General features: G+C 42.9%; 1 protein-coding gene and 1 pseudogene across 1 annotated transcript; one reads left to right on the top strand and one right to left on the bottom strand.

Moving 5' to 3' along the window:
* Positions 1-8,577: 8,577 nt before the first annotated feature.
* On the bottom strand, positions 8,578-78,658 carry LOC149467240 (uncharacterized; annotated as a pseudogene).
* Positions 77,151-83,967, top strand: ODC1 (ornithine decarboxylase 1). Its single transcript, XM_089672042.1, has 11 exons — positions 77,151-77,307; positions 78,527-78,673; positions 78,912-79,055; positions 79,145-79,318; positions 79,458-79,630; positions 79,767-79,901; positions 80,843-81,008; positions 81,746-81,908; positions 81,989-82,104; positions 83,207-83,421; positions 83,509-83,967. Exons 3-11 carry the CDS (start codon positions 78,954-78,956, stop codon positions 83,645-83,647), a joined length of 1,383 nt encoding a protein of 460 aa, XP_089528168.1. The 5' UTR covers positions 77,151-77,307; positions 78,527-78,673; positions 78,912-78,953; the 3' UTR covers positions 83,648-83,967.
* The last annotated feature ends 35,393 nt before the right edge of the window (positions 83,968-119,360 follow it).

The raw sequence follows: 119,360 nt of genomic DNA, 5'->3' as shown, positions 1-119,360 counted from the left end.
TCTTCTTATGTTAGTAGGCATATCATTAACAGTGCAGATAAAGGTGCCACAAGAAGACAAGGTGCAGTTCTTTGCAGCATTCTCATGTGAGCCCAGGGAGTTTTGATGATACCAACAAGTTGGAACCTTGTTGACATGGGCTCATAGTAAGTAAGATTGACAATGGAGGACCAGCACAGGACAATAGAGGTGGACACAGGGAGGACTGCTGGAGCATGGAGCTTACTCAACAGGCTTTTTAATTTTTAACAAAGAGGAGGGGGCACTTAGAAGAACAATTAAACTTGAAATATATTTTATTTGTGCCTTAGAAGTAGTGAAGCCAGACACAACCAGGTAGCAAGTACTCTCAGAAGAAAAAACAACAGTAGTACCTAAGTTTATCTCAAGACTGAGGGGATTTTTATGGGTCTTTTGTTGGCCCTGTTCTAATTCTCAATGGGAATCTTCCACTGGCAGTTGTGTAAGATGTTCATACTACTTCAGATGGAGTCTTCAAGTTTGAAAGTAGATCTAGATGTTCCAAGATGGCTATTCCACAAAATGCTGCATAAAAACCTTTGGGAGACATTGGCTCCTCAATATTGTATTAATAAAATAAAAATATGCAAACTTATTTCTGATGAATGTTCCTTTTTTATCTCATGAGCCATTGTTTTAAAACCACCAAAGGTGGCTACGTTTTCTGCTACACTCTAAAGGCAGCTCTGTTTTTTAGGGAGCGATAACAAATAGAATAAGCTTAGAGACCTGCCATTTAAATGCAAAGTACAACTAAACATATATAATATAACATGCCTACAATATACTCCATGTAATATGACCTTTATTAATTGAATCAATATCTTTTCATCATAAAAATTAGAAATTACTGCATTTTTATGCTTTAGTGAATTCATATATGGGTCTTTTTTGGGTCCTAAATGTTAGGATTTTTTCTTCCTTTGTCCTTCAGAATGTCAACTCTTCATTTACTACTATCCAGCCCATGTAGATTTTTTTTTGTTAGTGGCGTTCAATGGTCTTTGGAAGAAAATGCAACAAAATCAGTTTAGGGCAGCATGTGTCCTGCCCTACACCGCCAAATAATATTGCCCAGAAGAGCGCAGGCATGATGGTGGCGCGCCTGCATTTCAACATAAAAGTCATAAATATCTTAAAAGAGTTTTGCATACAGCCTATTTTTGTCTCTTTCAAAGAAATTCACACGTGAAATTAAATTATCTTTAATTCCTTTCTTTAACTTTGAAGTTTATTTTCAGCTGCACTGTTCTTATGATGTTTTTAATTTCACAGTCCCTACCAGGAAACACACTTTTTTTATTATGTAATAGAAATGAAGCACATTAAGTGTGGTATAAACAAACTATTTTTAAGATCTAGGCTTAAACTATTGCTTTAGAACTACCACAGAGAAATATATTTTAATGCTTAAATAATTTTTTAAAGAAAAAAAAATTTGTACCATACTTACCGTAATTTTCCTGGTGCCTATCCCTGGCAGAATACCTGTGATAAGCTCTGCCTTAGACCCCTCTCTCAGGACCAGTGAATATATAAAAGAAAGGATTAAGGTACCCCAGAATTTTCTGTAATATAGAATACCGAGGGCGGGATTGTATGCTGCCATGAATAGGCACCGGGAAAGGAAAATTAGGTAAGTATGGTACAATTTTCTGTTTTCTTAGTGCCTCCATGGCAGTATACCTGTGATAAATAACTAGCTGAATTGGGTGTGATCTTGTTTAGAAAAAGTTTTATTAAAAAAAAGGAGGATTTTCATTTTGAACAGGCAACAGCCGCCCTGATTACTTGTCTGCCGAACTCCACAGATGAGAGAGCCCCTGGGTCCACTCTGTAGTGCCTCATAAATGTGTGTTGGGATGATCATGTAGCTGCTCTGCAGATCGTCTGGATTTCCACATTTGCCCTAGCTGCCCATGAAGTGGAGACAGACCCGGTCAAATGCACTCTGATTAAAGAAGGGGGTTCCATGGGTTAGATGAATCCCTAAAAGATGCTGTAGTTTGAAGATAGCACCTTAGCACACTGGCGATGTTGAGCTCATGGAGGGTACCCGATTCCTGGTCTGAAAAGATTGGTAGAGCCCATGGTTCTGAAAGATTGGAAAAGGAAAAAACCTTCGGAACGAATCCGCACAGTGTTCTAAGTTCCACCCTATCTGGGTAGAAAGTAATGTGGTCCTCTTCCACCCCTAGGACTTGAAGTTCTGACACTCTTTTAGTGTCATGATACTGCTATTAGGCCAGGGGGAAATGCATAGGCCAGGTTGCATGCCCATGGACTCAAGAGGTCATCTATTGCTTCTGCCTGGGGGTGAGGTAGGCATGTAATGAACTTCGACACCTTGGAGTTGTCTGCTGTAGCAAAGAAATCCAAATCGGGAAGACCCCACAGATTCAGAATCCAATCGAATATCTTGAGATGCAGAGACCATTTGTTGGCGTACAACAAATTTTCAGGACAAAAGGTCCGCCTTCATATTCAAGTGGCCTGGCAGATAGACTGCTGTTAGATCTGTTAAATTCCTATCTGCCCAAAGGATGATGGGTTCCACTTCTCTCAACAAGGACCTGCTGTGGGTCCCCCCTAACGCAGAATGTATAAAATTGGCGTCCTGATGTCCATTTGGAGAAGGGCAGGCTTGTGTCTGATTTGAAACTCTAGGGCTATCAGAGCGAGAAAATCTGCTCGAATTTCCTGAATATTTGAGATGATTCTGCGCCCCCCAGCCGATCGCACTGGTGTCTGTGGTAACTATGGTCCAGGAGAGATACCCCAAAGGAAGCAATATTATAAGCATTTCTTTCTTCATCCACCACCATAGTCCGCTGTGCATCAGTCTTGTCAAACATATGGGCTGGGATAGGTAAAGCGTGTTTTATTGTCTTAGAAATTTTAATTGAATGTGCCTCAGGTGCCAATGGGCCCATGGAACCATTGGGATACATGCTGACATCACCCCTATCAGACTTAGGCTGTTCAAGGCCGTCAGGTGGGATTGTGTCTTCACTTTCTTCATCTTCCTGATGATGGCTGTCATTTTCTGAGGCAGAAGGGACACTAACACCTTGGAAGTGTCGAACAGGGTGCCTAGATAAATAATTTTCTGTGTTGGGATAAGTTGACTTTTTGTTTGATTTATCACCCATCCGAACTCTGACAGTGTGGAAATCAGAATGTCCCTGTGCTCTATTAGTTGGGATGGATTCTTCACTAGTAGTAGGATATCATACAGGTAGTGATATACCCTGAATCCAACTTCCTATAATGGGGCTAGGACTGCGATCAGTACTTTTGTGAAGACTCTGGGAAAAGTACATAGACCGAAGGTCAAACTCTGGAATTGAAGATGAATCTGGCTGACTGCAAACAGTGGGAGTATGGGAATGTGTAATTACGCATCTTGAAGGTCCACTGACAGCATCCAGTCACTGGGTTGAACGGCATGGATTGTAGTCTGCAACAATTCCATCTTGAAGCTTTCCAAGAGTATGTAATGGTTTAATTTCTTGAGGTCTGTTATGGGTCTCCAACCGCCATTCCTTTTGGGTACCAGAAAAAACCTGAAAACCTCTTGGATGGAGGAACCAGTATTACTGCCTGCTGTGCCTGTAGGGAATCCAGAAATTGAAGAAGTACCTCTTTCTTCTGAGGAGACTCTGTTATTTTCGTAGGGGTGAAGAAGTCGTGAGGTGGCAGGTCTGAGAAAGTCCAGAAGTGTCCAAACCGAATTGTCGAGACCACCAAGGGATCCTGGCATTTGTGCATCCAAAACAAGAAGCGCACCAGCCTTGCGCATTACCTCAGCGACCAAAATTTATTACTTGTAAAAAACATACTCACAAACAGCGAATAAAATCAGGCATGTAAGTCCTCTCAGGGACTTGAAGATAACATGAGTCCCATCAGGGGAATAGGTGTTCAGTACAGCTGACGCGTTTCGAAGGGAGTCCCTTCTTCCTCAGAGCTAACTGAACCATAAGTGCACCCTCCTATATATACCCATATCTCTGGACTAAAAATAAGCCCTCCCTACCCGGGTTGGGCAGTCTCAGGATAGTAGGAGGGGCCAAAATCTCATAAACTAACCATCAATATTTACAATGCCATTAGAGAGAGATATAACATATAAATTATAAAATGAATAAAATACATAGAGAACATAAAAAACCTATATAAAATATATATCTTAAAAATATATATATATAAAAAAAAAAAAAAAAAAAAAAAAAACATATATTGCATACGCCACTTGGTGTGCATCTAATCCCTCAATTTGACTATGACACCAGAGGAGATAATGGTCTTCCACAGTTATGAAACATTGTCATGTTCCGTGTTGCATTAGTGAACAATGTGTCCCATGGATACTTCATCCAGAGGACTTGTCATAACGCTGGATGGAAATATAGCGATCGATGTGACAATAATCATAGGTTCTTAATACAGATTGTTAATCACCGGATATTTTGATGGTTAAGTGTCCATAGTGTCACAACCCCATGTATATATATATGTCCAACCATATAGTCAAATCCACCCACACTCAGACCTTCAACCCAGAGCTGTGTGTTTTTTGTATTTTCTACTACCAGGCAGCTGCATGCGTTTCATGATCAGATAATGAAGAGGATTAGATCAGAGCTCTTAGATCCACATGTATATACATTTACACACTCACAGACGTATACATCCACACTCCCACCTTCAATCCTGATGCTGTGTATATTTTATATATATAAAACTAAATATCACCAGGCAGCTGCATGCGTTTCCCGATCCATTGATGAAGGGGATTTGTAGTCAGCTGCATAGGGAGGACATGAACTTCCCTCATTGCTTGCTGGTTTACCCTGTGGAACGCACGCTACTGCTCCATGCTCCTAACTGCGCATGCGTGAACCTAACATGCGCATGTGCAGAAGAAAAAAAAAAAAAAAAAAAAAAAAAAAAAAAAACAGGGGGGCAGATGTATCCTTATAGTATGAAGCAGTGAGAGGAACAATTATTACTATCAGGGCTAATACTAAATAACCATATTCCTTACACTCAGAACATTCCTGTTGATAACAGTATATGTAATGCTGAATACAGAGAATATATATAAATTATGTATATATATATATATATACATACTTCAAATATATTCAATACACTAGATACATCAAATGTATTTGAATCGCAACCTAAAATTGGGGTGGAACAGTAGAGGTCACTAATTGTATTCGTACTTTCTGGTGACTAAATAAGAGTATGAATCTCCAGGTCATCATTTAAACCTCTAGGGGACAAGGTACCCAATGTGAAGATCCAAAAACTTTCTCTTCTACAGAGTTCTTGGTATCTCCTCCCACTATCTAAGTCCTTTGTGATTGCTTCTATTCCAAAGACTTTCAGTCCATCGTAGTTGCTCTGATGTGTTTCTTTGAAATGACGAGGGACTGAATATTTATCTTTTGCCAATTTTATATTACTTTTGTGCTCGCTAATACGTGTCCTAAGACACCGTGAGGTGCGGCCTACATACAGTAGGCCACAGGGGCAAATTAAGCCATAAATGACAAAAGAAGTCCCACAGTTAATAAACTGTTTAATGGAAAATCTCCTGCCGTCTGTGCTCAAAAAATCTTTTTTCCGATGCCATATGACTCCACATGTGCCACAATTGGGAACGCTACATCTGTAGCTGCCCTTTTGGTCGAATAGCACTGACCATGGACCTGGGTTAGATGTCTGCTGGTAGTTCCTTTTACGTACTCTGCTAGGCGCTATTATGCTCCTGAGATCCCTAGGTTTCCTGAAAATTAATGTGGGTTTATCAGGAAGTACCTTCCCTAGAGTAGGGTCGTTTTTTAAAATGTTCCAGTTTTTCGACAGAGTGTAAGCTGTGCATCATATCTACACGCCAAGAGCAATCATCATCCGCAATGGATTCGTAATGTTCCCTTCGGACAGTTCTGCAGGCTACAACGTACGTGCACTATGAAAAAAGACTACTTGGAACAAAGTCTGATCCTTCAAAAGAAATTTGAGGAGAAAGGGTATGATGCACAGCTTATTCAAACAGCATGTAATAAATATTTAGCCCTTTATGATAGTAATTCCATAGATTGTACTGTCGTGGAAGCTGGTGTCCATTCTGAGACCACGACTGACATTTGCAATACAAACGTAGTACGTTTCTGTACTAGATATAGTAACAAAGCCTGGGATATCAAACACACTCTGTCGAAAAACTGGAACATTTTAAAAAACGACCCTACTCTAGGGAAGGTACTTCCTGATAAACCCACATTAATTTTCAGGAAACCTAGGGATCTCAGGAGCATAATAGCGCCTAGCAGAGTACGTAAAAGGAACTACCAGCAGACATCTAACCCAGGTCCATGGTCAGTGCTATTCGACCAAAAGGGCAGCTACAGATGTAGCGTTCCCAATTGTGGCACATGTGGAGTCATATGGCATCGGAAAAAAGATTTTTTGAGCACAGACGGCAGGAGATTTTCCATTAAACAGTTTATTAACTGTGGGACTTCTTTTGTCATTTATGGCTTAATTTGCCCCTGTGGCCTACTGTATGTAGGCCGCACCTCACGGTGTCTTAGGACACGTATTAGCGAGCACAAAAGTAATATAAAATTGGCAAAAGATAAATATTCAGTCCCTCGTCATTTCAAAGAAACACATCAGAGCAACTACGATGGACTGAAAGTCTTTGGAATAGAAGCAATCACAAAGGACTTAGATAGTGGGAGGAGATACCAAGAACTCTGTAGAAGAGAAAGTTTTTGGATCTTCACATTGGGTACCTTGTCCCCTAGAGGTTTAAATGATGACCTGGAGATTCATACTCTTATTTAGTCACCAGAAAGTACGAATACAATTAGTGACCTCTACTGTTCCACCCCAATTTCAGGTTGCGATTCAAATACATTTGATGTATCTAGTGTATTGAATATATTTGAAGTATGTATATATATATATATATATATACATAATTTATATATATTCTCTGTATTCAGAATTACATATACTGTTATCAACAGGAATGTTCTGAGTGTAAGGAATATGGTTATTTAGTATTAGCCCTGATAGTAATAATTGTTCCTCTCACTGCTTCATACTATAAGGATACATCTGCCCCCCTGTTTTTTTTTTTTTTTTTTTTTTTTTTTCTTCTGCACATGCGCATGTTAGGTTCACGCATGCGCAGTTAGGAGCATGGAGCAGTAGCGTGCGTTCCACAGGGTAAACCAGCAAGCAATGAGGGAAGTTCATGTCCTCCCTATGCAGCTGACTACAAATCCCCTTCATCAATGGATCGGGAAACGCATGCAGCTGCCTGGTGATATTTAGTTTTATATATATAAAATATACACAGCATCAGGATTGAAGGTGGGAGTGTGGATGTATACGTCTGTGAGTGTGTAAATGTATATACATGTGGATCTAAGAGCTCTGATCTAATCCTCTTCATTATCTGATCATGAAACGCATGCAGCTGCCTGGTAGTAGAAAATACAAAAAACACACAGCTCTGGGTTGAAGGTCTGAGTGTGGGTGGATTTGACTATATGGTTGGACATATATATATACATGGGGTTGTGACACTATGGACACTTAACCATCAAAATATCCGGTGATTAACAATCTGTATTAAGAACCTATGATTATTGTCACATCGATCGCTATATTTCCATCCAGCGTTATGACAAGTCCTCTGGATGAAGTATCCATGGGACACATTGTTCACTAATGCAACACGGAACATGACAATGTTTCATAACTGTGGAAGACCATTATCTCCTCTGGTGTCATAGTCAAATTGAGGGATTAGATGCACACCAAGTGGCGTATGCAATATATGTTTTTTTTTTTTTTTTTTTTTTTTATATATATATATTTTTAAGATATATATTTTATATAGGTTTTTTATGTTCTCTATGTATTTTATTCATTTTATAATTTATATGTTATATCTCTCTCTAATGGCATTGTAAATATTGATGGTTAGTTTATGAGATTTTGGCCCCTCCTACTATCCTGAGACTGCCCAACCCGGGTAGGGAGGGCTTATTTTTAGTCCAGAGATATGGGTATATATAGGAGGGTGCACTTATGGTTCAGTTAGCTCTGAGGAAGAAGGGACTCCCTTCGAAACGCGTCAGCTGTACTGAACACCTATTCCCCTGATGGGACTCATGTTATCTTCAAGTCCCTGAGAGGACTTACATGCCTGATTTTATTCGCTGTTTGTGAGTATGTTTTTTACAAGTAATAAATTTTGGTCGCTGAGGTAATGCGCAAGGCTGGTGCGCTTCTTGTTTTTTATTTCATTTTACAGTGCTGATTGGGCTTCCCCAGCCTTGGTTTGGAGCTGCACAGCCCTTTATGCAGTGGTGTTCGTTCTCCCCAGGCCTGGTTCCATCTTGTGCCACCTGTCTGAGTCTTGGAGCGCAGGAGAATTCTTTTTCGATTTTCCATTTGTGCATCCAAACCTTGGTAAAATACCTCAGTCTGGCTCCTACTGGGATCGCCTGAGATGGCCTGGCATCAAAAGGATTTGGTGGTGTCCTGCGGGTTAGGCAAAGCCCTTTGTTTGTGGGTCCTCAAAAAAGTGGATTGTGTGCTTCTCCAGGTCTTTCTTGAGTCTCTGCCCTGTCTGAACTGCCTGTAATCTTTGCCCCTGAACTGCTGAAATCTTGAAGTAATTCCCCTGGTACGTCTAGGTCTTCTGTCTTGGGGTAACAGGCCTGATTTTCCTCCTGTAAGATGTGAAATGGCCTTTTCCAGCCTCTCTCCAAACAGTGCTTTGCCATCGAAAGGGATTTTACACCAATTTTGTTTTGATGCTGGGTTGGCTGCCCATGGCTTCAACCATAAGGCCCACCTTGCCATTACGGCATGCAGCATTGATCTTGCAGATGATCTTATTGTATCGATAGCTGCTTCACCAATGAAGTCAGCCGAGAGCTTGAGCTCATCCAAAGCCTTGACTATATCTTCCTTGAGAACTCCCTGTTGGATAGCCACCTCTATGTTGTTCATCCATACTCCCAAAGCATTGGAGACGGATGTTAGTGCAATCGCAGGCAGGCAGGCATTTCCGGCCATCTGATAGGTCCTCTTTAGGTCAAGATCTATTCCTCTGTCTAGGGGGTCTTTAAATGAGGTTGAGTCATCCATAGGTAATGTTATGTTTTTTTCTAAGCGGACCACCACTGCATCCACTAACAGTGGATCATTCTGGAGTCTGCTTCTGACAGCGGATATAGCTTTCCCAGGCGATTTAGAGAAAATCTTTTCTCAGTCTTTTTCCATTCTCCTTCTATAACATTCCTGGTTTCATCCACCAGAGGAAACAAGGAGATTCACTTTTTAAGAAATGGGAAGTAGCCCCTTGATTTCTTTGCTGGGGAATCAGTTTTTTCCCAACCAATGGCAAGCTTGACTGACTGGACATAAGGCTGAACCAGGGAAAGCTAAAGCCTGAGGGATCTGATTAATCAGAGTAATCTTCTTCTCCAGATTGTCTAGACAGCCGGTTCGCTATTGGGTGAGAGGATTCACCCGAGAATGGGCCTGGTAGTAGCGCGTCTGATGCCTCTTCCTATGATAATAGTTGTGACAGATTAGCTGCTACTAGTTCTACGAGTGAATCTTTGACCACTTTTTTTTAGTAGGTCCGCAACCTGCTGGCTCTCTGCACCTCTTTCCGCTGCATAGTCTCCGAAACAGTCTCTGCAGACTAGCTTGTGCGGTAGAGAGGTGGCTTCACATGCCCAGCATTTTTGGGGTCTAGGACATGGGGAGCATGAGGATCATTGTCTTTTGGCAGAAGAACATGCCCCAGTCAGATGGTATCTGGAAGATCGAGTTTGGCTCAGACTTCCCTCGTTGGATTCTTCACGGCGCCTGGATCTCCTCTTGGACTTCTTCTGGTGTACAGGGCTGAAATACATAAATGTACCAGCATAAGCGCATTCTTTTTTTTTTTACTTACCCAGCCGAAAGCCCTTACCTTTGAAGTAGAGGGTCTTGTTCGGGCGGCGAACGGCTCATCTTAAGCAGAGAGCAAAAAAGAGCAGCTATAAGACAGGAAGAGGATTAGATTACTGCGTTTCCCCCTCTTTTTTTTTGAAAAAAAAAAAAAAACAATAAAAGAGGGTGCATGGTAGAAAGGAAGAAGGGGGAAAAAAAAGAGAAAGAGAAAAAAAAAGAAGACTTACCACAGATGAATACTGATGATACTTCCAGGAGCTCTCAGCAAGGCTGACCTCCACCGAAGCCACACAAGGCCACATTAAAGCTCCTGGGATTATCTAGTGGAAGGGGAGGGGCAAAGGGAAACAAGCTCCTCCCCCATCCTGGAAGGAAAAAATAGGAATTCAAGTAGGGGCAAAATAGCTTATTTGCCCATAACCAAGATGGCCATCGTAGCGTCAAGCCACACCGTGCATGTGCGAATCGACGGCTCTAGGACCCTGCTGGCCAGCCCAGTCACTTGAGTCCTCGTATGCGCAGGTATGCTGCCATGGAGGCACCAGGAAATATGATTGCCCTCCAGATAGACAAAATGGTTTCTCTTAAAAATATAATGGCTTCCACGGGAAGAAGGACATTTCAGCTGAACTGATCAAGGTTATACTTTATATTACTTCAGTGACAACAGAGTGTTCTGCATAAAATTGCAGAGATCATACACCAATAGGAGGAGAGCACTGCCTTAAACAGGTCATGTGACAGGTTTGTGCCTCTTTTCCCTGATTCACTAACCACTTGACCTCCTGAGGATTTACCCCCCTTCTTGACCAGGCCATTTTTTGTGTTACAGCGCTGCGTTACTTTAACTGACAATTGTGCAATCATGCAACGCTGCACCCAAATGAAATTTATGTCCTTTTTTTCCCCACGAATTGAGCTTTCTTTTGGTCATATTTGATCGCCTGTGTGTTTTTTATTTTTTGTGCTATAGAAAAAAAAAGTCCGTCAATTTTAAGAAAACAAAAACTTTATTTTTTACTTTTTGCTATTAAACATGTCCAGTAAAAAATTTTGTCATAAATTTAGGACAAAATGTATTCTGCTGCATGTCTTAGCTAAACAAAAAAAACCTAATATGTGTAAATTCATTTGTTTACGTGAGTTATAGCATTTACAAATGGAGGTATATATACTGAAATTTCTGACACTGAGGGTAACTGACTAGGTGTCACTGACATACAAAGTGACACCAATACAGTGATCAGTGCTAAAAACAAAATCACTGACACTGTACTAATGGCACTGAGCAGGAAGGGGTTAACATGAGGGGCGATCAAAGGGTTAACTGTGTGCAGGGAGTGTTTTACTAGGGGGCTATGTCAGTGTGCTTCACTGTAAGCACACTGCATTAGATGCAGTGCTTCCAAAGCAGTGTGCCCGAGCTGACAGGGAGAACTGTAGTAAACAAAACAGTCCTCCTCCCCATTGGAGATCCTCAGTAATCAGCGGGCGCCAGCAAGTAATCACTAGCTGGGACCCGGTGATTGACAGCCGCGACTGCAAATGGCCGAAAGTGCAAGATTCCTACACGGAAATGCAAAATCACACACATATAATATATATATATACACTCTGTATATATGATTTTGCACACCCGTGCCACCCTGCATTTCTGCTATAGGGCGGTCGGGAAGCGGTTAAAGATTTTCTCTGGGCTTCAACAAATGGCAGCATGAAGAAACAGGAACAATGATGGAGGCTATTTACAGCACGCTAATTTTAGTAGCATAAATGTTAATGTGGAATGTATGTTTCTTGCTAAAGAACATTATTTTTATGTAAAGTTCCGCTTTAAGTGTTAGCATTAGACATAGGAGGAGGTTTAAGTGTTAGGTGGTGGATTCAGATGTTTATGCTACATATAGGGGTTGATTTAGTAAAGCTGGAGAGTGCAAAATCTGGTGCAGCTCTGCATAGAAACTAAATATGTGCAATTCAGTTTGTTGAGTTTCCTTTTTCGGATGAAAATTTCATTTTCGGAGATTCAGATGTATCCAAATTTCTGAAAGGACAAATTAACTAATTTGAGCGAATCCAAAAATGTTATAACAACATTTTTGGATCAGTTCAGATTCATTTGGATCATTCATATCATTAAGAAGAGCCAGTTGTTAAGGAGCAGGCGGCCACCACCACTTCCTTAACAACCATGATATCAGCAGGATTCCCCCCTGTCAGCATAATGTAAACATAAGAAGTGTCGGTTAAAATAAAAAATAAAACAACAGTGTGGGGTCCCCTCCAATCCTTACTAGGCCCTTCGGGATGAGTATGGATTTTGAGGGGAACCCCATATCAAAATGGTGAGGGAACACGGGCCTCTTCTTCACAACCCTGGGTGGTGGTTGTGAGAGCCTGCAGGTGAGGGGGGCTCATTGGATTTTGGGAGCCCTCTTTCACAAGGGGGCCTCCAGATCCCACTCCCCCCCCCGTGAATGAGTATGGGGTACATATTAACCCTACTCATTCACCAAAAAAGTGTCAAAATTAAACATAAAACACAGTTTTTGGTAAGTCCTATATTAACAACCCCCCCCCCCAAAAAAAAAAAAGTTCCCTGAAGTAGATCCAATGTCAATCTAGATGAACGCTGTTCTGCGCAAAACAAAACCTCTGCTGCCCTCCAGACACGATGTGTCCCATTCAGGGACACATGCCGAATGACAGGTAAACATGGGGGTAGGGTCACCCGTTGACATCACCAGATGACCCTCCCCCATATTTACCTGTCTGGGACAAGTGTCTCTCTACGGGACACATCATTTGCCTAAATTTGCCTAATGACAGGTAAACATGAGGGTCGCTGTGATGGGACACTTCGTGTTCTAACCATTGTATGGTTAGATTTCAAGTTTATGCAGTAAGGGTTCACTAAAGGGTAAATGTTGGGGGGAATAGATTACAAGAGCACATTTAGGGAAAGGTTGTGTTAAGTGTTAATTTTTAGATGAAGCTAAGGAGTAATTATATATTTCATCTTCTTCAAATTTTGTAGTTTCTCTTTGTAGTCAAACTGCCTTGCACTGTAGAAGTACCATAGATTGCCTGAACACTCATTCTGGCTCTCGCAAGACTAGGCCACCTAGTATGGCTTATTCTGATGTCATAACTACAACATTATAGATAGTCTGATAAGAGTTCTTCTCATCTTAGAAGCTTATGATGACATATCGACAGAAGTTCTATTATAAAAATGAAAATGAATCATAACTATCATGCAAATGTGTTCTTGTTTTTTATTGTTATATCTTTACACATCAATAAAACACTGAAATACAATTCCATTACACAAGACTGTAATCGGACATTTCTTTGAGTTTCTGTCATAAACCAGATACTTATCTCACACTGACAGGAAGGTAAGAAGTGTAAGAGCTTGAAGCTGCTGATGACAGCAAAGCTGGCCAAAAACATTCTGCAGGAAAACATGAGGCATTGGCCTGCATATGAACATGTGAACTGTGGCATCACCAAGCCTGAACTTCCTTGCTGACAGTGTCAGGGTCTGGCCACTGTCCTTTCGTATATATAGATCAGGGGTCTCCAAACTTTCTAAACAAAGGGCCAGTATACTGTCTTTCAGACCATGGAGGGGGCCCCGACTGAGGTCAGAGGAGAGGAATAGTGCCCCATTCTTGGTGCCAGAGGGGAGGAATAGTGCCCCATCCTTGTTGGTAGTTGGAGGACATATTCCCAATTGTATATGTCAGTAAGTTGAATGGTGCCCCAAGGGCCGGATAAAGGCAAAGGGCCGCATCTGGCCCCCGGTCCACAGTTTGGAGACCACTGATGTACTGTTGATGGTCAGACAGTCTGTTTCAGTACAACTTTGACATTTGCTATAGGCCAAGCCAGGAAAGTTTAATCAAGTAGCAGGTTATTTGTCTTGTGTTGTCTTCAATCGAGAAGAGTAACAGGAACACCAAAAGAAGAGCTGTGTATTTCACCAGTCTTCACGGTCACACCACAGGACCTGGTGACTGCATTTCAAAATGATCTAGAGTTTCAAGAAATACTGACCTACTTACATGGATACAGATACATGGATACACAATGTATACAGTCCTCCACTTACTCTAATGGGAATACATTAGACCTTGTTTTCTCCCATCTTTGCACTCCCTACAACCTCACAAACACCCCCTTTCCTCTCTCTGATCACAATCTCATCACCTTTACAGTGTCCTCGTCTTCAAACACTTATCCCTCCATGCAGCAAACAATTACCCGCAGAAACCTTCACAACTTGAACCCTTCTCTTTTCCACTCTGCAACTGACTGTCTCTATGAATCTCTCCTCTGTCCTGCCCTGACCTGGCCACTTCTGTCTCCAACAGTTCACTTTCATCCACATTAGACTCACTTGCTCTTCTAACTACATGAAGTATCAGGCCCCGACCATTACAACCGTGGCAGACTGACGATACCAGAAATCTTAAGCAACATACAGTAGACCTGTACTGGAGCGATTGTGGCGTAAAACAAAATCTCAGCAAGCATTCACCCTATATAAATCTGCTTTCTTAACATACAATTTCTCCTTCCATGCTGCCAAACAAGCCTACTTTGTCACTCTTATTATTACCTTGTCATCCAGTACTCGTCGTCTCTTCTCTACGTTTAACTCTCTACTTTCTCTGCCTCCATCCAGTAACTTACTTACTGCTTATGAGATTGCAAATCGTTTAAAAAACAAGATTGATGCAATTTGTAGGGGCATCTCTGCTACACAGACATCTATCCCACTTAGCATACCTTATACTAAACCTTCCTCAACAGTTTCCTCTTTTCACTTTGCTACTACTAAAAAGGTCACTAAAGTTTTTTCAAAAGACCATCTCACCACATGTCCCCTGGATCCTGTCCACTCTCAAGTACTACGGTCACCCTCTTCTTCTGTCCTATGCTCCATCACTCACATCTCCAATTATTCCCTCTCTAATGGTGCTGTCAGGCTCCGCCCAACGGGATCTCTAGTGGTCCACAGCACGGGGTTTCCCAGGATGCGGAGTCTAAGTCCCAGTCTGCCTTTTCACCAGGGCCCCTGATGGTGGGGATGGACTTGGTGCAAGACTGGAACCAGGTCGCGCCCCTGGGCACCCCCGGCGGTGGCAGAGGGGTCCCGCTGAGGGTATGTGCCCGGGATGAGCCTGCTGTGAAGGGGATGACAGGTCCGATCCGAGCGGATGGATGGGATGACAGATCCCGATCCGAGCGGGATGGACGGATGACAGATCCCGATCCGAGCGGGATGGATGGGTGACAGCTAGAAGTGAGCGAGGTCAGACTAGCCGGGTCGGTATCATGCGGGCAGCGTGGTACAGGGGGAGTAAGCGGAGAATGGTCAGGGTCACAAGCCAGGTTCAGCAGGTAGCGGGCAGCGTGGTACCGAGGGTCAGGCAGAAGGATGGTCAGGGACGAGCCGGGGTCAGAGCAGGAGAGGGTCAGCATAAGTCAGAACAGGCAGAGTTTGGCAACTAGGAAGCGTACTTACAGGATCAGGAACAAGACCTTGCGGCAACCTGGAGATGCACAGGGCAGCTTTAAATAGAGCGCCCTGTTCTCCCATTGGTGCGGCCGCGATCGCTACTGCGCATGCGCGGTCGCTGCCGCGATCGCCGAGGACTCTGCACTCGCCGGCTGGGACGGATCGGCCCTCTGCGCATGCACGCACCGCCGAGGACCCGGGATCCCTGACATTGCCCCCCCCCTACGGGCAACCTCCGGATGCCCAACTGACCCCTACTGAACGGCTGGTTCTGAAAAACGGGGCGTGCACATTTTGAGCCGGCTCCCATGAATTTTCCTCCGCCCCATATCCTTTCCATTTAACCAGAAACTGAGTTTGGCCACCCCTCTTCCTACAATCTAAGATAGCTTCAACTTCAAATTCCTCCTCCCCATCCACGTCTACTGCCTCCGGTGGTTTAGACCTTCGATCCGGGAAGGGGTCTGGAGCTGCTGGCTTCAACAGGGACACGTGGAAGACCGGATGAACCTTCATAGACTCGGGCAGTGCAAGCTCGTATGCCACCTCGTTGATCTTACGTTTTACCCGAAAAGGCCCCAAGAATTTGGGAGTCAATTTCTTCGAAGGGCAGGGCATTTTTAAATTTGCGGTGGACAACCAAACCTGGTCTTCTGGCTGCAAACTCAATTCCCCCCTTCTTTTCTTATCAAATGCCCTCTTATTGTCACCCTGGGCCTTTGCCATTGCTTCCTGCAATACCTTGCTATTGGTTGACAAAAAGTTCAACATATCCTGCGTGGCCGGGAACGCGACCTCCGGGATCAGATCTGGCAGGAATACAGGGTGGAACCCGTAGTTTGCGAAAAATGGGGACTGTCTAGTAGCCGAGTGACTCGCATTGTTATACGCGAATTCCGCAAGTGGCAGGAGAGTAAACCAGTCATCTTGGAGGAAAGTGGTATAGCACCTGAGGTACTGCTCTAGGGTCTGGTTTGTACGCTCCGTCTGGCCATTGGTCTGTGGGTGGTAAGCGGAGGAGAATGATAGCTTAATTCCCAGGGTATCACATAGAGCTTTCCAGAACCTGGATGTAAACTGAACCCCTCTGTCAGATACAATATCCCTGGGAATTCCGTGGAGTCTTACCACTTCCTTAATAAACACATGTGCTGTCTCAAGGGCCGTAGATGTGTCCTTTAGAGATACAAAATGGGCCATCTTGGACAGGCGGTCTACAAGCACGAAGATTGCTGTGTGGTCCTGAGAGGGTGGAAGTTCCACAATAAAGTCAATGGAAATCATTGTCCATGGTCTGTCGGGTATTGGTAATGGACGCAAGAGACCCCAAGCCTTATTCCTAGTAGGCTTGTTCCTCTGACAAACGGGACAGGTTTTTACGTAAGTTTCGCACTCTCTGGCCATATTAGGCCACCAGAAAGTACGCTGCAACAGCTCCAAGGTCTTACGTACCCCAAAGTGCCCGGCCAGCGGGTGATCATGGCAGTATCCTAATACCAATGTACGGGCTTCCTCAGGGACCACAATCTGATCCTCCTTCCAGAGGAGTCCCTCCCTATTTAGTAAGGGGACACCGGGTGGACCTTGCATACCTACGGACGCGGTCTGCAATTGAGAATGGAGCTCCGATTGGAGGGCTAGGAAATTCCCTGGGGACAGGATAGTGTCTGGCTTGGGACTCTCTTCGGGATCCCCAAACATGCGGGAGAGCGCGTCAGGTTTCGTGTTCTTAGACCCTGGCCTATAGGTTATATGGAAAAAGCGTGAAAAGAACAGTGCCCACCTGGCCTGATGTGGCCTCAGACGTTTAGCTGTTCTCAAATACTCTAGGTTCTTGTGATCCGTGAAAATCAATATCGGGTGTACCGCCCCCTCTAACAAGTATCTCCATTTCTCTAGTGCCACCTTGATCGCCAAGAGTTCCCGATCCCCGATATCATAATTCCTTTCAGCAGGAGTTAGTTTCCTGGAGAAGAAAGCCACCGGGTGCACAAGCTCCTTGATGCCCTTCCTCTGGGACAGGATCGCCCCAACCGCATTCTCGGATGCGTTTACCTCCAAGATATATGGCAAGGACGAATCGGGGTGGCTCAAAATAGGAGCTGCCGTAAACAACTCTTTTAAAGCTTCGAATGCCCTTTGTGCCTCAGGTGTTCACTGGAAGCGGACCCCCTGCCTGGTCAGCTGGGTGATAGGGGATACTAGGCCCGAAAAGTTCTTAATGAACTTCCTATAAAAGTTTGCAAAGCCGATAAAGCGTTGGACCGCTTTCTTATCGGTGGGTGCTGGCCAATCTAAGATGGCCGAAACCTTTTGGGGATCCATGGCTATTCCCGTGGGAGAGATGGTTAGACCCAGAAATGAAATACTACTCTGTTCAAAGCAGCACTTGTCTGCCTTGGCATACAAGCTGTGTTGGCGGAGCCGTTCTAACACGCGCCTCACGTGACCCCTATGGTCCTCCAAGGTTGGGGAAAAGATAAGGATATTGTCTAGGTATACAATGACGAAGATATCCAGATAGTCCCTGAACACATCGTTTATGAAATGCTGGAAGCTGGCTGGAGCGTTGCATAGGCCGAAGGGCATAACCAAATATTCAAACTGTCCGAATCTGGTACGGAATGCTGTCTTCCATTCGTCCCCCTCTCTGATACGGACTAAATTATAGGCACCTCTCAAGTCTAGTTTAGTGAAGACAGATGCTGATTTTAGCCTCTGAAAAAGTTCGGGGACTAGTGGTAACGGGTAACGGTTCTTCACCGTGACTTTATTCAAGTCCCGGTAATCTACGCAGGGCCGGAGGGACTTGTCCTTTTTTTCCACAAAGAAAATGCCCGCCCCAGCTGGTGACATGGAGGGTATAATAAACCCCTTATGGAGGTTTTCATCGATGTATTCTCTCAGCACCCCTAACTCCCGCTCGGATAAGGGGAATATCCGCCCAAATGGAATCTCCAACCCTGGGAGGAGATCAATTGGGCAGTCATAACCTCGGTGCGGGGGGAGAGTGTCTGCCCCCCGCTTGCTAAACACATCCAAAAAACTATGGTAGGCCGAAGGAATGACTTGCGCCAGTTCCACATCTGTCTCTAGACACGACAAGGTCTCCGGAATCGGGGAGGTCTTAGGGAGGCAATGCTGCTGGCAGTATGTGGAGAGGAACTGGATAGAACCGTCTTCCAGTCCACCTGGGGATTATGGGTTCGTAACCACGGGAGCCCCAAAATAATTGGAAATAATGGGGATGCTATGGCGTCTAACCGAAGGAGTTCTTCATGATGGGTCGATATAATAGTACGGATAGGTGGGGTCTCGTGGTCCACCACCCCTGACTTAATACGGGATCCATCTGCCAGGAAAATATTCAATCCCACCTCCTTAGCCTGTAGGGGGATTTGTTGCTGAACTGCAAAGTCCAAATCTATGAAGCAACTACACGCCCCAGAATCCACAATTGCTGTGGTCACCACCGTTCTCCCCGGCAGCTGAAGTGACACAGGTACCGCTAGATAACTAGTGCTGCCCACACTGGTAGAATTGACCGTAGAAAAAACAGCGGAACACTTACCCCCCTTGGCTGGACAGGTACGTACCACATGGCCTGCTCCCCCACAGTATAGGCAGAGATGGTTGGTAAGACGCCTCTGGCGTTCCTCAGGTGTAAGTGTCGGCCGTGTCCTTCCCGGTGGTCCGGTCTTGGGTGTATCCATAGCATCCTGATTCTGGCTTGCCGGCTGGAACTGGGTTGAAGCCTGGAGGGGTGTTTCAGTTGGTCCCTGTCCTTGGTTGCACCTTTCCTACCTGCGCTCCCGCAACCGGCGGTCAATTCGAATAGTCAATGCTATTAGGGCCTCCAAAGTACTAGGTATGTCTATTCGGGCCAATTCGTCCTTCAGTGATTCAGCTAACCCTATGCGGAACTGGTGGTGCAGAGCCGCCTCGTTCCATTGGCTGTCACTACGCCAACGCCTGAATTCGGCGGCATAATCCTCCACTGTCCGGTGACCCTGCCTGAGTGTATATAGGGCCCTCTCGGCCGTTGCGGCGCGCAGCGGGTCATCATACAAGAGGGCCATAGCCTCAAAAAATACTGTCACTGACCTCAACAGTGGGTCTCGATTCTCTAGGAGCCGGTGGGCCCAGTCTTGGGGTCCACCCTGTAGTAGGGCAATGATGAACCCTACTCTCACTGATTCAGAGAAAAAGGTCAGAGGCTGGAGGTCAAAGTATAGCTGACAGGAGCTACGAAAGGCCCTGAATCTACTTCGGTCTCCAGAAAAACGTTCTGGTGTGGGGACACGGGGTTCAGGTGCGGGTAACAACCCTGGTGTCTCCCTAGTGGGTTCCCCAGACCCCCTGGTAGATGTAGCTATGGTCTGCATGCGACTGTCCAATTTTGTATAACCCTCCTGTAGACCCCTAATTCCTAGTGTAAGGGTCTCCATCTGTCGGCAGATGTCATCCAGAGGGGATGTTCCCCTTCCAGGCTCAGTCATGGCCGCAAGGTACTGTCAGGCTCCGCCCAACGGGATCTCTAGTGGTCCACAGCACGGAGTTTCCCAGGACGCGGAGTCTAAGTCCCAGTCTGCCTTTTCACCAGGGCCCCTGATGGTGGGGATGGACTTGGTGCAAGACTGGAACCAGGTCGCGCCCCTGGGCACCCCCGGCGGTGGCAGAGGGGTCCCGCTGAGGGTATGTGCCCGGGATGAGCCTGCTGTGAAGGGGATGACAGGTCCGATCCGAGCGGATGGATGGGATGACAGATCCCGATCCGAGCGGGATGGACGGATGACAGATCCCGATCCGAGTGGGATGGATGGGTGACAGCTAGGAGTGAGCGAGGTCAGACTAGCCGGGTCGGTATCGTGCGGGCAGCGTGGTACAGGGGGAGTAAGCGGAGAATGGTCAGGGTCACAAGCCAGGTTCAGCAGGTAGCGGGCAGCGCGGTACCGAGGGTCAGGCAGAAGGATGGTCAGGGACGAGCTGGGGTCAGAGCAGGAGAGGGTCAGCATAAGTCAGAACAGGCAGAGTTTGGCAACTAGGAAGCGTACTTACAGGATCAGGAACAAGACCTTGCGGCAACCTGGAGATGCACAGGGCAGCTTTAAATAGAGCTCCCTGTTCTCCCATTGTTGCGGCTGCGATCGCTACTGCGCATGCGCGGCCGCCGCCGCGATCGCCGAGGACTCTGCACTCGCCGGCTGGGACGGATCGGCCGTCTGCGCATGCGCGCACCGCCGAGGACCCAGGATCCCTGACAGGTGCCTTCCCAACACCTCTAAAGCATGCACAAATCACTCCCATACTTAAAAATCCCTTGCTGGACCCCACCAACCTGAACAACTTAAGACCCATCTCCCTGCTCCCGTTTACCTCTAAACTCTTAGAACACTTAGTCTACAATCGCCTGAGCTCCTACCTCACTGACACCATCCTTCTTGACCCTTTACAGTCTGGCTTTCGCTCACTACACTTCACTGAAACTGCCCTACTAAAACTCACTAATGATTTACTACCTGCTAAAACCAATGGCCACTACCCCATACTCTTACTATTTGACTTCTCTGCAGCTTTTGATACTGTTGACCATCTCCTCCTCCTCAAAAAACTCCACTCTCTTAGCCTCTGAGACTCTGCTCTCTCCTGGTTCTCCTCCTACTTTTCACAACGCTCCTTCAGCGTTACCTATAACTCTGTCCTTGGATCCCTTCTCTTCTCCATCTACACCTCCTCCCTTAGTCACTTGATAAACTCCCATGGATTTAAGTACCATCTCTATGCTGATGACACACAAATCTATATTTCTACTCCTCACCTCACTCCTTCAGTCTCCTCTCTCATTACTAACCTACTAAGTGACATATCAACATGGATATCACTCCAGTTCCTTAAATTAAATCTTTCCAAATTCGAGCTCATACTATTCCCTCCAGCCTGTGCCCCCTCCCCTGACTTCTCCATCAAGATCAATAATACAACCATCAGTCCCTCCCCTCATGCCAGGGTACTAGGTGTAATCCTGGACTCCCATCTGTCTTTTCAGCCCCAAATCCAATCACTGTCCAAATCTTGTAGATTTCACCTCCGCAACATCTCCAAGATAAGGCCGTTCCTAACCTCTGAAACCACTAAGCAACTTATTCACGCCCTTGTTATCTCTGGCCTTGACTATTGTAACTCCCTCCTCATTGGCCTACCTAATCGCAGGCTATCCCCTCTTCAGTCTATCATGAATGCTGCTGCCAGACTCATCCACCTTAACAACCGTTCCATAACTGCCACCTCTCTTTGCCAATCCCTCCACTGGCTTCCCATTACCTAAACGAATAAAATACAAAACATTAACAATCACATATAAAGCCATTTATAACTCTGTCCCAAATTATATCACCAACCTTGTCTCCAAATATCACCCAAACCGTCCTCTCCGCTCCTCCCACGACCTCCTGCTCTCTAGCTCCCTTGTCTCCTCCTCCCATGCTCGTCTCCTGGACTTCTCCAGAGCCTCCCCCATCCTCTTGAACTCTCTACCCTGATCTATCCGACTATCGCCTACTCTGCCCGCTTTTAGGCGATCTCTGAAAACCTCTTCAGGGAAGCCTATCCCACCTTCAGCTAAAAACGGAATCTTCTATTCCTCTTATCAGTTCATCCCCCACAGTTATTACCTTTTGTATCACCAGCCCCTTCCTCTTAGATTGTAAGCTCCAAGGAGCAGGGCCCTCCTAACCCTCTTGTATTGAACTGTATCATTGCTGTATTGTCTCCCTTTATATTGTAAAGTGCTGAGCAAACTGTTGGCGCTATATAAATCCTGTATAATAATAATAATATGGTGAGTGGCCAACTGCCAGGATATCTTCAGACATGCTACTAAGTAAGAATCGAGGTGTCACCTTGGAATTGTGTAATGTAGTGTGTAATTCCAGCTGCACTGTAACAATCATTTCTAAATATTACTTATGAAGGTCATCTAAGTGTGGTACAGACAAAACAACTTTGCAGAGAAGCATTGTGATGGCCTGTGGTGTGTATAGACAGCTAAATAGAAACCTTAGGTCACAATTGTGAACCGTGCATGGTCAGTGGCAAAAAGCAAGAGAAAACAGTTGCTCCATTACAAGTCAGACATTTCCCAAAGGGCCCATGGAATGCAATCCAATTGGAAGTATGTGGAGAAATTCTAGTAGCACGTAAACATCAGATATTGTTTGTTAATTGAAGTCATGTCCACTAAAGTTGTCATCAACGCTTTGAAGGGATGGTCCTCAAGATTGGGACTACCAATGGAAATGAAGATGGGCAAAGGAGTTAGGCTGGTACACTAATCAGAATCCGCTAGTTTAACAACAACGAAATTCGACCAGTGTGTACAGCAGCCTGTCAGACCTAATGTCCAGCTTCTGTCAAAGAGGCATGTTGGAAAACCAGCAGCCAAATGGCAATGGCGGTTTGCACTGATTAGTATGTCTTGGCGGGGGGGGGGGGCGATCCCCCTGTCAGAACATAATAGCTCAGCGGGGGAGATCGCTGTACTAACATTGATTGTCACCACACTGGGCTCAACAAAAAAATCTATAATGTGTACCCTGCAATAGAAAAGACTGCAATGCACTCACCATGCTTATTCAACTGTATGCTAAACAAATAATGAGAGAAGCAGTGATAGAGAAGGATGCTCAAGGTTTCAAGATTTCTGGAAGAAGCATCAACTGTCTTTGATATGCTTATGACATTATACTCATACAGTAGTGGAAATTTAGAGGACCTCAAGAGCCTCATAAAGTAAAAAGATGGGACTTCAGCTAAATATCATACTAGAGTTATGACAACAGGAAAGATAACTAACCACAAAGTCAAGACTTGCATGCAAACTTAGCCGCCTACATCTCTGGTTTTAATGATCGTTCAGACATATGGTAGTCGCAGCAGGTGAACTATGATTTTTTTTACATCACATTCTCATGTTTGAATTGCTCAGCCTTTCTTTATGTCTGCAGAGACTTTTTGTAGTATACATTGTGCCTTACTTAAAGCGGAACTCCACCAAAAAGGGGATGTTTCGCTTTAAGGCCTCCTCCCCCTTCTCCTCTTTTCAGAATTGGCAGTGTTTTTGGGAGGAGGAGAGCGGGTATCTGATTTTGACATGTCCCAGAAGACTGCAGGACCAATCACAGTGCGCAGCGTGGCTCACACATGCGCAGTGGGCACCCAGCTGTGAATCTGTAGGCTGTCCCAGCCGGGTGTCCACAGCTAAGATGCTGGTGCCGGGGACTAATGACAGTACCCAGTGCCCCCTCAGGTGAGCACACTGCTGGATCTGGGGACAGGTAAGTGTCTATTTATTAAAAATCAGCAGCTAAAGTTTTTGTAGCTGCTGACTATTAATTTTTACAAAAACACCTGGAGCTCTGCTTTAATATGTTTGAATATGCTCCATTGAATAGGGGTATAATTCTAAATGTCTATATAATGTCACTGAAGAAAGTAAGCTGACAACAGATGTTCAAATGTAACTAAAGGCAAACCTTTTTCTTTAGTTTTGGACAGAGCAGAGAGGGACTCGAACATCTGTAAGTTTTTATTGCTGTCTGTGCCCAGTTAAGGAGATTCACCCTCTCTATTTGTTCTGTTTACAAAAGTGAAAGGAAATCCCATATTTTGGGTTGACATGAGAACACTGTGACAGACCGCCTGGCACCTGGCCTGGGTGCTTCTGTCAGAAAACTGCTTCCTCCCCACTGGAACACAGGAACAAGGTATTATAGCTGGGCATTGCACCCAAGAACAAGACGACACTAGCTTAGGTGCAAACAGGAACTACTTTATTGAAAATTCACAAAGAATTTATACCTAACAAAATCAGATAAGAGCTTGATCAAATGATCCTAAACAATGAAAGCTTTAACCAGTAAAATTATCAGTATATCTAACAGTACATCTAATGAACAGCTAGCAGCTAAAGCCCTGTACACACGACGAGAATATTGGATGAATGATGATCACCTGTTTTTTTTTTTTGCATGCTAGACTCCATATTGAAGAGGTTACTGAAGTTACAAAAATTCTTGTACAGTAGAATAAAAATTCAAAATGATATATTGTATTTTATTGTATTTGTATTGTATTTTCAGATGAAAACTGTACTGATTAAATGCAAATCGTACGATCTGGTTTCATACGAGAAAAATTGTCATGCTTGTCCCTTCAAATTATTTCAGATGAAAGCTGCTTACTAACAATCAGATTATCGTACAATCGCTAGACAATACTAGCTTAGGTGCAAGCAGGAACTCCTTTATTGAAAATTCACAAAGAATTTATACCACACAAAATCAGATAAGAGCTTGATCACATGATCCTGAACAATGCAAACTTTAACCAGTAAAATAATCAGCATATCTAAAAGTATCTAATGAATAGCTAGCAGTTAACAGTAACTTAATTAAACAGTGATCTAGTTAACAGTAATCTAATCAACAGCCAGGCACCCGGACCAGTCAGGGAGCCAACACCAGGCTGTCTTTCAGGTGTCTGGCTTTCTATTGTGTAATCTGCCCACAGGAAAAGTCATAAAACAAAAGACATAAGATAAAACTCATAGAATGTCCGAAAAAGTGGAATTCATTTATCTTCATAGATTTTCTGAGGGAGATTGTTGATAAATATTTATGTTCCATATGGAGGAGCTTCTTCAACCCAGTCTGCAGGAGGGCCACCATATTTCCCCGACCATTAACCTGTACAAGATTAATATTACACATTTCCATCCACTCCAGAAGGGAAGAGAATGAATCCAAGCCTTGTTCTCAGTGTTCATGACATTGTTGTCCATCCTTAGAAAATGATCTGCTCTCTCCATGGGATTGGAGGCTGAACTGAGCTCTTTACCATTCTCTGACTGGGAGAAGCAGACAAAATCCCCGGTCACTTCCATGGGCCATAATCAGTGGGTAGAAGGCTAACCCCTAGTCACCTCTAAAAGCAGCTGTCCAGGTTGGGTCTGTCACAAACACTAGGCTACTTTCACACAGAGGAGTTTTTAAAGCACTTTTGCATTAAAAAAAGAGCCTGAAAAGCTCAAGAAAAATGCTTCCTTATGTATGTCTATGTATGTTTTCACACTGGGGCATTGCGCTTCCATTGCGGTGTAAAAACTCTTGTTTGCAGCATCTTTGAAGTATGTTTGATCAGTTAAAAAAAAAGCCCCAAAAATGCCTCTTCCCATTAAAAATCAATGGAAGATGCCTAAAAAACGCCGGAAAAACACCTCTGAGAAGCGTTTTTGGTGCAGTTTTTAAGTCACGTGTCCTTTAAAAATACCCAGAAAGCGTGGTAAAAACTCCTTGTGCGTTTTTGCTGTGTTTTTGTGGTGGATCAATGTGAAAGTAGCCTAATAGAGGGGAAAACTTCCAAGGAGGGCACTAGATCTGGTGACCCTGATGACACACTGGGATTTCATCACTTCGGAGGGATTTCCTCTCATTTCCTGGTTTGGCTATGGAACAGGAAGTGAAAATAATCTCCCCACTGGGACACAGAAAAAAAACTGGTGGAGATTATTACCCTCTCTTACTCTATCCAAAAAAATGAAATGCCTTTGTTTACACTTTAATTGTAGGCACCTATAGAATTTGTTATTTTGTGGAGTGCCTTATGAGCCCTGAAACGTTAAACTCTCCAATATGGAATAGGTGACATGCCCACCTGCCTTCTCTCACTACAGGTCCCTTAAAATTGAACTGAACTGAAAAAAGTGAACTCTTGCCTAGGCAATCCAGCTGTATATCTGTAGTGTGAGATTATCTATAGCATATGTGTTAATACCAGAAATTGCTGATCCAATTGCCTTCAGTAGATCGGTAGATCAGGAAGAAACTCTCCCCCCCTCCAGAGCAAATTGGACCATGCTTTATAGGCTTTGTGTGCCTTTCTCTGGATTAACTATGAGTATAGGGTACTGTATATGGCAGTTTTATTTTCTATTTATTTATTATTCCTATTGGTTGAACTAGATGGACTTGTGTCTTTTTCACCCTATCAAGCTATGGAACCGTGCCTCTGACTGATAGTATCACAAGACTTGGGGTAAGATTTGGTACTGCTAACTGTTCATCTTGCTGCAGAGGAACTTATATCTGAGGACCTGCAGTGCAAAGATCTCCCTGCTTTTGTTTAAAGTCGTTCTACACTCTAAAGGTATTTACCTTAAAGTATAACTAAAGGCAATTTTTTTTAGTTTTGGATAGAATGGAGATGGATTAGAACACCTCTCAGGTTTTATTGCTGTCTGTGCCCCTGTTAGGGAAATTCACCCTCTCTATTTGTCCTGTTTACCATTATCATCAAAAGTGAATGTAAAAGAAAATCCCAAATTTTGGGTTGTCCCCAGAAAAGTAATAAAGGGGAAATTTTCTAGTGGGGACACTAGTTCTACTGACCTGGAGGTCCCCACGTAATTCCCTTAATTTTTAGGGCTTTCCTCTCACTTCCTGTATGGCTATGGGACAGGAAGCAAAGGTAAATCTCCTCAATGGGACACAGAATGGGCCTAAAATTCTACTTTCATGTATTCCCTGCATTAAGGTAAAAAAAAAAAACCTAACTTCCTCCCCAACCCTAAACACTTATATGACACTTCCCATTGGTCCCGGGCTGTCCTGCCTGCAGCCTCATTCTCCTCTCTTCTAGGTCTCACAGAAGATACAGGAAGCCATTTGTCAGTCAAACCCCTTTGAGGAAAAGCAGGAGGAAGTGGAGGCATGGCTTTTCGGCACTGTGTGCGTCTGTGGACCCACACAGCTCAGCTCGGGAGCACAACTTCAAAAGTGCCCCCTTAGCACATGGCTTACTGAGGGGTCCCTCAGAAGAAGGAATGTACAGAGCCGGTGGGGGGAACCACCAAAGAAGAGATAAGCAGCTGCTCTGTGCAATATCGTTGCACAGAGCAGATAAGTATAACATGTCTTTTATTGTCTGAAAAAAAAATTATTTAATATACTTTTATCCTATTTGCCTATACTGCTGCTCCTTGAATATTACCCCACCAATTATCAGATTACCATTCATCAAAGGGATGGCTCTGACATTAGGAAGAAAAGCTCTGCCTCTACCAAGATGGCCACCACCATACAAAGACAAGGGACTCAATTCACAAAAGCTTTAACACAAGAATGGGTACCTTTATTTAGGCCAAGTGACTTTAATTTTCAAATCTAACTGGACTCAACTGAAAATTACTGACAGTTTATTTGAAAGTAAGTATTCCTAACCTGGTGTGTTTAGCTTTGTGAGCCTAGTTCAGGACCTTTTTAATGTGATGCCACTGGCTTGTGCAGCACACCCCCTAAGGAGATGCTGGTGAACTTGATTCTTTTTTTCCCAGTTTTAGTACACACAGCCAAGCACACAGTGTTCTCTCCATTCTCCCACTGGCTCAAATAGAGCAGTCTAGGGGTGCCTTTTTTTCTGTTTTATTATAACGTTGAGCTTGGATGGACATAGGGGAGCATGGGACTCCCCAAAACTGGAGAACTGAACTCTCTGAAGACTCTTCTCTTTCTAAGCTGAACCAAAAAGTCCCACACAACTCGCTGATGTTAAAAGGTGTCTTCCTTTCAGGAGCAACATACAGTCACTAAGGTCCCACACTTAGGTCACTTACTCACAATGCCACAGGATCATAGGTTGCCTCCTTTCAATACCTACTGGGCACTCTTCAGTGAGGGAGACACAGACTCACACCACCATAAGACAGCTGGACACTCTTCCCGCAACTTCTCCAGACCTAAGCTGGCTCCTGGACCTGATTTTGTGAATAGGCCCACCAGCTAAAGTTCCAGCTGGGACCTCAATGTATTCTAAATGATCCTGCCCCGGGGCAGAGCCCCTGCATAGGGGTCTCCTCTGGCAGGACTAGACCCAGGAACTCTCTCCCCCTGCCTCAGGCCTCAGATGATTTATGGGCTCTCCAGTCACGTACTAGGCATGCCTCCCCAGGGATTGGTTCAATCTTCCATAAATATTAAGGCTGCCTACTCTGTTCATTAACACTAGAATTCTAGTATCCTTTAGAATGCAGGGGGAAGTAATCAGAGCACCAGGCTATGAGACAATGAGGTTGATTTACTAAAACTGGAGAGTGCAAAATCTGGTGCATCTCTGCATGGTAACCAATCAGCTTCTAACTTCAGCTTGTTCAATAATGAGCCTTTGACAATAAAACCTGGAAGCTGATTGGTTTCTATGCTGAGCTGCACCAGATTTTGCACTCTCCAGTTTTGGTAAATCAACCCCACTGAGTAGGCCAGCACAATCAACCCCTTCACCATTGATTACAGAGGAGCTAACTACATTTACCTAACAACCTGCATTAACAATGAGGGATAAAGACAGAAACAGGGGCGGACTGACCATTTGGAAACTTGGGCATTGCCTGAGGGCCCGGGGTCAGTAGGGGGCCCCATGAGTTGCCCCTGGTACCTTTTTCATAGGCTTTTTTGAGTTTGGGCAAGGACACAGGGGCCCCATGATCCCCTATTGCCCGGGGGCCCCATGATTTGTCAGTCCACCCCTGGACAGAAAGTATATAAAACAGAGAACTACGGGAACCAGCATTTTCAGAACAAGGTCCGCGATCACAACCCAGGTATTTCTCTCATGTCAAATTTCCTTTCAAGTTTTATCAAAGGCTGAGTAAATATGTCTGTGTTTTGACATTACGCAGACAAGCCTCTGAAATTCTGAGAATAATGATTTTAGCAAAGGCGTTTAAAAAAATGATAAAAGAGCCAATGCATTTTGCAGGATAAACTGGAGGCCTGTTGGCCTGTTGCTGTCTCAGGGTATGACTACAAGGAGTTTAATCGGGTATCTCACATTTGTTGTTATTATATTCCTCATTGTTTTGCTTTGGCACAAAGATACGTTGGCGCCTCATGTCTGGCTACTTCCATTCTGCTGAAAACAGGACTTTTTTTTTCTTACTTTAAGAATCTGCCCGGGCACTGGACGGCAGAAAAATAAAATGATAATTTGCTGTCTACTTTAGGTTAATGCTTGGGTAGCATTGTTGTTCTAACACCTCAGAAAGGGGCTTCCCTGTGATAACATGCTGTAGATACAAAAACAATCCAAGACTGGTTCTTTGAAAACTCCTTACACTGTAACCTACCACACTTGTTAGCAGGCCTTTGATCTCAGGCCTGGAAAAAATATATTCCTTGAAATGCTCAGAGTTGTTATAGAGGCATCAGAGCAGACATGTGAACTGTGCAGAGCTCCGGCCCTTGTAGCTTTGATCAACAGATAGCCAAATTCTCTTTACTTGGACAACAGAATGCATTTTTTCTTTTAAACAGAAAAGAGATGGGATATGTCCCTCTTTATTTTCCTGGACCAGTTTAACGTAGAAGGGAGGCTTGACCATATCAGTCGTGTAATAATATTATTTTATTATCAATAAAAATACAGTGCCTTGTGCATAAAAATCACAGGAAAGTTATCCAAATTCCACAATGTTAACCTGCACTTTAAAAGTTAGATAAATCTTGTCTGTTTGATTTGGATGATTTTTTTCCTCTGTATATGTTATTTAACTTCTTGATTACCAGACAGTAATACTTCATTGCCAGGCCATTTTTCAGTTTTCAGTGCTGTGATAGTTTGACTGACAAGTACTCCATCTGGCATCGCTGTACCCAGATGAGTTTTGTATCATTTATTTCTGACAGACAGAGCTTGCTTTTGATGGTATTTATTATCTTCTGTTTTTTTTTAATATAAAGGGGAAAAAAATAAAAAATTTTGGAAAAAAAACTGTTTCTTTAAGCCAGTGGACTCCAAGCTGCGGCCCGGGGGCCAGATGCAACCCTTTGCTTGCCTTTATCTGGCCCTTGGGGCACTATTTAATACACTGATACCAACGAATTCCTCCCAATGATATCAAAGATGGGGCACAATTCCCACCAATGACACCAACGATGGGGCACAGTTCATCCCAATGACACCAGGAATGGGGCCCAATGACAGCATTGATGGGGCACAATTTCTCTCAATGACAGCATTGATGGGGCACAATTCCTCTCACTAACACCAAAGATGGGGCATTGTTTACTCCCACTGATGCCGGGACATTTTCCACTCCGGCCCCCCTAAAGTCTGAAGGACAGTAATCCAGCCCTTTGCTTAGAAAGCTTGGAGACCCCTGCTCTAAGTCCTGGTTCACATATATGTGTTTTTAGATTTCAATATGCTTATTAATTTTTCCATAAATAACAATTGCAAAAACATAAGCTAACTCCAGACCTCCCCAAACTGGAAGTATAAACGGCAAATATTTTCAGGTAGTAATGCTCACATTTTCGAGCAACATATCCAAACTGGTAGTGACCAGATATATTACAGAAAAAGAACCATTCAAATATAAAGTTAATGACAAGATGACACCCATAGTGCAACTGAAGAGCAACCGAATGCTAGATATGGTCTAATGCTTGTCAGGCAGCACGGTGAACAAAACATTTATGTGATAAAGTACATAGAGTAATGGTCAACCACCCTCCATAACCTTGTAGAATGAACTATAAGAATGTAGAAAACCAAGAAGCAAGCAGCTGGTTTTATCAAACTTAGATTGATCATTATGGGGGTTCCAACACTGCTCAATAACTATTCTGGCTGCTAGTATCATATAGGAAATGAATCTTGCATATATGCATTTTTAGATGTGCTTTTCAGATGACAATGTATTGAAATTGAGTTCCTTAGGGGGGAAAGGCATTCAGATATATGCCGTTGATCAGATCACTGGGCAGTGCGATCAGATTTTGCGGTTCAATACAATGTCATCCAAACTCAGAATTTGATTGCACCAAAACTGATCAATTTGGGACCACATATGTGTGAACCTAGGCTTACTGTCTGTTAAAAATAAAAATGACAGAACAGTTCGAAAACCCCCAAAATGTCCCTTTTGTGAAAAGCAGACACCCCTAGGTGATCTCATTTTTTGTCACAATTTTTGGAAGTGAAAAAAACATGCAGTACTGAGGGGTTAACATAGAGCCTGGTAAAAGTGCACAGTGTCTAAGTGGTTAGCACTTCCACCCAGCAGCACTAGGGTCATTGGTTCAAATCCCAACCACGGCACTACGTTTGCATCTTCTGCCTGTGCTTGTGTGGATTTCCTCCTACACATAGGCTGCAGTTCTGATCAGTGTATTCTGACATAGGGGAGTCCACCAATTCCTACATCCACCTCAAATGTGCGGATGGAGAATTGGTTCTGTTTTATTCGTTTAGTCTGCTGACTGAATGTAAAAAACTGAGCCATATATGGGCAGCTTTAGATGATTTTATTCTTTGGTACAGACAATGATGCTCCTACACTAAGGCCCCCTGAACAACAACACTTTTTGTAGTAGTTCCAAAACTAACCCTTCCCATAATGCCAAATTAAAACGCTAAAGTTGTCCATACATTGATATGTTTTTTTTTTGATCAGCCATCCTAAGGCCTCATTCATGTGGAGTGATTACATTCATGCCCCATGAAGGGCCATGTTTTACCGGCATGGGGATGCATAGGTGTTGCGAGCATCCCCATGCGGGCAGTCCCATAGCTGTCTATTTGGACACAGCAGCTGCACAGACACAGTCGCTGCTCCCAATGTGACATCCATGTGTTGCAGGTGCACGCCCCAAAACACACACAGGGTGAGTTCGGGGATATGCACCGGCACCCACATAGATGTCATATTGGGGTACAGTAGCTATATTCGTGCGATGGACATGAATGGGACTACCTATACGGGGATACACGGAACACCTGTGCATCCCCATGTGGGTAAACACAGCCCTGCATGGAGCATGGATGTAATCACCCCATGTAAATGAGGGCCAACCACTCCTACACAAAAAGATGGCAGCTATTTGTGCTGGCATCTACTTCCTAAGCAAACAACAAAGACCTTTATCCAAGAACACTAGAATTTGCATCTCTGGAACATTCTAGTATTCAAATGTAGGCTGCCTGCTTCTCTTTCATTTCTGACTGGTGATTATTATTATTATACAGTATTTATAAAGCGCCAATAGTTTGCTCAGCGCTGTACATTACAATGGGGGACAGAACAATGCAAAACATGAGGGGATCGAGGGCCCTGCTCTTTCGAGCTTACAATCTAGGATATCTGAGTAAGGTAATATCCTACTGACTATAGCAGGTTCTTTTCAAACTGGTAAAGAATCCAAGAAAATGGTCTTTTCCTGAGACCAGTCTGCCAAAGATTTCTAGTAATGGTACTCCCATATGCTTCAATCCAAGTGTTTGTTAATATTTTTGTTTCATTATTCTGGTTGTTTGTGTTTTCTGTGTTGAATTAAAGAAGTGGTTCTATTAGACGGGTTTTGATTGTTTTCTATGCCGTAAATGCAAACAATTCAAATAAAAATGTAAAAGCTGCCAAAAAATGGTATGTTGATGGCCAGCATATTGCAGCACCTTCCAAGTGTAGTGTAGGCTGCTATGAAAATTTAGCTAGCTCCTCTGTAATCAGTGGAGCAGGGGTTGATTATCTAGGGCTGTTTAGTGTTTCACATGTTGCTGTTCTGTTACTTCCCTCAACTTCTAGAGGATTCTAGAAGTATAGTGGGAGGAAGGACAGAACAAGCAGACTAAATATTTATGGGACGCTAGGCAATCCCTGGGAGCTGTGCCCAGAAGGTGAAGAGAGAGCCCATAAACAGTCTGAAGCCTGGGCAGCAGTGTGCATTGTCCCTAGATCCAGTCCTGCTGGGGCTCTGTAACTGGGGCAGGGTTGTTAGAGAAGCCTGTGTTAAGGCATCAAGGTCCCAGCTGAGCTTACCTGAGGCCTTTTTTGCAACTTCAATTCCTGTTGTCAAGTTTAAGCCTGTTTGAAGACATCAAGGTCTCATCTAAGATTAACATAGGAAAGAGTCCAGCTGTCCTATGGTGATGTCAGCCTGCATCTCCCTTACTAGCAGGGCCGTCTTTAAGGAGAGGCAAAAGGCGCAGCTGCCCTGGGCGCCAGTCATTGCTGTGGGGCCCAAAGCAGCTGCCCCATACTTGCCAACTGTCCTGGTTTACATTTCCTTGTCCATTGAAATCTTTGTCCCACTCTATGTCCCAATATCTCAGTGTAAAATGCTGTCACTTATGCTGCCCAGCTCTGCCATATACAGATGACTGGTGTGCAGACCTTGTCAACATTCACAGGTAAATAACTGCCATTCATATGTAAATAAAAGCGGCAATGTTGCATACATATGTAAATAGCGGTGGCATTCCTATGTATATTATGCCCCCTGAGGTTCCAGCCACCATCACCTCTGCTGAAGGATTCCCACTGAAGAGGGGACATTCTTGAAAGTCCTGCCTGCAACTGTGGTTAGTGAGCCTACCATCAGCCTGTTCTGCAAATGTAAGTAAAGTGGGTGGTCAGTGTAAATCCCTCCTTACATTGGTGGCCACTGTGAATGCTCCTATTACATTAGTAGTAAGTGTAAATCCCCTTTACATTGGTGACCAGTGTAGAAACACCACTTTATAATGCAAGTGGGTAAAAAAATCCTAACTTGCATTTGCATTGTCATATTCTCCCTTACATTGGAAGAATGTCCATGTAGAAGTCCCCTTTAAATTGGTGGTCAGTGTAAATTTCCCCTTACATTGGTGTCCAGTGTAGAAACGTATTGGTTGTTGGTGAAAATCCCCCATTACATTGGTTGTTAGCGTAAATTCTTCATTATATTGATGGTCAGTGCAAATTCCCCATTACATTGGTGGCCAGTGTAAATTTCCCTTTACATTGGTGGTAAGGGTAGAATTGCCCTTACACTGGTGGTCAGTGTAAATTCCCCCTTACATTATTCATCAGTGTAAATCCCCCCTTTCATTGGTGGTTGGTGTAGATAGGTCACCTCCCATCTCCATCCAACACTGCCACTGATCCCATCCACCCCAAGCACTGTCACTGATCCCAACCCCCCCAAGTACTGCCACTGATCCAACCCCCCTCTGTCACTTTCACTCATTCCATCCCCCCACCACTTCCACTTATCCATCCCCCCACCACTGCCACTAATCTCTTCAACCACCCAGCACTACCACTGATCCCAGGAGTCCTAAGATCCCTAGCAGTTTTTGGTGGGAGTTTTTGGTGGGTCCCTTCACCTTCTCAGTCCATGGTGTGCAGGCAGTGAGGAGATTATGTACTGTAACCTTCAGCAACCAATCAGTGAGCTGTAATGATGTGCTGTAGTCTCTAGCAATCAATACGTAATTGGTAATGATGCACAGTAACCAATAGCAACCAATGAGCAGTAATAATGTACAGTAACCTGTAGTAACCAATCAGTTAGCAGTAATGATGTGCAGTAACCTCCAGCAACCAATCAGTGAGCAGTAATGATGTGCAGTAACCTCTAGCAGCCAATCAGTGAGCTGTAATGATGTGCAGTAACCTCTAGCAACCAATCAGTGAGCAGTAATAATGTGCAGTAACCTCTCGCAATCAATCAGTGATTGATAAGGATGTTCAACAACCTCTACCAGCCAATTAGTGCACAGTAATGATGTGCAGTAACCTCTGGCAAACAATCAGCAAGCAGAAATCATGTGTTGTGACCTCTAGCAACTAATCAGTGTGCTGTAACCTCTAGCAACCAGTCAGTGAGCAGTAAGAATATGCTGCAACCTCCGGCAACCAATCGCAATCGCTGCCTGATCTAATGCAATAAACTGATTTTCAGTCTAGCTGCTATTTATTGTATATCTCAGAGCAGGTGGAGAGCAAAACTGCATGGGGGGGGGGGGGGGGGGGCAAGAAAATGTTTGCTCAGAATCCAATCAATATTAAAGATGGTCCTGCTCACTAGGAAGAGCCCAGTGATCCTGTGGCTAAGTGAGTAGCTGATTCTCAATGCTGGAGGAAAAGTGACTTTGTGTAGCTTTGTTCAACTCTGAAAGGAGTACAGGTCGCCCACAGCATTAGAGATCTTGAGGGACATTTAGTTGTTTGGACAGTGCAGCCAGCTGTCAGTGTAGTGCAGCCAGCGGTTCTGTGAAGTGCAGCCAGAAATTGAGGAGTCCTTAAATTATCCAGTTCTACAGTTCCGGGGTATCCCATGCTTCCTATCCCTATCCAAGTTCATTGTTCCCAATAAAAACTTACAAAAATAAATTTGAGACTGTTTTCTGAGCCAGTGGCAGAAAGAATAAAATAGTGTGTGTCTAAGGGGGGAAATAAGACCAAATTCACTAGCTGCTCTTTAGGGGGTGTGCTACAATTAGGACTACAGTTATCTTTATATAATCAAATGATTGCTTAATCAAGGAGATCACTACATTTCTATGAGTTCCAGTGACTTGAACTTTTAATTGCTGGAGTCTGTTATGTTCCTGCCAAGAATTCTCCAACCAAGTAATTTCTCTGTATGCGTAGAAAGATATAAGACTTGGCAAGTGTACTGTAGCCGAAGGTTTCTCACTGATTCCAGGAAATACTGGTACAATACCGGTGTGATCCTGGCTTACAATCTAATATCACTTCCATAGATAACAGAGTTATTGTTTGGCACAGTATTTTCAGTGATTTATCTGGAAATGGGTTCATGTGAAGACAAATTATATTATCACACGTCTTTTTTTTTTATTAGACTTTAACAAACTCTATGTAAAAGTATTAAGATTTATTCTCATATTAATAAAACAAGAACATTTTATGTGGGCACTTTTGCAGTACATAGAACAAGTTACACAGGCTCTTCACGTGCCTACCAATGAGTCATATAATGAATCACATAATATAAGTTTGAGCTCCACGTATTGATGACCAAACATTTTCTTCCATGTGGTATTGACTCACGTAATCAGTGAAAAATAAAGCTGGTCATACATGGAGTGAATTTTGGCCAGTTCCTGATGATCCGACTGATATTTGACCTGTAGTTGGCCCTGACAGCCCCCTTCTGACTCCACATGCTTTGATCTAAAAATCCAAGGAGCTGGGTGGACAACTGTCCAATCAGATGCAGAGTATTCTGATAGCAGTGGAGGTCTGTCTGCCTGAATATATTAGCCAGCAGGAGATATTCCTCCATCAGCACGGGTCAGCCGTAGACTCACTTGTACTTTATAGTGTATGTAATAAACAAATATTTTGTACATTGAAGCTCATCGGTCTTTAGATGCAGTGGCTGCATTCGTTTGAATTTTTCATTTTTTTCCTTTATTTTCACTCAATTATCTTGCAAGTTAATCCTTTCCTGTCCTAGGACAATAACATATAGTGCATTAAATAGGAAAAAAAAACAATGCCCCATCACTGAATATTGGGTATATACCAAAATGTAATTTAATTTAAACTATGACTTTAGTAACAAGTGTCACATAAACGTATCAACCAAACATTCTTCTGTGTCCAAAATCAAAGACCTAATTGTATCCAGTGTGTTGTATCAAGTGTTGCAAGAAAATTCTTTTCTTATAGCTAGTGAATCGTCAATTCTAATATACACTATATTGCCAAAAGTTTTGGTCAGCCTGCCTTTACACGCGCATGAACTTTAATGGCATCCCAGTCTTAGCCCGTAGGGTTCAATATTGAGTTGGCCCACCCTTTGCAGCTATAACAGCTTCAACTCTTCTGGGAAGGCTGTCCACAAGGTTTAGGAGTGTGTCTATGGGAAGGTTTGACCATTCTTCCAGAAGTGCATTTGTGAGGTCAGGCACTGATATCTGACAAGAAGGTCTGGCTCGCAGTCTCCACTCTAATTCATCCCAAAGTGTTATATTGGGTTGAGGTCAGAACTCTGTGCAGGCCTGTCAAGTTCTTCCATCCCAAACTCGCTCATCCATGTCTTTATGGACCTTGCTTTGTGCACTGGTGTGCAGTCATGTTGGAGCAGGAAGGAGCCATCTTCAAACTGTTCCCACAAAGTTGGGAGCATAAAATTGTGCAAAATGTCTTGTTATGCTGACACCTTAAGAGTTCCCTTCACTGGAACTATGGGGTCAAACCCAGCCCCTGAAAAACAACCCCACACCATAATCCCCCCTCCACCAAACTTTACACTTTGCACAATGCAGTCGGGCAAGTACCGTTCTCCTGGCAACTGCCATACCCAGACATGTTCATCGGATTGCCAGACAGAGAAGTGTGATTAGTTACTCAAGAGAACACGTCTTAACTGCTCTAGAATCCAGTGGTGGCATGCTTTACGCCACTGCATCTGATGCTTTGCATTGCACTTGGTGATGTAAGGCTTGGATGCAGCTGCTCAGCCATGGAAACCCATTTCATCAAGCTCTGTATGCACTTTTGTTGTGCTAATCTGAAGGCCACACAAAGTTTGGAGGTCTTTAGCTATTGACTCTGCAGACAGTTGGTGACTTCTGTGCACTGTGTGCTTTAGCATGCGCTGACCCCATTCTGTCATTTTCCATGGCCTACTGCTTTATGACTGAGTTACTGTTGTTCCCAATTGCTTCCACTTTTTTATAATACCACTAACAGTTGACTGTGGAATATTTAGTAGCAAGGAAATGTCACGGATGGACTTATTGCACAGGTGGCAACCTATCACGGTACCACGCTTGGATTCACTGAGCTCTGAGCTCATGAGAGCGACCCATTCTTTCACAAATTTTTGTAGAAGCAGTCTGCATGCCTAGGTGCTTGATTTTATACACCTGAATCCAAAGATTTCAGCTACAGATTGTATGGCAAAAAAAATCTGATTCTTCCTTCCATGTTATACAGTGCAGACAGATGAATCTGCAGTTTTGTAGCCAGTGGCTATTAGAATAACTGAACAGTGGCCGCATCTGATTAGATACTGATGCTATTTAAATGACTATTTCCTACCTGGCTCCATTGAACTTTCAATCAAAGGATGTCAGGTGGGAGGGGGCAGACAGGCCCACCCATGAAGTGAAATTTGCACATTGTATGGCAAGCTTGGGGAAATGTAACATAATATATATACCATGTAAAGTAAAAGACCCAGACAACAGCACTCCAGCTTTGGAGTGCAGCCATCCAGATCTTATTTTTTCATAGGAGCAGTTTCGAGCCTGCCTGGCACCCTTTGTATGCTGGATGTAGAGTTGTATGGTGTGGGCTGACCTGGAGCTGGATCTAAAATGAGTGATCTCCACTTGCTTCCCGATACCGTGATGAGTGGCTGTCCTGATGCATTCTGAACACGGGAGGTCACTGCTCAGCACAGGCGCCTTTTAGAGATTGTAGAGAGGCAGAGTGGTGACGTGACATTTGCTATGGGCACATACAGTACATTTTTGGTAGAAAACCACTGCAGTGCTGAAATTTGTGCAATTCCTCATTAGGGATGTGCTCAGTATTTGGTTCAAACATAAGTTCAGACCGAACACTGGCTGTTCAGACAATCGTCCGAACAACAAATTCTTAGAGTGTTCTGTGTGGAAGAACATGACTGTTTCCCACTGTCGTCAATGGTTTCTAAGGAAGCAGGGGTTGCTTGCACCCTCTCTATCTTCACTAACCACTGAAGCCACACAGCCCATTCACTTACGTGGCCAGGAACCCCTGGCAATATAAGCAAATGCATGGGGAATAGAGCATCATATAATTGCCTAGATATGGCCATGGGCATATTTAGGCAGTGATATCGCACTATTCTTGCCCCATAACCACCTGAGGATTTACCCCCCTTCCTGACCAGGCCATTTTTTGTGTTACGGCACTGCGTTACTTTAACTGACAATTGCGCGGTCATGCAACGCTGCACCCAAATTAAAATTTACATCCTTTTTCCCCATGAATTGAGCTTTCTTTCGGTGGCATTTGATCGCCTGTGCGGTTTTTAATTTTTGCACTATGAAAAAAAAGACTGACAATTTTGAGAAAAAAAACAATATTTTTTACTTTTTGCTATTAAACATGTCCAGTAAAAAAATTTAAAAAATTCACATTTCTTTTATTTTTTACAAATAATGTTGGCAAACAACGACTTATGGCAGGACTGTGGTGGGCAGTCTGACACTGGGGGGAACTGACTTGGTGTCATTGACATCCCCAGTGACACCAAAACAGTGATCAGTGCTAAAAAAAAAAAAAGCACTGACACTGTACTAATGGCACTGGGCAGGAAGGGGTTAACATGAGGGGTGAGCAAAGGGTTAACTTTGTGTAGGGAGTGTTTTACTGGGGGGGGGGGGGCAGTGTGTTGGTACTTCACTGTAAGGACAATGCTCTGCACAGCCATCCAGAGCAGTGTGCCTGAGCCGACAGGGAGGAGGACTGTTAGTAAACAAAGCAGCCATCCTCCCTGTCAGAGATCCTCCGTAATCACCAGGTGCCGGCGGGTAATCACCGCCCGGGACCCAGTGATTGACAGCCATGGCCGTGAGTGGCGGCTCGCGCATTCCTCTCACCTGGAAATGCAAAATCACGTATATATACGTGATTTTGTGCACCCCTGTAGCAGTATATCTGCTACAGGGCGGTGGGGATGTGGTTAATTAATATAGCTGATGACAGCTCTAGGTTCTGTCATTAGGCTTTGTGTCTGGCAGGTCCTTTCTTCATTGACTCTCCTATGTTGAGGGCATGTGGCCCCCAACCCCTTTCCTGGCCAGCAAGGCTGCATGCTCAGATTAACCATTAGCCGCCCGGCCAATAGCCATTTGGTGGCCAGAAAAATGCCTTAGATTTCTGGGTGGACGCCATATGGCGTACTCCCGAGCATGTGCAGTTTGCACGCTTGCAGAGCCGCGTAGCGGAGCGATCTGTGACCGGCCGTGTACCTCGGACACGGCCAATGACTGATCTGAGTACCGGCCCCCGTTGCCGGTACCATGTGACCTGCTGTGACCAATCACAGCAGGTCACATGACAGTTGTATACAATGGATAGCTTCAATCATGCCATCCATTGTATACTAGTGTCTAGCTGTGAATGGTCACAGCGATCACATGCACATGTCATGTGATTAGCTGTGGCTAAATCACAGCTAAGCACGAAAAAAAAAACCCTGAATGAATCGGTCATTCAGGTAAATGCTTGCTTATAGCAAAGTAATTCTTTGCTATAAGCAAATTGTGTAAAAACAAAATACTGATCACTTCCCCAAAGTAGTACAATGTTACTATGGTAACATTGTACTACTTTGGTCATAGTGAAATATGAAAAAAAAATCTTAAAAAAAAGAAAAAAAATGTAATAAAAAATTAAAAATACTTAAAAAAAAATATATATATATATATATATTTATTTTTTTTTCATACTGTCACCAGTCAGTGTCCCCGATCACCGCCATGCCAGTTATATGATGATGCTGTGCTGCACTGGGGACAGTATGTAAAAAAAAAAATAGTGAAAATAATTTTTTTTATTTTCTTCATTTTCCGAAAAATTATGACAAAAAAAATACAACTTCAAAAAACTCGCCATTCCTCTTATGAAATACGTCGGACTGTCTACTCTGCAAAAAGGGGTCATTTGGGGGATATCTGTACTGTTCTGACATTCTTGGACCTCAAGAAATTAGATTGGCTGTCAGTACTCAGGATTGATCAATATTCAAATCTATACCATAGTTTGTGAACTCTATAACTTTCCTACAAACTACAAAATACATCCTAATATGGGTTATTTTCACCAAAGACATGTAGCAGAATACATCTTGGCCTAAATTTATGAAGAACAATTATTTATTTGCAAACTTTTATAACAGAAACAAAGAAAAACGTGGTTTTTTTTTCTTCAGAATTTTCAGTCTTTTTTTGTTAATTTAGCAAAAAATAAAAACCTCGGCGGTGATTAAATACCACCAAAAGAAAGCTCTAGTTATGTGAAGAAAATGATAAAATTTTAGCTTGGGTACAAAGTTGTATGACCGCGCAATTGTCATTCCAAGCGTGAGAGCGATGAAACCTGAAAAATGGCCTGGGCAGGAAGGGGGTAAAAGTGCCCGGTATTGAAGTGGTTAAGGGTCTGGTATGGATTTTTAGGGGGAGCTCATGCACTGTTTTTTTGTTTTTTTTTGTGTGTGAGAAACCCTCTTACAATCCATACAAGAATCAAATGTTCTGGTATGCTTTTTGAGGGGGACTCTACACTTTTTTTTTATCATTCATTTACAAACAACAAAAAAAATTACAGTACATTGTCAGAAAGTAAAACTTTATTGCCAATTTCGTTGAAAAAAAAACAAAAAGAAAAACCAGGACATAGACCCTTAGGGGTCTGCTATGTATTTTGGGGAACCTTTAGGGTCTATATGACATTTCTTTTCTTTTAAAAAGAAGAAGGGTGAGGTTGTTTCCTGCCATGAATGTCAGTGCTAAAAAAAAAAGAAAATCACTGCTCCTAGCCTTGTGGAGTTTTAAAAAAAATGTTTTTTGGATTGGTACATGTTTCCCACAGTAGTGCCCACTGTCTCAATCATGCACACAGAGATGGGCGCGGTCCTTCATTTTGCTCCCAAACCTCTGCATTTTGGTATTTTTCTCAAACTCCAAATCAGGCTCCCTCCTCCGATTTCCCCCCTCCCTCAGAAATGCGTTCAGTGTACCTTGCTAAGGGGCTGTCTATGCTATCCTTTTCCCAAACAGGGCAATAAGCTTGCTATTGTAAGAAGATACCAATTGATTTTTGGATAGAAAAGAAACTGTTAGTTCTTGTGTGAGTCAGAAAAGGGAAGTCTGTCGGCTCTGTACCATCTAGCTGACCAAGAGTCTTGTTGGACCATCGCAACTAATTACAAGACCAGAAATCCCTTCTTTAGCTCATCAGACTTGAAACTGCTTAACCCCAGACATTTATTTGGCAAGTACTTACTTACCTAAACTTCTTTCTGTTATCTGTTGCTGTGCTGTATTGCTCTGTATATATATATATATATATATATATATATATATATATCTATCTATCTTAGTTACATCTTCTCTGTAAATATTTTACTGCACCTGTTTGACCCTTTTAGTAATAAATCTTTCCTCTGAAAGTGTTGAACTGTTTCTATAGTTCTAAATTGCAATTTATGAATCCCTGCATTTAAAGAGACGCTACTGTTTGTTTTAACTCTCTGTATAACCTGCTTGTGTCAATGACCGAGTTATGCGGACGGTTATTTCAATTATTATAGTGTTATAGTGATATTGCACGTTTCCTCTTTCTCTGAACAAAAAGGAGGTGGTGGCAGTGTAAAGGGGTTAATTGCGTAATTAACCTGACCCAGTAACAATTGCTCAGGCTGACGACACATCGATCTGTTGTCCATTAGCTGGAAAATCATTGTGCAGGGTGCAACTGGGTGTGGCATTGTTACGCACGTCACATCGCGGTTTGGATCGGCCAGTCCTTCGGTCACGAGTTTGGTGAGAAGGTCTGGGGTCTGACGCCGCGATTGTGACATATTTGGTGGCAGCGGTCGTGGGATTGTCGCATGTTGGTGGCAGCAATCTTGCGATCGTGACACCCACCCCTATGCTATTTTTGACTCCACCTGTCCATCAGAAAATGGGTATTTTAATTTGACAAATTTGGCTCATATTGATTTAATTAGGATTTGGGTTCAGAATCCAAACTTCTCTGAAGTTTGCCAAACCCTACTCAAACAGAACCCAGGGAAAGCCCTCAGCTCATTGCTATTCCTCATATAGAAGAGGATGGAGGTACTTCCCACTATGTGGCATGGGCACAGGTACCCCCTGCCCCCTGAGCTGTTTCTCTAAGGATGAGTCTTTGTTATTTGAAATAACTGTGTTTACTATGCTTCAGTTTATGAATGCACATTAGCCTCTGTTCATTTATCTACAGTGCTGCTGAGGCTGCAGAGAAAGGGACTGGGAATGTGTTCTCAGTCCCTTTCTCTGCCTCAAAAGTGAGACTTAAGGGGTCTGTTTAGAACCCTGATATCTCAAAAAAGCCCCCCTTCCCCCAACAGCGTTGTGAAAAAAATGTAAAAAATGATCAGATGCAAATTAATTAAAAATTAAAATTAGGGGCCCCAGTGCATTATTTTGCCCACGGTCCCATGATAGTGTTATGGTGGCACTGCCCATGAGAGGCTCCTTGTACCTTTAATGGGTAACCAGCTTTAAGTCACCTGCTACTTTGCATGTCGCTGAGATCAGTGCCCCTCTGCACAGACAAGACATTATGTTGCATCACAAAGATGGTTGAGGCATGGTGGCCATCTTTAAGTCTACAGGCCCCATGATATCCTATTGCTTGGGGGCCCCATAAGATGTCAGTCTATCCCTGGTGGAAGCTTTGCGCTGTTTGCATTGCATATAACTGTTGTGTCTTAGTGATGGCAAGTATTTGGGTTGCGGTTGTGGAGCAGCCCCATTGACTTCAGTGGGCGAGTTTGACATTTGATGCCAGGGCCGCCATTGGGGGGGGACCAGAGCATCCTGAGGGTCCCAGGTCCCAACCAGGGCCATTTTGAAAGTGCTGGGATGATAACTGTCTGTGTACCGCTGTCAGAGTATCTAATGGTGCAGAGGAGGGCAGATTCCTGTTTGTGTAGGGAGAAGGCGGGACCCCACTATCAGGCAGGATGGGGGTGTGTGTCTAGCTGTGGGGAGAGTCGAGGAGCGTGGGTACTGGAGGAGGAGGAGGTTGAGATGAAGGAAGCTACCTGCTCTTTGCTGCAGCTGCCACCAGAATTCCTTAAGGATATCTTCTGCTGCCAGCCCTGGACACAGTCAACCTTCTTGGCCCAAATATGCTGCATATTCCCCACTGACATCATCTGGAGGAGGAGCAGCAGGACTTGTGAGATCTGAGGGACAGGTGTGCATGTGATAGGTGGATGTGATATGAGAGAGGTATGTTGGGAGCAGGGGCAAACTGACCATTCGAGAACACTGCCCGAGGGCCTGGGGTCAGTAGGAGGCCCCATGAGATGCCCCAGGTACCTTTCATAGGCTTTTTTGGGTGCGGTTTGAGTGTGAGCAAGGACACAGGGGCCTCATGATCCCCTATTGCCCGGGGGCCCCATGAGCTGTCAGTCTGCCCCTGGTTGGGGGGGGTGTGATCTGAGTAAAGGGATCTGGGGTGTGATGGGGTTGGGGTTATCTAGGGGGGTGTGATCATACTCCAGGTATCTGGGGGAAATCAGGGTGGGAGGGTATTTCTAAGGGATGTGATCAGGGTATCTGGGATGTGATCAGGAGGGGGGGTGTGATTGTGATCAATGTGGGGGGTATCTAGGGGGTGTGATCAGGGTGGGGGGGGTATCTAGTGTTGTCTTAATTTATGATGTCCACACAGAAACAGTTCATAAGACAAATCAGTTGTCTTATATCAATGAAGGGTGAATGATGAAGAGTGTATATATTTATAAATGTACTTTTCCCGCAGCAACTAGTCCAACAGTTCTTTTTCAGAGAGATGCATTTATTTGGCCCAGAAACAATTCATAAAGCAGAGGTACAGATAAGGCAGATGACAGGGTATTTAGAATATTCATGCAATCATTAGAAATCTTCAGGTAACCCCTTTCTCCTGTCACAACTTAACCAAAAAGAAGCTTCCTTAATATACACATTTTTCCCATTCAGTACAATGGCAAGCACTCTGGTTGGCCACTTTTAGTAGCCCCTTTGATCTTCTGGGTGACAGGTAATGCCTTTTGGGCTTGGACAGTCTAATAAAAGTTGTCTAGATATTTCCTAAACTGCATTCTTTTACTATTAATTAGATAAACAAGTTACCCTTTGAAGAATGCTATTTACCATACTTAATACCCCTTTTCATGTTATTACATAGTAGTTCTTTCAAGCCTGACTGCGCTATCTGCATATTATCACCCTTGCATAAAATTAACATAGCAAAGAGTCCTTGGCTATGCATTTGTTGTAAAATACATCTAGCTCAGTCCTATTCTGGCCTAGACAAAAACGTGAGATTACACCACATACAGTATATATATTACAATATTCCTACATCTAGGGGGTGTGATCAGGGTGGGGGGGTATCTGGGGAGATGTGATCAAAGTGGAGAATATTTGGGGGAGGAATATGATGGGTGTGGGATGGATGAGGAGGACATGGGATAGGGGAGATGGGACTGGGAGAGGAGGACATGGGATGGAGGAGATTGGACTGGAGGAGGAGGACATGGAATGGAGGAGGAGGACTTGGGATAGAGGAGATGGGACTGGAGGAGGAGGAGGACACTGGATGGAGAAGATGGAACTGGAAGAGATAAATGTGGGATGGAGGAGGAGTAGGACATTGGATGGAGGAGATGGGATTGGAGGAAGACATGGGAAGGAAGAGATATGACTGGAGGAGGAGGAGGACATGGGATGGAGGAGATGAGACGGGAAGAGGAGAATGTGGGATAGAGGAGGAGTAGGACATGGGATGGAGGAGATGGGATTGGAGGAGGACATGGGATGGAGGAGATGGGATTGGAGGAAGACATGGGATGGAAGAGATATGACTGGAGGAGGAGGAAATGGGATGGAGGAGGTGGGACCGGAAGAGGAGAATGTGGGATGGAGGAGGAGTAGGACATGGGATGGAGGAGATGGGATTGGAGGAAGACATGGGATGGAAGAGATATGACTCGAGGAGGAGGAGGACATGGGATGGAGAAGGAGGACTTGGGATGGAGGAGATGGGACTGGAGGAGGACATGGGATGGAAGAGATAAGATGGAAGGAGGTGGAGCACATGGGATGGAGGAGATGGTACTGGAGGAGGAGGACATGGGATGAAGGAGGAGGAGAACATGGGATGGAGGAGGACATGGAATAGGAGAGATGGGACTGGAAGAGGAGGACATGAAATGGAGGAGGAGGACATGGGATGGGGTAGATGGGACTGGAGGAGGAGGACATAGTGGGATGGCCAGTGAGCAGATTCGGTGCGGCGACCAGTGGGTAGGCCCTAGGGAATGTTGGTGGTCAGGACCACTGGTTGTCCCACAGAATCCGCTCACTTGCCCTAGGGAATGTTGGGGGGGCCCATGTCTAAAGCTGTATAAGGGGCTGCAAAATATCTGATGGCTGCCCTGGGTGGTGCTGGCTGTCAAACTCAGCATGCCAAATTGAAATTGACACAGCCACAAAGCAATGCCATGGCATGTGTACAATCCCCTCTGGTTTCCATGTTTGCTTGTTGATAGACAGTCGGGGGTGGTAATAATGCAGATCAACTGCCATTTTTTTGCCAAACCTTGTACTACTGTGTAAAAGAGCCCTAATAAGCACAGAAGGTTCCCTTCAGATTTAATGCAATAATTTTTCAGACATTTTATACTGTCAGTGGTAATAGCTGAGTATCCAATTCCCACGCCCGGGTACTGAAAAATATATCTGGCTGATAAAAAATTCAGCCTAGAAATATGTATCAGTACAAAGCTGCTTTGTTTGTGTACTTGAATCTGGTGTGAGAAGAGGACACTGAGCTATGTGAAGAATTTCTTATGATAAAAGAACTGAAATTCATTTTCATGGCTATTCCATCTACAAGGCAGCAGGTTACTTTGGTTAACTTGTTATATATATTATTATTAGTAGGAGCAGTATTATTATTATTAATAATAATAAAGATTATAACAATATTCAGGTCAAATTACCGTACTAAATGGACTTCTATTCTACTTATGATAATTTTCACCTTTTTTGTGCCTTTTTTCTCAAGCGTCTGTGGGAATGTGCAAACTGCCAGCAGTTTGGGGATCAGCCATTTTGTAATTTTTTGACCAGTTGTTATTTTTCTTAAGATAAGGCTGTCACTAGGTGCGTCTTCCTCTCGTAATGATTTAAGTATGTGTATGGAAGGAAGTTTCAGGGAAAAAAAATTTTAATAAACAAAAGTACAGATATTTACCATCAGTGTGATTCATGTTAGAAACCTACAAAACTGGTTACTCTAAAATTGTTCCAAAGAGAAACTCAATTTTTACATTTTTTAGTCTTAGTGGGGAACATCTGTGCACCGTTCTACTGCTGCTGTTAGCTCACATACTACCCTTCCATTTGCCTTTCCTTCATAGTCCACATCTTCTTTAGCTGAAATACTTGGATTAATCTGCAAATAGACTGTTTACATGCAAGAGAAGTTGCACTTTGTATGGGAATTTTCCACAGAGCTTAGTAAATGATGTGAAGCTCTGCTAACTTCCATCAATCATGTTCAAGCAAAAGTGCTGTTTTTTATTTTCTTTGCATATGACTGGTTATTCTTTGCAAAGTAAAATGTCACCACATTCATTAAGCTCTAGTGAAAATTCCCATGCAAAGTGAATAGCCTATTTGCCTTTACTAAATCAACTCCACAGTCACTGTATCGGCCTATCTCAGCTACAGCAATTTATAGTCTAGTTCTGGGCTGAACACTTCTTCCCTGCAACCCATTGCACCTTACCGATTCATGTGAAGTGGGAATTTTAATGATAGGTTCAATGTGAAAGGTCCTATCAATGAATTTTTATTCCAGGCTGAGCCAATGCTATCCTACAGTATATCTCAGGACCTCAGCAGCAAGATGTCACAATTCCCAGCTCTGTTCCTGAACACCTTGGAGTCTCCATGGCAGGTATGCAGACCAGGGAAATCAAAGACACATGATTCCCTGAGAAACGTACAAATCTGTCAACTGTGTTAACTCTCCAACAACTCCATCTATTAGTACTGGGCTGACTGATTCTAAGTTAAAGTATATCTAAACCTTAACGTATGACATTTTATTTGCTAAAACATTCTTTCTTGAATATCAGTACTACTATTCTCCCCCAGCCTCTTGTAGCCTCTTCCTGTCTAATTACATGGGCTCCAGTGTTGCCTGTAAACACTGTTGCTCTGGACTGGCTTCTTGAAAGTGACTAAAATGGACCATACCACTTCATTGTGTGGGTAGGTACAGCTGCTTGCAGTCTCTTCCCAAGGCCCATGTGACAAGGTGACAATACAGGACCACAGCTGGGAAATAGTTATCATAGGAAGTGTCTGAACAAGGACCTTCATGGCAGGATCAACATTTATCACTTTCTTGTAAGCTAAATGTTTAAAAGTTAAAAAAAAAATTAAAATCAACTTTTAAAATATTTACATATTAATGCCTATATAAGATTTTAATGATTGTTTAAATCTGCTTTAATCCTTTCAACTGATCGAAGTCAATGCTCTGCAACAAGTCCGTGATCCTGGGAACTACAGTTGCCATCAGAGGCTTTTGAGACAGATAAATTAAATAAAACAAATTTTAAAATATTCTGAATGGGAAGGTGGGAAGAAGTTGGCTGAGAAGTTGGAGTGTCCAGGCAGCTAACATGTTAGCCAGCACGGAGAAGGGACTGAAGGAGACAGTGTGGCAGAGGATTGTTTGAGAGGCTGTCCGGTTCATTTTTTTCTGTGAGGGGGATATTACCACTGTTGTTGACGGTTCCTGGATTAGTGAGTAAGGTCCCCATGGGAGATGCTGATCTGTTTGGCATTGAGCGCCTTTGAAGTGTGTTGGCCCTTAGTTGGTCCAAATATGTAATGTTTTGGGGTAATTTTAACATGTGGGCAAAAAATTTAAAAATTAATTGTTGGCAAGTGGTAAAATACTACAGATTGTGTAATGATGATGATAATGATGATATTTTTTAAAATTTGCACTTAAAGCAATACTAAAGGCTTAAATTTAAATAAAAAAACAAACAAACATGCTATATTGATCTGCTCTGTGCAGGGGTATTGCACAGAGCAGCTTGGATCCTCTTCCCGGGTCCTCCCCTGGCATTCCTGGCCCCTCCCTCCTGTTGGGTGCCCCCACAGCAAGCAGCTTGCTATGGGGGCACCTGAGCAGGCATGGTTCACACATGGAGCCTCGGCTCGGCCCCACCCTCCTCTCTTCTCATTGGCTCACTGGCCATGACTGACAGCAGCAGAAGCCATGGTGTCAGCCAATGAGGAGAGGGACTCCAGAGTATTAGGGGGGTAAGGTAAAAAACCTTGAGCCTTTGCTACCACTTTAAATCCATACAAAGCTTAGAAATTGTATTTTACAATGTTACTGGTACATCATTTTTAATCTACATTTTCTGCCTTTGATAAAGTCATAAGTATTGCTTGGACCTTGAAGAAGGGTGAAACCCTGAAAGCGTATCCTGAAAAAAATAGGAAAAAAATATATATATCGTGGACAGTAAACAATTGGTTCTTATACCTGAATATAAAGCCAAAAACTTCTTTTTATTAGGAATAATCAATCACTGATGGTATTCAGTGTTATTTTATAGGAAAAGGTGTGTCCAACAGTAAGAAAACATTAGCTAAAGGTGATAAGACTGCTATGCGCTGAGGTGAACCTGGATGGCAGCCACATTGACTATCCTTGCAAAGTTATCAGAATAGTCAGAAAAGCTTCTATGTAGGAGGAGTGGATGGGAATACAAGAGAGAAGCTTTTCACAATCAGCGTTCTGCAAAACCCTAGGGATTCTCCTGATGTTGCAAGGGTTTCCTTGAACAATGAGCAATGGCGAATAGATCTCCTGCCCACAATGACCACCGATGCAAGAGGGCATTCTTATAATGAACAAATGTTGAGACATCAGTTTTTACTGTCTGCACTTCTTTTCAGTTATTAAAGTATATGTGAACCCTCACCTTGTAAAGCAACCTACTGAGTTTAAAATATAAATGAAAAGCAAAACATTTGTGTTTACATATAAAAAAACCCATTATAAACACCTTGTGATCACATACCCTTTGTTCTCAGCTGCATAAGAACTGGGGAAAGAGAAACAGCAGCACACTGATCTTCCCAGTGAATGGCTGTGCAAGTGGGGGGGGGGGGGTGTCAGTACAAGTCTGATCATTGGAGGAAAGCAGGCTTAGTTCCCATGCCTAGTGTGAACAGGTTTTAACAAGAATGCAGAGGGACAGTTAGAAACTCCAAGTATTTCACACAAAGGAAGCAATACAAAGAGAACTGGATACTTTTTCATACACGTACATGGTACAGCAGGCACATATCAGGAATATGAAATGTTGGGTTTACATACTCTTTCTTATTATTCATTTAGTTTTAAGATTAGAGATGAGCTTGGGCATTCTCAAACTAATTTCCAGCTGAACACCAAATTCATGCTTTTTTTTACGTCAATGAGCTGTGGGCCGCGCCATTCTAAGGAGCACTCTTCCGGACAGGAATGACCAGCCTTCAGCTTAGTGAACTAATAAGAGTGCAAGTTCAGAGTTTAGCTAAACATGAGTTTGATGGATGCCCAAGCTAATCTATATTCTAGATTCATGCTAAAAATCTGTTGGTACAGTGCAGGAAGGTGTAAAATCTACCCAGGGTGGCAAAAATACTATGTATGCCTAGTTATTTTAATATTTTAATACATTTTACAATTTATCAGTCATGCTAATGTATGGTGAACTGTGGGTATAATTATATATTACCAGGGGTTCTCCAAGGCCTGAAAAGTATCTAATGTCTGCTATGTTGTCTGATATGACATTCAAGATGGCGGTACCTAGCAGCAGTCTCAGAGCTTTTAGATGTCTTCACTGGTCAGGCTTTTACAGGGAAAACAACATGCAGAAAATCTGTTAAATGTGCATATAATCACATGGGAAGATTGCTGTTGAAAGGATTAGTCTGGTGACAGGTCCCTTTCACCATGTGTAATGATAATAGACCTATTTGAGCACAGTGCTTGTTAACCACTTGCCTACCGGGCACTTATACCCCCTTCCTGCCCAGGCCAATTTTCAGCTTTCAGCGCTGTGACACACTTTGAATGACAATTGCGCGGTCATGCAACACTGTATCCATATGAAATTGTTATAATTTTTTTCACACAAATAGAGCTTTCTTTTGGCGGTTATTTCAGTTTCCACTGGGTGTTTCATTTTTTGTGCTATAAACAAAAAATGAGCAAAAAATTTGAAAAAAAAAGCTTTTCTTTGTTTCTATTATAAGATTTTGCAAACAGGTAATTTTTCTCCTAAACTGATGTGCGTTGATGAGGCTGTACTGATAGGCAGCACTGATGGGCACTGATTAGGTGGCATGGATAGGCAGCACTGATGGACACTGATAGGCTGCATTGATTAGGTGGCACTGATGTGGCGGCACTGGTGAGCATTGATGAGGAGGCACTGATGATGCTGCACTGATAGACAGCACTGGTAGGTGGCACTGACAGGTGGCACTGACTGACGGCACTGACTGGAGGCATTGCTGGGCACTGATGGGCAGCACTGCTGAGCGGCACTGCTGGGCACTGATCATCAGGGCACTGATCATCAGTGCTGATCTCCTCTGAGACAACGTGAGTTAAGTGCTACCGATAACTGGCAACTGTATTTACTCCACGATCTGCTGTGTCATTGGACACAGCTGATCACATGGTAAAAGGCCGCTGTGATTGGCCTTTTACCTCATCACATGATCGGCTGTGTCTGTAGGACACATCTCCGGGTGCGCACCTGTGGGGGCGCACAGGAGGGCGCGTTCTGAGAGGATGTCATATGACGCCCTCCCAGAACTGGATAACTGTGCTGTAACCGTCATTCGGCTATAGTGCGGTTACCATGTGGTTAACACAGGCATGTGCTGTTTGTGAGGTCAGCACAAACTCATTTCCTCCTTTCTGTCACCTTGTTTGGTCACCAGTCAGGGCAGAAATGAGAAATTTTACACAGGTTTAGTCCCCCTACCCTCAGGACGCATGGGCCCCCCAGGATGCCCGGGCCCCCTACATCTGTGTGGGCTGCCCCCCCATGATAGTGGCCCTGCTACCAGTAGTAGAGAAAAATACCTGGCACTTCCAGTATAGGGCCACACTTTCCTCCCTGCCATATGACAGTGCTGATGCCTAGCAATTAGTTGCTCACATATCCAGTGCTTGTCTTGTGAAGGAAGAGGATTCTCAACCATTTGTAGGCTTCAAGCCACAACTTGGAGCTTTTGCAGTGCTAACACTCCTCAGTCTTCCTAGCCGAATGGAGCAGTACGGAAGGAAAGTATGGCAGTAGGTGGGACATTACAGTGTGCCTTGCCAATGCATTCAGTTTATATCCAATCGAATAGAACAGAAAAGAATAAAATAGAAAAGAATAGACTACAATAGAATAGAAAAGAGTAGACTAGAATAGAATAGAAAAAAACACTATAATGCAATAAAATACAGACACTCCTCGCTTAACGACCTACCTGTTTAGCGACCGCTCGCACTTACGACCATCTCTTCACCGTTACGACCGCTCGCACTTACGACCATCTCTTCACCGTTACGACCGCTCACACTTACGACCATCTCACCGACGGTACGTGCTAAAACGTGGTTACGCGCTAAAATGTGGTAGCGGCCCTGCGTCTCGAAGTCATTCATCATTCATGGCTGAAATTGTACACTATTCTGAGGTCCGGTACTGCTGGTTTCCTGGTCAGTATTCACATTTCAGCAGTACTGTAAATTACTGTATTTTTTTGCGATGCAAAGAAAAAAACTTTATAAACAGCTATACTGTACTGTACTGTATACAGTCCAGGATCTCTCTCAGGCCCACACAATACAGCACAGTAGTGTGACAATACTGTATACAGTACAGATATAGTACATTACAGTATGTACAGTACAGTGTAACTATTTATAAAGCTTTTTCTTCAAGCATACAAGTTGTGTGTGATCTGGGTGCCTTATTGCCAAATACTATGCATATACTGTATTGTACTACTGTACTGTAATACATTGCAGTACTGTGTGTAAATTACACAACCTATGCAAATTAAAACAAGTGGAAGTTTTCAGTTTGATCTTTCTTGTTATTTTACTTATTCAGAATACTGTATTGTCAAATACTATGCATATATTGTACTACTGTATACAGTACATGCAGTTCCTCACTTAACGACCAATTCGCTTAACAACCAAGTCGTTGAAACGGAACTCGGTCGTTAAGCGAGGAGTACCTGTAAAACAAATATAACTGTCTTCTGAAATATGAATTTGGAATAGAATACATTCAAATTCGAATAGAATAGATTAGAAGAGAATGGAAAAAATAGAATAGTAAATTATAGAATAGAATAGACAAAAAAAAATAGAATAAAATAAAATAGAAAGAATATAAATGCCTTCCAAAATTAAAAATTTGAATAGAATAAATTTGAAATTAAAGAAAGTAGAAAAGAAAGAATAGAAAAGAATAGACTAGAATAGAAAAAAAAACAATAAATAGAATATAACTGTCTTCCGAAATTTTAATTTTGTATAGAATAACTTTAAAATTGAAAAGAATAGAACAAAAAAGAATAGACTAGAATAGAAAAAAAAAATAAACAATAGAATAGAATAAAATAAAAAGAATATAACTGTCTTCTGAAATATGAATTTGGAACAGAATACATTCAAATTTGAATAGAATAGATTAGAGGAGAATAGAAAAAATAGAATAGAAAATTATAAAATAGAATAGAAAGAAACAATAGACTAGAACAAAAAAGAAAAATAGTCCAAAATTTGAATTTTGAATAGAATAAATTTGAAATCGAATAGATAAAAATAAAATGAAAAAAACAAAACAAAAACACTGACAAAAATAATACAATAGAATATAAGTGTCTTCTAAAATATGAATTTTGAATAGAATAAATTCAAATTTGAATATAATATATTTGAAGATAATAGAAAAGAATAGAATAGAAAATTATAGAATAGAATAGACTAGAACAGAAAAAACAATAGAATAGATTAAAATAGAAAGAATAAAACTGTCTTCCAAAATTCGAAATAGAATAAATTTGAATTTCAATAGAATACAGTAGAAAATATTAGAATAGAAAAAATAGAATAGAATAAAATAGAAAAAATATAACTGTCTTCTGAAATTTGAATTTCAAATAGAATAAATTCAAATTTGAATAGAATGGAATAGAAAAGAATAGCATAGAATAGAAAAAATAGAAAAGAAAATAATAGAAAAAACAATAGTATAAAATAGAAAGAATATAACGGTCTACTGAAATTTGAATAGAATAAATGTGAATTTGAATAGATTAGAATAGAATAGAATAGAAGAGAAAATAAGAGAAGAGAATAGAACTACAAAAAATAAAATAGAATAGAATAAAATAAAAAGAATATAACCATCTTCTGAAATTTTAATTTTGAATAGAATAAATTAGAATTTGAATGCCAATTTGAATTTGGCTGAATTGAATTTGAATAGATTTGAATTAAAAAAAGAAACAAAATTAATTAACCAAATGTAAAAGAGAAGTGTGAACTTTTTTCCTATTTATACTTACCTAGGTGGATAAAGCATCATTCCGATGCTGCATCTGTCCCCCAACAGCTCTGAGTGTGAGAACTCTGCGATCACAAGACTGAGTAGAGAGCAGTGACGGTCAGTCACCGCTCTTTGCTCTTCCCCCCCAGCACTCATTGGAGTCCTGGGCTGTAAAGAGGGAGGGAGTGGCTGGCTCAGGCTCTCAGTGCTTCGCTGAGAGGCTGAGTCAGGTGTCGCTCTAGACTCTGGGGTGGTATCCAACTTTGAAGTTGAAAATGGGTCATAGGAGTGCTGCACTCCTGTAATCCACAGGAGAAGTACAGCCAAAAGAGCTTTGGCTGTATTTCTCCTTTAATAAAAAAAAATTATTTAAATAACAGATTGAAAGAAAACTAATTTTTTCGTTCTGCACATGTCTAGTTCTGGAGGCTGTGATTGGAACAGAAAGGTATCCATAGCCCCGTGTAAGCTCTGATAAGTCACATTGGAGCTTACACACGGCTTTCAATTCCCATTCCCAGCAACTAAACATGAATGGCATGGGAGTGAGAAAAGGTGAGTAGGATCTGCTGGGGAGGGGGGAGTTAAATTACCCGGTAATTTTATTCTGAATAGGCAAAAGAAATGTAATTTTAAGTCACGTGCAGTATCACAGACTATGCATGAAGCATATCTCTTCCTGTACTCAGGGGCGTAGATAAGGCAGGGGGGTCAGGGGGGTTCAACTCCCCTCCAGCATCCTGACAAAATGTCCAGGCAATGTCCCTGCTGCCGTGCTGCTCAGCCTCAGCAACAGTGCAATAGAAGCAATCAGAGTTGCGGAGTGCAGCAGCTGGCTGTAGGTATTCCATGGCCATTTAGAACATATGAATAAGATCCAAAGCCTGGTACACACGGTAACTTTTTTTTATTTAACCCAGTGGGCTGAATGAAAAAAAAAAACCTGGGGAACTCAGATGGAGCTCGCTGTACTAACAATGGGATTTTAGTACCTCTCCCCCCGAATTCACCTGTCAGTGCTCGCAGCACTTGGCTGACAGTGCTGATCAACTGCTGGTTTTCCAACATACTCCAGCCGTGAAATCGACTTCTGCCAGACAAAGACCTCTACCCACATGCCGAATGTCGGCCGGTTTCTACTTCACTGACTGATTTTGGACGATATTTGGTCCACGTGTACGGGGCTTAAGGCTGGATAATAGCCAATATCACTGTGCAACCTATGCAGGTCTTTGTGACGTTGGCTCAGTTTATTTCATTTAAAATAAAACATTTACCAGGTACTTACTGCATATTGTTCTACAGTGAAAATATGCAGTAAGTACCAACTACAACTCTTTTTCTTTAAATACTTTGGGTTGATTTACTAAAACTGGAGCACTCAGAATCTGGTGCAGCCTTGCATGGTAGCCAATCAGCTTCTAACTTCAGCTTGATTAGTTAAGCTTTGACAATAAACCCTGGAAGCTGATTGGTTTCTAGGCAGAGCTGCACCAGATTTTGCACCATGCAGTTATAATAAATCTTCCATAAATTGTTAAAGAAACAAGTAAAATATGTAGCTCACGCGGGATATAGTCGGAGTATATGTAAAAACCTTAGCATCTCAGCTATATAAACACTTAGGGAGAGTTTCTTTCTACTAGTAATCACATACAAACAGGGTATGCAGCGCTAGACAGAAAATATAAAGAAAGCTGAGTTCCCAATAGTTCCGTATAAATGAAATAATGATGCTAGTAGCCTGTTCAGGTTCCAAATACGGTAATTAAACCATATCAGTTAGAGTGAAAAAAATGTTCATAACAGCAAGGCATCAGTATGCAATCCTGAAGAAACCAACAAAATGATGCGCTTACCACAAGGGCATACAAACAAGGCGTTGTATGCATATACTCTGGTGTATCATCAGTGGGCAGAAGAGCCTGGTTCACACTGCAGACAACATCCGGTCACTAGGAGGAGGCTCAAGAGATGTCAGCACACACTCTGGGATCCCATCCAGCTCATTTGATAGGTCCAACGGCGTCCAGCCTCACAGTATATACTCCTCCTATGGTGGTCCACCTTTCATGACTCGCAAATGAATGAGTCATAAAGCAAAAATGGTATGATGGTGAAGTATGTCTTTATTAGAAATTTCCAAAAGAAGGTAAAAAACTCACATATGCAAATACAGCGAAGCTTGTAAGAGCCAGGTCAGATGTCAACCTCCCTGGTGATCTAGGGCTCCCTGGTGTATAATGGCGTCAGCTGGGCGAGTCCCCTAGATATTTTCTGTCTAGCGCTGCATACCCTGTTTGTATGTGATTTTTAGTTTCAAGGTGTTGAGATTTACCTTGTATGCCAGCTGCTGTGTTGTGGTTTTTCTCATTTTAGTTTATTTTGCGCTCACTTACCCTATTGTTATTTGCACATTCTTTCTACTAGTGTTGCACTCCGAAGATGATTAGTGTTCCGATTGCTCTTCAGAGAGCATTTGTCAGGCAGTGATGTGGCGCAGTATTGCTTCCTCACCACTTATTTTAATCCCTTAAACCCTGCACTACTGCAACACAACCACGTGCATTGTGTTCTTGCAGGTCACACCTGTTCAGTTGCTGCCGTTGAGTTTGAAAGACTTGAACACCCCCCCCCTCCCCATGAAAAAAATGATCTACGTCCTTGCCTATACTGAATAATATGAGCGCATGTTAGCTGAAGGCTCCATGTCTCCATGTTCGGGGTGTTTTAACAATGCTAGTAGCATTAGCTGTGTAAATGTGTTTTTCAGCGTTTTTTGCATTAGCGTTTAGCTGCATTTTGCCACTTTTTTCTGTGTTTTTTTGTCAGTTTCCCCCCAAAAAATTTTTTTGGGGGGCAAAAAATCATCCAAAAATGCTGCTTTGTTACGTTTTACTGTGTTCTAATGCGTTTTTCAGCATTAGAGCATTTTTACAGCTAAAAAACTCTAGAATCCTACTAGTTCTGGGTTTTTTTTCCAGCCAAAAAATGACCCTGCCAAAAAATGCTGATTACAGTCCACGTGTGCATGGACATATAGGATAACATGCTGGGGAGTTTAGTAGCGGTAGAAAAAAATGCCAAAAGCCACAAACAGCTGTAAAAACGCCCTGTGTGCATGAGGACAGGGGCAGACTGACCATTTGGAAACTCGGGCGCTGCCCGAGGGCCCGGGGTCAGTAGGGGGCCCCATGATCTGCCCCTGGTACCTTTTTCATAGGCTTTTTTTGAGTTTGGGCAAGGACATATGGGCCTCATGATCCCCTATTGTTCGAGGGCCCCATGAGTTGTCAGTCCGCCCCTGCATGAGGATGAAAAAGAAACAAAATGTAAATGAATTGTGAACCATCAGTTCCATTTGTCCAGCCAACTTAGCGACTTCCAAGGCCAACACACCTCCCACCTTGGATGGTGGGAGATGTGATAATACAAAGTTTCATACATTTGCTGTGGTTTCCTCCATATGCTATGATTGTATAAATCCTGTATAATAATTGTTCTGCACCCATCACTGTGAATATACAAACATTTTTCCTGAAACTGAAAGGAAAAAGAGTCACATAGCCCAGCCTGTCTGTGTTTTGGAAACTTTTGGGGAACAGCATAAAGAATGACTTGCATAAAATGCAACTGAATAGTTTTGTTTTCTGGGAAACATCGTCATCCATGGACAGTCAGAGCTCAACAAAAGGTAAGATCAAGTTCTTACAAATGAAGGCAGTCCATACTTGCCTGTTGTCATTTCCTACAATGAGTGGACTGGAAAAGTGCAGTATAATCCAGCAGCCTGTGATTCATTGTTCTCTATTGTTGCCTGTGTAAATGACATGAATAAAATTCAGAACTTTTTGTTATGAATATGTCCATGCAAGCATTGGAAACAGTCTGTTAGGACACAACAGGTAGGAAGTATAGTTGCAGCCAGTCATGAGCACACAAGGAGGAAGGCACATGTTTTATTAATCTTTTCCATGCCAACAGCAAAGAAAACTGCTATTAGGCCTCTTTCACATGAGTGCCCAGCGGAGGTATAAACAAGTGGCTGAGGCAAAGTTTTACCACCCCTAACTGCCAACCTAAACTCTAAAATACAGCCAGTCAAGCTTGGCCATTCAAGTCATGCTGCGATTGTAAGCCAATTGCATTAGTCCCATTGTAATTGTAACAAAAGAACCCAGACATTCAGGAGATGATAGGTTTGCATCTAGAACAACTGACAGCGACTGCTTAGCCGCACTCTGAAATGCAGATCCTGTTTCAGAGCATGGGCTACTATGAACCTAGCCTGACAATACCCTTCAATAATATAATAAAAAGGCAGTTCCAGTGCTTGCCACTAGCAGGGGCGGACTGACAACTCATGGGGCCCCCGGGCAATAGGGGATCATGGGGCCCGTGTCCTTGCCCACACTCAAAAAAGCCTATAAAAAAGGTACCAGGAGCATTTCATGGGGCCCCCTTATGACCCCGGGCCCTCGGGCAGTGCCAGAGTGCTCGAATGGTCAGTCCGCCACTAGCCTATATTCTTTTTCCTAATTTCTAATCAGTAAACAGGCCCTTTGTTTAGAACGTTTGGAGTCCCTTGGTAAACCAATCATTTTTGTGTATTGATTCTCCATGTAACAGGATGTTTCCTTTGCCTACACCCTTTTTGCTAAGAGGTGTCCCTCTTTCTGATTTCAGAACACTGGGAGGTATGCTTAAAGTGAACCTTTCCCCTCTTTCACTTAAAATCACAGCAGCATACAACTCTGCATGCTAATATTAATCTTATATTTATTAGTTAATCAAACATTTTTTGCTTTTACTTACAATTCCTTTTTTCCACTTCTTGGCTGAGTGAGGCACTGGTGATGTAACCACAGCCTCATAGATACATCCTGGGAGGATCCTGTCATATGTTCCAGGAGGCAGACCAAGACTTCTGGGCAGAGTTCCAGGAAATAAAGGGAGAGATGGATTAATTTGCCCTTAGTAAAAATGGCCACTATGACAAAAATGGGAAGGAAAAAAATAAGCTTTGCAAAGAATAAAAATCCTACAATTGTCTATAAGTAACTCTTTGTAGATTGTGTATTGGAGAATTGTTGGTTCAATGGTACTGTAGAAGCAATTTTAGTCCATTCCAGTCCAAACTGTGGTTTAGGGCTCAGTAGTCCACCTTTACTAAACAAGCTCAAAGTTCAACAAACACCGTTGCCCACTCAAGGGGTTTTTACCATCAAAACAGTTAACAAAAATACACAGCCACATGGCTCCCTCTTCAGCAGCACTGCTGAGGCCTCAAACTTAGCTATTTGCTGGCCCCTCAAACCATCTCAGTCAGCTCTCCTGGCTAACTCAGCCTGTAGTCACAGCATCCTGCTGCACAGGCCCACTCCTCGGCCTCTCATAAGAGGATCTCCTGATGCCCTGGGCTGTCTCACTCCTCCGACACCTCCAGAGTTCCTTGGTCCCCTGAACTCATCCGATCATCTTGGCTCTCTCCCAGTCCTGCAGACACACTTAGTTGTCAAGACTCCCTCAGTCCTATGGCCATGGAGCCTCTCCCGAATGGAGTGCTGTCTCTTGAGCAGAGCACCTCTGACTCCTAATGGGAGCCCACACCTGTCCCCCGACAGGAGTATGCCTGTCTCCTGTATGGAGCATATACCTGTCTCCTGTTTGAAGGAAGCCCTAAGCTATGGCCAGGCCTTGCATATAAAGAGTGAGCACATCTACACACTCACAGGGCCTGCAGGTCTCCAGTAAAACCTGGATACAGAATTAGAGGTTTATTCCCACTCAAAACTCTTCGAAGCCCCGGACTCCAGAACCTGACCTAGAATGAAAAAACCCAGAGAAAACTGAAAACCCAGTCTTCTCCACTCTGATATAACACTCCAGAGCCCCTCAAGCTATATCTTTGAGAACCCTCTCTGTCTTCTGCCTATACTCACGCAGTGGTAGGGCTCCCTCTTTAAGTGGCTGTGATAAATTTATGAAATATATATATAATGTGACATTCACCACACATCCACTTTACATTCAAAGGTGAATTCATTCAACATTTATAAAACACATTTGATGCGAATATTCATCTGCACAGCTGTGGCTTCCTAGCTGCTCTTCCAGCTCTAGAAACTATTTACAGTGGGGCAAAAAAGTATTTAGTCAGCCACCAATTGTGCAAGTTCTCCCACTTAAAAAGATGAGAGAGGCCTGTAATTGGCATCATAGGTAGACCTCAACTATGAGAGACAAAATGAGAAAAAAATCCAGACAATCACATTGGCTGATTTGGAAAGAATTTATTTGCAAATTATGGTGGAAAATAAGTATTTGGTCAATATCAAAAGTTCATCTCAATATTTTGTTATATATCCCTTGTTGGCAATGACAGAGGTCAAACATTTCCTGTAAGCCTTCACAAGGTTGGCACACACTGTTGCTGATATGTTGGCCCATTCCTCCATGCAGATCTCCTCTAGAGTAGTGATGTTTTGGGGCTGTCGCTGGGCAACACGGAGTTTCAACTCCCTCCAAAGGTTTTCCATGGGGTTGAGATCTGGAGACTGGCTAGGCCACTCCAGGACCTTGAAATGCTTCTTACGAAGCCACTCCTTCGTTGCCCGGGCAGTATGTTTGGAATCATTGTCATGTTGGAAGACCCAGCCACGTTTCATCTTCAATGCCCTTGCTGATGGAAGGAGGTTTGCACTCAAAATCTCACGATACATGGCCCCATTCATTCTGTCCTGTACATGGATCAGTCGTCCTGGTCCCTTTGCGGAGAAACAGCCCCAAAGCATGATGTTGCCACCCCCATGCTTCACAGTAGGTATGGTGTTCTAAGGATGCAACTCAGCATTCTCTCTCCTCCAAACACGACGAGTTGTGTTTCTACCAAACAGTTCTATTTTGGTTTCATCTGACCATATGACATTCTCCCAATCCTCTTCTGGATCATCCAAATGCTCTCTAGCAAACTTCAGACGGGCCCGGACATGTACTGGCTTAAGCAGAGGGACACGTCTGGCACTGCAGGATCTGAGTCTCTGGCGGCGTAGTGTGTTACTGATGGTAGCCTTTGTTACGTTGGTCCCAGCTCTCTGCAGGTCATTCACTAGGTCCCCCCGTGTGGTCCTGGGATTTTTGCTCATCGTTCTTGTGATCATTTTGACCCCACGGGGTGAGATCTTGCGTGGAGCCCCAGATCGAGGGAGATTATCAGTGGTCTTGTATGTCTTCCATTTTCTAATTATTGCTCCCGCAGTTGATTTGTTAACACCAAGCTGCTTGCCTATTGCAGATTCAGTCTTCCCAGCCTGGTGCAGGTCTACAATTTTGTTTCTGGTGTCCTTCGACAGCTCTTTGGTCTTCACCATAGTGGAGTTTGGAGTGTGGCTATTTGAGGTTGTGGACAGGTGTCTTTTATACTGATAACAAGTTCAAACAGGTGCCATTGATACAGGTAATGAGTGCAGGACAGAGGAGCCTCTTAAAGAAGAAGGTACAGGTCTGTGAGAGCCAGAAATCTTGCTTGTTTGTAGGTGACCAAATACTTATTTTCCACCATAATTTGCAAATAAATTCTTTCCAAATCAGCCAATGTGATTGTCTGGATTTTTTTTCTCATTTTGTCTCTCATAGTTGAGGTCTACCTATGATGCCAATTACAGGTCTCTCTCATCTTTTTAACTGGGAGAACTTGCACAATTGGTGGCTGACTAAATACTTTTTTGCCGCACTGTACAACTGTATTAAAAGACTAAGGCAGCTCACAGATGAGTCAAGTTTTATGTTCAACCAGCAAATCCTCCTTGCTGAGCTATAGTATTCTGACAGAGGGGAGACTTCCCTACTGGCAGAATATACTGATCAGAGCTGTAGTCTATAGCCAGCAGTGCTGATCAAGTGGGAAAAATCCGACAGGGTGGTTGTAGGTGGTAGATTGTCTTCTGTTCAACCACAGAACCCATACATGCATCCAGGGCAGGGGTGGACTGACAACTCATGGGTCCCCCGGGCAATAGGGGATCATGGGGCCCCTGTGTCCTTGCCCACACTCAAAAAAGCCTATAAAAAAGGTACCAGGGGCATTTCATGGGGCCCCCTACTGACCCCAGGCCCTCGGGCAGTGCCCGAGTCCTCAAATGGTCAGTCCGCCCCTGATCCAGGGATGTGCACGTCCACTCCCCTTCCCTTCTTGTCCTGACCCAGAAGTGATGTGACGTCACTTCTGGGTCCCCATTGTCAGATTCCTGGCCATCGAGGCCAGGAAAGAATGTAATGCAGTGCAATGTGCACTGCATTACATTCAGGGGAGCACAGGGGAGACATCCGGGGTCTTTTAGAACCCGGATGTCTCAAAAAAGAGAATCTGTCACCAAAAATCATCACATAGGGGACTTTTTGTCCGAAAATTTTTCAAGGCCCCACATATGCACAAACGCACAAATGTGCTAGGGCACCTACATATGAAAACGGCGATTGTGATACACATGCTACATATCGCTGTGCAAGCCAGAATGAGAGCAATAATTCTAGCACCAGACCTCCTCCGTAACGCTAAACTGATGACCTATAAGGAGCTTTAAAAGCATCACCTATAGAAAATATAGGGTACTAATGTTTGTTGCCCTTTCACGAGCGTGCGCAAATTTAAAGTTTTACATGTTGGATATCTATTTACTTGGTGCAACCTCATTTTTTATATTTTACAAAAAAATAGGGTAATTGCTTTTTGTGCCCCAAAATTAACTTAAGCGTATTTTTTGCTGAAAGTTTACGTTTCCTAGACCTCTGTGATAATATCATGTGACCTAAAAAATTGGAATCACCGCTATTTTATTCTCTAGGGCAGGGGTGGGCAAACTTTTTGACTTGAGGGCCGCAATGGGTTCATATATTGGACCCGGGGGCCGGACCAAGAGTAGATGAATGATGTGTATGTGTCATCCATAGTAAGCATAGTAATTAATCCCCCATATAGTAATTCATCCCCCATAGTAATTCATCCCCCATAGTAATTCATCCCCCATATAGTAATTCATCCCCCATAGTAATTAATCCCCCATAGTAATTCATCCCCCATATAGTAATTCATCCCCATAGTAATTCATCCCCCATATAGTAATTCATCCCCCCTATAGTAATTCATCCCCCATAGTAATTCATCCCCCATATAGTAATTCATCCCCCATATAGTAATTCATCCCCCATAGTAATTCATCCCCCATAGTAATTAATCCCCCATAGTAATTCATCCCCCAGATAGTAATTCATCCCCCATAGTAATTCATCCCCCATATAGTAATTCATCCCCCCTATAGTAATTCATCCCCCATATTAATTCATCCCCCATATTAAGTCCCCAAGTCCCCCCTGTGTCAATTCACTTACCTTTGCTCCGCGCGTTCCTCTCGCCGTGTTCCCGCGCCGTTCCGGTGTAGCATGAAAATCTGTCTCCTATGAGGATCTGTCCCCCTCGACGTATCTGCGCATGTGCCAGTTTCAGGCATTAGCAGCCGATCGGCGATCTCTGGCACATGCGCAGATACGTCGAGGGGGGACAGATCCTCATAGGAGACAGATTTTCATGCTACACCGGTCTTCAGGGCGGACTGTGAGAGGAGCCTAGCGGGAGCCTAGCTCCCCGGGCCGGATTAAAAGGTCCGCTGGGCCGTATACGGCCCGCGGGCCGTAGTTTGCCCATTGCTGCTCTAGGGTCTTTGATTTCAGAAAACATATAATGTTTTAGAGTTTTGTGTAATCTTCAGGCCTTAAATGATTTTTTAAACGTGCAAAAACCACAAAAATGGCTCTAGCAGCGAAAAGGGATAAGGGTTAAGTCCGACACGCCCCTTTTGTGACGAGCAGCCAATTGGTGCTCATTACACTGTAAGGTCTCTCCCCTCCCTGCTAGTCCCCGGGTGTGGTGCTGGAGACAGGCAGGGAGGAAAGGAGGAGATGTACAGAGCAATGTTAAAAATATTAAACTTTTAAGTTGCCATAAAGCCCCTTTTGTTGCTAAAAGCCACAGACATTCCTAATATCACCTCCGATTTAAATACGGTTTTGGTTAAAATGTATTTATTTTTATCAGGACAAGTAGATTGGGACACCAATTTAGTCCGTGGACAAGTAGTTTTTTCACAAATTTCCACATCCCTGCCATACGTGTATCAAAATTTGGCTAGTCCCTGCTCAACCAGCTGAATTTGGATCCATGAATGGCCAGCTTTACTAACTAACCCAGACTAACTTTAAGTGTTACATTTGTGTGTGTACATGTGTACATGTCTTTATTATCATTAGAGATCAAAGAGCAGACAACATAACAATAGACAGCAAAAACGCATAAGCAAGCATGCAGAATCTACACATATTTCTAGGGCAGGGGCGGACTGACCATTTGGAAACTCGGGCACTGCCCGAGGGCCCGGGGTCAGTAGGGGGCCCTATGAGATGCCCCTGGTACCTTTTTCATAGGCTTTTTTGGCTTTGGCAAGGACACAGGGGCCCCATGATCCTCTATTGCCCGGGGGCACCATGAGTTGTCAGTCCGCCCCTGTTCTAGGGAAAACACAAATACACAAGATCAGGTAGACGATAGCTATAAATGACACAGTGACACTTATAAAATGTTTACTATATTGAAGGCACAACAGAATGCTTTGGACAGGCTTTAAACCTTGTTACTGCATTAATGTGTTACATTGCACAATGTGTTAACCACTTGCCCTCCAGAGGATTTATCCCCCGCCTGACCAGGCCATTATTTGCAATACAGTGATGTGTTATTTTATCTGACAATTGTGTGGTCCTGCAACACTGTATATAAATGAAAATTATGTCATTTATTCCCCCACAAATAGAGCTTTCTTTTGGTGGTATTTAATCACTTCTGCATTTTTTTTTTGTGCTATAAACAAAAAAAGACTGACAATTTTGACTTTTTTGCTATAAAACATATCTAATAAAAAATGTAAAAAATAAAATTTCTTCATAAATTTAGGCCAAAATGTATTCTGCTTTATGTCTTTAGTAAAAAATCCCCAAAAATGTATATTAATTGGTTTACATGAAAGTTACAACTTCAACAAATAGAGGTATATATACTGGAATTTTTTTTTTTTCTAGTAACGGTGGCTATCAGCGACTTAAACCGGGACTGCAGTGGCCATTCTGGCACTAACTGACACTGGGTTGGAACTGACTAACTGCCACTGACATCTCCAGTGACGCTAATACAGTGAACAGAGTTCATAAATAGCACTGGCACTGTACTAATGACACTGGGCAGGAAGGGGATACCCTCTCTAGCAATCAAGGGGTTAATATGTATCTATCATGTGGGTGCAAATGTGCTGCTTTTACTAACGTGTGGTGTGTCTTTCTTCTCTCCCTGGAACGAAAAGGTTCCAGGGAGAGAAGATCCAGCTAGATCCTGTGCCTGTATTTACTCTGCTTCTCCATTCGTTGCAGGAGATCAGTAGAGTCTGACACCGGGAGTGGTGTGGCCACTTGTCTGGACTGGAAGTCACTCACACAAGGTCCGGTAATATGGAGACATAAAGCCTCTCAGATGCCCGTCAAACAAGATGCACCTCCAAACCTTGCAACCTCACCACCTCCTGGCCCATATGCATGGCACAAAAACTCCTATAGGATGGTGATCTTCCTATGTCCACCATCATCCCTCTCCTTAATGGCACTAAGGGACAATGGAAGTGGCGTAATCAAGAGCCGCCCTGTGTCCCAGGACCAGAAGTGATGCATAGTTCCCTAGAAGCCTACACTACTGCCACCTCCAGATCAGGGACACAGCAAGAACCCCATGCTACTTTTAGTATAAAGCAGAACATATTGCACACATTAACACTTGATAGGCACACATTTAATCCCTTGATTACCCAAGATGTTAACCCCTTCCCAACCAGTGTCATTAGTACAATGACAGTGTATAGTATTATCACTGATCACTGTGTTAGTGCTACTGGTGATGTCAATGTCAGTTAGTGTCATATTGCCAGTCGCACAGTCCCACTATAAGTCTCAGATCACCGCCATCACTAGTATATAAAAAAAATGAAATATGAATTCCAGTACATATGTATTTGCAGACTCTATAACTTGCACAAATGAATCAATATAAACCTTTTGGGATCTCTTCTACCAAAGACATGTAGCACAATACATTTTGGCTTAAATTTATGAAGAAATTGTATTTTTTTATTTTGTTATTCAATATGATTTATAGCAGAACATAAAAAATATAATTTTTTAAAACATTTTCAGGGTTTTTTTTGTTTATATATTAAAAAATAAAAACCCAGTGGTAATCAAATACCACAAAAAAAAATCTATATTTGTGTGAAAACCCGTATATAAATTTTGTTTGGGTACAGATTTGCACGACTGCACAATTATTATTATTGTTATTATTATTATGTTGGCACTAGCCAACAGTTTGATCAGCACTTTACAATATAATGGGAGACAATACAGCAACAATACAGTCCAATACAAGAGGGTTAGGAGGGCCCTGCTCTTTGGAGCTTACAATCTAAGAGTACCAGGTAAAGTACCGCAGTGCTAAATAGCAAAAAATGGCCTGGTCATGAAGGGGGTAAAATCTTCTGGAACTGAAGTTTGTTGCTATTCATAGCCACAATTAGTTGCATTTATTAAACTGGGGCAGGATTAAAAAAAAAAAAAAAAAGATAAACTGGTCTATATCTGAAGATATATGTAACATTACAACTCTAAAAGACAGCTATAGACCACCGGTCTCTGAACTTTTCAGCACGTGGGCCTTGTCAACATTTTACAAATATTTGTGGGCCAAAAGACCTTCTCAGAAGCCCCCATCACATCAGATGCCCCTCACATCAGAAGCCCCTTCTTCACAATAGAGCCCCCCACTTCACTGTTTTTGCATCAGAAGTCCTCTCCCCCATCACTCCAGAGCCCCCACGTACATTTAGGTGCCTATCAGAGTTCTTTTGTACATCAGGGTCCCCATCAGAAATGAAGAGAAACTGAGTTAGCCTGTGCATAGAGTCTGAGAATACTGACCCTAGTTGCGGGCCGGATTAAATCTTGTAGCAGGCTGGATGTGACCATTGGGTATACATGTAGTTTGGAGACCCCTGCTCTAGTCTAGATGAGACACTTATTTAAGCTATAAAATGAATACTCGTAGTGACTTTTTAAATTTGCATGCATGGTTGTTAGAGAACATGCTGTTCCATGCAAGAGTTTGGCCCCCAATTTTTTCCTCTGAAATAAATGTTTCTGCATGCTTTGTGCTCATTGCTACCCTGACTGTGTAACCTGATACAACAGGACATACTTCTGACTGGAAGTTATTACAGAAGCTAAGAACACCATCTACTTCTGCAACTGATGAAAAGAGGAACAAATGTGCGTAAACTAATATTGTGTCTATTGTTCCTGATTGTGAACTGGAATAGGACCAGAAACTGAAGGTGCTGTCTATGTTGCTCTAGTGTGCAAAGAAACAAACAGAGGGCACACGGGCCTAATGCATTACCTTCTAAAAAAGAGATTTATTGAATAAAAAATAGTATACTCACAAAAGAATAAAATCAAAGGCACATCACAAAAAAAGACAGCATGGTCCAATCTCCCTAGATGGTGGCTGTTGGGGGACTGAAGGCCTCCAAATGACTGACGAGTTTCGAGGCAGAACCTCTTCCTCAGAGCCAAGTCTACATAGCCTGTGTGCTCTCTTAAATGAGGACACAGGCTGTGCAGGCTTGGCTTTGAGGAAGAGGTTCTGACTCGAAATGCATCAGTCATTTGGAGGCCTACAGTCCCCCAACAGCCACCATCTAGGGAGATTGGACCATCCTGTCTTTTTTGTGATGTGCCTTTGATTTTATTCTTTTGTGAGTATACTACTTTTTATTCAATAAATCTCATTTTTAGAAGGTAATGCACTAGGCCTGTGCAACCTGTTTGTTTCTTTGCACACAGCTTCTTTGGATTTCCCTGGTCCGTTGAGCGCAGCAAGGCTTGCATTCCCAAACAGTACTCCATGTGGGGTTACTGACATTGTGGAGCTCATCGTCCAGCACAAGAGTTTCAGCATTCATTTGCTCATGCTTTTTTATGTTTGAGTTACATGGACAGATAGATAGATAGATAAGATAGATAGATAAAGATAGATAGATAGATAGATAGATAGATAGATAGATAGATAGATAGATAGATAGATACATTTGTGGTCACTGCTAAATCAGAAGTGTCTATTGAAAATAGGTACCTAGAAGTGTCTGAAGAGAACCCCACAGCTAGTCAGACATGGCTCGAGTTTCAGGCCGATTACTGACAAATCTTCTAAAATTTGAATCCTGAATGGACCAGTCTGCACCATCCAGATGAACAAAAGTTGGTTGAAAAAGTTGGTTGGAAATTGCCTTGGCCAAACAGCAATTGCATCCAATGAGATGCATTTATTGTTTGGGTAATCAAATAACTGTGGATGCCGTGGCTGCTTGATTGCAATAGCCAGTGGGGGAGATACTTCCATCCATGGTGTTTAGTATGGATGGAGGAATAGAATGACCTTCTCTCATTCATTCTACGGGCTGAACAAGGTAAAACAAAGTGTGTACAGTATAGCTAGCCTAACTCCTGAGGTCAAGCACTTGGGCCTGTTGCTACAGCTGCTAATGATTGGGATGTAACCATGAGGGATGACCTCACAGAAAATGTATTGAGAGACCAGAGGTTGGGGAGGATAATACTGAGCTATTGATCATAAGAGCTAGGTGAGATTTAAGTAATAGGGTTCCCCCTGTTTTGGGATTTTGAGGGAGATCTACAAGTTATGCAAAAATGCATGTTGATACTTCAATATCTACACCCAGTTCAGTACTTTAAAAGCGGTCACAGCCAATCAATTCCACAGGGTAAATCACATGATAAACATAGAAGGAATAAAAGCAAAAAAAGCAGTGAAATCCATAGGATCACCTATCTGCAAAATTGTGCTTCACTTACTGTGCTGTATGTTACATGCTCTGGACTACTGCACTTTGCATGCTCTGCAGTAGATTGTATAATCTATGGAAACTTTCCTTAACCACTTGCCCTCCTGAGGATTTACCCCCCTTCATGACTAGGCCATTTTTTGCAATACGGCGTTGCGTTACTTTAACTGACAATTTCAGGTCATGCAACGCTGCACCCAAATGAAATTTACATCCTTTTTTCCACAAATAGAGCTTTGTTTTGGTGGTATTTGATTGCCTGTTTGTTTTTTACTATTTGCGCTATAAACAAAAAATACTGACAATTTTGAAAAAAAAAACTATATTTTCAACTTTTTTGCTATTAAACATGTCCAGTAACACCTGTGGCCATGGAGGTGATTGGAACACCCTAATCCAATGATTTTAGTGTCCCAATATTTTTGCCAATATAGTTTATACAGACAGATAGATCTAGAGAGGGACAGATAGATAGAGATATAGAGAGAGAGATAATTTATTAACAGATAATGCTAGAGAGGTATAGTTAGATATCTTTCTTTATATCTCTCTCTCTAGACAAGGGAAAACCCTGAAAGCATCTCCATTACCATTGGAATTGACACCATTGTTCTTGGATTTGTTTATATGCTGCCCCAGGTAGAATGAACTTGTGCAATCTCTAGTAGATTACTTGAAAAAGCATGTCAGGATATCATTCATATGTACTTTCACACCATAGAAGGTTAAAGCGGAAGCATGCAAGCGCACATACAGTAATTGGGAGGATGTTTGTGCAGAAACAGAGATAAGCAATAGGCGGTTTCAAAGCCTTGTGTGACGATATTGTTTTCCGAGAACCATTGCTATGTAAAAAGCATTTTGTGCACCAGTTGAAAAGTTACAATAATATGTATTTTATTATTAATTTATTGTTTCAATTAATTACTTTTGTTATTTTGTATGGAGTCTAATTTAAGCAGAAAAAAAAAGTAACTCAATAGATGTTAAATGTAAACTTTCAAAACACCTTGCTGACAATGGAACAAAGTATGGTGAAAGCTACATTTCAATACAATTGTATCATATTTGAAGTGAAATCCTAGTAATATAAAAAGCACTCTAGGATTTTTCTAATTTTATACTAGTATTGCTGAATAAATACAAACAAAATATTGATGATTTGATGTACTTCTGTTTACATGTTTTGCTCTAAATCAGAAGCTGTAGAGAACTAGGTGCTCCCAGTGCAATTTTGTATATCTGGAAAGTTCATGGTGTATCGAAAATTTCTCCTGCTGAATTTATATTGTTCCTCATGAAGTTAATAAATATTTACCAAGGACATCCTTGTTTTGTCAGTTTATCTCAAGCACCCCCACAAAATGTAACCATTGTTGCCCATACATTGTAATTAGATCAGGCTAAACTCTTAAATAACCAAAATTACTGATCCGGGGCCTTGACTTTCAAATAGTATATTAAAATGATTCTAAAGGATTTTTTTTTATAAGAAAAAATAACAAAACATGTCTATACTTACCTCCTGTGTGCAGTGGTTTTGCATACCGCAGCCCAGATCCTTTTCTCGGGTCCCCTATAGGCTCTCCTGGCCCCTCTCTTCTGTCAGGTGCCCACACAGCAAGTGGCTTGCTATGGGGGCACCCGCTGCTCCATGTGTCCGTTCACACAAGGAGCTGTGGCTCTGTCCCACCCCTCTCTTCTCATTGGCTCACTGGCTGTGATTGACAGCAGTGGGAGTCGATGGCTTTCGCTTCTGTCTCAGCCAATATCAAGGTCCTACCTTTTCCCAGAGGTTATGTTACTCCATGTGCTGGCATCCATCTTGGATTTCTGCTGAGCATGGTGGGAATCTTTTATGCCTTCAGGTCTCTGAGGTCCATCCCCCAGAGGGGTGTGGCTGAGTACATATAAGCCTGTGATCCGCACATGCTCTTTGCACTTGTGTCTTTGTCTTGCTACAGCTCTGTGTATACGCTCGTGACTCTTCTGGTATCTGACTCGGCTTGTGACTAAGACCATTCTCTGTGGTTTCCTTCGATCTGACCTTCCGTTGCTGAACCCGGCCCGTGACCTGTGATTCTCTGTCTACTGTTCTGTACCGTTTCGTCCCGTTGTTGTTGACCCGGCCTGCCTGACTACGCTATTGTCATTCTCACCAGCTACACGCCATTGGCGGCGGCCATTACCGCAGCCGGGGTGTCTCGGGTGCCGCGACCTGGTTCCTGGCTGCGTCAAGTCCATCCCCACCATCAGGGGCCCTGGTGAAGGGCAGCCTGGGACTTAGACTCTGCGCCCTGAGGGACTTCGGTCTGTTGGTGGTGGTTGTCGTCAGCCAGTGCGTTACCCTGCCACTAGGCCTACCTGTCCGTTCCACAGCCCTGCCCTGACAGCCAACGAGTAGGAGTCCTGAGATAGCAAAGACTGCAGTGCATATTGCTGGATCGAGAAGGGGCTTAGGTGAATATTAGGGGGGCTGCTGCACAAAGAAGTTTTTTTACATTAATGCATAGAATGCATGAAGGTAAAAAAACCTTGAGCCTTTAGAACCACTTTAAAGTGGAGCTCCAGTCTCCCCCCTAAAAATATAAAAGTCAGCAGTTACAAATACTGTAGCTGCAGAGTTTTAATATAAGGACACCTACTTGTCCAGGGATCCAGAGATTTCATCACCCGAGCTGACTGTTCAATTGGCTTTGGGTGCAGCATCCTGGGTAAGAGAAACCGAAAGTGAAGCTCTCTGGCTTCACAGCTGGTTTTCTACTGGTATGCAGGAGCTGTGCCGCAGTCTCCTGGGAACTGTGTGTGTCCAAAAGGCTGCGGGGAAGGAGGAAGGGTCAAAAGATTGCCAAGGTGATCTTACCAGGAAGTGGGAGTGGGTACCTGTCAAAACTAGGTACACGCTCCCTCCTCCTTCTCTAAAAAGTTGCCAAATGTGGCAGTAGAGGGGGGAGGATGCAATCAAGCAGAATTTCTACTGTTGCTTTAAATTTAATTTGTAATAAGTTAAAAATGCTTTCCCTTAACCACTTGCATGTACATACCTCTGGAGGTCATATGAAAATACTACTTGGACCTATAGCGGTTCAATAGCAACTTTTTTTTATACTTCCCTCCTTACCTTTTTTTTGCAGAATCCAGTGTTCCCTTCCACAAAGCAACTTAGAGAGACACAGTCACTATGTTGCCTTGTGGAAACAACCCTGCACAGCCCTGAAACATTGGCTTATTTCACTGATGTGACATTGCACAGACAAATTATTTTATGTTTGCAACAGACTGCCAGCAAACTTGTTTTATCTTACCTCTCTGACGTCATCAGGGGCCAGTTGCCTCTTTCTGATTTTTGCAGCTGATCCACTAATGATGTGCATGCTCCAGGGCACGCCACCAAGGTGGTGGTTACAAGAATCAGCAAACAGCTGGCCCTTGATGACATGCTGCAGCACATGTGCATTTTCATTAGCTTGACCTGAAGCCTCCTGGGATGCCCTATGAGGGTGCGGGCAGCTGCGGGGGTACATCATTCTTGCCCAGACAAGAAATGCAAAAGTAAGGAGCCGTTACAATAATAAAAAAAAAGAAAAATATTTTTGCAAATATGTGAAAGGAGGGGGAAAGAATTAATATTAGGGAACGTGGCTACAGAAGGTGGCGTTTTAACATTTATTTTTTTCCAGTTCTCCAGTGCCAAAATTTGCATTTTAACATTTTTTTTTTTCAGTTCTGTGGCAAAATTTATTGCGCAAAGTAATGATAAATAGAGTGTGGGCATGGCCATTGGGAATAATTATATACAGTGTCCAGACAAACAGGAGCATCAAGAGCTTCTCATCCTTTGAAGCTCTCTGACATAAAGATAGAAGGTTTAAAACCAACACGTTTCCTGCAGCTGATCGCTGTGCACAACCATAAAGATATCAGCAGCAAGAACAATTTTTTCTATGTTTCCGTCTTTCTACAACTCTGTGATCCTCCTTCATGTGTGAGACTTGTTATTTCTTAACTGATACAGCATTTTCCCGCTATGGTCTCACAGCATCAATTTGAATTTTGTGACCGAATGGTGTCATCACTGCTGTGCCATATGACTTTGTTAAAGTACTGTGACTACAATGAGCAAAATTACTCAACGATAATTGTGAAAATGATACAATATGTGCACATTTTGGGGAAATAAGAAAGGGAAATAGAAACATTTTCAATGCAAATATAATGGCATGCTTTCAGTGTACCAAATGAATAGTGCCGTCACACAAGTTCTATGTGTTGCGTCAGCCGCACCAAATCACTTGAAGGCCTTATTGATTGTCTAGGGCCGCACACCGACCAGATCAGCATAGTAATGTGGCAGGTAGAGGCAGGTATTTGCAATCAGCTGCAACCACTTAGCTCGTAAATTTTTCTCTATGCTCCAACCTTTGTTAAACTAGACCTATATGCAAAACTTTTTTTTTCATTTTGAATAGAGCAAGGGAGGGTTATAAAGCCTGTCAGATTTCTTTTTCTCCATCTGTGTTCCTTGCGGAGATTTCCTTTCACTTCCTATCCCATAGCCAAACATGAAGTGAAAGGAAATCCTTGCAAATTAAGGGAATGCCTTGGGGTACTCCAGGCCACCATAACTTGTGTCCCATTTGGAAGATTTCTCCTCTATTACTTTTCTGGGGACAACCCAAAATGTGGGATTTTTTTCTTACTTTCACAGAAAATGGTAAAGACGACAAACAGAGACAGCAATAAAAACTGACAAGTGTTCTAATCCCTCTTTACACTATCCAAAACTAAACTGTGTGTGTAAGATTCCTCAACAGAGATAACAGCGAATGTTTTTAAACATTACAGAGATTATGGTCAGAGGAAAACAAAAAAACTGGGCCAACGCAATATTCATAAAAATAGGGGCTTCCCTGCTAATAAGGATCACTTGTCAGCACTGGTTGTGCTGAGGATACAAAGCAGCATGAGGATGGGATGTTCAATATTATGGTAACATGGAACCACCAACAATGGTCTGAATAGTCAGAGCTGCATTCCTGGGAACAGTTGTGTCTTTGTGTCAGATGTCTGCATCCATTCATCTACATATGTAAGGGGAGTCTGCTTCTGACCAGCCTAGGGACTTCCATCTACCACCTCATTTATAAGCACATGAAGAAATAGAGACCTTTTTAACTTGAACTACACAGTTGTGTTCTCATTGCATGGAAAATGTTACAGGATGAAATTAAAAAGATAAAATAAAGTTACAAGATAAAACAGCTGCAAACTTTAAGGGGACTATTTATAAATGTTTTCACATTTTATACAGAACTCTCAAACTGAAAACACACATTTTTTTTCTATGTAATCCAAATGTGTAAATCTTGGGTGAGAGTTGTGTGAAATTTGGGGGGGGGGGGTGGCAACATTTTATGACTGTGGATTTTTATAGATGGAACATTTTTTTCCTACAAAGAATCATCTGGCATTATTTTAAAAATGTAGAAGTTGAATCTGGTAGAGAAGAAACTTGATCCAACGAGAGAAAAAGTTAACGATGGTTAAATCCGAAGAGAAATAATTACAGAGAGAGAGAGAAAATGAGAGAGGGGGAGAAAAAAAAGCCATGATTCAATGATAAAAAGTTACAAAAAAAAATAAAATAAAAACAATTTTATATCTATCTAACTATATATATATATATATATATATACACACACACACACACACATTAGAGAAGGAGAGATAGCGTAAGAAACAGAGACAGCAAGAAAGAGAAAAAACATGATCCAATGAGAAATATAAATATAGAGAGAGAAGGAAGAGAGGAATAATTAATGAAGGAAAGATTTAAAGTAGAACTAAAAGCAAATTGTTTTGTTCATTTTAGATAGAGTAAGGGGGAATTATAACCCGTCAGGTTTTTTTTTTCTTCTTGAGTTTTAAATTTCAAGGTCCAGGCAGTACTACACAAAGTTGTAGCAGAATGTTAGAAGAGATGTGGGGGATGAATTATTTTTTTTTCTAACATCCAGTTGAGGACATTTCCCTGCACTTATTGTCCCATAGCTGCAGGAAAGTGACAAATCCCTGGTGTTACCAAGGTCACCAGAACCGGTGTCCCCATTGGAAGATTTCAGTTGTAGTGACAACCCAAAATTCTGGATTTTCTTTCACTGTCATTCTGGGTGATAAATCAGGACAAATAGAGAGAGTGAATCTCCCTAATGGGGGCACAGACAGCAATGATAATCTAACAGGTGTTTTAATCCATCTCCACTCTATCCTAAATTGAAAGAAAAATTGCCTTTAGTTATACCTAAAAAACCCCACCAACAAACCAAAAACCAATAATATCTATAGGAGAAACATAATCAGTGAAGAGAAGACACACAAATTATATATATAGGAAGAGAGAGAGAGAATGGGGGTGAAGGAAAGAGAAGGGGGAGAGAAAGTGTAAGAGAGATAAAGAAACGAGATTAATGAGGGAAAGAGTTAAAATAATGAAAAGTATATATATACATATTTAAAAATATATATTATATTTATATATATATAGTTAAAAATGGTTAAATCCAGAGAGAAATAATTAGAGGAAAAAAATATATAAATATAAAGACAGAGTAGGGATATGGAGAAAGAAAAATAATATATATAGATAGAAAGATAAATATAATCCAATGAGAGAAAGTTAACAACATATATATATATAATTGTAATGTTGAATTTGTATACATTGTAATGCAGTAAAGCAGAGTGGTGGAATCGGCCCTCTTTTTGAAGACATTGGAAATAATGATTAGGAAGGGTCAGAATGTGGTTTGTCCGGTGAAGCGTTTCCCTCCACACCGTGTACATGGCCGGTAATAGAGGAGCTGGCATGTGGAGCCGGTGCGGTATACGGAGGTAACATGACGGACCAGCGGAGTACATCTCGGGACAGATGAAGGTGTGAGGTATAATCACGATGGTGTGGCAGTGCTAGAGGCCGCTATATAATAGCAGAGGGTTCAGTGATGACACGTGAACCGTTGCCGCCCCGCGTTATACTTCACAACTTGGAGTCCCATTCGAAGCCTAATCCCGTCACTATGAGGATTCGTTCCATTCGGAAGTCTTCTATCCGCTCTGGCCGGCACTCACATTCAAACATTAACGGTAAACGGACCCCAGTCATCGCCTGTGAGGGGGGCGGCACCAGAGCGGCCGGGCGCTGACGTCACAAAAGAGCAGAAGGGCCAAGCAGGCAGGGCGCGCTTGAAGCGTGGTCGAGGCAACTCCCGGAACAAACCGATCAGCGCTGGTTTGAGCTGGCGTGTTGTCAGGGCAACGGAAACCCGCCTATAAAAGGAGCCGGCGCCTGGGTGCACTTAGTGTCAGGTTGCTCGGTGTAAGGGAGCTTTGTTTGCAGCGTGTCCGTGAATCTTTTTATTTCCATTTTCTCCTTGAGGATTCGGTTCCTCGATGGGTAGAGCGTTCGTAAATGCTTTTTAAGGTAAGTTTATCCCAAGGATAGGCCTTTTCAATGGAACCATGTGACTGCAACGTTTTTTTATGTAAATGAAAGTCTATTTTTTCCCTATAGGGATTCTGATCTCCTTATCTTGTGTTAACTTCGTGACTTGGCTAGTTTGTGTTTTTTTTTTTTTTATAATACATTTAATTTTTTTTCTTTAATTTTGTATTTAATCTTGGAGTGGGTTTGAAAACTTGTGTGGGGTGTTTTTTTTTTTTTTTTTTGTTTTTTTTTTTTTTTTTTTAAATTTTATATATTTTTTGTTTTAAATGCATTTTTGTTGATCTTTTATAGTTTGGTTACTTTTCATTGTATATAAAGTCCCAAGGATTGGGTTGGATATGTGTCTTAATGGGGGATGGGTGCTTTTCTCAGAATTGCCTCCATTCATCTTCCCATCAGCCTTTTGTGAACTAAGATACATGCCTGTTTAAACTTTTTAAAGGACCGGTATATGAGGGGCTTCCCATGACATATAGTAGGGGCTCTAGCTCATTCTAGGTTTCTTTGAAGGCAATGTGCTGTCAGCCATGTGTCCTCCATCTGGTTCTAGGATGGTGACCGTTAACTAACATGCATATTTCGCAACTCTAGATGCTTTAGTAACCTAGGCAATTGAAAGTTGACTTCTTTACAAGTGGGTTAGAATAAATAAATGTGTCTTTAAAAGTGTAAATCTGTCAAGGTGGCTTTAATGGTTCTTTTTAAAGGTCCATGAATGCCAGCATGATGTCCCTAGGATGAGTGAAGGTCTCTTGTGATTTTGGTTGGGAAGGGTTTGTACTGGGTGTTGTAGTGAATGGCAGTCCTGCTTCATGGGGCATTGCTGCCCCATATGCTGGGAGCTTTCCTCTACCCTGAGGTCAGACCATGCTGTCAAGAACAGGAGGCCACCTCCTCCAATAGCAGAGAGGCACAGATGCCGGTTTTCTAGCCTATTGGTTGGCTTTGCCTCCGATCGCACGTCGTCCTTTTTTTTTTGCCGGTTGTGACACGCTGTTGGCTTCCCGGACAGGGGTGTGTTCATTTGTCTAGTCATTCACTGAATTGGCTGGGTGTATGACGCAGTGGGTCTTGCAGCTTTTTTTTTTTTTTTCCCCTTTTCCACCAGCTCCCAGAATTCTACATTTCAGCCTATCCGCTTAAGTGCTTACAGATGGCGTTTAAGGATTAAGGTTGTTGTCTTTTTATCTTGCAGAACTCTAACAGCACAGCAGCGAAGAACAGCTCCTTTGTTGGAGTAGGTCTTGTTCTTTATCTTCCGGGCTTCTATTTCACCGGAGAACCGCCTTGGGAGCAAAGCTGAGGCCCTCTTTGCAATAAACCCCATCTCTCACTTGTCCATGTAAGTACCCTAGAAGATACGATGCATCTAATGCCGGGGAAGGCAGCCTTGGTGCGTTAGCTGTTGTGGAACTACAAGTCCCATAAGACCTTGTAAGACTGTCCTAGGTGTGACTTGCAGAGGAGTGATGGGGATTTGTAGTTTCAGCACAGCTGCAGTCCCTGGTTCCCTACCCCTGATCAAATGTAGGCACTGATTCTCGTTTGGTGTCTAAACAGTCTGCTCTTTGCTTTTACAGTTTGTTGCATTCTTCGTGTTGTGATCTTGTGACACTGAGACAATGAACAGCTTTAGCAACGAAGACTTTGACTTTAGCTTCCTTGAAGAAGGATTCAGTGCCCGGGACATCCTGGAGCAGAAAATCAACGAAGTTTCCTTGTCTGTAAGTATTGAGTAATCACAATAGCACAGTTGCAGATGTAATAACAATTGGAATGTTTAACTTTAGTAAATATTTCCTTTTTTTTCCAGGATGACAAGGATGCCTTTTATGTAGCTGATCTTGGTGACATTGTAAAGAAACACATCCGGTGGTTTAAAGCGCTGCCACGTGTAACTCCTTTTTATGCCGTTAAATGCAATGACAGCAAAGCCATTGTCAAGACTCTCTCCATCATGGGGGCAGGATTTGATTGTGCCAGCAAGGTGTGTAATAGAACACAAGCCAAGAAAAATTATTCATATATTTTTTTTTATTTTTTTTATTTTTTTTTTTTAAATGAAGAAAAGTTGTATGTGGTGTGCGTTTGTTCTCTAAATCTGTATTCCAATATGTTCTCTTCAGACTGAAATTCAGCTTGTCCAGAGCATTGGTGTCCAGCCAGAGAGAATAATTTATGCAAACCCATGTAAGCAAGTTTCACAGATCAAATATGCAGCTAGCTGTGGTGTTGAGAAGATGACATTTGATAGCGAGGTGGAACTAATGAAAGTGGCCAGGAATCACCCCAATGCCAAGTAAGTTTGAAAGGCTTTAAAAGTGAATGTGTCTAAAAAGCAGACCTGTCTGAAGCATTGGGACTGTTTAACAGCTTTGAAGTAATGATGTAATCAATTTTTTTTTTTTTTTTTTTTTTCTTTTTTCCTCCTTCAGACTTGTTCTGCGTATAGCCACAGATGACTCTAAGGCTGTGTGTCGGCTAAGTGTGAAGTTTGGTGCCACTCTTAAAACCAGCAGATTGCTTCTTGAACGTGCTAAAGAACTGAATGTTGATATCATTGGCGTAAGGTATGGATCTTTTAGAGTAATTAATTTAAATGCATGAGCTTATAAGGATATTAAAGGTTTGCTTTAGTTTAGAAGAAAATTCATACTTGGCATTGCATGGAGCAGCCCCATCTTCAGTTCCCCTGTCAGCACTCTTGGCCCCTCCCTCTTGACCAGTGCCCCAAATAGCACACCAATTCTGTTGGGGCACTGTGCTTGCTTCCAAGCCATGCTCTATGCATCTGAGACTTGGTAGAGCCATGGCTTGCCCCTGCTCTCTCCTCATTGGGTCACTGGCTGTGATTGAGAGCAGTGGGAGCCAAAGGCTCACTGCTGTCTTTAAAGTGGAAGTAAACACACTTTGGTAACTTTTACCTACAGGTAAGCCTTTAACAAGGCTTACATGTAGGTGCTGTAAATGTGCAATTTTTAGGAGATATTTATGATGGAAGTGCTGGTGATGTCACTGGCGCATGCACTGTGCCATCCATTGAGAGCCGCGCCGTAGCTGAAACTCACTTCGCACATACACAGTAGGGATGATATGGCTCAGTCAATCAGATTGCAACTCGCAAACCTGGAAGGAAGACCAGGGAGCCATGACAGTGCTCCATTGGAGGGCTTCCAAGTCTTTTGAGCATGTGCTAATATGCGATCCATGCTAGCACACTATGCTCTTGCAGGGAGATTTTTTTTTTCCCTCTTTGGGGGGGGGGGCAGTTTACTACTGTTTTAACCAGTGACCCAGTACAGCCACTTTAAGACTGTAACTATAATGTTAAGGTCCTGTATTAAATGTGGATATTGGTGTAGCAGTTGAGCTTTCCTGAGTGATGGCTCAACTTTCAGTCAGGAACAAGAGCTCCCTTGAGCATTAGGCAGTTTTGCTGAATCATTGTTTAACATGTATGAATGAGCCTGGAATACTAGGAGTTCACAATCTTGTATCTCCGTCCCTTTAGCTTCCATGTTGGCAGTGGCTGCACAGACCCACAAACCTTTGTGCAGGCTGTTTCTGATGCTCGCTGTGTCTTTGATATGGGAGCAGAACTTGGCTTCAACATGCACTTGCTTGACATTGGTGGTGGCTTTCCTGGATCTGAGGATGTTAAGCTGAAGTTTGAAGAGGTAAAAATGCTATTCATTGTGATTCTTGACCTTTGGAGGGGATTGTTTGCATCAGATGGGTGAATATAAACCTTTCTAACTAACTGATAAATATGTTCATGTGGATCATCTGCACTTTGTTTCATATTTTCTGTAACTCTGGTTTGGCCACTACTGTTTTTCATAAATACAATAGAGCTGCACACTGTACTCATTCAGCCTTAATCCTCTAACTTTTTTTTTTTTCTTGGGAAAACCTTAAGCTCAAATAACATAGGAAAGTGTTTTTAAAGTGCAATAGTTGTGCACACAAATTGATAAATCACAGAATTCCATCTTATGGTTGTGACTTGGCACATATATTCAGTGTACTTGGAAATATAATGCATATACTAATTTTAGGGGAAGTCACTGGGGATCTTGCTGCCTCCCAGTCTAGCTCATTAGTGTTTTTTTTCCATTAAAGTTGCAACCATCAAAGATGGAGTATGTAGATACATCTGTGTGCAGTGGTGGTTTGATGTGGACGGCCAAGTGCTTGGCAGTGATTAGAGCTTCAACTTTCCTAGTTTTAATTTCAGCAGCTCTTGCTTCAAAATTCTTTTGAAGGAGCAAGAGGCCCCCCCCCCCCCCCCCCCCCCCGGATGAATAGTGCTTCCATAGCGGCTAGGCTATAGGCTTAGATACTTTAAATTTGTCTCCTAATTGGTAATCTGAATTTGTTTTTAAATCTAGTATTTTTTCTTTTTCCTCCTTAGGTGACATCTGTGATAAACCCAGCCTTGGATAAATATTTTCCTGCTGACTCAGGAGTAAAAATCATTGCAGAGCCTGGGAGATACTATGTTGCATCTGCATTCACACTGGCTGTCAATATAATAGCTAAGAAAGTCATGCTGACTGAACAGACTGGATCTGATGGTATGTAGTGCACACAGATACAACTTTGTCATGCTGAGAAACTTAATTTGCACCCTTAACACATTAAATTATATTTTCAGATGAAGATGATGCTTCCAGTGACAAAACACTCATGTACTATGTAAACGATGGTGTCTATGGCTCCTTCAATTGCATCTTGTATGACCATGCCCATGTCAAACCCATACTTCAAAAGGTATGTTTTATTGAAAGGATTATAGGGGCCTATTTAAAATTGTCCTACAACCCCCTGGTGTGTTCATGTAGTTTTTTTTTTGTTGTTGTTTTTTTTTTTTTTTTTTTTTTTTTTTTTTTTTTTTTTGCCCTTTCTGATTTACATTTTTATGTAAAGAACCACTAAACGTTTGTGTGGGTTTTTTTTAATCCCCCCCCCCCCCCCCCCATTGCACTCTCCAGCTAGAAGTTTAGGATTGTCTAGGGTCCACTCACTTTTAGTTGAAGTCTGACCTCCTGTTTTTAAATCCTTGGGTGTTTTTGGCTTTTTTTTTTTTTTTTTTTTTTTTTTTTTTTTTACAGCAGCTGCCAAAGTTCTGGTGGCCTCTGACCCATTATGTAACTCTAAAGCCAGGAATACATGGTAAGAAAATCATATGAAAAATTGATCAAATCGACTGTTCCTCTTCGTTGAGCAGGATGTTATAACCGATAACTATTTTGAACAGTGAAAAATTATCGTTTCGCATTCGAAAGACCAATTTTTTTTTCTATGCAGTGGTATGACTGTTGTCCGCAAAAAAAAAATCTAAGCGCTATCACACTTGAGCGGAAACAGAAGATGACCCAGATGTTTGTCAAAGGATCCATAAGACCAACTTATTACAATAATATCCATGAATCCAATTAATTCCAAGGATTATGTCCAATCACTTATTCTGGGCAGCAGGGCGTGGCTACAAAGTCACACACTGCATCACTTCCACTTGTACAGAAGACATCAACACTACATATTGCTTGAACAATTGGTTAATGTGGGCCACAAGTTCGACCAACGAACACTGGTTGTTGGATGACAGATCTGTCGCTTTTCTTGCCTTGTATTCCTGCCATAAGTCTCTTCCCCAAAGAGTTTGACTACTAGGAAATGGTTCTAGAGTGTTTTTATATAGTACTCTTCTTTTTTTTTTTTTTTTTTTTTTTTCTTCTTTTTTTTTTGTACTAGGTTTTATTATGAGCTCTAACACTGGATGGCACAGGGTGCCTCTTGCCATAAGGCAGGTAGAATATGGGTTTTTTCTGCATTGAAATCTAAAAGTGGTGTTTGGTTTTTCTTATTGCAGAAACCAAAACCCGATGAGAAATTCTATTCTAGTAGCCTTTGGGGACCAACTTGTGATGGACTGGATCGCATTGTTGAACGATGTGAGCTACCAGAGCTGCAGGTGGGGGACTGGATGCTGTTTGAGAACATGGGTGCCTACACTGTGGCTGCATCTTCTACATTCAATGGATTTCAGCGACCAACTCTCTATTATGTCATGTCAAGACCGCACTGGTAAGGAAAGGCATACATTTTGAAAGGGACTTGGCTAAAAATGTGGTATGTGGAGTGTGAAACTAAAATGTCTTGTTTTCCTCATAGGCAATTAATGCATACTATCCATGAACACGGTATTGTTCCTGAGGTGCCGGAGCTGAATGCTGTCCATGTATCCTGTGCCTGGGAAAGTGGATTAGAGTTGAACTCTACCACATGTACTTCTGCAAGTGTCAATGTCTAGTATATTTAATGTTAGTAGTTATACTTAGCAGTTATTTTAGGATGACTATTGGGATTCAGTTTTGGGACCATTATTTAATGTTCACTTGTAGTTTGAAATGTTAAGCATTAATGCAACAAAATGGATGACTGTGAGATGGGGTCACATTTATCTGTGTTCCTATGGAAACTTCTTTTTTTTTATTCCTTTTTTTTTTTTCCAAACTGTATTAAAGATGCACAGCTGTCCCTCAAGCATTTGTAGCTTGTGTACTGGCAGAAAGTCATCTGACCTGTTTTTACATAATAAAGTATAATAAAAATCCATGCAAGTCTTGCTAACTTGTGGTTGTAGACTTTTTCTGTTGACACCTTTTTTTGCTTGCAATAAGTTGATACAATAGTTTTTACCAAAAGCAGACGACAGCTGGAGCATCAAGTGGAAAACTTGAGTCTTCCACTTGACTGACACTGAAATGGTATTTAGCTGCAGACACAAATATAAGGGGATTTAAGATGTATGCCAGGCAAAATATGTAGATGCCATATGTTTACCTCCTTGATAAAAGTTCCTTTAGTTCATGGTGGCTGCTGACATTCAGTGATCTAATGTGTTGACCTCCTACACATGGTCATGACTCTTAGCTTGCAGTGGTCATGGATGGTGGGTTAAAGCCATCAGTGATATGTGGGACATTAAGAAGCTTCACAACTGATTATTCTCAGATGCCACAGCAGACTCCATGTTAGTCTCCACACTATACCCCTTTCTATTGTAGCATTTAATTTGTTAAAAGCCAAAAGGTCAACTTTGTATGCAGTTTAAAGTAACTGCATACCGAATGGCATGAGATTCCAGATCTAGTGCATGATTTAAATGAACCTTGCTAAGGCAAATCAGAGTATTCCCCACATTGTTTATTCCATAATTCTGAAGGGTGTATGTATACACTAGCAAAAACAACTATTGGAAGCAGGGTTTGCCCAGTGACTGGTATGTGGTCAGATGTATTAAACTGAACTGGGTTCATAAGTGCTTTACAGTGATGTGTCTACATTAATAGCTAGTAATCGTTGGTAATGGACTCCATTGTACAACTGCCAATGTGCCTTTTTTAAGATGGAGGTCTTGAGTCAAGGCAGGAACTTTATTTTCAAATGGACACTTTTTTTTTTTTTTTTTTTTTTTTTTTGTTTCCTCACTGGACTGAGTCACAAGAAGAAATGGTTATCATTGCACTGCATTGGTCAAAAAGAGCATGCTTCACAGGTTAGCTGGTTTCAAAATATTAACCCTGGAATTTTAAGGTGTTGATTAAATTTTGTCTCCAGTACTTTCTAAATTCCATAGATGGCTAAAATACACAAGTCAGCTGTAGCTAGACAAATGCATTTGAATAGAGTAGGTAAGGATTCTAACCTCCTGCTAAGCTTTTATTCCCCAATGGGGCAATTCACCCCCCCCCCCCCCCCCCACACTGAGTGCAATCTCAGGCTAGTTCTCTTTTTGTAGAGGCAATTAATTGAAAGTAAGAAGAATCAATGAACTACCAGAGTGCTCACCAGCACCCTCATAGCTCAATGAGAACTGTAAGCCATCAGCTGTAATGGCTGACAATAGTTGTAGCCTATTCATGCAGAGTAAACTGATGTGGGTGGAGCTGCACTCTTTAACTTCCTGTGACAGATCTTCTCCCTGCACCCACTGTCAGAATTTACACAATGATGAGAAGCTCAATGAATGATCCAGAGTGCTCAACATTGCCCTGGTAGCTCACAGAAGAGATTAAGGGGGGATATGATCAACATGTACATCAGTGGTTCATATAGTGAACTTGGTGTAGAGGTATTCACCATGTCATCACAGAGGACAAGGGGGCACTCTTTACATCTGGAGGAAAATAAATTTAATCTCCAAACACAGAAAGGTTTCTTCACAGTAAGAGCTGTGAAAATGTGGAATAGACTCAAGAGTTGGTTCTGGCCAGCTCAGTGGATTGCTTCAAAAAAGACCTGGTTTGTTTCTTAGATACACAGAATATAACTGGATACTAACATTTATAGGTAAAGTTGATCCAGGGAAAATCTGATTGCCTCTCGGGGGATCAGGAAGGCACTTTGTTTTCCCAGCAGGAGCAAATTGGATCATGCTTTGCTGGGTTTTTTTTGTTTGGCCTTCCTCTGGATCAACTATGGGTATAGGATTATAACTTTTTTCTATGGTTGAACTGGATGGACTTTTGTCTTTTTTTTCAGCCAGACTAACTATGTAACAAGCCGACAGCTGTCTGGACTTGTAGTGTTATCATTCACAGAACACTGAATGGATGATGTAGGTGGAGATCTCCCACTAGGTGTCAAATTGGGGTATCGGAGTAACATGTTACAAAAGGTGAACTTCTCCTTTAGATCTAACCACTATGTTGTACAAGGACCTGCCAGAGTGGATATTTTTTTTTCGGTAGCTCAGAAGGTCCTCATATTACATAGTTTTGGTAAATCCAATGTTAATTGTATAGTCAGATTTTAATTTGTATGGGGAATTGTATAGTCAGATTGTAATTTGTATAGTGACCCTTACTTTGGAAAGGCTTTCTGTTTGACAGAAAGTTAAGAATAATCTCCTCAATTAGACACAAGTAAAAAAGAAAACCTGACAGTTTTAATAATTCCCTGCTCTATTTAAAACTACAGAGATGTTTGTGCTTTACATAGAGTATACTTCAAATTAAAGCCCTTGCTCTAGTCTAGCCTCTGACCACCAAAGTCCTGCACATAATATTCAACGAATATAATGCTACAGAAGGCTGATACTGCATACATGAAACAATAGATGTTCAAAAGGCAATGGGCATGCTAAAAGAAATGGTCAGAGGCTGAATTCATGGCATAGGACTTGGCAACATGTTAACATGCAGTAGACTATGAGAGATGAATGCTATTACAGCCCATTTACAAATCAGTGCTTCCATATTTGTGCTCCCTATGGCCCTTTCACAAACAACTTGTGCAACATTTGATATTTCTTTCAGTAAGGTTCATTATAAAAGCTTAAAGGACAAAATAAAAAGGGGTGAACAGCACAGAAAAAAGTAAGAAAAGGTGTGAAGGAAATAAACCAAACCACGTAACTACCAGAATCCAAGCTAAAGAATTAGTTTGGGTGGGGGGAGGGGCCTGGAGCACTGGCGAGGACCCCAAGAACAGGAGGATTGGGACTGCTTTGTGCAAAACCATTGCACAGAGCAGGTAAGTATGACATGTCTGTAATTTTAATTAAAAAAGCAAAGGTTTACAACCACTTTAATTGATACATCACTGAACAAAAAGGTGCCCTGTTCAAAAGTAAGTGAAGGTGAAGGATTTTTTTTACATATATGTTGCCGCCTGATTTTATTATTTTGCGCCAGGTCCTCGCCTCTTATAATATGATAATATTGCCCTCTTGTTGATGATCCCTGGGTTCTTATCCAAAATCGAAAAAGAAATCTTGAGACAAAATCTTTTATTTAAAAAGTAATTAAAAGGTTTTTTACAAAAAATCAAAAACCAAATAATAAAATATACACCTTTCCCTCCATATAAACACAAACACCCTATGCTTTCCCTCCACCACTGTCCCTCCAACATTGTTTTCACTCTAAAATTAAAAAATTTATAGTAGCAAAACAAAAAAACATTCCTCCCATCACCCTTCAAACCTCTATATAACAGAAAAACCGCCCCTACCATCTCCAATATATATAAACTTTAGCATCAAAAAATCCCACCACCGCCCTTTACTACATAAAAATCATATCATACCCTCAAAATCCACAAAACTTTACCCTCCACCCACAATGATTTACATATCCCACACCCACCATCATCATTATTCATACCATCACTTATTCCATTCCCTCTACCCGCTCAATTTCCAAACTTTTTGTGCTTCTTTAAAACCATATTTTTTTTACAATCACAATATGCATATAGATATAGCCTTCCACGGACTATAGCAGCACACTCTTTTACACTTACTTCCTCCTTACTAAACACCAAGATATTTCGCACATCCCACAGAATCTCTTTTACACAGTTCATCAACATTGAAAAAACCCTTTCTTCACTCTACCAGTTTACATAACCCAAACATCATTTCAAAAGTCACCCTTTCTGTCCCAGTCAAACCTTTCACCATTTTCATCAAACTATTCCTTACCTTTTTTGCAAAGTCACATTCCCAAAACAAATGCTACACGTTCACCACCCTCCTACACACCTCACTATCCACAAAACCTCTCCTCCTCTGAAACTTGTCGGTGAACTTCTATGCACAGCCATCCACACAACATCTTCTGTCTATTTACAAGATCCTTGTTACACACATTTCTCCACATTCACTTACTCTGCAATTCACTCAAACCACCTATCAATTCCAAACTTTCACTCCCATCTAACACACCCATCACCTTCTTACTCTTACACCATACTTCTTTCGTAGGTGAAGGATCTTTTGTTTACATATATGTTGCCACCTGATTCCACTGTTTTGGAACCAGGTCCTCACCTCTTATAATATGATGCGTCTTTCTGATTTTCAAGTCGCTTCTGAAATTGCCCTCTTGTCGATGATCCCTGGGTCCTTCTCCAAAATAAAAAAAGGATTCTTGAGACATTATCCGCTGGTAGCTCGTGCTGACATCTTTCGTCACTGGAATTCCACCTCCCCTAGACATATCCTTGAATGGGCCCAGATACTCTACGAGATGTTGACAATGGAGACCATTGTAGCAGAAGATAGCACTGACTTGGAAAAGGTTTGTACCAAGTGGACCTGCTATCGGGCTTAGAGTGATTCAGACAAATTCTGCACCCTAATTTCACAGTGAATCAGCCCCCATTTTCCTGCCAAATCCTCTCCCCATTTTGATTGAATGTGTCCAGATTTTTTTTGATAGTCCTGAGTTGATCCCAGAGACAGGGTAGATCATTCTTTCTGCTTCTTCTGCTTTTTTTTCCTGCTTCTGAACCTCTCCCTCCCTCTTCCCTCTGGTACTTGGTGATCCCCAGTTGCTCTTTCGTAGAACATAGATCCCCAGTTGCTTGACCATGACCATAGTACTTGTTTTTTTGTTTGCTTTCTGTTCCTTACATAGATCACTTTTGGAAGACACTAAAAGCTGAAGGGTGCAAAATCAGACTCACTTCTGCATTGAAACCAATCAGCTTCCAGATTTTATTGCCAAAGTCTAATTGAACAAGCTGAGGTTAAAAGCTGATTGGTTTCTATACACCGTGAGCCTGATTTTGCACTCTCCAGCTTTAGTAAATAAACCCCACAATGCTTTTTTTCTATAAATGTTGGCTACATTTCATACCATTTTCAAAGGAGGATTTGTTTCTTTTTTTAGCTCTTGTACGTCTTTCTATGCTGGATACAACATTTTTCTAGTATGTCACTTTACGATATTTTGTATCAGAAAAATCTTCTGAATAAAAAGTTACAGTATTTGACTGAAAACATATGTGATAACCATTGGTAAGGAAATGGTTAATAAGCTGTTTTTGGAACTCCAGGGGAATAAACCTTTGGGCCTCAGGTCTGAGCACTGCACCCTGCTATAGTCATTACAAGGGTTCTCACATTCCATGTTATTTTCAGGCCATCAAGATCTTCCTGTAAGCCAACAAATGGTGGGTATACATTTTATTTATTTTAGGTACTTATATAGTGCTGTCAATTTATGCAGTACTTTTACACACACACATATATATATATATATATATAGTACATTCACATCAGTCCCTAACCCTCAAGGGGTGTACAATCTAAGGTCCCTAACTTACATTCATACATAAACATACTAGGGCTAATTTAGGCAGGAGCCAATTAACCTACCAGCATGTTTTGGAGTGTACAGGAATGGAATTTTGTTCACAATCAAATTCAGAATGTTTTATATATTTGCTAATGGTTAGTAGGGTCAAATCAATGTTTGTATTTGTTGAAATTCTCTAATACTTTATTTGAGCAGTAAAGATAATGTTTTATAATTAGCAAATAGAGCAAAATAAGAATCTAGGAAGACTAAGTGATATTAAACCCTTGGTTTTTAAGCACTTTAAGCAGCTGATTTAATCACTTACTTACTATGGAGCTTCTTTATCTTTTCATTCTTTCCTATGTTCCAGTTTAAGATGGTGCCATGTCTACTGCTCTAGGCTTCCTAATTCAGGGTGGCTCCTTTCTCTTGCAACATCCTATGGAGCCACCCTCGCATGCAATGACTAGAGTTGAATCCCCCTACACTGTGTGCATCAATAGAAACACACAGCCCCATAATTTAGGATGGCAAGAAACTGCCCTGCTCCTTACTCCTCCTTACACTGCGCTTCTCCAAGCTAACAGGCTGGCCTGAGAGACTGGACTGTCCACTTTTTCCTGTGAAGATTGGAAATTCCAAGGAAACAGTACTATAAGAGCAGGAGTCAACAGCATTGAATTTTGTAAACTGCAAAGACCTGGTTAAGAATTTTAACAAATAATTTGCTAAAGAAAGTCTATTTTATTGTGCCCAATTTTTAAAACTAGAAAATGCTAAGGGTTTAATACTTCTTTAATCTATATCACCCTCACTAGTGTAACTTGACATAAGGGAATCAATCAACAGAAAACAAATTTAATGTTGGGTTATATTTATGTAATACACCAAGATGTCATTATTCCTTTATTCAATATAGCATGACAAAGTTATGCAGACATACACTGTATTGCCAAAGGTATTGGGACACCCCACCACATCATTGCATTCAGGTGTTCCAATAACCTCCATGGCCACAGGTGTATATAATCAAGGGCCTAGACATGCAGAGTGCTTCTACAAACATTTGTGAAAGAATGGGCCGCTCTCAGGAGCTCAGTGAATTCAAACGTGGTACCATGATAGGTTGCCACCTGTGCAATAAGTCCATCCATGAAATTTCCTTGCTACTAAATATTCCACGGTCAACTGTTAGTGGTATTATAACAAGGTGGAAGCAACTGGGAACAACAGCAACTCAGCCACAAAGTGGTAGGACACGTAAAATGACAGAGCGGGGTCAGCGCATGCTGAAGCGAACAGTGCGCAGAAGTCACTCATCTGTCATCTGTCTGCAGAGTCAGTAGCTAGAGACCTTCATGTGGCCTTCAGATTAGCACAACATTAGTGCGTAGAGGTCTTCTGCAATGGATTTCCTTTGCTGAGCAGCTGTATCCAAGCCTTACATCATCAAGTGCAATGAAAAGCATTGTGCCAAGTGTAAAGTTTGGTGGAGGGAGGGTTATGGTATGGAGTATTTATAAATGGGTTGGGCTTGGCCCCATAGTTCTAGTGAAAGGACCTCTAAAGGTGTCAGTATACCAAGATATTTTGGACAATTTCATGCTCCCAACTTTGTGGGAACTGTTTGGGGATGGCCCCTTCCTGTTTCAAGAAGACTACGCACCAGTGCACAAAGCAAGGTCCATGGGTGAGCGAATTTGGGGTGGAGGAACTTGACTGGCCTGACCTCAACCCAATAGTACACCTTTGGGATGAATTAGAGTGGAGACTGCGAGCCAGGCCTTCTCGTCTGACATCCGTGCCTGACCTCACAAATGCACTTCTGGAAGAATGGTCAAACATTCCCATATACACACTCCTAAACCTTGTGGACAGCCTTTCTAGAAGAGTTGAAGCTGTGATAGCTGCAGAAGGGTGGGCCAACAAAACATTGAACCCTACAGACTAAGATTGGGATGCCATTAAAGTTCATGTGCCTGTAAAGGCAGGCATCCCAATACTTTTGGAAATAGTGTATTTATTATTAGCAGGAGAATCCAAACCAGTGGTCTCCAAACTGCAGCCCAGGGGCCATATGTGTCCCTTTGCTTGTCTTTATCTGGCTGTTGGGGCACTATTCATCTGTCTGATATGAGACATTATTCTGCCCACTGACACCAACAATGGGGCATAATTCCTGCCACTGACACCAATGACTGGGCACTATTCTTCCCACTAACACCAATCACGGGGCACTATTCCTCCCGCTGATACCAATGATGGGGCACTATTCCTCCCAGTGACACCAATGATGAGGCACTATTCCTCCCACAGATAACAATGCTGGGGCACTATTACTTCCACTGATACCAATGATGGGGCAGTATTCCTCCCATTGACATCAATGAGTTGGGGCATAAATTCCTCACACTGACACCAACAATGGGGCACTATTCCTCATACTGACAACAATGATGGGACATTATTCTTCCCACTGTCACCAATGATGGGGCACCATTTCTCCCACTGACACCAATTATGGGGCACTATTCCTCCCGCTGACACCAATGATGGGACACAATCCCTTTCACTGACACCAATCATGGGGCACTATTCCTCCCAATGACACCAATGATGGGACACTATTAATTTCACTGACACCAATGATGGGGCACTATTTTTCTCACTGACATCACACTATACCTCCCCTTAATACCAAAGAAGGGACACTGTTTACTCCCATCGTTACTGTAAAAATGTTTTTTTTTTCTGTTGGTCCCAATCTGTTCCCCCTAAAGAATCTATGCCGGACGAGGGTGTGTGTCCCTACACATCATCTGGCCAACTGATGAATCTAAAATATAACCTTTATTCAGATATATATAAAATGTATGCTCAGCTGTAATTAATGCCTGTTGGAGTGGAATGTACTGTGCACAACATTATGATTGGATACCATTGCAATTATTTACCTTACATCCAAATGGTTAATAACACCAGACCAAATCGAATACCATACCGTTTTAGATGAAGTTACGGCATAAAAAGAGGCACTGTAGTTTGATCATAAATTTATCAGCTTGAATATATAATCTCTGTTAAGGAAATGAAGTTACCCCATAGACAAAACTAATTGTATAGTATAATCTGTCTTGCTACAGATACAGTTGCAAGAAAAAGTATGTGAACCCCTTGGGATTACGTGGAGTTTTGCATGAATTGGGCATAAAATGTGCTCTGAACGTCATCTAAGTCACAACAATAGAAGAACACAGTCTGCTGAACATAATACTACACAAACATTAGATGTTGCCATGGTTTAATTGCACATAACATGTAAACATTCACAGTGCAGGGAGGAAAAAGTATGTGAACCTTTGGACTTAATAACTGGTTGACCCTCCTTTGGCAGCAATAACCTCAACCAAACGTTTCCTGTAGTTGCAGATCAGACCTGCACAACGATCTGGAGCAATTTTGGACCATTCCTCTTCACAAAACTGTTTCAGTGTAGCAATATTCTTGGGATGTCTGGTGTGAATCGCTCTCTTAAGGTCATGCCACAGCATTTCAATCGGGTTGAGGTCAGGACTCTGACTGGGCCACTCCAAAAGGCGTATTCTGTGCTGTTGCAGCCATTGTTTTGTTGAATTACTTGTATGCTTTGTGTCATTGTCCTGTTGCATCACCCATCCTCTGTGGAGCTTCAGTTGGCGGACAGATGGTCGTACGTTTTCCTACAAAATGTCTTGATAAACTCTGGAATTCATTTTCCCATCAATGACAACAATCCGTCCAGGCCCTGAGGCAGCAAAGCAGCCCCAAACCATGATGCTCCCTCCGCCATGTTTTACAGTGGGGATGAGGTTTTGACGTTGGTGTGCTGTGCCTTTTTTTCTCCACACATAGTGTTGTGTGTTCTTCCCAAACAACTCAATCTTGGTTTCATCTATCCACAGTATATTTTGCCAGTAGTGCTGTGGAACATCCAGGTGCTCTTTTGCAAACTTCAAACGTGCTGCAATATTCTTTTTGAACAGCAATGGCTTCCTCCGTGGTGTCCTCCCATGTACTCCATTCTTGTTTAATGTTTTCCTTATTGTAGATGTATCAACAAAAATGTTAGCATGTGCCAGAGATTTCTGTAGGTCTTTAGCTGACACTCTGGGATTCTTCTTTACCTCATGCAGCATTCTGCGCTGTGCTCTTGCAGTCATTTTTACAGGACGACCACGCCTAGGGAGAGTAGCAACAGTGCTAAACTTTCTCCATTTGTAGACAGTCTGTCTTACCGTGGACACATGAACATCAAGGCTTTTGGAGATACTTTTCTAACCCTTTCCAGCTTCATGCAAGTCAACAATTCTTGATCGTAGGTCTTCTGAGAGCTCTTTTCTGCGAGGCATGGTTCACATCAGACAGTGCTTCTTGAAACCAGTAAACCCAAAACAGGTGTGTGTTTTTTAAGGGCAGGACAGCTGTCAGCAACACATCCAATATCATCACAGTGATTGGAGTCAAGGTTGGCTCACTCCTGGCTCCAATTAGCTCTGGGAGAAGTCATTAAGCTAGGGCCTCACATACTTTTTCCTCCCTACACTGTAAATGTTTACATGTTATGTGCAATTAAACCATGGCAACATCTAATGTTTGTGTAGTATTATGTTCAGCAGACTGTGTTCTTCTATTGTTGTGACTTAGATGACGTTCAGAGCACATTTTATGCCCAATTCATGCAAAACTCCACATAATCCCAAGGGGTTCACATACTTTTTCTTGCAACTGTATGTAATATGTGTACACTCATCCACAGGCCTAAATGTCAGCCTCTCATGGACAAACCCCATACATCACCGTATCCAGTCAAAAATACCTCACTGTCTTGAGGAATGCAAATGAAGCACTGTAAAGCACAGTACAGACCTCTCCAAAAAAAGGGGGGGGGGGAGAGGAGTAAATACCATGTGCATTCAAAAAGTGCTCCCAAAGAAAAAAAGAAACTCCTCATGTTTCACTCCAAAAAACAGCTTTGTCAGGAGTATAAAGAATTAAAATAGGTCACATAGTGGCTGGAAGTTGTGCTTAGCTTCACATGGTGGCAAAATGGCACCTATCGTTTGTTCCACCTCTATATAGAGATGCTGGCCATCAAAATGGCCCCCCCTCACATGCTCAGTTCCTCAACAGATGCCATCTTGTGGATTAAACCTGTACATGTTCAGTACCTCAACAGATGCCATCTTGTGGACAAAAAACAACACCACAGCAGCACATCAGTCCACAACACAATACACATTGCTGGTGCTCTCAAACACTGTTAATGTCCCACTAGTTAAGGACCAAAATTACAGTTCATACCACTATATAGCATTTATAGAGCAAAATCAAACAAAAAAGCACAGAATCCCTAATCACACACAAAAGGTAAGAAGGTAAATCTTTCATTTAAACCATAAGGTGCCCTTGAGCCGAAATGGAAAATCCATTTTGCTTCAAGTGTCAAAAGACAATTATCTATGTTTTCTTTTCTATGACCCAGATTATATTTGTCAGTAATCCAAAAGTTTAAGAGGTCAGCCTTACCATCATGTTTTTGTATGATATGTCTTGCTACTGGTCTATCCTTGTTTCGAGCAATATCATTCACATGTTCAAGAACCGTCTCCTAAAGGGGCAAATTGTTTTTTCTACATATATTAGGGTGCATGGACATTTTAAAGCATAAATCACACCCTCTGTACTTCAATTATTGAAATCTCTTATTTTGATAATATCCCAATTTGTAGGGTTAACAAAGGTTTTAGAGGTTTCTTTCTAGGTGACATGTCTCTCAAATTCCTAACCCATCTGTAGGTTATCTTAGGGTCTTTAGATAGGATCTGTGATAGATATTTATCCTCATGCAAAATGTTCCAATATATCTTTATGATGTTAAAAATCTGCCCTGATTGATTTGAGTATGTACCTATGATATGCATGCCTTGCTGGTCATCCACTTTTATGGTCTTCTGACCCAACAGAGATTCTCTCGGAACCCCTTTCACTTTCTCATAGGATTTAATCAAATCAGTCTTATGATAGCCACGTCTCATAAATCTGTCAAACAATTTTGGACTCTCAATTTGGAATGCCTCTTCCATTGAGCAATTTCTCTTTGCTCTCATAAATTGACCAGTGGGGATTCCTCTTTTCAAGGCTGCTGGATGTGAACTTTTCCAATGTAACAGGCTATTCATGGAGGTCAGTTTTTGTTCAATTGTTGTATTAATATTAGCTCCTTCACCCCTTTTAATCTCCAAGTCCAAAAAATGTATGCTATCATATTTAATTTCACTTGTGAAGTACGTCCCAATATTGTTTCAATTCAAGGTAGCTATAAATTCCATAAACAGATTCTTTTGACCCTGCCATAATATAAAATATAAAACACATAATCAATGAATCTTAACCACTTGAATACCGGGCACTTTTACCCCCTTCCTGGACAGGCCAATTTTCAGCTTTCAGCGCTGTCGCTCTTTGAATGACAATTGCATGGTCATGCAACACTGTACCCATATGAAATTATAATTTTTTTCACAACAAATAGAGCTTTTTTTTATTATATAACTGGTGTGGCGGTAGTCAGAGACACTAACTGATGACAGTATGTAAAAAAAATAAATAAATTTAATTTGTATTTTTTTTTCAAATGTTTCTATTTTTTTTTATTTATTCTTACAATTTTTTTTTTTTTACTATTGTTTTTTCAACACACTGTGACCAAAGCAAAACAATGTTACCATAGTAACACTGAAGTACTCTTGGCAAGTGATCAGGATTTTTTTTTTTAATACATTATGATTGCTAATACCAATGTATTTCATTGATATTTGCAATCATTGTTACTGAATAAAACTGATTCTGTCTTTGGCTGTGATTAGGTAAAGCCCATCACATGATACAGATGGGCTGTGATTGGCCTTGTCTGTATTGTGTGACTGCTTTGATCAGTCACAACTAACAACATAATTGTATATAATGTATGGCATGTCAGGAAGCCATTCATTGTATAAAATCGACATGTGATCTGCTGTGATTGGTCACAGTGGTCAAATAAAAAGAAAAAAAATAGTGAAGCGCTTGTATCTCATAAATAAATAAAGTGCATTGAAAAAAGAATTAATATAAATGAATAAAAAATAAATCTGATACTCCTGTGTGACAAATCTATATAATAAACACTAATACCTCCCTCTGATGGGAGGAGAAAATAGTGCAACTGGATGTAATTAAGCTTTAGTGATTCAACACACACTATAAAAAAACGTATTATACCGTGCATATAGCAAATTTCAATACATAACCAAATGGGTAAAGCCCATCACATGATAAAGATGAGCTGTGATTGGCCTTGTCTGTATTGTGTGACTGCTTTGATCAGTCACAACTAACAACATAATTGTATATAATGGATGGCATGTCAGGAAGCCATTCATTGTAAAAAATCCACATGTGATCTGCTGTGATTGGTCACAGCGGTCAAATAAAAAGAAAAAAAATAGTGAAGCGCTTATATCTCATAAATAAATAAAGTGCATTCAAAAAAGAATTAATATACATAAATAAATATAAATCTGATACTCCTGTGTGACAAATCTATATAATAAACACTAATACCTCCCTCTGATGGGAGGAGAAAATAGTGCAACCGGATGTAATTAAGCTTTAGTGATTCAACACACACTATAAAAAAACTTATTATACCGTGCATATAGCAAATTTCAATACATGACCAAATGGGTAAAGCCCATCACATGATACAGATGGGCTGTGATTGGCCTTGTCTGTATTGTGTGACTGCTTTAACCAGTCACAACTAACAACATAAAAGACTTTCTATGAGTCTGAATAAGAGAGGAGGAGGAATAAGGAGTCTGCCAGAGGAGATACACCACTGAGGTGTAAACTGCTTTGGGGATCTGTGTGGGTCAAGGAGGGAAGGTGAGCAGGCATTGCTGCCATTTGGAGGAGATTATTTGCACCTAGTGGAGATCACGTGTGTTTTCCAAAAGCACAGAGTCACATGCATGGACATTTTTTCTTTTTCACTTATGATGTATATGAAATGTGTATGAATTAGGCACTATTTTATGTGGATAACTAATTTCATATTCACTAATTTATTCACATTTGGTTATGTATTGAAATTTGTTATATGCACGGTATAATAATTTTTTTATAGTGTGTGTTGAATCACTAAAGCTTAATTACATTCGGTTGCACTATTTTTTTCTCCCACTAGAGGGAGGTATTAGTGTTTATTATATAGATTTGTCACACAGGAGTATCAGATTTATATTTATTCATTTATATTAATTCTTTTTTGAATGCACTTTATTTATTTATTTATGAGATATAAGCGCTTCACTATTTTTTTCTTTTTGTTTGCACTTGTTGGTATTAGTTAAGTGACAGCAGCTGTATTATAGTAATCATTCCATCGAGCGCAGGAGGATCCTTTACACAGCGGTCAAATGTCACTGGCAACGGGCCGATGTAGTGATATGTTATGTTGATGCTTGACGAAACACCAGCAAACCAATCATATGCAAGTATCACACAAAATACTGTATATAGAAACGTTGGAAGCTGACATGTGTCTAGAGTTCAGTATTAATGATTTCTTGGTATCTTGAGAGGCAGCACCGGTGCTAAGATGCATTTTTTTGGCATGAAGAAGTCACTGTATACTGAGCTTATGCTTAATATAAAATTGTAAAATCCTGGGAGTTCCAGTTGTACTACTCCTGTGTACACAAAAAAAAAAAAGAATTCTAAAAACATGAAATTAGCCCTATTGTTGCAATAAACATTTTGTAACTTGGCAACTCTTTGGGACATATGTCACTAAATATGAAAGATTACTGTAGGTGATTGCTGGAGCGGACTTCAAGCTTTGTGCAGACATCTGGAAAAAGAAGGGAGACGTACAAATGGAAGAGGGTGACATTTAATATTGCAATGATCACAAAGATTAGGCAATTTTAGGAGATCATTCGGTGGAAAAAACGCATGTGCAACAGTTGCAAATGTCACTTTTATGCAAAATATGCTATAGTTAGTAGTAGCAGGCTGCTCACATTCAGCTGGGCTTTTTCTGTAACATTGAAGACATTTCACTTTTCCTATCAGCAGCATTAGAACAGAAGCTCCTTGGACAAGCAGTGAAACATCTTCAATGATGTATAACAAGCCCAGATGAATGCGACTACCAGTTTTGCCAGTATTACCAGCTGGTTGCAAATGTTTTAAAAATGTTCATCTTTTTGTCCCTAGCCACTTAAGCCCCAGAGGATTTACCCCCCTTAATGACCAGGCCTTTTTTTGCTGTTTGGCACTGCACTAATTCAAATGATAATTGCGCGGTCATGCAATGCTGTACCCAAACGAAATTTACGGCCTTTTTTTCACACAAATAGAGCTTTCTTTTGGTGGTATTTTATCACCTGTGCGCTTTTTATTTTTTGCGCTATAAACAAAAAAACCACAAAACTTTTGAAAAAAAACAATATTTTCTACTTTCAGCTATAAAAAATATATTGTAAACTCAAAGTTAGTCATAAATTTAAGCCAAAATGTATTCTGCTACATGTTTTTGGTAAATAAAATCCCAATAAGTGTATATTGATTGCTTTGTGTGAAAGTTATAGCGTCTACAAACTATGGTATAGATACTGTAATTTATGCCTTTTTTTTGCTATACAGCGCTGCACTAATTCAAATGATAATTGCACGGTCATGCAATGCTGTACCCAAATGAAATTTACGTCCTTTTTTTCACACAAATAGAGCTTTCTTTTGGTGGTATTTGATCACCTGTGCGCTTTTTTTTTGCGCTATAAACAAAAAAAACACGAAAATTTTGAAAAAAAAACAATATTTTCTACTTTCAGCTATAAAAAATATATCGTAAACTCAAAGTTAGTCATAAATTTAAGCCAAAATGTATTCTGCTCCATGTTTTTGGTAAAAAAAATCCTGTGCATTAGCGGGCAAACTGGCGCTATCTAGGGGGGGGCTAACACTATCGGAAGTCACCAGTGACACTAATACAGTGAAAATCTGTTCACTGTAATCAATGACACTGGTAACAGGGCAGTGAAGGGGTTAACTGGGGGGGGAGGGGGGCGATCAAGGGGTTAAATGGGATTTCTGGTGCACTAGCGGGCAAACTGGCGCTATCTGGGAGGTGCGCTAACACTATCGGAAGTCTCCAGCAACACTGATCAGTAAAAAATCGCTTCACTGATCAGTGACACTGGTGACAGGGCATTGAAGGGGTTAACTGGGGGGGGGGGGCGATCAGGGGGTTAAATGTGACCTAGAGTGTGCTAACTGTCAGTGTGTAGTGTTTTACTCACTGTTTGGATGTCTTCCTCTCTGTCTGGAACGGAATGTGTCCAGGCAGAGAAGAATGACATCATATCCTGCCCTGTGTAAATGTCAACACAGGACAGGATAGGACAGGGACCGATCATGTGATTTCAGCCAGAAATCACTGACTGAAATCTAATGATTGATCCCTCCTGGATCAAATCGTATCACCCGCGGGTCGGCGGGAGCGCGCACGCGCGCGCCCCCTACCCGCGAATGTGTCGGGAGCGCGGAGCACATTTTAAAACATGCTTTTGCGTGTCAGGAATGGACTGGCCAGCAATAGTGGGACTCAGCTGCCTTATGAGCTGCAGTACCAGGGCTGGCCAGCGGGTGCTCCCAGCAATCAGAGACTCAACCTTGCAGCCAGTCAAACACCTGGAACTAATTATACTGGTGTATTTAAGGGACATTCAGACCTGCAGACTCTGCCTTGGTGTTGTGTTTCTCTTGGGCCCTGTATCCTGTTCCTGCTCTCTGTTCCTGTCTGATTCTCTGCTGACCCTGCTCTGATCCCTGGCTTGTCTGACCATTCTCCTCTGCCTGACCCTCTGTACCACGCTGCCCGCTACCTGCTGAACCTGGCCTGTGACCCCGACCATTCTCCGCTTGCTCCCCCTGTACCTACCTGCCCGACTGATATTGACCCGGCCTGCCTGACGACGCTTGCATTGTATGTACTGTTATCTGTGGGTGGTTGGTTGGTTTGTTTGCACTGTGTTATGTTTTAGTATTGCACTGCATTTATGTTTGTATGGTTAGTGTTAATAAATTACATTGTTTATAACATATCTGAAGTCTGCGTTTCCCTGCGTCAGCCACACACCTCTGGTCATACCCGGGAGCCCTGACATTACACCAAGGCCAATCCTGACCAGAAGTGGCTGCACAGGGAAGCCATCTTGGCTTGTTGATGGGAAGGATGGATCTGGATGAGGTTGTGTATTTATATCTGCTAGTGTTTGATGACAGGGAGTATGCTTATCAAACTCTGAAGGAGTATACCCGGGATGAACTGCTAGAATGTATACGGCTCGCTCATGTTCTAGTAGATCAGGGCACAGAGTTCTCTGAGGTGCAGCCTTTGATTGAGGTTTGTGCTGAGTTGGTTTCATCTGGTACCCCCGAATGCAGGGATGAATTTTTGCCACCATTTAGTGCAGACCAGGTAGAGTCCCTGGTGTGGTTATTAGAGGATGATGTGGGTTACTTTCTGGAGCGTTATTCCACATGTTCACCACAGACACTAAGAGATTGTATAAACGCAGTGCAGTCATTGACCAGACAGGCTTTGTGTAAACTGAGCTTTGTTCAACCCATACTGCAGACATGGACAGATTTGTTGCACCCAGCCTCAGTCAGCCTACAAAGACCCAGTCCTGCTTCTAATCTAATTCCTCAAAACTCTATTCCTGCATTCCCAACAGCTCCTCCTGCCCTGCTATCTACCGCATGTCAGTACCCTGTTCCCACTCGCTGCACCTATCCTGCCTTTAACCCTGTAAAAAAGCCCTCTGTAGCAACTGCTCCCTCTCCTGTTCCATCCTCCAGTTCTTCTCTGTCTCCAGCTGCTCCATTCGTTTGCAGACCTGCGTTTACTTGCAGTGCTCCAGTAGTTAAAACCAGAAAAAGCGAAAATTCTTTCCAACCAATACCATCCTGCCAGTATCCAAACCGGTGAACCTGCCTTCCGTAGTTCAGCCTGAATCCTCTACTCAGCCTGAATCCTCTACTCGGCCTGATGCCTGTACGTGGCCTGAAGCCTCTACTCGGCCTGAAGCCTCTACTCGGCCTGAAGCCTCTACTCAGCCGGACGCCGGCATTCAGCCTGATGCCTCTACCCAGCATGATGAACTGATCCAGCCTGACGATCCTATTAGGCCAGTTGACTCGATGCCCGCTGTTGATCCAGATGATCCGGTACCTGATCCGGTGCCCGCTGTCGTGCCAATTGACTCGGAGCCCACTGCCTTGCCAGATGACGCGGTGCCCGCTGGCAAGCCAAATGACCTGATGCCTGGTGACCCAGTGCCCGCTGTCATACCTGGTGACCCGATGCCCGCTGTCGAGCCAGACGATCCTATGCCTGGTGACCCGGTGCCCACTGCCTTGCCAGATGACGCGGTGCCCGCTGGCAAGCCAAATGACCTGATGCCTGGTGACCCAGTGCCTGCTGTCATACCTGGTGACCCGATGCCCGCTGTCGAGCCAGACAATCCGGTACCTGATGACCCGGTGCCCACTGTCGTGCCTGTTGACTCGGAGCCCACTGCCTTGCCAGATGACACGGTGCCCGCTGTCGAGCCAAATGACCTGATGCCTGGTGACCCGATGCCCGCTGTCCAGCCAGACGATCCAATGTCTGACCCAGTGCCAGCGGTCATGCCAGTTGACTCGGAGCCCACTGTCGTGCCTGGTGACTCGGTGCCCGCCGCTTCGCCTGGGGGCCCGAGACCTGTCGCTCCGCCTGGGGATCCGGTGCCCGCCGCTCCGCCTGGGGGTCTGGCGCCCGCCGCCCCGCCTGGGGGCCCGAGACCTGTCGCTCCGCCTGAGGGCCCGAGACCTGTCGCTCCACCTGTGGGTCCGGCGCCCGCCGCTCCGCCTGAGGGCCCGAGACCTGTCGCTCCGCCTAGGGGTCCGGCGCCCGCCGCTCCGCCTGAGGGCCCGAGACCTGTCGCTCCGCCTGGGGGTCTGGCGCCCGCCGCTCCGCCTGAGGGCCCGAGACCTGTTGCTCCGCCTGGGGGCCCGAGACCTGTCGCTCCACCTGGGGGTCCGGCGCCCGCCGCTCCGCCTGAGGGCCCAAGACCTGTCGCTCCACCTGGGGGTCCGGCGCCCGCCGCTCCGCCTGAGGGCCCGAGACCTGTTACTCCGCCTGGGGACCCAAGACCCGCCGCTCCGCCTGGGGGCCCGAGACCTGTCGCTCCGCCTGGGGGTCCGGCGCCCGCCGCTCCGCCTGAGGGCCCGAGACCTGTCGCTCCGCCTGGGGGTCCGGCGCCCGCCGCTCCGCCTGAGGGCCCGAGACCTGTCGCTCCGCCTGGGGGCCCGAGACCTGTCGCTCTGCCTGGGGGTCCGGTGCCCGCCGCTCCGCCTGAGGGCCCGAGACCTGTCGCTCCGCCTGGGGGTCCGGCGCCCGCCGCTCCGCCTGAGGGCCCGAGACCTGTTACTCCGCCTGGGGGCCCGAGACCTGTCGCTCCGCCTGGGGGCCCGGCGCCCGCCGCTCCGCCTGAGGGCCCGAGACCTGTCGCTCCACCTGGGGGTCCGGCGCCCGCCGCTCCGCCTGAGGGCCCGAGACCTGTCGCTCCACCTGGGGGTCCGGTGCCCGCCGCTCCGCTTGAGGGCCCGAGACCTGTCGCTCCATCTGGGGGTCCGGCGCCCGCCGCTCCGCCTGGGGGCCCGAGACCTGTCGCTCCGCCTGGGGCTCCGCCTGGGGGCCCGATGCCTGTTGTCCCGCCTGGGGGCCCGATGCCTGTTGTCCCACCTGGGGGCCCGATGCCTGTTGCCCTGCCTGGGGGCCCGATGCCTGTTGCCCCGCCTGGGGGCCCGACGCCTGTCGCCCCGCCTGGGGGCCCGACGCCTGTCGCCCCGCCTGGGGGCCCGACGCCTGTCGCCCCGCCTGGGGGCCCGACGCCTATCGCCCCGCCTGGGGGCCCGCTGCTTTGCCTGGTAATCCGATGTGCCTCTGCCCAGAGTCCGGCCCGATGTGCCTCTGCCCGGAGTCCAGCCCGATGTGCCTCTGCCCGGTGTGCCTCTGCCCGATGTGCCTCTGCCCGGTGTGCCTCTGCCCGGAGTCCAGCCCGATGTGCCTCTGCCCGGAGTCCTGCCCGATGTGCCTCTGCCCGGAGTCCTGCTCAATGTGCCTCTGCCCGGAGTCCTGCCCGGTGTGCCTCTGCCCGGAGTCCAGCCCGGTGTGCCTCTGCCCGGTGTGCCTCTGCCCGATGTGCCTCTGCCCGGAGTCCAGCCCGATGTGCCTCTGCCCGGAGTCCAGCCCGATGTGCCTCTGCCCGGAGTCCAGCCCAATGTGCCTCTGCCCAGAGTCCAGCCCAATGTGCCTCTGCCCAGAGTCCAGCCCGATGTGCCTCTGCCCGGAGTCCAGCCCGATGTGCCTCTGCCCGGAGTCCAGCCCGATGTGCCTCTGCCCGGTGTGCCGCTGCCCGGTGTGCCTCTGCCCGGAGTCCAGCCCGATGTGCCTCTGCCAGGAGTCCAGCCCGATGTGCCTCTGCCCGGAGTCCTGCCCGGTGTGCCAGTCTTTGATATCCCGCCAGTTACCAGACCCGGGCGGTGGAACATTTTGCCCAGCTAGGACTGTTTGGAGCGTCCTGAGGCCGCTCCTTGAGGGGGGGGGGTACTGTCAGGAATGGACTGGCCAGCAATAGTGGGACTCAGCTGCCTTATGAGCTGCAGTACCAGGGCTGGCCAGCGGGTGCTCCCAGCAATCAGAGACTCAACCTTGCAGCCAGTCAAACACCTGGAACTAATTATACTGGTGTATTTAAGGGACATTCAGACCTGCAGACTCTGCCTTGGTGTTGTGTTTCTCTTGGGCCCTGTATCCTGTTCCTGCTCTCTGTTCCTGTCTGATTCTCTGCTGACCCTGCTCTGATCCCTGGCTTGTCTGACCATTCTCCTCTGCCTGACCCTCTGTACCACGCTGCCCGCTACCTGCTGAACCTGGCCTGTGACCCCGACCATTCTCCGCTTGCTCCCCCTGTACCTACCTGCCCGACTGATATTGACCCGGCCTGCCTGATGACGCTTGCATTGTATGTACTGTCATCTGTGGGTGGTTTGGTTTGGTTTGTTTGCACTGTGTTATGTTTTAGTATTGCACTGCGTTTATGTTTGTATGGTTAGTGTTAATAAATTACATTGTTTATAACATATCTGAAGTCTGCGTTTCCCTGCGTCAGCCACACACCTCTGGTCATACCCGGGAGCCCTGACATTGCGCTCCACTGCCGCCCTGCACACGTATATACACAGTGGCAGGGCGGCAAGCGGCTAGTGTTAACTTTATCTCTCAAGATACTACACATATTAATTTTTACATGATTGACAATCAAATAATTACAGTTAATTATCTGAAGTATGTAGCAACATTCTGAGGAACAGTATTTTCTAATTTAGAGTTACAGAAAGGTCTACAAATCACTAAACCATTACTGGTCCAGGACAGTAGTCCTTCCAGTCTTACAGGGTCAGAGATAGGTCACATACCTGGGTAATTATCAAGGTAGCAAAATGCATTTGACCCTAAATTCCAATACAACCAAATGTATGTTGGGTTTAGCTATTTGAAAAGACCATCCAAGCTTTTGTGTGTCCTTTGAAGGAGTGCTTTTACATCCTGAAGTAAGAAGAGGCCCAGATCATCCTCCCTCCTGCAACATTACCAGGGACAAAAAGTATGCATAGACCCTGAGTGTTAAAAGTACACCTAATTCAAGCTTTGGCCATTGCAGGAGGCAAAAACAGATGACCTAGACTGATAAATGTATATGTGGTATCAGTCGCTTAACCTACAGTATATCATAGAAATATGTAGTACGGAGATGTCTTGACTGTAACAGAAATATTATCTTAAGACTGACTGTCTATGTCAAGACAATACCACGTTTTTTCTTGTCGTCTACTTTAACCGCTTTCCCTCCGCTCTATAGTAAAACTACTGCTACAGGGCAGCAGGGCTGCACAAAACCACATATATATACGTGATTTGCACCTCTGGGTAGGGGGCGCGCATGCCACCCTACCCGTGGTGCCACTGGCGGCTAGGGATGTCAATCACTGGGTCCCAGGTGGAGATTCCCCACCAGCACCCGGCGATCAACTGGGAAAGCTGACGGGAGAGACCTGTGTGCAAACACAGGTTTCTCTCCTGCCAGCAAGAGAAATACATAGCAGCATATTTCCCTAGTAAAACACACAGCACATAATGTAAAGCGGCACACAGTTAACCCTTTGATCGCCCCAGATGTTAACCCCTTCCTGCCCAGTGTCATTAGTACAGTGTCAGTGCTTTTTGTTAGCACTGTTCACTGTATAAGTTGCATTAGGATGTCAGTTGCAGCTAGTCAGTTACCACCAGGGGCGAAATGACCATTTGGAAACTCGGGCACTGCCCGAGGACCCAGGGTCAGTAGGGGGCCCCATGAGATGCCCCTGGTACCTTTTTCATAGGCTTTTTTGAGTTTGGGCAAGGACACAGGGGCTCCTTGATCCCCTATTGCCCGGGGGCCCCATGAGTTGTCAGTCTGCCCCTGGTTACCACCCAGTGTCAGAATGCCTGCCGCAGTCCCGCAATCCTGCTATAAGTCGCTGATTGCTACCACTACTAGTATAGATTAAAAAAAAGTAAATATACCGCCATTTGTAGATGCTATAACTTTCACGTAAACCAATTAATTATTCATGTATTGTTTTTTTTTTTTTTTATCAAAGACATGTAGCAGAATACATTTGGCCTAAAGTTATGATGAAAGTTGATTTTTTTTACTGGATATGGTTTATAGCAAAAAGTAAAAAATACTGTTTTTTTTTCAAAATTGTCAGTCTTTTTTTGTTTATAGCGCAAAAAATAAAAACGCAGAGGTGATCAAATACCACTGAAAGAAAGCTCTATTTGTGGGAAAAAAGGATAAAAATGTAATTTATGTACAGTGTTGCATGACCGCACAATCATCAATTAAAGTAACGCAGCGCCGTATCACAAAAAATGGCCTGGTCCAAAAGGGGGATAAATCCTTTGGAGGGCAAAACAAAAAAACAAAAAGAGCTCCTATCTCACCTGTTGAATTGGAATTCCAGTCTAGCATGCGTAACACGCAAACCAGCGCAGAGGGTGTGCATGAAATTCAGATATCATTCCACGTATGTCTAAGGACATTTTCAGCATACCGGTAATTAAGGATAACTGGTATGATTGGTGTTGGTGTGGGGTGATCTAGTTCTTCCAAGCAAACACTGACAGATGGATGAAGACCAATTTGGCACTGGGACAGCATTGAAGATGCCACATGTCAGTTGTCCAGCGCACACAGAGAACGTGTTTGACCTGTATTCAAGAAGAGCTAGTTATGGACTACTAGTTTAAAAAAGGAGTCTCTTTTTAACTTGTCCATAGGGATGAAAGAATTGTTGGAAACATTCTTTGTGGGGTAATATTGATTTTTGCAGCTAGAACTCTGTCCAACAACAGAAGTGCTGGGAAGCCATGCTGGCTCAGACTTCCTTTGACTTTCCCACTGTAGCACCATCCTAGATAAGTGCTAGGATTTGTATAGTTAGGTTAGCATGTTACTAAACCCACAACAGTAAAATCAGTTTGGGTATGCAGAAAAGCATGTTTGTTATACACACTGTGAATCCACACTGTAATCCTCTGCATTCTGTAAAAAGGCTGTTTAATCCTGATTTCTATGATCCTCCCCTTCCTCTACTGCCCCCCTCTTATCTCCTTGTAAGACATATCATGTGGAGTCACTTTGCACATGCTCAGTGTGGTGTGTATTACTAGAGAGGTTTTTTTTTTGTCTTTGGAGAATGCATGTGATCAGCACAGGGCCATTCAGCACTGTCCAGACTGAGGTTAGGGGGTCTGCATCCTCCTAGAGCAAAATTAAAACTCCTACAAGCTTTAAGCAGTGCTCTGCTGGACACTGATAAAAGTCACAAGACTGCTCTAACTGCTGATGAGGAAAGGTATTTAGCAGTTTATATTTACTAAAACATTTGCACCTCCATGTTCTGTGTACTGTTTTAGACCAGATATAGGGAATGCAGGGTCCTGGGTTTAGGAACACTTTAAGTATAGCTGTGTTTCTCTGAGTGCTGTGATTGATTAGTTAGGTCTGCTCATGATGCTCTGGTACTGTTTCAGTTTGTCTGAATTCTGCCCGCCTTCATGAATCTAGAAGAGCCTTCCAGAACCTGGGAGGGAACTAGGTAGCATGAATATGGATACAGCCCTGGCCAATTGCAGGCAAGGGCAGGCTCCATTGAATGCTGGGAGTGGTATTTATGTTCTGTGAGCAGATATGTTTTGTGTCTTTCCCGGGAGAGGATTGAACCAAGCCAGGTTGGAGGCAGACTTACATCACCTGGCACTGGCTGCCATGTGTGTGTGTATCTGGCTGTGGAAAATACCTTGTGCTTGGCTGCGGGGTGAAGACATGGGAAAAAAATACAAGCGGCCTTCAAAGAGGGTGGCGCTACAACACCATTTCTACACTTGACAATATACTAGAAAAGGAAAAGAAATTGAAAAGATGAAAATGCTGAAGGAAGCTTGTGGAAGGAGTGGCATAGCTGGTGGGGCATTACAGCAGGAGGAGTAGTGGATGGGTAACAGAACAGATAAAGGTAGTAACTGTGAATAATGGCATCTTCCTCCAGGAATAAATCAATCCATGTACAGTATGTACAAAATCAAATAACATTGTTGACTTTTATGTCCAGATTGCACATAGGCCATGGCCTAGGACACCAGGGTTGGCACTCAGCTACAGCATATTAAAATCTAGCTCTCATACATTTTTACTGCCTGCCTTCCACTCTTCACTCCATAAGCTTCCCTAGCAAACATTGACAGTACATAACATTGCTTCTGGCTTCATCTGCCCCCAGCGATACAGGACATTATACATTAGACATGTGCATGCTGGTAATTTTTGTTTCATTTTGGATGCATCCATTCATTGAAGCATTTAGTATCCTCATATTCGTTATGTCGAACTAATTTATTTTTGGAATTTGTTCTGTATCTTATATTTGTTGGTCGGGGGGGATTTGAAAAGCTTTTTCTGGCAGATTGCTATATATACAGTTGTGGCCAAAATTATTCAACCCCCACTGAAATTGAGTGTTTTGGCCAGTTTGACATTGCTTTTGATCATTCAGTCATCTTGCTTACATTTACATTAAAGAGGCACTTGTAGGTCAGACAAATATAACATAACAGTTATAATGAAATAACCACAAATGTCTTTTCTGTGCTCACAGCATTATCAGTTTTATTCAACCCCCAAGTGACATTCAATCTTAGTACTTAGTACAGCATCCTTTTACAGTTATAACAGCTTTTAAACGTGAAGCATAGCTTGACACAAGTGTCTTGCAGCGATCTACGGGTATCTTCGCCCATTCTTCATGGGCAAAGGCCTCCAGTTCAGTCACATTCTTAGGCTTGCGCACTGCAACTGCTTTCTTTAAGTCCCACCAGAGGTTCTCAATCGGATTTAAGTCTGGTGACTGCGATGGCCACTCCAAAATGTTCCAGCCTTTCCTCTGCAACCATGCTCTAGTGGACTTGGAGGTATGCTTGGGATCATTGTCCTGTTGAAAGGTCCAACGTCTCCCAAGCCTCAGGTGTGTGACGGACTGCATCACGTTTCCATCCAATATCTCCTGGTACTGAAGAGAATTCATGGTACCTTGCACACGCTGAAGCTTCCCTGTACCTGCAGAAGCAAAACAGCCCCAAAGCATGATTGACCCTCCACCATGCTTCACAGTAGGCAAGGTGTTCTTTTCATCATAGGCCTTGTTCTTCCTCCTCCAAACATAGCGTTGATCCATGGGCCCAAACAGTTCTAATTTTGTTTCATCAGTCCACAGAACACTATCCCACAACTTTTGTGGTTTGTCCACATGGCTTTTGGCATACTGCAGTCGACTCTTCTTATTCTTTGGAGACAGCAAGGGGGTACGCCTGGGAGTTCTGGCACGGAGGCCTTCATTACGCAGTGTGCGTCTTATTGTCTGGGCTGAAACTTCTGTACCCACATCTGACAAATCTTTTCTCAGTTCCTCAGCAGTCACACGGGGACTTCTCTCCACTCTACGCTTCAGGTAGCGCACAGCAGTCGAAGTCAGCATCTTCTTTCTGCCACGACCAGGTAGCGTTTCAACAGTGCCCTTTGCCTTGAATTTGCGAATGATGCTTCCTAAGGTGTCTCTTGGTATGTTTAACATCTTTGCAATCTTCTTATAGCCATTGCCCTTCCTGTGAAGAGAAATCACCTCTTCTCTTGTCTTCCTGGACCATTCTCTTGCCTTCACCATGTTTGTAACCACACCAGTAAATGTCTAGAAGGAGCTGAGTATCACAGTCATTTTAAAGCTGCCTAATTGGTGCTTATTATGCTTGATTGCTGCTCGGTGACATCCACAGGTGTTTTCAATACCTGATGGAAAGCACCTGTATGAACCTCTGTTCTTCAGAGTGGTAGTCTTTAAGGGGTTGAATAATTGTGGCAATGAAGAAACCACATAAGAACCATTTACTACTGTATTACATAAACAATTGATGTCATTTTAGTTGCATTTGGGTAGTTACAACGTCCTTGTAGGATTTGATTCTGAATACAATTCCAAATGTACACTATAGTCCCTAAACCCCTTTACAGCATTGGGGGTTGAATAATTTTGGCCACAACTGTATCTATAGTCCAACCCACCAAGAGAAATGACTTGAGCTGATTGGACAATATCGACTGGTGTCATCCCAGTTAGCGAATGGAATTCGGAATCATTCATTATCCCTTTAGATTGCAAGCTCCACGAGCAGGACCCTCACATTCCTTCTGTACTGAAATGTATTGTAATTGTACTGTCTCCCTTATATTGTAAAGCGCTGCGTAAACTGTTGGCGCGATATAAATCCTGTATAATAATAATTATCCGAATTATTGAATGAATTCGAAAATAAATACATTTCCCCATGGGCTCGAACTACTATTGCATCAGGCAAGTAGCAGCTACAGCCAGTGGCAGGGAAGGATGGAAAGCTGGTTGACAACACTGCAGGGAGGGTTGACAAAGGATCCCTTGGGGGGGGAATCAGAATGATGCTGGGAGAGCATGCATCAGCAGCATAGACAGCCAGTGGGAGGGGAGTGAAGGAAAGCCAGTCTGAAGCTGCAAGGGAGAATCAGTGGATAGGATTGGTGCAGGAAGGTGTGTGTGTGGGGGGGGGGTGTTGTTAAAGAAAATGGGTGCTGCAGAATTATAGGTGATAGGGGGGGGGGGGTGCTGCCACATTGTATTTGAATAGCTCTGATCAGCTGATTGTCATCCACTGATCAGAGCTATTATTTTGTTCAAAAGTATTTGCTGAACAACTTTGGTATAAGCTCATGGCCATGACCATGTGCTTATAGCAAAGGAGGGATACAGGTCTGTATACCATACCTTGCATGACAGGGTTAAATATTGATATTTGCACTTAAAACAGTCATTTTGGCTAACTTTTTGAAATGCCAGTAAAATGTGGCTCTGTCAGTACATTTTTGGTGCTGTGTCAGTCAATTTTAGTTTTGCAGGTTGGCAACCCGATGCAGAAATATAAAGTAGTCTTTCTTTCTACACTCACCGGCCACTTTATTAGGTATTCCTTGCTAGTACTGGGTTCAACCCTCTTTTGCCTTAATTCTTTGTGGCATAGATTCAGCAAGGTGTTGGAAACATTTCTCAGAGATGTTGGTCCATACTGACATGATAGCATCACGCAGTTCCTGCAGATTTGTTGGCTGAACATCCATGATGCGAATCTCCCGTTCCACCACATCCCAAAGGTGCTCTATTGGATTGAGATCTGGTGACTGTGGAGGCCACTGGAGTACAGTGAACTCATTGTCATGTTAAAGAAATCGGTTTGAGATGATTTGAGCTTTATGACATGGTGCATTATCCTGCTGGAAGTAACTATCAGAAGATGAGTACACTGTAGTCATAAATCGATGGTCAGCAACTATACTCAGATAGGCCATGGCATTAAAACAATGCTCACTTGGTACTAAGGTGTCCAGAGTGTGCCAAGAAAATATCCCCCACACCATTACAGCACCAGCCTGAACCATTGATACAAGGCAGGATGGATCCATGCTTTCATGTTATTTATGCCAAATTCTAACCCTACCATTTGAATTTCGCAGCTGAAATGGAGACTCAGACCAGGCAATGTTTTTCCAATCTTCAATTGTCCAATTTTGGTGAGCCTGTGTGAATTGCAGCCTCCACTTCCTGTTCTTAGCTGACAGGAGTAGCACCTGGTGTGGTCTTCTGCTGCTGTAGCCCACCTGCTTCAAGGTTCGACATGTTTTGCGTTCAGGGATGTATTCTGCATACCTTGGTTGTAACGAGTTGTTATTTGAGTTACTGTTGCCTTTCAACCAGTTTGCTCATTCTCCTCTGACATCAACAAGGCGTTTACATCCACACAACTGTCGCTCACTGGATATTTTCTCTTTTTTGGACCAGTCTCTGTAAATCCTAGAGATGGTTGTGTGTGAAAATCCCAGTAGATCAGCAGTTTTTGAAATACTCAGACCAGCCTGTCTGGCACCAACAACTATGCCACGTTCAAATGCACTTAAATCTCCTTTCTTTCCCATTCTGATGCTTGGTTTGAACACCAGCAAGTCGTCTTCACCATGTCTAGATGACTAAGGTGTCCATTTATGAACCAGCAGTAATAGATCGCTGCTCAGTTCGCCGGCATTCTCGGAGAACACAGTTCTCCTGTGAATGCCGTTTATGAAGCATATGTAGGTCAGTTCTCCAAACGAAGGGAGAACGGTCCACAAACGCTGGAAAACGGCTGATTTTACTATAATCTCGCGAGATTACAGTAAAAGATCAGTTTACTAAACTGAGGTAAATTATCGCTGCTTAGTTTGCGGTCCCTCCGATTCTCCAGCTCTGGGCTGGAGAATCTGGAGGGAGAACACAGATCTCCAGAGCAGGGCTGAACATATTCTCCTGGGTGTCATAAACTGTGAATGATCAGAGAATAGCTGCAATCCTCTGAATCATAGCTATTCTGTGTGTCATAAACTGACACCTAAATGCATTGAGTTGCTGCCATGTGATTGGCTGATTAGCAGTTTGTGTTAGCAATTGAACAGGTGTACCTAATAAGGGAGTGTATATATCCTCTATTTTCCCAGGACTAGGAGAATCTAGTTCACGTAACACTTGTGCCATCTACAGGTGAAAATCTAATATTGTAGCTAATGCATTTAAATGTCATAGAAATGAAGGTGTGATCTAAACTCTAAAACATTTATTATATTGTAGCTTACTAGTCCTTGGATGTGATTGATGCATTCATTTTTTTTAGGGTTTTCTTTTCCTATATTTTCACCTGAGTATCTGGTGATAACCAATTTAACTGTCTCTTGATGTTGTGAGAGCATCAAGGGTAGAGCTTTAAAGCACACAGCCACTCGCTTTCTTCTTTTTAAGGAGCATTTTTACCCAATTTTATTTAAAAGAAAGTACCATACAATAAACAGTGAGGAACAGAAGTATTTGAACACCCTGCGATTTTGAAAGTTCTCCCACTTAGAAATCATGGAGGGGTCTGAAATTCACATTGTAGGTGCATTCCCACTCTGAGAGACAGAATTTAAAAAAAAAATCAGGAAATCACATGGTATGATTTTTACAGAATTTATTTGTCTTGCACTGCTGAACATAAGTATTTGAACACCTAAGAAACAGCAAGAATTCTGGCTCTCAAAGACCTGTTACTGTGCCTTTAAAAAGTCCACCTCTACTCCACTCATTAATATAACTTAGTAGCACCTGTCTGAGCTCTTTAAAGACACCTGTCCACCCCGCAGTCAGTCAGACGCCAACTACTACCATGGGCAAGACCAAAGAGCTGTCAAAAGACACCAGAGACAAAATTGTGGACCTCCACTAGGCTGGAAAGGGCTACGGGGCAATTGCCAAGCAGCTTGGTGACAATAGATCAACTGTTGGAGCAATTGTTAAAAAACGGAAGAGGCTAAAGACAGCTGTCAGTCTCCCTCGGACTGGGGCTCCATGCAAGATCTCACCTCTTGGGGTATCACTGATGATAAGAAAGGTGAGGAATCAGCCCAGAACTACAAGGGAAGAGCTGGTCAATGACATGAAGAGAGCTGGGACCACAGTTTCAAAGGTCACTGTCGGTAGAACACTACACCATCATGGTTTCAAATCATGCATTGCACGGAAGGTTCCCCTGCTCAAATCATCACATGTCCAGGCCCATCTGAAGTTTGCCAATGACCATCTGGATGATCCAGAGGAGGCATGGGAGAAAGTCATGTGGTCAGATGAGACCAAAGTAGAACTTTTTGGTCTAAACTTCACTCGTCATGTTTGGAGGAAAAAGAAGAATGAGTTGCATCCCAAGAACACCATCCCTATTGTGAAGCATGGGGGTGGTAACATCATGCTTTGAGGGTGCTTTTTTGCGAAGGGGACAGGACGACTGTGCTGTATTAAGAAGAGGATGAATGGGGCCATTTATTGTGAGATTTTAAGCAACAACCTCCTTCCCTCAGTCAGAGCATTGAAGATGGGTCAAGGCTGGGTCTTCCAACATGACAACGACCCAAAGCACACAGCCAGGGTAACCAAGGAGTGGCTCCATAAGAAGCATATCAAGGTTCTGGACTGGCCAAGCCAGTCTCCAGACCTAAATCCAATAGAACATCTTTGGAGGGAGCTGAAACTCTGTGTTGCTCAGCGACAGCCCCGAATCCTGACAGATCTAAAGGAGATCTGTGTGGAGGAGTGGGCCAAAATCCCTGTTGCAGTGTGTGCAAACCTGGTCAAGAACTACAGGAAACGTTTGACCTCTGTAATTGCAAACAAAGGCTTCTGTACCAAATATTAACACTGATTTTCTCAGGTGTTCAAATACTTATGTTCAGCAGTGCAAGACAAATACATTCTTTAAAAATCATACAATGTGATTTCCTGTCTCTCAGAGTGGGAATGCACCTACAATGTGATTTCAGACCCCTCCATGAAATCTAAGTGGGAGAACTTGCAAAATCGCAGGGTGTTCAAATACTTCTGTTCCTCACTGTAGGTCTCCCACACAGGGGTATCCACCATCAATGCAAAAGAAAAGATACAGCCTCCCAGCTCTCTTTAGCAGCACTGCTGCTCAAGCTTTATGCCTCGGTCCTCTTGACCATTCACTTACAAAACGCTGTACCTTGGTTAGCTCCCTTTCACAGCATTCCTGCTTCTCCAGACCACAGGCTTGGGCCCTGTCTGCTCTGTCAGACTACTGTGCCACCATGCACACTCGTGGCTTCTCCCTTGCACTCACATGGACTCCTCAGGAGAGTGGAGGTCCTGACTCTAGAAGAGACCCACACACACCTACAAGATCAGTCTCCTGGCCATTCCCAAAACCTGGTCCTAGGATTGGAGATTTCCTCCCACCCAGATCACTGTGAAATCTCCAGGCTCCAGGTCCCAAATAGAGTTTTGCAAAGAACCGAGGAAACTGAAAACACAGTGCCCTCCAACTTAAACAAGCACACTGGTGCCTCTCAACTTGCCTTGTTGAGAATCCTGGGAGAAATATCCTTTTTACATTGTGACAGATCATCACACTGTCACATAGTCTATGCCCCACTGTATCTTTAGGGGCAGCCATGTTAGCCACACAGGTTGGACTTCAGATATCTCTGTCTTTGTTCATCTCCATGATGTGGTGGGTTAATGGGACTAGTAGTTTGCACAATATGGATAAGAATGTTTGATCTTTATTTTAAGTTCACAGGAAGTGACAAGGACACTGCATTTCCATCAAGATCAATAAATATGTTCTGTACTTGCTAAAATGTTCTTATCCTGAAAAGGGAAAACCAATGCACAGAGGCATCCCTAGGGTTGGTGTCACCCCCTCCGATGATCCTGGCAGGATCGTCGGCATACAACCTATACGGGGTGACAGCGGACCCGCTCCAAGAAAAGATAAGTTGTAAAGAAAGCCGACGATCCCCGCAGGATGTATCCGACCCATCCTGTGTGGATCTTCAGCTTGCTTTACAACTTACCTTTTTGTGGAGCGGGTCCGGTGTCATCCCATGCGGTCGGTGTCACCCGGTGCACACCGCACCCCTCGCACCTGCCTCAGGACGCCACTGCCAATGCAACCACCACATCTAAGGACTGGTAAACTACAATATATTACATTTTATTTTTAGGATAAGATATGTTTTAACCAGGGACAGACTGACAACTCATGGGGCCTTCAGGCAATAGGGGATAATGGGGACCCTGTGTCCTCGCCCACAGTCAAACCACACCCAAAAAAGCCTATGAAAGGTACCAGGAGCATCTCATGGGGGCCCCTACTGACCCTGGGCCCTCTGGTAGTGCCCGAATGGTCAGTCCGCCCCTGGTTAAACTTTAGTTGTCCAAACACTATAAACCATATGTGTTTTCTTACTGTAACCATAGATCATTCAGAATGACGTGGCTTACATGGCTGAATATCATGCTAAAATTGGTCATGTAGTGAATGCTTAAGACTTAGGATTCTCTCTTGCTGAAGGTGGATGTAACAAAAATCAGTGTATATAACTGTCAAATAAAAGAGATCACACTGCCCCTGAAGGACTGGCACCATGTTTTTTAAGTTTAATCCAGGGTCAGCTTTTGCTTCCTAGGCTAAGATGCTGACTTGGAGGTGAAGCAGTCATAGATTCCTGCACAGTGACCTTCATGCTCTTGGCTGTGTGAACAAAGATTGTCTCACATGGCTCAGCACTATCATGAACTATCCAGAGTTGGGAAACTAAAATGTTTCTTTTGCCTGCAGCAAACTGATGACACCATCAGGGGCGGACTGACAACTCATGGGGCCCCCGGGCAATAGGGGATCATGGGGCCCCTGTGTCCTTGCCCAAACTCAAAAAAAGCCTATGAAAAAGGTACCAGGGGCATCTCATGGGGCCCCCTACTGACCCCGTGCCCTCGGGCAGTGCCCGAGTTTCCAAATGGTCAGTCCGCCCCTGGACACCATTCTCCTTCTCAGGCCCAGGTTCAGTAAAACTTCACTAGAACTCCAGGAATACTTTTCATGACAGCAGGTGTAGCTTTTTAATGATACTTGTGCTGTATATTGTGACATGCTGCAGATGATAATTGCAATGGAAAATCTTTTAGATGTGAAAATCTACTTAACACTTTACTGCCTGAAGTCATTGAAGCCTAGATGTCCAGGCCACATTTTGCACATTTTTTTTATAAGGACTTAGGGCTGATTTACACTGGCAGTTGGGGGTGGAAAAATCTTGCAGTTGAGCTGTGCTTTTACTTCCCCCAATGGCTACCCACTTTAGCTGCAGAGGCAGCAACTTGGAGTATACACATGCTGCAGCCATGATGCTTTGCTTCCTGGCCACAGCAGAAACTATACCCCCTGTTGCTTTCAAGTGAATGGGGTAGTTCTGCACACCCCCCTCACTGTGTACAATGCATGTGGTTGTGGTGTACTAATGCAGGGTTCAAGGAGTTAAAGCAGGCAGTTAGGACATTTTACAATACCTCCTCACTGTCTGTCAAATGCTCTCTGAAGAGCAATCCAATGCAGATCTCACTTCAGAGATCAAAACTAGTGTAATGAGCCCATATTGCGCTCACAGTTCAGTTATTTATTTTATTGAAACATAGACAAAAATGTAAGAAAAAAACATTTTTTTTCATTTATTTAAAGGGACAAGGTTGGAAATATTGCAAACTGTCTAAAATGTAATGTAAGCTGAACTATGAAAACTGTAACAAAGTTCAATATTTAGATTATGACATTGGTATAATCAAATCAAAGATACTAAAAACTAAATGAAATGTAAAGGACTCCTGCATTTCACCTTAGTAAGACCCACAGCAACTGATCAAAAAGATACAAATCTAACAACTGTAAAAATAAATCACATAACTGTGCAACAAGATACATCAACATCCACAAAGGAAAGAGCGGAGAATGCTTTCCATTAAGCTCTCATTCCCATTTTATGTTTTTTTTTTTTGCTTGATTTCCTATGCCGGGCTACACAGAATCCCTTTATTTCTAATTGTCCCTCTTCTCACTTGTACATTCTGATGCCTTATACTCATAAAAGTACATGACTTTTTAGGGAGAGTATTCAGGTGTTTTTGGTCCTAACGAATTGATTGGGAGTGCCTGTAAACACGCAATATGTGCATTTTGCATGCATTTTATGCCAGTAAACCACCTTTCCTCCTTTAGCCCCAGTTCACACTTGAGCATTTTTCGGCTTGTTTCCCTATGCCTTACAATGCCTGACTACACAGATATCCATTCCTTCTAATTGTCTGTGTTCACACTTGTACGTTCTATGGTCTACGCTAAAAGAAAGTATATGAGCTATTTTTTTTATAATTCAATCTGTTTATTAACGTTTGAAGGAATACAAAAAAGTGCTCCATAGCTTTAGCTTCCACAAAATAGAACAAATAACACAGAAGTAAACAAAAGTGAACATTTACCTACATATAAGGCAAGGGCACAGTGCATAATTGTCAGTGGCAACAACTATTCCGATCAAATGTCCCCATGAGCTTTTTTTTTTAGCATATACAGGTTTTTTTAATTTCACAGACTTTAATGGGAACACCTGTATATGCGTGATACATGCATTTTTGAGCTTTTGTGCATGTTCTTCGTCTCCTTCTGTTGCTCAGCCCAGAAAACAGACTCTGGAAGCTTGATAAAAAAAACGCTTGTAAAACATCTGAAATATGCCTGTAATACATCTAAAAAATGCCTGAAAAAAATGCTTCAAAATCAGGAGGAATGTCCAGCCTGTAGCATTTGGTGTCTTTGGCTTCATGCCCATGGATACTTAGCAGCTCCTGTGTGATGAGGCATGAAATACCAGACACTTTTCTGGCGCCTTGGGAGCTGCTAGTGCTGCATGTAGCTGCTAATACAAATGAATGGCTGTAGGCCACCATGCAAGGGTAAATGTTAATTACCCGAGCAGGGCTGCACATAGCCTTTCAATTGTATTGGTGGCTGTATGCTGCATGTTTGGCTACCCAGCACACAGAAGCTACTAGGTATCCATGTGCATGAGTTCTTACATGTAGAGATTTACCTATAGGGGGAAATATGAAGCACTGATGGGGGGGGGGACTGTGGAGCAGTGGTAGAAGGGACTGTTGAGCAGTCATAGGGAGGACTGTGCAGTAATGATAGGATAAGTTGACCATCAATCTCTTTTTTCTGGGCACTGTCCCATTGTGAGGGGTCTTTTCACAGGGAAAACCAACATTTCCATATTCAACTAAAGAGTAATTCAGTGAGCAGCCTCCAACTCAAGGCACGCAGGACAAGTATCAAAGAAAAATGGCGCTCCTAAAATGGCCTGCACAACTATCAGCGTAGCAGTGAAAAGGTTAAAGTGTATCTATAGCCAAAACTTTTTTAGTTTTAGTTTTGGATAGAGATTGGAAGATTAGAACTCCTTCTGGTTTTACTTCTGTCGGAGGCTCTGTTGAAGAGATTCCTTTCCTCTATTATTTTATTGCAAAGTTTGCTGATAAGGGTATTGGGATCTGAGCACAGGTATATCTTGTTTGTTGTATTGTGGGTCAGTAGCCAGACCTAAACCTAGTAACTCTCCCCCACTTTGTCTGTTTTCCTCTATATTGGCATTGTGTCCAAAGTAGCATTTGCATAGGTAGAGTAGGACTGGCCATAGAGGGATTACT

Source organism: Staurois parvus, unplaced genomic scaffold (assembly GCF_062004578.1).
Source record: "Staurois parvus isolate SC_StPar_1 unplaced genomic scaffold, SC_StPar_1.0 ptg000118l, whole genome shotgun sequence".
Lineage (NCBI taxonomy): Eukaryota > Metazoa > Chordata > Amphibia > Anura > Ranidae > Staurois > Staurois parvus.
The sequence above is the reverse complement of the archived record's forward strand: the minus strand, read 5'-3'. Positions and strand labels throughout refer to the sequence as shown.

Coding starts and splice junctions, on each gene's coding strand:
- ODC1 (XM_089672042.1), top strand. CDS start 78,954: ATGAACAGCTTTAGCAACGAAGACTTTGACTTTAGCTTCCTTGAAGAA. Junction 79,631..79,766: donor AGGAATCACCCCAATGCCAA/GTAAGTTTGAAA, acceptor TTCCTCCTTCAG/ACTTGTTCTGCGTATAGCCA. Junction 79,902..80,842: donor GTTGATATCATTGGCGTAAG/GTATGGATCTTT, acceptor CCGTCCCTTTAG/CTTCCATGTTGGCAGTGGCT.